The sequence below is a fragment of the Rattus norvegicus genome, chromosome 6 (genome assembly GCF_021556685.1).
Source record: "Rattus norvegicus strain SHRSP/BbbUtx chromosome 6, alternate assembly SHRSP_T2T, whole genome shotgun sequence".
In the NCBI taxonomy this organism is placed as follows: domain Eukaryota; kingdom Metazoa; phylum Chordata; class Mammalia; order Rodentia; family Muridae; genus Rattus; species Rattus norvegicus.
The window spans coordinates 100,332,525-100,447,115 of record NC_141539.1 but is presented as its reverse complement, the minus strand read 5'-3'; the positions used below and the strand labels follow the sequence as shown (position 1 = coordinate 100,447,115).

Genomic DNA, 114,591 nt, shown 5'->3' with positions numbered 1-114,591 from the left:
ATCAGTCGAGACTTCTTACTGTGAACGTGGTCTTGAGGCGTCTTAACTTAGGCTGTCCACCAAACTCTACTGAACGGTCAACCATCAAAGTGAAAAAAAAAATCTGTCAATCTAGCTACTTGATTCTGTGGAGGTTTCCTCTGAATTTGCAGGCATGTTGTTGGGAAGGTCAAATTCTCGTCACTAGTTTATTACCAGTGTAGAGGATTGCTATTCTGTCTATAGGAGCTGAAGTACACGAAACTGTACACTTAAAATGTGGCTGAAAACTGTAGGAGAAACAGCCCAACTCTACCCATCTACCCACTGAACTACAACCGGATATGGGTGATGCCAAGTACAGTACAGTTTGGGGCTGCAGGGGGCTTGGTGGGCAGCAGATGTCAGGATTGCCTCAGCTCTACACATGGAGGCCTTGGGCTATGTACAGGTTCTGAGGCCTTTTCTGTTCTCACATGGCTATCGGCCACCAGTTTGTCGACTCTGGAGACTGTTAGCATCTCTTACATTTGATTTCTATGACTCTTGGTATTTAGCTCTCAGAACAGTTGTTAGTCACTTTTGAGGCAGAAAGACAATTTGGGGAAACAAATCAAGTCCTGCTATAGAAATCTCTTTGTTCCATTATGGGGATGATAGCATGGGGAGCGAGTTGCCTCTTGACCGCATACATTTGGCACATTCTCCTTGGTGGAGCCAACGTACTCTTTCTCCACAAGTGAGGAACAGCCCTCAGCAGGATGTACCCATTCTGTGTTGTAGCAAAACTGGCTCATAGCACAGTGTTACAAGACCCATCACTGTGTATGAAGTATGAGTGGTAGCCCACAGCATTATGGGTCATGCATATTTATTATGACTCATGCATATTCATTATGACTCATGCATATTTGATCTCCATGTATGAAGGCAGACAGTCCGTCCTTGTTTTTCTAAATATAAAGCTTTGGCGTGCAGAACTCAAGTTTCCTTTGTGTGTGTGTGTGTGTGTGTGTGTGTGTGTGTGTGTGTGTGTGTGTGTGTGTGTGTGTGTGCCCACGCATGTATATTTGTGTATGCATGTAAATGTGTGCTTCAGAAAATTATTAGCGATTATATGGGAGAGAAGAAAGACAGTACTAACATGTAGAAGAAGCAAAAATATATTTCAGAAATTCTAAACAACAGACAAACAATCAAGCCCCCCAAAGACTGAAGAGGTGTCATGGAAACACTCTAGAAGACCCATACCATACATTTTCTTCTGTGGTTCTTCTAAGAGCAGAAAAGACTAGAAAGATTAAGAGTTTTTTTTTCCCCAACAGAGGGAGCTTCAATCAAGAAAAAGTAAAATAAATTCTTATTGCTAAGATATGAATAAAGTTAAAAAAATGATAAATCAGTTTCCCTGGGTAATTCCTGGGCATTTGTAAGCAAGTAAGGCTAACCAGGGCCCATCACCGCTTCTAATTAAAACATAGAGAGTCCCTGGCTGTTTGGAACTGTCCTGTCAGGGGCAGGATTCCTCACTGGGAGCTTTTCCTGCTCAGGGCCAAATCCCTTTTTCCAAATGTCCTCAGTGGACAGGCTTCACCGCTTAAGCCCATTCTCCATGGACATTTGGGAGAGGGTATGGAGGAAAGAAAGAGAGGGGGCAATGATTCCATACTGGCTGAGACTAGAAACTGTCCTTAATGGAAGCTTGTATGGAGCTGAGTAACGCTTTCACCTAAAGCAAGGAGGAAAGTTGAGGCACTTTGACCCTGGAGGATTCTGGAACTCTTTTTTTTTTTTTTGTCAAGCTTTGACCGGGAACACAGTGGGCACAGGAGAAAAAGTGAAGATACTACATGAACAGGGTGGGTCAGGCTCACTCTCCTGCAGTGGGAAGATAGCTTTGCTCTATTATTGTCCTGACCAGTTTAGAGGAGGAGTAGAAAACGGTTTCTTCCACGACAGTCCGTTTTTGAATGACAGTAAGGCTTTGCAAGAGCAGACCCCCTATCACCTGAAGCATTTGTAGGTTGATCTTTGGCCAAACTCGGGGAGCTGTAATAATTCACAGGATGCTTTCTTTTAAAAAGGTTAAAAACATTATGGGTCTGTCAGTTTATAAAAGTTGTAATTTTTTTTTTGTAATTAGGCATTCAGAGGTACGTGGCAGCCCTAAGAACATTGGCAGAGAGCCACTGTCAGTTGGCATAAACACAATCCAGCTTGTCTTTCGGTTATTTTGATGTGGATTTTTAAGGCTCAAGTGATTGGACAACAGGAAACTGCAGTAGAAATAAATGAACCGCAAGGGGCTTGAGTAAAAGACTCAGAAAAAAAAAGTTGTCGTATTCCCAAGGTTGGTGAAGACATGAACTAAGGCCATTGGTGCAGGACAGAGAGTACTTGGTTTGCCCGTCATGACTTCCGGTTGGTTCATAACCGTGAGAGAGAAGATGTGAAATACTGGACGGATCTTCACTCGGCTTCCAACACCTCGCCAGCCTGCGGTTTGAACGAGCCTCTGCTTTCTCCATGCGCAGTGTGGATGTCTGGCTGGCTTGGGGCTGTGGCAGTGGCTTACAGGATACTGAGCTGGGGAATTGGCAGGGTGTGGGGACAGGCTTTGAGGATGCAGGAATTCCTTTCTGGTCACGCCCTCCTTTCGGCTAGCGTTGGTTCTCAGAGACTGGCTTCCCTCTTTGCATGGCGGAGAGACGGGTCTCAGGCAACTTCAGATGATTACACAGCAGCCGTGGCAGCCTTTCTTTTTTTTCTTGGGGTGGAAAATGGTGAGGATGGCTTCATCAAAAACAGCTTTGAGACCCTTCTGAGTCAGGGCAGAGCATTCCAAGTAGCACTGAGCTCCTATCTAAAACACAAAGAGAAAGTCGTGAGTATCAACCCTCTCACTTGCCAGGTCCCGTGTCTGCTTGTTCTACAGACAGTCTGTTTCCGGTGTCCTTTCATTTCAATACGGAATGTGGCAGTGACGTTCGAGTGAAGAAGCTCTTTTGTATGGGATAAGGCAGTGTCACTGGACCTAAAGGCCAGCTAAGAAGCAGCCATCTTACATTATTTTTGGTTGGTACGTATCTCTTGGCAACATGACACCGTTTGCTATTTTTGTTAATAACAATAAACTTTGAAAAACAAACTTTAAATTAATACAGTAAAACATGAAGAAATAAAAATCATAGAAGACATTCATTGATAGAGACACCTTCTCTCTGTATATTTTTATAGTTAAGTGACATGTGTTTTGTACTGGGTTAAAGTTCTATTTTGAATTATTATAACAATGGCTAATTGTTAAAAACAAATTATTGTTGTTATTGATGATTATGAGAATTATCTGTGTGTGGGCATTTTGCCTGCATGGTCTATCTGCACACCACATGCACGCAGTGCCTGTAGAGGCCAGAAGAGGACATCAGATCCTCTGGAGCTAGAATTACAGACAGTTGTATGTTATGTGGGTGCTGGGAATCGAGCCCAGATTCTTTGGAAGAGCAGCTAGTGTTTTTTACTATTCAGCTGCTTACAACTCTTTGAAGATGAAAAAAAAGTGATTTCATACTATGTGTTATATGAGAATTAGAAAATCTCATGAGAAATGTAGAAATCCAGGCCAGAAACTGTTGATTCTCATTAAGAAAATCACTAGCCAGGAAAGCTGTACTCGGCTTTGGTAAAGGAGGGGACCTGAGTGTTTTTGTCTCACAAGCTCACGCGAGCCAACTATGTGCTGAGGGCCTCTGAATATTAAGGACATCTGGAGAAACAACCCCCTTTCCATTTTCCATTTTGAAACTTTGGAAAAAGCGGATCAAATGCAGAAGAGGCTGGCTGGATATTGGACCTGGAAATTGTGGCAGATGAATGGCCGTGGAAACAGGGAGGCAGAGTGTGAGGGTGTGAGGGTATTACAGATGGGAGTTTGTGGGTGGCACCCAGGGATGCTGGGGGACCAGGAGAAAGCAGCCATGACTGGTGTCCCAATAGAGTAGATGATCTCCTCAGCTTCCAAAATTCATGGTGGACTCATATTCTATTTCTCTATACAGTCAAGATTGAGAGTTTTATTTAATGTATACGATTGAAAGACCAGAGTTTCCAAGGACTAAGCCACTACCTAAAGACTATACATGGACTGACCCTGGACTCTGACCTCATAGGTAGCAATGAATATCCTATTAAGAGCACCAGTGGAAGGGGAAGCCCTGGGTCCTGCTAAGACTGAACCCCCAGTGAACTAGATTGTTGGGGGGAGGGCGGCAATGGGGGGAGGATGGGGAGGGGAACACCCACAAAGAAGGGGAGGGGGAGGGATTAGGGGGATGTTTGCCCGGAAACCGGGAAAGGGAATAACACTCGAAATGTAAATAAGAAATACTCAAGTTAATAAAAAAAATAAATTAAAAAAAAAGAAAGAAACACTGTGGATCAGTTGGGATACAGATGTCAGATGCATTTGTCTGCCACCAGGAAGCTTGTATAATGTGGAATGAAGAAAAACTTGTGGTTTAGCTTCCACAAGAAAGGATTCAGCCCAGGCAAGGTAAAATGAGTGTTCAACCAGGGGAGGGGACTACGCTTAAAGTCTTTGTCTCTTGAGGTGTGTGTGTGTGTGTGTGTGTGTGTGTGTGTGTGTGAGAGTGTGTGTATGTGAATGTGTATAGGTGTGTGAGAGTGTGTGTATGTGAATGTGTATATGTATGTGTGACTATATGTATATATGTGTGTGTATGTGTGAGAGAATGTGTATATATGTGAATGTGTATATGTGTGCATGTGTCTGTGAATGTATGTATGTGTTAGAGTGTGTGTGAGAGAGTGAGAATTGTGAATGTGTGTGATTATATGTATGGGTATGTGAATGCATGTATGTGTGTATTAATGCATGTGTGTATGTGAGAGAATATGTGTATGTATGTGTGAGAATGTATGTTTGTGTGAGTGTGTGAATGTACATGTGTGTCAGAATGTATGTGTGTGCATGTATGAGAGAGTGTGTGTTTGCATGTGTGTGCAAGTGTGTATGTGTTTGTGAATGTACATATGTGTGTGAGAGTGTGTGTATGGGAATGTGTGCATGTATGCATGTGTGTGTGTGTGTGTGTGAATGTATGTACGTGTGTGTGTGTCAGAGTGTGTATGTGAATGTGTATGAGTGTATGTATGGGTATGTAAATACATGTATGTGTGTGTTAATGTATGTATATGTGTGTGAGAATGTGTGTGTTTGTATGAAAGTGTGTGTGAGTGTATATGCGTGTCAGAATGTATGTGTGTGTATGCATGTGTGTGGAAGTGTGTGTGTGTGTGTATGTGTGTGTGTGTTGAGGTCAGAGGAAGATATCAGGTGTCCTGCCCCATCACTCTCTGTCCTGTTTCCTAGCAGCAGGGTCTTGCTGAACCTGGAGCTTGCTGCTTTGATTACACTGGTCGGCTAGTGAGCTCCTGGGATGTGCCCATCTCTGCCCTGATGCTAGGGTTACTGGCTTCTATGTGGGTGCTGGGGATTTGAACTCAGGTCCTTATGCTTATAGAGCAAGTACTCTTTCAGGACAAGTCATCCTCCTAGCCCTTGAGGTATATTGTTTTCTTATTCTATGACCCTTAGACTCAGTCCAGCAACAAGTTGGCCAAGGTAACAGTCACTGAATGGGATTGTTTGAAAGGTCCCAGACATGAAGACTCGGTATGAAATAAAATTGTTTTGGTAGGTCCAGACATTTATTTCAAAATTTCTTCCTACAGACAGCTTGAGCCTTTTTTTTGGTAGGTGTTCTTTTTCTGACAAGAATGGCTGTTTTATAAGCCAGTGGGAAATATCAAAGGTTGGGAATTGAAGCCATCAGTGCATGATGAAAACCTACTTTATGGATTTTGTTTTGATAATGGTCTGGCCTTTAGATTTGGGCAAAACTTCAAAAACCTATTAAAAACAGGATATGAGAGAGAGGAAAAGGGGGTAGAGAGTTTTTCCCCTAACGACAACATGAAATGTCATCTTCTGCCTTTAGAAATTGGTCCACACATATATAAAAAGCACAGCAAGTAAAGGACTAACTGAAAGTATTTGCTTGTAATGTGATGACTCTGTCAGTTATGTAGGGGTGGGGAGGGACCTTAGAAAGTGATGTAGGCGATCACATTTGGACAAACTTCCCACTAATGATTCCAAAGCCCCATAGTAATTCTGAAAAGTTTAGGAGTTTGGCTGACTGCTGTTCATTCACTCTGGGACCCTAAGAGATGAGTGGAGCTTGCTCCCTTCCTCCCTACAGCACTGCCAACTGACAGTACTTTAGTGTCAGCCCGTGCCTCTGAATGAGGCAGGAGGAGCCCAAACTTGTCTCTTCCAATTCTGACATGGGAAAAGGTAACGAGACAGCCCCAAAAGGCATTGTTGTGTGAGGAGGTTAACGTTACATTATGGTGTGTTGATCGTTCCAGGAAAAGTAGCCAAGGGATTTTGGGTGTGATCTGGAACGTTCCCTGTGAGACACAGAGCCCAGTTGTGAGATGATTGTTTTGCCATGCTCTACGTGCTCAGGGGTCAGAGAGGAGAGTTTGTTGTGGTTCAGGGAAAGGACACAGACATATTAAAAAGAATGCTCAAAAAATTCATCAGGGCCATCAAAGATTGAAATGGAAAACTGTGTCAAAGAAACATGGCCCTTCTTGTTTATAGCAGTGCCCTTCCCTGGTCCTCAAGAGCCAAATGACCTACTCAGCTAAGTATTTAGGACCCATCTGCAAAAGCTCAGAGACTCCTCATTAAGACACACATGTGTGCAATCTGCAGCAGGCTTGACCAAACTGACACCTTTCAAGGAAGTAAAACAAAACAAAGGAGAGATTGAGGCAGCAAACAGAACACCTTTCTGATACTTTCTTACAATACTTAAGGTGCATTGTTCCCAGGGGTGGGAAACCTGCCACAGAGCTATACAATATACAAGATCTGATGGCAAGGGATGAAGACAAGCCAACTTGTAACAGGTCAAATCAAGTCAAACGGCAAGCGAAACCTTTTCCTCTCCTTTGACTCAGGTGGGGTGCACAGAAGACGCATAGCAAGGCTAGAAGGGTTGGGGACTGGAGCCCACTGGCAGCATTCTTTTTTTTTTCTTTTTTTCGGAGCTGGGGACCGAACCCAGGGCCTTGCGCTTGCTAGGCAAGCACTCTACCACTGAGCTAAATCCCCAACCCCAACTGGCAGCATTCTTGCCTGCAATGGACAAAGCCTAGACTTTGATTCCCAGCTCTGCATAAAATCAGATGTGCTGAAACAAACCAGCAAAAGCAAGGCTATCCTCGGGTATATGTAGAGTTCAAGGCCAGCCTGGGCTACATGAGAACATACTGAAAACCAAAACAAAAAATGTAGTTAGAAGGAACAGAGGGCAATGTCTTCCCAGATGCAGACAAATCTGAGGGCAAGCAGGCTAAGAGGGACAGCATGTTAGTTCACTGCGGTGCCACAGGAACCTAAGGGAGTAAGACTTTTGCCAACCCATTTACAGGCTCAAGAACTGGCCCTAACTTGCAGGGATAAGAATGTGTCCATCTCTCAAACCAGGGGATGGAACTACTGCTCTGCTGTTCCTAGAAGTCTTTGCAGAAGGGGTCCCAAAGTGAAGAATTTGTTTGCAGACTCTAGGAAGGAGGCAGAGGGCATCGACTCAGAGAGCTCGCCTCTCTAACCCTCATTTGCCTCTGGATGAGTTTTGACAATAATAAACACACCACAGGAGGTGCATGGAGGATTAACTAAGAGGAAGCCTATGCCACACCCAGGATCAGATCATCACAGCGTAAATGCTAACTAGCTCTTACACTAAAGTATCTGACAGAGGACTCAAAGACTCAGGAACCTAAAAACGTCTCTGTAATTACGTGAATCGTCACGAAACCAGTTTAAAAAAAATCTCGCTTGGTTTTCTTCTAGATTGGATTTCATACTCTCAACATGATTGTAAACCAGAGAGCAGTTGCTAGGAGAGGCTGGCAAAAGGTAATCAAGCGATGAGCTCAGCCACTGTTCTTAAAATAAAGCTGAAATGAAACTGCAGGCTTCGGGGTGACTTGTTATCACAGGGAAAAACAACAAAAACCAAACCCAAAAAGCAGCTTTCCAAACTCAGAATGAGGCTAGGAAGCCACTGCATGAAGGAGGGAACAGTCCTGGAGGCAAGGAACACAGAGTAGGCTACTGCAGAAACAGTGGGCCCTCCTGCTAGGAGCCACATACAGTCACACACATTAACATGTGTGTTAGTGAGGTTGGATGTTGGAGCAGAACCCACAGATCCACTCATTTACCCAGGGGTCACACACATGGCTGGAGAAGACAGTGGGAATGATGTTCCAGTGCCCAGCATGCACATAGATGGATTCAAATGTGTCTATGATTCAGTCATGCTCATCTCCCCCGGGGCCATTTCCTCACCTCTAAGAGGCTTAGCATGCCAACATCTCCCTAGATGGCTTACAGGTCTGTGGCAGAAGTAGGAAGGGTTCAAACGTCTGTGTGATGTCCTTAAGCATTGTACCCATAGAACACTACAGCTAAATCCACTTCCAGAGAAGGTGTCATATGCCATTTGTGACCTCTAAACAAGCTTTAATAAGAGAAATCCCACAATCTATCTATGTATCTATGTATCTATGTATCTATGTATCTATGTATCTATGTATCTATGTATCTATGTATCTATGTATCTATGTATCTATGTATCTATCTATCTATGTATCTATGTATCTATCTATCTATGTATCTATCTATGTATCTATCTATGTATCTATCTATGTATCTATCTATGTATCTATCTATGTATCTATCTATGTATCTATCTATGTATCTATGTATCTATGTATGTATCTATGTATGTATGTATGTATGTATGTATGTATGTATGTATCTATCTATCTATCTATCTATCTATCTTCTATCTACCTACCTACCTATCATCTATCTATTGTCCATCTATCTATCTTTTGCTAAAGAGTAATTTGTAGCTAATGTTATTCTTGACTGGTTTGGAGGTGACTAACTGCTTGGGGGCATATGTCTTGCAGGGTTAGTTACTTAGGAAGTAAAATATTAAAAATTTAAACTCCCCTGCTTGGGTTGATTGACTAAATCAAGGAGGAAGTAAATTCCAATCAGAGACCATGGCCCTTAAGTCTCCTTCTGCACATGTGTCCATTACAGTGGCTGCTCTGCTCATGTTGTGGTGACAATGGGCAGGCAGAGATTGGGTGTCTGGCAAATACATTTTGAAGCACTTCTGTAGCAAGATCACTGTTTATGGCCGACTCTCAGAAGTGAAGAATGGCCAGAGGAGGTAATTCCAGCTCCACTCTGTCAGACAGCCACTTAGATTCCTCACCCTGTTACTCTGAGCTGCGTGCTATGCTTCCCTAGCTATTCACAATGCTGCCCAGACTAAGTGGCTATTCATTATAGGAAGAGAAAGATTAGACAGAGAACCCTGCCAGATTTCAAATCCAATTCTCTACCTGAAAAAAAAAAGATCACAAAACGCCTCATATGGGGTCATTTAGATGAGTTACACTGATAATAAACAGGGAGGTTTGCAGATGTACATCTAATGATTACCATTAATTCATGCTCAATGTGGCAAGTCCATGGTCTGGACGCCAATGAAGCAAAATGGCAAGTGCTTAGCTGTCGAAACTCTTGAAGTTTCTTAATGGAAAACAGAAGGTGCCGGCTGACAGGAACACTCTCCAAAATGGCTCCTTCTAGCTTTTGTAGAACGAGGAAGAAGAGGTGAAGCATGCTGCAGTTTAAGGCACCCACCCCTAAGTGCTCAGTTCAAACGTGATCGTACCGCTTTTGCCAGTTTCACGCCGTGCTCATAGGTGAGGGGCTTCTCCTTCATGTACAGCAGACGCGCCAAGGTTTTGGGGTCATCTCGGAGATCAATCTGGGACAAAGACGTGTTAACTATTTTCAGGCCTTATCCGTTATTTTTAAGTGGAGACATAATATAGTGCCCTCTCCCACTTTCACCTCTCTGATGTTGCTGGATGTTATCCAAGAAAACAATATATATGCCCATGCTATGTTTGAGAGTCTGAAGTGAGTTTTCCTCTCTCTCCTCCCTTTCCTTCCCTCCCCCTCTCTCCCTCTCCTTCTCTCTCTCCCTCTCTCACTGTGTGAGACAGGGGTTTCTCTGTGTAGCTCTGGCTGTCCTAGAACTCACTATGTAGACCAGGCTGGCCTCTCACTAACATAGATCCACCTTCCTCTGCCTTCCAAGTGCTTTCATGTGTCAGGGTGGCTTTACATAGTCTTCAAAGCAGTGAACCTGTCCACTGAGAACGTCCTGCAATGGCGAGGGCACCTTTTGGTGATTACTCATTTGACTGTAACTCATATTACTTATTATATAATACTTTCATGGCTTTGGGTCCATTGATCCTCCCCCCTGCCCCCCAGCCCCGGAATCAAATCTTGACCTTCAAAGGGTTGGAGATTTGCTACCTGTGAGACCTTTTCAACAGGTAACAAAGGGACAGGGAGGCCTTGCAGGGGGGTCCCAGTAAGGAGAGGCCAAAGGGTTCCTCTAGTGAAGCAGTAGAATATCTCTCCAGGGGAGCGGCTTTGAGGGCAGCAGGTGAAAGACTGGACCCTCTACTAAATGTTGTGGTTGCTTTCAGAAGTTACTGTGTAAGTGGGCAGGGGGACTTACTTCCTGCAGGAAGTCGATCTGGTCAGGCTAGGATCCCATCGATTAGAACAATGCTCATGCAAAGTCATAGTTTTATGTCTCCGTGTGTTTTTCTATTTTTCTTTAACCGTTCGACTTAGTGACTATTCTAAACAGATTCAAGTCACAATGAGGACTTCGAATGGCCAGTTACAGATTTTGGTGGCGGGATCTAGGTTTCTAGCAGTGGACAGGCATTAATATTTGCAATCGAAGGTAGAAAAAAACCTTCATTTACACAAATCGATACTGTTCAGGGCAGAAACATGACTTGTGCTCTGCCGGCTGCATGGATAAAGGAGGTCTATGCCGGATCTAAGTGAATACATAGAACCCCACCTGCCCATGTTGTTTTTAGAAAGCATCTTTCTTTCATTTACGGTTTTTAAAATTTCCTCTTTGTCAAATAGGATTGAACATAAGAAATCAAAAGAGGTGCTGTAGGAAGCATATGGGAAGCCCCAAGGCCACAGTACGGTCCTGGGATTGGAACACTAATGCGGGTTTCAAAACAGCCAAGGACGGAGGCCACTGAACTATGGCGAGCTCAGCCAGTCCTTAGGCAGCATGAGGCTCGTGATGGAGGTTCAGGCTGAGGAACTTTGTCAGCTTCTAACACGGTCAAGGCCTTGACCGTTTGTAGCTGTTACTTGCCACTGTGTGCGGTTTAACAGTCCTCACAACTGCGTGACTAAAGAGTAATGGGAAAGCAGAGAGCTCCTTTCTTCTCCAGCACGGCTGTCCAGGAGGCCTGCCATGGTGTACCCTGTCCGCAGGGCCATTCACACCCACACGCCTATTTTGCTGCATCGAAACAATTGTGTCTAACTTTAAAGAAAATATCCAGATAGTATGTAAAATTGATGCCCATGCTTCATTACTCAATTCAGGGCTGGGAAGAGTATCTGTCAAATAATTATGTTGCGAGCTTAATTTTAAAGGCCAGATCAAAACTTTCTCCTGCATATTAAATACGTAACATTTTCAGCTAGATAATTGCGCACCTTCAGAACCTCTCCTCACCCATGTGATATACCTGAGAATCTGTCGTGGTGTTTGATAGAACACAGGGTTCACCTTTCCTTCACAGCCTCTCCCGCCCTTCCCTTACCCTCATGCTAACCTGGGTCCCAATGAGCACGTAAGGCACGTGAGGCATGCAGTCCTTCAGCTCCGGGACCCACTCCTCCTGAACGTTGTGGTAAGAGGCAGGGTTCACGACAGAGAAGCAGATGAGAAACACGTCGGTGTTGGGGTAAGAGAGGGGCCGCAGCTGGTTGTAGTCCTCCTGTGGGAAGGACAGAGGAGAGTTAGCACAGGTTGTGTGCAGAGAGTCTGTGCGTCTTCTTGGGACTCACGCACGGAGAGGCCACAGTAGCAGCTGATGAGCTGGTCACAAATTACCCATTTCAAATCAACTTAGAAAAAACCTAGACAGCTTAATTGAGGTAGTGTCTACCTACTCACTTCTCCTTTATAACTAACTGTATATTAGTTTAAGGTCTAGCCACCATGTTTTGTTACATCACAGTGGTAGGAGTTAACAAATCCATCTCCTCACAGATTTGATTTTTAATAGTGACAACACCTAAAATCGCCTTCCAACACATAACCATAACATAACCACACCTTCCTAACATCTGTATGTGAATGGTAGCTTCTAGAATTACCCATCCTGCCTAATGGTAATCTTGCGCTTTGACTGATAGCTGCCCACTTCCTGTCCCTTCTTGCCCTGGTAACAACCAGTCTACTTCTACGTCTTCTGAAACTCACCCACGCAGATAGTACAGTTAGCAGGGATGAACGTAGGTCTCCCGGGACACTGGAGTTGCATTGACTGGAACATGTGCTTAAATTAGCAGGTCATTGGCCCATGAATCTCTTCAACAATTAAACATTGTTCTCAAATTGAACATAGAGTGCGCTAAACTACAAAGCAAGTATTGTTGCCAGATGAGATACGCCTGTTAAAGAAATATGTTTGGGATTTGTTCCTAAACGTACCCCAGAGCCACAGTGTGATCAAGTTAAAAGTCAGGTGTCTAGTTGCCAAGGAGTATTAGATCATTCAATAAATAGTCCTCATATGTTTTAATAGAATTTAGTAGCACAGCCACTAGCAATGTGTGCTCAGACATTTTCTCTTACATTTGCACCTGTACGCCATTATAAACATCGCACACTTAGACACACCAATACACACATTATACATATATGCATATGCATACGTGTTGTGGAGCACTGACCTCTGAGCACCTTGGTCTTTCCCACTTCACTGTGATTACAGGGAAACCAATCCTGTCCATGAACCCTTGGCTTTTCTGTGGGTTTTTACTGCAGTGGTTTTCATCAGAGCCACATGGAAAACCTTTAGAAAGTCGTGTTGCGTGCTAAAACGCTCGAGTGAGGGGATCTCAGGCACAATTTTTTACTCTGTCATTTTGTCCTTCCACTCAGATGGTCACAATGGACAGTTTGATTGGCTTTCTCATCCTCTACCCATTACCCTCTCCATAGCAAGTAATTTTATGGAATAGAACGACTTACTGTAAAATGCCGGATTTAGGGCTGGAAAGATGGCTTATTTAGTGTTTAGGTTGCTCTTCCAGAGAACCCAGGTTTGAAGACCAGAAGCAACATGACAGCTCACAGTGGTCTGTAACTCCAGGGCCCTCTCTGCCCTCCAGGGAGGTGGGCATATAAGTGGGGCACAGACAAGCATGTAGAGAAATGCCCATACAGATAAAATAATAAAATAAAGTTAACGTAATTAAAAAAGTGGGGTTTACAGTGACATCTAAGGGAGCAACTTCTCCAGCTCCTCCTGCCCAAAGAGAACCAGAGTCTCTGGAGCATTGGGCTGGACGAAGAAGAATCCTGCACTGATTGGTCAGGTGGAGCCTGGAGTGGAGGACGATGATTTGTGTGTAGCACCATCATCTTCATCAACAGAGCTCGAGTCTGGGGATCATTGCCAAGGACCAGGCGCCATTACAAGGGGTGTGTGTATTATCTCCTGGAGTTCCCGCAGAAGCACTAGACAGACACTGCCATCAGCCTCCTTGTCACAGAAGAGGAGGTCAAGGTAGAGATGTCTGGAATGGGCCAATGCCACCGAGTTATTGACTCCCAAGGTCTCCGTTCATCCTGACCTAGCTTTCGATTTTCTTATTGCCATATCTCAGGACTTTAGATGACAGATTAAGGTTTTTTTCTTTTTTTAAACTTGGCTGTCTAGGAATATATTACTGCAGCGGTGCGTTGCCTGTTTCAGAGAGGGCATTGGCTCCAAATTGCCACAAGGTGGCAGCAGACACTGTATATTTAAGATCTCAACGCTTCTGCTCACTCTACACTCAACAAGCAAACCAAACCAATCCGATTAGCCTGAGGAGCTGATGATAACTGGTGGTCTGAATGGTAGTGTTTTTTTTAATCCTTGATTTGCTAGCCATTGAATAAATGACGCTTAGATGATCGGAGATTTGGGGAGGTGAGAGATGCGGTCATTTTGCTCTCCTGGCAAAGTGGCTCAGGCCCCCGGTGCAGGGATTTCTGGTGGTGCCAGCTTCTGGCTTCAAGGTGCTCCAGATTCTAGATTTCTTTGCTGTAGGACTTAGTTCTGTTGTGTAAGGCTATTTAAAAGGACTGATTACTTACTGGACTTGTGGCTCTGTCAAGGCTGCTGCATGAACTGTGTAAGGTGACTAAGAACTAGGAATCAGGTCAGGGAATGAGAATGAAAATACACAAAACAGTTCCACGTATGTGAACCGAGTTTCCTGCCTCTGTTAGTTACTCTGGTAAGGCAGAGTATTGATTTGACCGAACTGGAAAATTCCAATGTCAAGTCCAGATAATCCTCTACCCCCAAATTCTTACACTAACTCCCAAAGGACGGTCCTCAGACCAGCAACACAGGTATCTCTTGAGAGCTCTTTAGACTACCGGATGTCTAAGGCTTAAGCTCATGGGGATCTGAGCCCACGTGCCCCAGCCAGCTTAAAACAGTTTCAGGGTCTCAGGTTAGCATACTCCCTCCTTCCTGCAGTCAACTTTGCAGCTCTCAGAATCAGACATCCGAAAGATTTCACCAGGACTATAGAGAAAAAAATTACTTTCAACAAAGGTTTGTGCCTTGGTTGTGGCTGTGGCTGTGGCTAGAAAGCACGACAGAATCCCAGAACTAATAAACAGGACTTGATGATGCCGAGAGGTTGGGCATTTGAATTCATACCTGCTGATGACTTGAATTTTGTGGTGAAGCACACCTGGATTGTAGATTATGGTCGCATGTGAAAATGGTGTGTGTCAGCTGTGAGGAAGGGCTAGGTGGTCCTTATGGCACTGAGGTACCTTCCGATGCTGCAAGTGACTCTGGGTAACGGGTGCCTGTGTGCTTTTTGAAGAGATGGAGTGTTAACTCATAAAAGCCCCTAGATAGTGTTTTGGAGGGCCAAGATGGACACAAGGGGACTTGGGCTGGGGTAGGGTGGTAGAGATTGGGGGCCATGTAGGTTTTTGAGTACTTGCTACCCTTTGCACAGAGGTGGGCCTGGGGCGGTCAGGTGTAGGCATTGTGGGAACTCTCAGCACAGACTGGTCAATTCCCCGGGCCTTAAATATGTTCATGAGCGGGTTTATCACAAAGCGACAGTGCTGGAGCCGTGAAGCCATTAGCTCTCTTTGCGTTTGGATCCCTGGGAACGTAGTGGATTTAGATTCAGCAACAGGTCCGGGGTGAAGCCTAGAATGCGCATGTCTGGTAGGTGCCCAGGGGCTGCTGTCTGTGTTGTAAGAAAAGCAGCGCTGAGTTCCGCCCCCTGCCTCTCGCTCCAAGAGTCTGGAGTAGAATTCTGCTTCCTTTGCTTTGTGAGCTTCCTGACATTTATCCCAGGTTGTTGGCACCAGCTCTGGCTTCCATCTTCTTCCCTAGGTCCAGCTAGTCTCGGAAAGTAGGACGAGGCGGGAGCTCAGGATGTTGCCTAAGAGCATGAGGGGTGGAGACCCATTCTCTGGATTCAAATCCCTACCTCGCCCGTCACTACTACTTCGGGGTAGCCCGTGAGTTCTCGTGGCCTCAGTTTCTTTATCTGTAAAGTGTAAAATGCTCATCCGGTTGTGAGAATACAATGCTTTCATATGTGTGACTCCTCGGGTTGCTGCTTTGAATGCAGTAAACACTTAAATGATGGAGTGAAAGGGCCCGTCCATCTTTCATCCAAAGTCAGCAACAGCTGCGGGTCCTGGAACCCTGTCCCCTATTCCCATTGGATATCAGGAATGACTCTGAAATTCACTTTTCCAAACTCTGATAGTAATGAGATCGGAACGTTTGTGAACTGTGATTGTCCTTCATCTTTGTTTTTGCTAACCTTGGGAAAGGTAAGTAAGAATGGGTTCTTGGTTACTTTTTACCAACAGCTTATCAGCAGGCAAGATCCTCCAAATGGCGCACTCCTAGAAACCACGCCGAGATACACGGGATGAGAAAGGTTGAGTTGCTTATTGAGAGAAAAACATTTATTCGGAGGTTTTAGGGAAACTTTCCATGAAGTGCTAGTGAAGACGCCAGACCCCGTGCTCCAGATGGCCCTGCTGGCTCAGCCAATAGCAGAAGGAGAAGTCTTGTGTGCTTCCAAGTGGACCTGGGTTGCCTTTAATGAGCTCCAGCTGCACTTCGCTCCTGCCCGCTCTCATGCGTCTGAAGAAGAAGCCCTTGTGGGGAGGAAAGAGGAGCTTCACATATCTGGTGGTGGTGAAGCTGTGCGGTTGCAGCCCTGAGCCAGGGAGGCCTTCCTGCTCTCATGGTCAGCGGTGGCACCTCGGCTGTGGTTTTATACCATCCAATCCTCACACAATGGGCAGTCCACCTTATGTCTTGAGGGGCGCATGTGCAGGGAACACGCTCACTCTAATGAAAACCTGGTACCTGCTTAGGTGAATAGCAGAGAAGGCTGCTCCTGGCTCCTGACACCAGGAGACACCCATTCCCTGTGGCGGTGATGGTAATTGGTACTTCTGCTAGTGCTTGCTGTCTTCGAGATACACCTACCCGGGGTGTGGCCCAAGAGCAGGCTTTTCTCATTATCATTCGCTTGGGTGAGGGTCCACGGAGAAGAGGGTAAGATGCCTCACCACCATGGCTGATCCACTGCAGATGCAGAGGACACCTGGCCCTGAACATTGGCCTGGGAAACCCCTCTCACACTCTACTCTTCCCCAGGCCACAAGTGTTCAGGCTCGGCTCAATGCTAGCCACTCTGAGTCGTGCTTTCCATGCTGTGTTTCTCATGGTACATGGCAAACAAGCCAGAACTCCAAGTCTCTTGCTGTAGCCGAGCCAGAGATCTGAGCATAGGAACCACTTACAGAGAAACTGTCATTCATATTTGACAAGGAGCATGAGTCATACAGGTGAGCTGGCTTGACATGAATAGATTATAGATTAAGCTGAGGGATGCCTCATTGCTTGGCGGGGGATCTGAGGGGTAAATCCCTTACTAACTTCGTGGGTTTTGTGTGTGTGTGTGTGTGTGTGTGTGTGTGTGTGTGTGTGTGTGTGTGTGTGTGTTTGTTTTTGTTTTTCTTTTGAGACAGGATTTTTTTTCTGAATAGCCCTGGCTATCCTGGAACTTGCTCTGTAGACCAGGCTGGCATCGAATTTAGAGCTTCACCTGCTTCTGCTTCCTGAGTGCTGGGGTTACAGGTATGCACTACCAATATTAAGTGTCTGAAATTCCATCCGTTTGAATTCTGAAGGAGATTTTTTTTCCTTCAAAGTGCTCCATCCAAAGCCCAAATGATAGTTTGTCTTAGGAGTATAGGGAAGAAGCCAGCTCCCAAGTGGTGGCAGCATATGCATGGCCTCATTAGAAGCCATCGTTAGCAAAAGCTTGGCTGAGCTGTAAAGTGGTGAGGTGAGTCTTGAGGCTAACTCTGCAGCCGCCATGTTGGAGGCTGAATGGTGGAGGGAGGCCAGTTAAACATTTTTGCTCAAGGGTTGCCTTTGAAGGTGGGGATAACAACTTCCTCTCACTTGATTTTTCAGAATGCTTTTGCTTCTCGAGTTGTTCTCAATGCTCCCCAGCCCACCCCCCCACCCCCACCCCACCCCCACAGTTAGCTCAGGACAAAGATGTGGGCATAGCTCTTTGGATTATTCCTGTAAGAAAATCTACTTATTCAGGTTAGATAGAACTTGATAGCCGGGTTAGGACTTATTACCAGTCTGTTTTGAGATCATTTCTCTTTCCTTATTTAGTGATAGACTCAATGAATAATTTTTTTTTGGGTTCTTTTTTCGGAGCTGGGGACCGAACCCAGGGCCTTGCGCTTCCTAGGCAAGCGCTCTACCACTGAGCTAAATCCCCAACCCCTCAATGAATAATTTTTAATTAGTTGTAGGTATTCCTTGCGTGTCGCTGAAGGTTACACTGTACTGCTTAGAATGAAGATTACGGGAACTTTTGGGACAAGACTTATATGGTGGCTATTCTTGGTGGCCAACTTGACTACATCTGGAATTAACTGAAAGTCAAGTAGGCTGGGTTCACTTGTGAAGGATTTCTCTTAATTAAATCATTTGAAGTGGGAAGATCGTCCTTCAATCTGGATCCGTTGAGGTGGGAAGATTCCACTGTTAATCTGGGCCACACCTTCTACTGGCAGCCTGTGTGAGGGGCACGGAGAAAGGAAGCTTGCTCTTTGCTGCTTGCTCTTGCTCGCACCGGCAAGTCTGATCCTTCACTGGCATTAGAGCTTACTCATGTGGGATTCCGGGATATACTGAGGAGCCACAGAGACATCCGAACTCAGGGACTGAAAAACTGCTGGAATCTTGGACCTTCTGTTGGCAAACATCCATTGTTGGACTAGCTAGATTACAGCCTGTAAGCTATTCTATTAATGAATAGATAATAACAAATACATATTACGTATTTATTTCTATCAGTGTTGTTCCTTTAGAAAGTGCAGACTAACACACCTTCTAAACTAAATTCACTGTGAAGCTTTTCGGTTAATTTGTAGATGTAGTCATTTGGTTGGGAACATGCTCCATCTATCAAAGACTTAACTTCATTGATTTGGGGCTGGGGTGTGAGGGCCTGCATTTCTTCCTGTTGTGCTTTTGAGACGAGGTCTCGGGTAGCCCAGGATGACCTTGCGTTTCCTGTGTAGCCGAGGACAGGCTTTGATTTCTGACCCAGCTCCCTTCATTTCTAAGATGCTTCACATACGAGCAATGCCGCTGGTTAGCCACCAGCACTTTAATGGCAGTTCCCAAGGTTGTGGCTATCAAAGTGTGCTGTTCAGGGTGGTAGCAATGGACACCTATCATAAGTGCAAATTCTTGGGGCCCATCCTGGACTTGTAGAATTGGAAACTGTAGGGTGAGGCCCTGTGGCTGGTTTCTAACAAGCTCTGGGTGGTGCTGGTGCCAAGCTCTAGTTTGAGAGTCACTGCTGGAGAACAGGAATGCAGGTTGATTCTTTATTGTAGCGTGCTTAGCATTTAAAACCTCTCGCTGCTGAAAGGGCTCCCTTGGGTCTTGATTCAAACTTTTTTGATTAATTACTCCAGTTCTTCCAGGATGTCTTGAAAATTATCTTTCAAAGTCCTTCATCATAGCACCGGAGGCCCAGAAGGAACCTTCTGATATGGTCGGTCCTATTTCCTTTCTCCGTGCTTCATGGCTTTACCCTCCCATGTGAACGTTGTCTATCCAGAGACTTCAAAATACGTGAAAAAAGCGTTAAGGTGAGAGTTAAGTTGAAGAAATAGCTTGAACCCATTTGTTATTATATTTTGCAGCGTTTCTCACCCCGGGTCAGAGGTCGGGGCTAGCCTACATGCTTCACTTTCAGGTTTAAAGATCTTTTCACAACATATTATCACTTCCACTCTTACAGGGGTGTTTTTATTATTTAAAGGACAGGGTAATGGGAGACAATAACTCAACTCTACAAGAGCTTTTAAACTGTTTTATTGCATGTGAAATGAAATTGAGATCAAGGGATATTGCTCTTGGGGCAGCTGATGCATAGGACCAACAACTGCTATGGGCTATGACAGAAGTGTGTGAGAGAGCTGAGTGGGCATAGGCTTCCAGAGTTTTCTAAGAAGGTGGGGGTGGGGGACAGAGCAGTTTCAAGAGTATGAAAGAATCCTTGTTGTATTGAGCTTTGCAAACAGGATTGTATGCACTCTACACCTTGCGAGGTTGTAAGGAATGGAGATGCCCTGCTGACTTCATGACTGAATTAGAGTAGGCAATTCCAGCTCCCAAATCCGAGTACCTTGTTTGCTGAGATGTTTTCTGGTAGGAGAGGTGTCAGAAAACCCGAATTGATTTTTCCTCTTGAGAAGCTACAGGAACATATTTTCCCTAGTTTTGTTTCTGTTTCTTGATATCGATGGGAGAGGTTACCCTACCTCTTAGTTCTGACTGGGTTTTTTTTTCCCCCAAACAGCCATCTGACCATGAATAGAAGCTGAAGGGACCTGGGAAGGAACCTTGGGTCTTAGCTAGAGTATCCAGACTCCCTGTCCTGAATGGAAAACACCAGCTTTGATGTCTCACGTGCACTTGTCAGTGGTCCTTACAAATGCACACTGAAAACCCTGGAGAATTTTCATTCATTTATTTTCTAGTAGGGAGCTTTCAAGTTGAGCAAAATGATATATCTCAGATAATTGTGAGAAGAGGCCTCGACAAACGCATAGCTCTTAACAATTACCAAGGAACTCACAGTGGGAAATACCACGGTCAAATACTCACGCCAAAGGACTTAAGCTGTATAAATTTGGACTGACTGAACAACCCGCTGATTTTGACCTAAATAAATGATTCAAGACATATGGTAACACGCTCTATCCAAGAAATTAGGCCACAGCCATCCATGGCTCATCCACAGCCCCTCCTCCACCCGGCAAACTTCTCTCACTGGATGTTTTCCACAGCTCCATGTGAGGTGCAGGAAAAGGCAGTTTCCAGGTGCTTTCACCCAGTGACAGCCACGTACAGCGTCACTGCTGGGGATTCAAGTCCATGTCCTTCCATTCTCAAACCCGAATAAACACTTGTGACAGAATGAGAGTGCTCAGGGAATCTTAGAAGCTTTAGAGTCAGTTTGCAGTGGTTCAGGGCTGACCTCCGTTGTTGGAACGTAGCCAGACCCTTGCTTTCCTTTCAGAGCTTAGTCTGTCTATCCACCCCCATCTCGTTATTCACAGTTCATTAGGTAAATCAAATAAAAGATAAGGCAAAGAAAATAGCATGGGGAAAAAGGGTAAAACTACAAATTGTGAAATAGATTCAGACATATTGGATGTGGGACAGGTTTGGATTGGAGGCAACTGAAACTCTAGGCTAGAAATGATATTTTGATTGGTGGTTCGTCGGTGTTTGACATATCACCAGTATCTTGGAAAATGCTTTAAGTTTTATATATATTATTTATATGTATGCTGGAATATGTAACACAGATATATTTAAAATTAATATGTAGTGTATGAATAAACAAATTTATGTATAATATATTATTTACTTATATATTATTTATTTATTCCCATTATTTATTATGTGTATAATATAAATAGATATATATATATATAAAATTAAGAATGTATATCTGGTTGTCATTTGGGTAAAAAAAATATAAGGGCCCCAAATGATCAGATGGAGAAATGTCTACGTTGTTAGCTTCTGAATGGTGAGCCAAATGGGCCACTTTTGTCCTACGTCCCCTTCCTCAACCCTTAATGAAGCAAGGCGGTGAGCTCTTACCTGTCCCGCGGTGTCGTACAGTCCAAGCAGGTGCTGCTTGCCTCCCACTGTCACGGTAACTAGGGGAGAAGAGAAGAGAATTCATAAACACAGGCTTCCATCGGTAGAATGTCTCATGCCAGCGTCTCTGGGCAGGGAGGATGAGCATCTGTCTCACTGGTGTGTATCCTAAACCAAGTTGACAGCATGGTTTCCGAATGAAAGAGAACCTTGGGCTGCAGTGACAGCAGATGGGCCGAGCCACCTCCAAATCTCTCAATGGAGATGGATATTTTTGGTGCTACTCGAGTACTCTGTAGACCGTTTGGTGACCTTTACCAGGTGCTGCAATATGAAGACCCTGAAGGGAAGAATGCGAGGTCCCTTTCTGGCTGGGTTATCGCTATCTTTGCTTTGGGCTACTTTTCAGGATACAGAATCAGGTAACAAACCATTAGAAATCTCTGTGTTCTTGGAGCTGAGGAGATGGCTGTGTTGGTAAAGTGCCTACTGTACAAACATAAAGATTTGACTTTGGATGCCCAGCCCCCATGTAAAAAGGCCAGGCATTGTTGTGAGCGCCTGCATAAGTGACAGGGAGGGACGGAGACAGGCAGATCTCTGGAGCTCACTGGACAGCCAGTCAGGCTGATTGGTGAGCACCAGCTTCGGTAAGAGACTCGGTCTCAAAAGATAAACGGAAGACACAAGACATTAACCTCTGACCTCTGCTCCACACATGGGTACTGGCATGTCCATGTATCTACACATATGCTGCACCACACACACACACACACACACACACACACACACACACACACACACAGAGCGAGAGCGAGAGAGAGAGAGAGAAAGAGAGAGAGATAGAGACAGAGAGACAGAGACAGACAGAGAGACAGAGAGACAGAGAGAGACAGAGACAGAGAGAGACAGAGAGAGACAGAGACAGAGACAGACAGAGACAGAGACAGACAGAGACAGAGACAGACAGAGGCACAAAGAGAGAGACAGAGAGACAGAGACAGAGACAGACAGAGGCACACAGAGACAGAGAGAGCAAGACAGAGAGACAGAGAGAGAGAGACAGAGACAGAGACAGACAGAGGCACACAGAGAGAGACAGAGAGAGACAGAGAGACAGAGAGAGAGACAGAGACAGAGACAGACAGAGACAGAGAGACAGGAAGACAGAGACAGAGAGACAGAGAGACAGAGACACAGAGAGAGACAGAGAGACAGAAAGAGACAGAGAGAGACAGAGACAGAGAGACAGAGACAGAGACAGAGAGACAGAGAGAGACAGAAAGAGACAGAGAGAGACAGAGACAGAGACAGAGACAGAGACAGAAAGAGACAGAGAGAGACAGAGACAGAGACAGAGAGATGTTTTTATCTGACTTTGAGATACTATCAAAGCTCAGTGGCGACTGGGCACGTGGTTTTAGGTATGTGGCTTCACATGACGACAGGGTTAGGTCTGGAGTAATATGGGCGCACCAGCTGCTCTGCCCACATCTGGGAATGACATAAAGTCTCAAGTTGCTGCTCAACTGAGAGGGACCAGATTGTAAGCAGGAGGGGTATGGGTCTCTTGGTGAGCGGGAAGAGCAAGGTTAAGCTTCCAGGAACCCCAAACTCTCTCCTGGGACATAGGGAATCAAATAGACATGAACACTCCCCTCCCCCAGTTGATTAGAAAACACAATGACAAAGTAAAAGTGGGTTTTGTCCCCTCTGCTGTCAGCTGTGCGGGACAGGTAGGGTGACAGGACCAGAGCCTTTTAGAACTGGATCTGTAATGTGTCAGCCACGTTCCCTAACTGGTAAAACAGGGTTGCTGACTTGGCACTGATTTTCACTTTGATTTATTTTCAGGTTGATGGGCATCATATATGTAAAAAAAAGTTTCTTAATGCCGTTCTTTGAAAAGCACTTGTTTTAAGGGCACAGCCTCCACAGAGAGTGGGGGTTAGTTTTTCAAATCCACTCAGATCCACATGTGTTTGGTTTGTTAAAATGACTGCAGCCAGCTGTGCTTCCGAACGTGTGTTTTTAAACACCAGACTCAGCTCAATGACATCCTCATTGCCACGACAGCTGATGGGCAGGGGTGGGGCATTTCAATACTTTTACTTCTGTCCATAAATCAGGCTTAGCCATGGGAATAGAGGTGCCCAGAGGTCTTTGTTCTGTTTATTCCCTTCTTTGTCCACATTGGCAGAAGAGAGCCTGTCTCTGAAATCAGCCTAAACGGGTTCTGTAATGACCAGTTGCTTACCTAGTCATGGTCAAGAGTGAATGGAAGAAATCCAGTTATTACAATGTGGAATTTCCTGCCTCCAGGGAGCTGGGTACATGGAGGTCAGGGCTGCTGTTCATGACATCCTGCGTGCTGTTCTGTGACCAAGAGGAGCAAGCCTTAGATGCTGAGCCATCCCAAATTCTGCAAATATTCCTAAGCAATGACTGTGACCTTTGTCACCAGAGTCCTGCAAGCCCGGCTCTCACACCTGCTTTTCTTAGAGAACAGTTACTCCCCTCAGCTCCTTTCTCTTCAGGCCCCCTCTTTTTCTCCTTGGCAGCTGGGACTCCAGGGAGTTCCACCCGGCCTGAGATATGTGTGAGCAAGGACCATTAAGCTGGGATTGGAGAGTCTGTACCCTGCCCCCCTTCCTGGACTGAGCTCAATGCTGGAATCAAAGCAGATGTAGAGCAAGTAAAACGCAGAGCCACGTGCAGTGTAGCACGCACAGGGTAATGCAGAGAGCCGGTAGCACGGCGCAGCACGCATGCGTTCATACGCTACGCTCCCATTTGGTCAGAGAAGGCTTTCTGGTGGAGACGTCTACACTGGGTCTGTATGGATGGCCCTGTGTTTCCCAGGCTGTCGTGGCTCCCCTCTCAGCCTTCATTCTGAAGGCTTTGTCCGGCTCTAAAAGTCCTTCTTGGCTAAGGAAGTGGAAAGAAAAAGAATGAAGAGAACTTCCTTGGGTTAAGGTGGAATGGTGGTGCAGGGTATCCGGGGAGACAGTTGTTGGCGCGGAAACGTGGGAGATTTTCAGTGCTGCTCTTCCAGCCCAGCTGGAGGGATGCTAAAAGCAGGGCTTAGGACTTGCGTCCTTATCTTTGAGAGTCCCTTTTGCTCCTCTTTCCTGTTTCTGCTGGAGGACATCAAGGGATGTCAGAGACAGAGGTCAGTATCAGTTGTACAAGACTTGGCTTTGTGAGTCCTGGGCCAGCAGTGGATATCTTACTGCTTGCCAACCTGTGTCCCAGGAGGCTCTGCAGCTTGGCAAGGAATTAGTCACAGCTCCACGGAAGGAAGGCGCTGCCACCAAGTGCTAATCATCCATAAAATGAGGTCACAGCGGGGTTGTTCACCCCAGACCGCTCCGCCTTTGACTCCTTCCGTTGATTTTCATCATTAGAGCAACCTTGGGGACACTGTCAAGTACCCCTAAAACCTGTGTTTCTTTCTGTTAAAAATAGGGGTCCATGCGGTAGGAGAGGACTGGCTAGCACAGGCTATCTTCTGACCTCTGTGTGCGCTCCGTGGCATGCCCTTCCCCTCCCCTAAATAAGTGTTTTTAAAAGTGGAATCATAGAGTGTTTGTGAGGAGGGCATGGAAGGAGAAAATATCTGTCACATTTCACAGTAGATGCTGAAGGGATGTACTCAACAAGTGCCCTTCTGTCTTCTTTCTGACTGCCCCATATATACGAACTGTCACAGGGTACAATCTTCACGGTGGCCCACCCTAGATGATAGCTGCTCAAATCTGTTTCGTGTTCCCACTGAGGACTTCTAGAGGCCCATGTCCAGCATGCATTCTGACATAGGAAGTGGATGTTGACTACTTAGGGCAGGGTCCAGCAGAGGAGGGTCCTTGGGGGGTTGTGCAAGGCTGCAGCTACATCTTCCCTGCCTGAACCCTGACTACAAAGCTGCCAGGAAGGCCACGCCTAGGCTGTCTTCCCAGATCACGGTCCAATTCTGGGAGCTTTTAGAGTTGGTTTCTGAACTTAAATGACCTGTTAATAGCTTTGATGGTTCTCTCAAGGAAGTGTGAAAAGATGTCCCTGACCTGCTAAGTAGGTAAAATGAAGACTTTCCTCAAACCCATGAATCCCTGCTTCCTTCTGTTGGTTCTGGGGTGAATTGGAGTGGTTAATTTCTTGAGGCGTGTAAACCGGGATACAAGTTTGCTCTCTTGAGGGTCATTAACTTTTACCCAGAGAGAAAATAGCCCAGGCAGGACTCAGGCCTCATTCCCACAGCATTTTAACATCTTAACATCTTAAAGCTATCTCATTTGCAACTGTAGAAGTTCTCTGGCCATCAGTCTAGCCTCCAGTGGACTGAGGAATTGGGTTCAAAGCCTTCTCCTTGTTGGGCGGTAGCTGGCTCAGAGATTCAAAGTGGTCTTCTGAAGTCAAGTTCGAGGGAGCAAGGTGAGCCCCACAGATCCTAACAGTGAGAATGTCAGGTCCCTTAGAGGGAAACCCTGTGCCTGTCAGTTCCAGGTGCCACCCATGTCACTCTCGTCTAGTGTACTCTCTCAGTGGTAGGCTAAAGTCTGACTGTGTGGTGTGGATAGCGCCACAGGAATGCTATTTTGGAGGAGGAAGCTATAATTTCTAGACCTTACCAAGAACATTAAAAGAGTTACGCATGTGGTTCTCTGCTCATGTCAAAGATTTATGAGCTGATGAATGAGGAGCAGGCAAGAAGGTGACTGTCTAAAGAGTTTTGAGGAGCTTGACAGTGGGTGGGCTGAGGCAAGAGGATCAAGAGTTCAAAGCCAACCTGTCCTACACAGCAAGACCTTACCTCAAAACCAAAACAAAACGCCCCTTTCTGTGCCAAAGGCTGCTTGAGCAAATTTGACACCTACCCCAAGCCTCCTAAGTGTGTGTGTGTGTGTGTGTGTGTGTGTGTGTGTTTATGACGGGGCGAATTCAGAGGCATCAAAATTATCCACTGGAGGAAGGGGAAGCCCTTGGTCCTGCCAAGACTGAACCCCCAGTGAACGTGATTGTTGTGGGGAGGGCGGTAATGGGGGGAGGATGGGGAGGGGAACACCCATATAGAAGGGGACGGGTTAGGGGGATGTTGGCCCGGCAACAGGGAAAGGGAATAACAATCAAAATGTAAATAAGAAATACCCAAGTTAATAAAGATGGAGAGAAAAAACATCCACTGGAAAGCAGTTGGTACGTGGTGGCAGATCCCGTCCTTGGTGCCTTGCTCCATTGGTTTCCAATGCCTGCCTGGCTCTTAATTACGCTTGGGCCCCTTCCTGCAGGCCTACAGCTGATGTCTGACCAGTTTGCCTCAGTGGTTTATTTCCTTCCTCATTAGTGTCTCTCTTGTTACTGGAACACCAGGCTGTATGTGTGTATGTGGGAAACAAAGGGCACACGAGGGGAAAACCCAACAGGCTTCCTGAGAACTCTCCGGGATTCTGAGTAGAGAGCTGTTTCCCTTTCTTGCCCCTCCCCCCTCTCCAGTTCTCATTTCCTTCTCCCCCATATCCTTTGAGACAGAGTGTAGTGCAGTCCAGGCTGCCCTTTAACTCACTCTGTAGTTGAGGCTGGTTTTGAATTCCTGACTTTCCTGCCACTTCTATCTGGAGTTATCATGCCTGACTCCCCCTTTAAAAGCATCTATCTATCTATCTATCTATCTATCTATCTATCTATCTATCTATCTATCTATCTATCTATCTATCATCCATATCCAAAGCAAGTAGAATCTTGTCCAAACAGGGCAGGATGCCACTGACATGCATTGTCTGGCCCTGGCTGTGTTTCTCTTTGACCTTAGCAACATCTGCTGTGACCAGAGATGCGGCATACACTCCAGTCGTCTTGTCTTCTAATTCCCCTGCATTTTAAATGCGAAGAACCAATTGGAGCCCTGGTCTCCCCAGGAAACAGCGCCGGAACCCCCCGAGAAAGTCGCAGTTTTCCTAAGCCTCCATTTTTTTTCTTATTGGCAAGTTGAAGAACAAAAACTATCAGCAAAACGGAAATTTTGAAGATTCCGAGAGTGTGGCGTGGTGTCGCTGAGCCAACACCTTCTTAGTGAGCTGTAGTCTGGGAACGGGGTTTCCTGGAAAGATCTCGGTGGTTCTGGGTGAGGGATGGATGCTCAGGAAAAACATTTGCCTGGTCAGCATTTATTTGAGGAAGAAGGAAAAGGGGGATGGGCTGGAGGAGAAGAGTGGGAAGAGCTCTGGACTCAGAGCTGACTTAGTCTGGGGGTGAGGCCAAGCCAAAGAAAGATCCAGACAGCCGCACCCCGGCTCGGCGGCCTTGCCGGGCCTCACCCTTCCTTCTTCAGTATTCTTTTGGATTCCTTCTCTTCCCATTCTATCCCCTAAATATTTGTATGTTGAGACCTTTTCACCATCCTTACAGCTGTCCCCACACAGGCTTTGTCCTGTCACTTGGGAAAATCACCCAATCTTCCCGGTCTTCACCTTCTACCTTCTGTCTTTCCTCGTCAATGCTTCCAAGAGGAAGTGAAAAGGGAAAGCCAAACACACCTTGTAAGGGCACATCAGATCCTGTCCCTGGCTCACCATTCCTAATTCCCTATTATTTCTTTCTGGCCCATGATTGAGCCAAAGCTTTTGTACTCATGAGGCCTTTGCTGGAGCTCTTTCTCTGGGATGCTGGAAAGAAAGTTCTGGAATGCTTGCTCCACACTTAGCCTGGAAAATCTGCTTCCCTGACCCCTTCCTATTGCTCAGGAACCTAAACCCACTTCCCTGCCTACTTTCTTTTTGGGTTTCTATTTTTTAAAAATCTGTTTTTCCCCCGTGTGTGTGTGTGTGTGTGTGTGTGTGTGTGTGTGTGTGTGTGTGTGTGTTCACATGTGTGCAGGTGCACATGTGTGTATTTAGGTGTGTGCAGATATGTACGGAGGCCAGAGGAAGCCTCAACTGTTATTTCTTAAGAACTGTTCATCTATGTTTTTTTTTTCTTTGTCAGAGGGGTCTCTCACTGGGTAGGCTATTACTCTGTAGGTATGATATTGGCTAATGAGCTCTCAGGATCTGCCTGTCTCTGCCTCCTCAGAATTATGTCATAAGCATGCACCAGCACCTGGCATTTCAGTGTAGGCTCTGGGTATCTAACTTAGTTCTTCATGCTTATTGACTGAGCTGTCTCCTCAGCCATGGCCAGATACTATTTATTCTCATGTCTAGATGCAAATCTTGGGTATGTTGCTACACACGTGGTGTCTGAGTGGCTGAGGTGTACATTAAACTCCAGCTTTTCTCTGAGGCATCTTTGGTATTTTCCAAAAGGTCACCATGAACTTTACTGGACATTGAATGGCAGGATGGGGTCACCTGTTAGGACGGATGCTATGGAAGCATGGCCTCTCTGGGTGGCGTCTGTGCTCACAGTGGTCCTCAAGTTTGATAGTTAACAGTGGCAGATACATCTCTGTCCGTAGGACAGGGCCGTTGACCATCTGTCCTGAAGTAGCCAGAAGAGCATGACATTAGCCACACAATAGAGAGGAATTATCACCTACGATTTTAGAGAGAAGTGATCAGTTTATAGGTAAAGTCTTTATATGGGGGCTGTGGCCCACAAACCAGAGTGCATTTTTTAAGGTCCCCTGTACAGGGAGACTCTTTAGAAATATATTCTCGCCCTTTTGGTCAGCGCCATACATTGTTGGAAGCTCATCCTAATTAAGCTGTTACGGAGGTGCAGTGGACTTGACTTCTAGGACTGAACGTTCCAGTTTAGCATTGACTTTGATTCCATGATCTAAAATTTTATAGCAGTCACTGGGGGCTGAGGGGAGTAGTTAAGAGCATAGCTCCCTTGGTTTGATTCCCCTTGATGTTCTGAGGATGCAGGTTTGCACTGTTACCCAGGTCTCTTCGTAAGTGTCCTGCTCTGAACCCAGTTCCCTTGTCATTAAGGCTAGTATCACAATGACTTGACTACTCTAGTATCCTGCCCACTTGGTGGCTTGTCAGAATACTGCATGGACCCCTCACCCGCAAACCTTAAGATATTTGAGGTGCTCTGTGGGCATTATGGTTTTTACTATATCTAGCACACAGTGCAGACACAGACTGACCCAGAGGGAACAGCCTCCTTCTGTCCTTGTCAAGCGGTAGTCACCCAGGACATCCCAACATTTTGGTGGTGATAGAAGAGTATATTTCTTTGAAGAGCTTTAAAAGAATTGTTAATAAGGCTCATAAAAAGTCTATTGGGTACTGGTTAGAGCAAGTTATAAAATATGTTGGAAAATAACCTTTCATAACACACACACACACATGCACACGCACACACACAAGTACATACAAACTATAAAGAGTTCTATCGTGTGGAAGATGTTCATGGGGAAGAAATAGCATAACCCTTGCCAACATATTTAAAGGGAAAGAAATTCTGAGATAGCTCATGTTCTGGGTAAGAAGTTCCATACTGGGAGGTGTCTTTTTAAACACGTGTTTTATTTGCCTGTGTGCATGCTTGTATGTGTGCATGTGCGCGGGCACTTGAGGAGGTCAGAAGAGGCCATCAGATCTCTTGGAGTTGGTGCTCCAAGATGGTTGTGGGCTGCCTGATGTGGGTGCTGAGATCTGAACTCTGGACCTCATGATCAAGCAACAAGCTCTCCTCATCACTGAGGAGTCTCTAGCCCCAAGTATAATGAAAAGTATTTATTCTTTCATGTATATGAATGAGTTACTATATGTATGCATGTATCATGGTGTGTGTGTGTGTGTATGTGTGTGTGTGTGTGTGTGTGTGTGTGTGTGTGTGTGTGTGTTTGCCCATCAAGGCTAGAAGAGGGCATAGATTTCTCTGGAACTGGAATTATAGGTGGTTGTAAGCCATCTTGTTGGTGCTTGGAACTGAACCCAGGTCCCCTGCAAGATCAGCAAGTACCCTTAACCATACTTTATAATCAATAACAATACCTCTAAAGGAAATTTAAAAAATGTTGGCATGTGATAAAAATACAAAGGTATAATGGATATTCAAGTCAAAAAATTAAAATTAGACAGCTACAATCTTTGGCCTATAAATGGCAATGATAAATCAAATAGTACCCGTCAGGCTGAATGACACATGTCTGCAATTCTGGGTACTCAGGAGTCTGAGGCAGAAGAATCATAAGTTCAAGGCCTGCCTGGCCCAAAGAGTTCAGTGGTAGAGTGCTTTTATAGGCCTAACATACTGAGACCCTGGGCGCCGTACCCAGTAACATGCACAGACACACAGACACAGACACATGTACACATAGGGTGTTGAGGGAGAATGCTAGTACTCACGAATGCTTAAATATGTGGGTGCTCACACGTGGTTGGAGAAGATGTAAATTTGCTCAAGATCTTTTGGAAAGTTTGTTTGGCGATGGATGAGAAGCCTGAGCACGAAATCTAATTTTTTTCCCCTTCTGGCTCAACGCTATTTTCAGGAATGCATTTCAAGGAACGATCGCACAAGTGTGCAGTAATATATACATAAGGATGGTCATCAGTTTACAACAGCTAGTGGCTGGACGGGGCCTAAACCATCACCTGTCAAGGACGGGCTCTTGCCAGTTACAGAGCACTGTCACAAAGGAACCTGGGAAGAGCAAGGAGGAATGTGGCAAGAGACGGAGGACATCATGTTTAGAGACACAGGAGAGGATCCACAGCATAGCCATAAGAGATGCACGCGGCACTCTTACTTTTCCATGCATATTACTGCGGACATGTGAAACCATATTAAAACAGCCCAGCGCTCTGGAATAGCGGCGAACATTCTGCTGCTGTTGTGACTGCCTACAGACTGCCATCTAAGACATCTCTTATCAAGCCGTTTCGTGTCTTCCGAGTTCGCTCTCCGAAACTTTCCTGTCAGGCTCATCCAGATTTATTTTACGCTCTGGATAGAGCCTGCATTTTTATGAGGAAGGAGTGTGATGACTGGGTCTGCCATGAATGGGTGTGCACCAGGCTGCAGAGCAAGCCACCTCTCCCAGAGGACGAGGACAGGCCCTGAATTCTCTACCTGCACTTGCCTTTTAACGGTGTGCACTTGAGAGAGCGGGTTACTTGCACACTGAAGGGCATGGGCTGTAGAGGCAACAGCAGGAAACTGAGTGCAGCCCCTCATTGCCATCCAGGCACAGGGGCTAAACCAGCTGAGAGAATACACAATGTTTCTCTTCTCTTTTCCTTCCTCTCTGCAGCACTGAGAGACAGTTTGGAGAACATGAAGCCATTCTTTCCTTCCTGGTTGTTATCCTTAGGTTACATGTACCCATCTGTCTCTTTGCTACTCAGTTGCAGATTTATGTATTTGTGAGCCTTTTTTTTCTGCCATTTATCTTTAGCTAATATTCATAACTGAATAGCCCTTTTTTTCAGCTGACAAATAAGGAGTTCTTTCCAGATAAAAAATGGGGACCTTATGATATACTTTGTATATATGTCAACAAATATGAATATTAAATAGGCATATTCTTTAGTGCTGCTACACTTTGTATTCTCTGTGTGAAATGAGGCATATTAAAGACACCAAGGAAATGAAAGAAAATACAAATATTTACTGGTTAATATTTGATGGGTCATTACAGTAGGAGAATATATGTATGTATATATTTATATATCTAGACATCTATATGACAGTTAGAGCTAAAACAGCTTTCTATAACAAATAAATGGGAGATCATTATTCCTTGTAACTTATATCCTTATATATTTTCTATATCTCTACATTATATTGACAAATAATATATAAAAGATATATATCTATATTTATATTAAGTATATTCTTAGCATTTGTATGAGGTAAACACTACTACTATGTTCTTGTTTAATTATTTTTTCCTAATTGTTTTTCCCCAACTCATCTGAAGTTAAACATTCAGTTCCATCTAAAGATGCTTCTCAGCAATACAGGATGCCTGGCCAGTCAGTTACATAAGGACAGAACAGAGTCGGCGAGAGATGCCCGGACAGCTGAGAGTGCAAGGGTACTTTCTCTCCTCGGCAGGAGGGCAAGAGGAGAGATGATAAACACCATAATTTTGTAGCCCTTCTTGCACCCCTGACATATTTATTATACATGCATGCATCCCTACCTCCAGGCCTACTGGTCATTTTCTTAACTCTTCTCATTGTACTGATATCATGTTTCTGTTAGATGCCAAGAGCTTTAAAGCTTCCAGATAGCACCCTTCCTACTGGTCTGCAGATCACCTGCTCTATCGCCCTCTTATATCCTCAATGTGGCTCCTGGGAGACCCTCAGGTGATTGACAGGTGACACATGTGAGAAGGAGCAGTGTATTCCAAGGAGACAATGCCGAAGGGAGGCTGGATCTGGGCTACTGGTTCATACATGCCTCTTTCTGGTCTTCAGATGTCAGGGATGTAGGGAAAAATCCTATTACCAGGCCTGGGGAGGGATGTAGGGTTCTGTGAGTGAGAAACTCCCTAGGGGTTTTTCCGTGTCCTGAGTAGTGATTTGAGATGCGAAGGGACTCTGGCCATAGAAGGATGAAGATGAAACTGTAAACGAGTCATCTTGTGACTTGGCATGTCTCTGTCCCTTGAGCTGTTGCTGGGATGTGGCTTTCAAAATCTGAGAGCACCAGAAAGGGGGATGGTTGGCATTGGAACCACAGGAACGGTGGCTTTCTTACTTGTTTACTTTAGTATTTCAGTAGACTGTACTGATAGCTTGATCATAAATATCCAGAGTGGTCTCTCTCTGTGGGGACTTATGGTGGTCTTTGAGATTTTGTAACTCACTTAAAAATGTGTTTCTGGATCCATGAAAATCTTTACTGTGACTACGGGTCCATTTGTCCTCTGTGACAGCCTGTATGGACATAGCATTATGGGGTCAAGTGGTGAATCTTCTATGGGCGAGTGGTCTGTTTTGTCCTCTCTGGTCCTGTTAATCGGTATCATCTCTTTGTCTTTTCCCTTTTCAGAGTCTCTCCTGTTTCCCTACTCCCCCCACACCGAGGTGCTATAGCAATGATTAATGCCTGGCTGGGCTGTGTATTCCTTGCAGGCAAAGATAAACCTCGAGGGCTTGGCTAGTGACGTGATTTTAAGTAGCGGGTATAGATTGGATGAATGAATGGATTAAATGTCCCTGCAGCCTCCAGGAGAGCATCTGTTTCAAGGGGAACCACAGCCAATAGATGGAACTGGATTAGGGATCTTAGGCACTTCTGGTAGGTAGAAGGGAGTGTGTCAAGTCCTGCAACTTTCCCAGCATGTAGGAAACCACAGGGAAAGGTGTTTGTCATACTTTCTGGCATGGATGCCAGGAAACACAGTCGTTGAATTCAAACCGATCAATTCTAGAAAACAAGGAAGGCTGTTGAGTATTGGGTTGAGCATACTCCAAGACAGATAGTGATGGAGTGTTTGGTTAGCTCCCAGTGCTAGCAGCAGGGACTGCTCTGATCCAGCCTTGCAGGACATAAAGCAGCTATTGACGTTATCAGTCCCAGGGCCTAGGGTATAGCACAAGCTCTTAACCCCAATGTCTGCAAGGGGCCAGAACTACCTGCAACCTACCTACCATGGCTGGAAGCACCATGAGAGATGGGTGGGAGCACTGTGGGAGATGGGTGGGAGCACTGTGGGAGATGGGTGGGAGCACTGTGGGAGATGGGTGGGAGCACTGTGGGAGATGGGTGGGAGCACCGTGGGAGATGGGTGGGAGCACCGTGGGAGATGGGTGGGAGCACTGTGGGAGATGGGTGGGAGCATTATGGGAGACGGACACGAGAACTACAGTGGCTCTGCTCCCAATTCTGACTCCTGCCAAACAGCAGAGAGACAGACAGCAGACTGCTGGCTCATTATGTCCCAGATCATAAACAAACAAGGAAAGAACGCAAAGGACCACTGCCTACAACTCTTGAGACAAATCCAAATTGCATCAAAGTAGTTTTTTTTTTTTTTAAAGAAGCTATCACAGTGGTTGACACTTCAGCTGTCAGCAACAGTTTTCTCTATTACTCTGCAGTGTGTGATCAGATGTCCCCGCTAATCACGCAGTATAGTATTTCCAGCTGCCTGCTTCCCCAGTGTGATCTCACAGGCATGGAGAAGGGAATAGCCTTCCAGATCAGCGAGCGCTGGCCCACCTAAAAATAGAAGTGGCCGAAGGAAGGCAGAAGATACGCAAAAGAAGAAAGCAACCCGGAAAGGCTGAAGAAAAAGTTTAAAATATCCAAGCCTGCACACTCTTGCAATATTCAGGGAACTATTATCTTACCTTCTTGCAGGCGAGAGGCTCATGCATTGGTGCCTCTGTGTAGAGAACAGCATGAAGCCTGGCACTGATGATGAATTCGTGTCTATAAAGCAAACCACTGACGGCCTTAGCTTTGGGCTCTGAAGGATGTATTCACACTGGGAATAGCCAAAGCATGGCGCTGATAGATTTTATAAGAAAAGGAGAGAAAAGGCACAACGAATATATGATAATGTTGAAAAGTCTAGAGTTAGAAACTGCCCATAAACTAAGCCAGATCTGTTCTTAGCCAGCCATGGAGAAGTTCCTAATTTCTGTGTTACATATTACCTCATCGGCACCATGTCTCTATTCTAATTGCAGCTTCACATCTTCTGGGGAACTGAAGGAGATGGGGAAATGATCTGGAAAGGAAGGAGGAGTGCAGGGAGGGCTGGTGGAGCAACACAGAGGTGTGAATTCCAGGCAGGGGGAACAACCAAACCTAACCACTGAGCCCTTGGTAAACAATTAAGTGGGTGGAGTCAGTGATGAGTTTATTCCTTTGTTCCTTTATTTTTTTATGGTGGAAATCAGAGTTTGGAAGTTTTCCTGCTTTACTCTTCCAGAGCATCTCTGCAGCCAGAGATGGGAGCTGGCCAAGTACTCCGTTATTGCCTGACTTGGAGTGTGTCCAAGCCATTGCTCCACGTCGGATAATTTTATATCACGTCTTTGGGTTGGACTGTTTGAAATCATCGGCGATTTGAGTTCATGGAATGGATAGGACTGGAGAGTTCTTTGTATTGATTTTAACCACATCTCGAATTCCTATCCCCCCGGCATAACCAACAATGATTACTGTCTTAGACGTTAAGACAATGGTGCCCAAAGACCTCTAGATCCTAATTTCACTAAATAGACTTGGCAGGTGTGATTAAATTAACAGCTTTGGGTTGGGGAGATTATTCTGGGTTAGCTGGTGGGCCCTAGATAATCAGATGCATCCTTACAAGATGCTAACATGGATGTAAACAGTGTCGGGGCTGGGGATTTAGCTCAGTGGTAGAGCGCTTACCTAGGAAGCGCAAGGCCCTGGGTTTGGTCCCCAGCTCCGAAAAAAAGAACCAAAAAAAAAAAAACCAAAAAAACAAAAAAACAAAAAAAAAAACCAGTGTCCAAGGAGATACAAGATGAGAAGCAGAGGTTGGTTGGGATGTGGGCAAGGAAGCAATGAGTCATGTGTGCAGAGGGCCTCTAGGAAAGGCCCGATAGATTTCCTCCTACAGCAATATGCTATTTGCTGGCACTTTGCTTTCAGCCTATTGGGGCATCATTGAGATTTCTGATCTTCAGAGTGGAAAGATGATGAATTTGTGGTGATTTGTTTATAGCAACCATCGACAACCGATATGGTATTGTATTTGTATTATTGAAAGCTTCTCAGATGGAGCGAGTTTGTGTTTGAACTAGAGAATGTAAATGTCGTTTAGTTAGCAGTGTTTGGGGGCAGGAAGGGGAGAAGCCATCTTTTCCCCTGACTTATGAATCCTTGTGAAGGGAATCACTAAATGTTAGGAGTCTTGGCCCGACTGCCCTCAGGGGAGTTGAGAGAAAGATCTGACTGGAAACGGGTGGAGCCATGGCGTGCAGTGCAGTCTGGCTGTCCAGGTTCTCTCCTTCCCTGGGGCACTGTCTGCAGGGCTTCCTGAAGCTCACAGCTCACCGAGACCCTCTAGGGCTCCACACCCCTATTATCCAAGGAGCCTTTGCTGTCAGCGCTGCTTGTGATGGTTCTAGAAGCTCAGTGCTATGTGCTAGGCCCACTCCAGTCTTTTTCTGTTTGAATCTGCATTCTCTTGCAATCAGGAAAAGCAGTGTTTTTCATGAAATGTCTGAAATATGACCTGTCACATATTATTTTGCTTTTCCTTGAATAAGTTATTATTTTAATTAATTGTGTGCATTGTGTGTTCGTATGTGGAGGTGTACATTCCATGACTGGAGTGTGGAGGTCAGAGGTCAATTCTCTCCTGTCATGCTGGTCCTAGGGATCTCCCTCAGATTGTCACCCTTAGCAGCAAGTGCCTTTACCGTCCAGGCATCTGGCTGGTCTGCACGAGTTGCATTTTTATTGTATTATTGTATTCCAGTTCTTATTTAGGTCCAGGTAGTAAGTGAAATGTTGTTAAAATATATTAGAATGACCAATAAGGAGCGGGGAGGGGAGAGGCTGGTTAGATGAAGCTTGAGCGAGATGTGAATGCAGACTCCCTTGCACTCACCCTGGTTAGCTCCAGTGTTGGGCAGGCAAGGTCTGCACGCCTGGCTCTGAGCTTCTTCATCCAGAGGAAAGCAGGAAACGTAATTGAGGGATGATTTATAGAGTCATTATGAAATCAAAGTCTCATGGTTGCTGAAACATGGAGCAAAATGCCAGCTGGATAGTCAAGAAAAAAAATGTAACAGTCCTAGGGCCCAGAATGGCTTCTTCCTAAGGATACAGAATACGTTCTGTAGTAGACAGTACTGTAACCATCACCTTAGGTTTGGACAGCCTCCCATTTCCTTCCTTGTCCCTCAGTGTAAGAAAGCAGAGTTCTCTCATGTGCACTGGGTAATTACTGAGCATCTGCTGAGAGTCAGGGAAGGGTGCGTTCTAGGACATGTAGGGATAAGCAAAACCAGAATCTTTATCTTCAGGGTTCTTACCACTTAAAGGGAGGAGTCAGGGTTCTTATCACTTAAAGGGGGGAGTCAGGGTTCTTATTACTTAAAGGGAGGAGTCAGGGTTCTTATCACTTAAAGGGAGGAGTCAGGGTTCTTACCACTTAAAGGGAGGAGTCAGGGTTCTTACCACTTAAAGGGAGGAGTCAGGGTTCTTATCACTTAAAGGGAGGAGTCAAGGTTCTTATCACTTAAAGGGAGGAGTCAAGGTTCTTATCACTTAAAGGGGGGAGTCAGGGTTCTTATCACTTAAAGGGAGGAGTCAGGGTTCCTACCACTTAAAGGGGGTAGTCAGGGTTCTTATCACTTAAAGGGAGGAGTCAGGGTTCCTACCACTTAAAGGGAAGAGTCAAGGTTCTTATCACTTAAAGGGGGGAGTCAGGGTTCTTATCACTTAAAGGGAGGAGTCAGGGTTCCTACCACTTAAAGGGGGGGGTCAGGGTTCTTATCACTTAAAGGGGGGAGTCAGGGTTCCTACCACTTAAAGGGGGGAGCCAGGGTTCTTATCGTTTAAAGGTGCAGGTCAAACAAACTCTCACCAGAAAAACAGGTGGCTGAGTGAGTGTCATGGAGATAACTTTGCGGTTGGCGTCAGGAGCAAACCCTTTGAGGAAATGACGTTAAGCTGACCCTTGAGCAGTGAAGAAAGCTTGTAAGTCAGGAAGCACGTGTATGCTTAGTGGGACGAGGTCAAGTGTCCACAACACACATTCCAGGCAGAGGGAGCTTTGTAGAGTCCCAGGGACAGGAAGGATGCAGAGGACAGGAAGGACCAGCGTGGCTGGAGTGTATGGGACTAAGCTGAGCTTGGGTGTCTTGTTGCTTGGAAGTTTGTTGCAATAAAATACGAGGTGCCACAGACCGAGTGGTGACCACAGCGAGGTGGAAGCTGTTGCTGGGGGTGGGGGCAATGGCACAGGGACACAGCTTGTTCGTGGATACTTCCTGTCCCATTTCATTTGATACGATGCTAGGAAGGTTTTCACTGTCTAAGCTAGGGCTTTACTAGGAGATGCAGTTGCATTTCTCAGATGTTCTCAGAAGAGATGTTGGCTTCGGCTACAACCACTACAACAAAGTCCGTTAGACCCAGGCAATGGCAGTCACTGAAGCTCCCCAAGTGACTCCTTTGTACGGCCAAGGTTGAAACCGTGGAAGTAGAGCAAGTGGCTGGGCCAGGAGGTGTTAAATGTGGGATTCGAGTTAAATCCAGCATGCAAGGTAGAAAACAAGATGGAAAAGAGTATTTCTATTAACACGGAGCTAGAGTGCGGCTCTTTGTAATTTTCTCTAACTAGCTTTCCATGGTGGCAGAGTGGGGGTGGGGCATATCCTGAATGGAGCTGAGGTGTTTACCATTTCCTTCGGCCAGTCCTACATGGGGGAAAATTAAATTGTGATTAATTGAGGAAACCACCATCCTTGCAAACACTTTTAACTTTCAGCAGCATTCGTTAGAGTCATCCGAAGCCCGGAGCTTTATAAATAAAGATGAATTCTTAGGTATGGCATGAATCAAAGTATCGGCTAATTGGACACAAAAGGTTTCACCTCTAAATCCCTGCCAGAGGCCAGCAGCCTGGAACATATCGCTCTTGCTCAATGGTAGCTCTTTACAGAACATGGTCTCCGTCCTGTTGCTAAGGGAAGACTTCTAGGGCTGCCCACTTGTCAGTCTCACTTCACTGAAATGGGGTGGGTGTGCGTTGGTTTGGCGAATTCCCATCACTAGGCCCACTTTGGGGAAGCGATTGGCTGTGTGAACACAGGGACATTTGGGTTGGCTGATGGCTCCGTGGTTAAAGTGCTTGAGCAAGCAGGAGGATCCGAGTTCAGATCCCCAGCAGCACATATCCATGCTGGCTGGGCGAGGTGGCCTGCCTGTAATTCCAGTCTCAGAGGGAGAGAAAGGATTCCCAGGACAAGCTAGCCATTGCTGCCAAGCTCCGGGTTGGGTGGAGAGGCCCGGGCTCAGCAAATAAGGTAGAAAAGCAACAGAAGACAGTTTCTGGTGTAAACCTCAGGCCTCCACATTCATGTGCACCCTAACTCCCACCCCACACAAGACATTAAAAGAAAAGAACAGGGGTATTTGTAACCATATGTTATTCCTTTTTTCATCAACTTAGTACTCTCTTTCCCCCCACCAAAGTGCAAAGGTTCTTAGCCGCACATCCTGAACTTTTTCAGGCTGCAAAGGTAAGTTGTGTTTGGCTTAAACGTATCATATATTCTGTGGGCACATAGGTTGGTTAAGAGTTATTACATATTCCAAGTCCTATCAGTAGAGAGAATTGATTCCAGGTCCTTAATCGAGCTGTAGGGAATAGGTCCTTTTCTGATGACAGGTGAGGAGGGAGGTACCCTTGGGGACTGGCAGAGATCATGGAACCATGAAAAAGGGCCTGAGAAGGGAGCCAGCTCAAGAACGAAGGTCTAGACCATGCCATGGGAACCGGAAGTCAGGCCTCACCAGCAGGTGGGACTTTGCCTGTAGCTTTCCTTTATGGCTCCAGTGGGACAACACAAGCTTCTCAGACGGAGGCAGGAAAGTGGTTAGGAACTAGAAAGCAGTATTGAGTTCACCTTCGAAGAAAACACATTGTGTTAAGAGCCAAACCCTCATCCCTTTTACGTCTTTGAAATCTCCAAATAACAAATGTGGAATTCCCTTCTGATTATCTTAGCATGACAAAGAGCTAAAATGGAAAAGCGAGGTAATAAGTCTGGTGATGGTGTGATGGGAGTGGGGACAGATCCTTTTCCCATAACATGGACATTTAGGGAAATGTGACTCAGAGGGAAAGGCATGTACGCCAATGAAGTTCCAAACAAACCTCATTTCCTGGGTTGTGCAAACCTCCCATCTTATTTAATCGCATCAACTTTGATGTAGGTTATCAAAAAACTGCCCGCATTTGAATTGGATAAATCACTAGATCATGAGAGAAGCCGTGCATGCATGGAGACGGACTGCTGACTGCTGACATACACAGCCAGAGTTCCACATCCAAAGTTCTTAAAATGATCCTTTATTGGTGACTATGAAGGAACATTTTGTATGGAATCTAACTTATTTCTCCCATAAGAAATAGGCAAAAAGAAGGCAAAACAGGGAAGTCCTACTGGAAGTCATGGTGGTGAATGCTATGATGGGCATTGGAAAAAGAAAAACGAGACAATTTGCTTCTGTGAGCCAGAGAGACAGTTTACACCTGCTGATACAAATGGATCAGTTTTGCCGCGGACATTCACAATGAAACATCTCATTTCTTCCTGTAAGCTTATAAGTTACTCGATTTCTTTCAGCATTGAAACACAAACAAAAGCAAACACTCACCAGAACATACTAATTTCTAGAGTTACAAGGAGAAACAGAAGCCCAGGACGCAGGCTTTAATTCACAATTTCATGCTAGGAAAACAGGTCCATTACAAGGGTGGACAGCCTTTACTGGAGGGGCTACCTCAGACCTGAGCCTTCCTTCAAGTGGACACTCGTTGGCAGCTCTCGAACCTACCTCACACAGGAGTCTACACTGAGGAAACCTGTGCAGGATTTCGGCACTGTGCTGAAGTGTACGCAGCCTTGGATCTGGCTGCTGCATTTTTCACAATTTTTACTTCACCCAGGGATGTGTCCTGGACAGCCCCAGTTCTCTGCTTCCCACACTGGCTCTGCGTTGCTTCCTAGTTTTGTCTCTGAAATTATAAAATGGAAGTGGGTTGGAACCCAGTGGACAGTAGAAACGTACAAATGGTCCTACGTCCACGGAGGGCTGACTCTGAAGCCTTCTCCTATGAACTCGTGAACAGGCTGCGATCTAGCTGTCTGCCGAGTTTTGAAATTAGGAACTATTTACCCACCCATCTCTTCTCAGGGTTTACCTTCCAAGGGTGGATTTCAACAGCATATGCTAAAGCAAGAGGTAGAACTTGGAGGTGAACAGGTCAGGTTGCTTTGCAAAGCCTTACTACTCTATGATTTATGAAGACAGCTCTGCACAATTACAGGCGCTCAGCTTCTTATTAATCCTAATTTCCCAAACTACCTGGCACTTAAAGTTTTAATATTTCATTGTTGCAGGTTTGTGCCTCTCACTCATGCATGAAAGCAGGGAGGAGAGAAACTGCCCTCCTGAGACTGAAAGAAAAATATTTGGAAGAGCAAGGGGCAAGGGCGTGTGGTGAGGAGGGAGGATATGAGGGGGAAAGGAGAGGGAAAACACTCCAGTAGGTGATGGGAAACAGCAGGCTCTGCCCTTCCCTGGAGCCTGGCCTCGCTCTTCAGCTCTTTGCCAGGAAAGAGCTCAGGGTGGGGAAGGGAAGCCCGAGTCTTTGAAACATTGTGGACCCTTGCGTGAGGGAGCGTCTTTGGTTTATGAGAAGATCATAAATCATCTAAGAATAACATAGTTACTCGGGGAACGGGCAGTGAGTGAGGATTAGAATTTAAGTCTGTTTGAACTCAAAGCTTGCACTCCAAGCCCTCCCTTCTTTTTGATCTCTCTCGTCATTGTAACTTCTATGAGGTCTGTCCCAAGGGTGGTTATGAATTTTCCAAATCTTTCCACTTGTGTTTACCCGTAAAGAGATCAGAGTTCTGAAATCATAAGCCAGTCTGCATTTAGGTTAGATCTGTATATCTGTATAGTCAAACAAAGCCTTGTTTTCCTAAACAACTGATGGAGACCGTTGTCACCTCTGAGACTCTTCTAATGAAGGAAATCCATCTTGAGTTTTTTGTTTTTTTGTTTCTCCCTGTTAGGGAGCCTGAATTGAGATGATCCAAAAGCAAGACTGAGACACATTAAAACAAATGCGCTGGGCCGGTTTAAGAGGACACACACAGACAGCTCTTGAGAGCAAGATGGAAATGCTTTGGGCTTAGTGTTTCCAAGACGTCACTGCGCTGGCTGGAAGGCGGGTCTTTGGTACCCAGTGTCTCTCACAGTCACACAAAGGTCATACACAGGACACTGTGCTAAAGATCATGCTTGTGGGACTCAAAATTCAGACTCTTTTCAGTATATGTGATGCCGCTTTCAGAGTGTGCAAACGTATGTGCATACAATGAATATATGCTCATGTATCTAATGAGAGATGAGTGATATGAATTTGTCGCTCTACTGCTTAACAGAAAATTCCTTTATTTGTTAAAAATTACTCTTACACAGTCCCATCACTTTGGACAGGTTGTCTGATGTGTTTGAGTTTCAGTTTTCTTATTTTTAAAAATGGGATTTGTGTGTATGTATTTGTGTGAATGGGTCTATGTGACTGTGTATGCGAGTGCATGTGCGTTTCTTCTATCACTCTCTACCTTATCTGCGACAGTGTCTCCCAGTGACTCTGGAGCTCACAATTGACTGGATTTGCAGGCCAGTGAGCCCCTAGGGATCCTCCTGTCTCCACTTTACCAGTGCTGGGATTACAGATCTTTACCGCACCTTCTTGTTCTTCTTGTCTTTGTTTTTCTTGTTCTCCTTCTCCTCTTCCTCCTTCTCCTCTTCCTCCTTCTCCTCTTCCTCCTTCTTGTTCTTCTCCTCCTCCTTGTTCTTCTTGGTCCTCTTCCTCCTCCTTCTCCTCTTCCTCCTCCTCCTCCTCTGTGTGGGTTTTAGAAGTTGAACTCTGGCCCTCATGAGCATTTTACACATTTAGTGTTAAAAAATTGGCTGGATATTAGCCCTCTGTCAGGTGTAGGGTTGTCCTGTGAGAGGCTCCACCCAGCAGTCAATGGAACGAGATGCAGAGACCACACCCGAACATTAGATGGAGCTCAGGGAGTCTTTCTGAAGAGTTGGGAGAAAGACTGAAAAACCTGAAGAAGATAGGGACTCCCCAGGAAGACCAAACAGAGTCAACTAACCCGGACCCTTGGGGCTCCCAGAGACGGAATGACCAATCAAGGAGCGAGCATGGGCTGGACTTCGGCCTCCTACACATAGGTAGCAGATGAGCAGCTTGGTCTCATGTGGGTCCCCAAGCAGCTGCAGCAGGGGCTGTCCCTGAGCCTGTTGCCTGTCTGCCTGTGGATCCCAGGCCCCTAAATGGACAGCCTTGTCTGACCTCAGTGGGAGAGGATGTGAATAGTCCTGCAGCAACTTGATGGGGGAGGGGTTAGATCAAGAGGGGGTTTCCCCTCCTCAAAAGAGAAGGGGAAGGGGGGATTGGGGGAGGCCTTGCATGAGGGGGTACTGGGAGGAGAGGAAAGGCTAATATTGGGTTATAAAGGGAATAAATAAGTAAATTTAATTAAAAAATCCCCAGAATTGGTGAGAGTTTTGTATTCATACAAAAACAAAATGAAACAAAAAACTGCTGATCATTACAAAATATTGTCATTATTTCCTTTTGCATCCTCCAGTCCACACTCTCAGTATGACTGCACTGGTCATGGTGGCCGTGGTCTTCAGTTTGCATAAGAGTTTATAGATTAGGCTTACGTAAGGAGGTTTATGGCAAAGAGACTTCTGGTGATATGCCAGTGTGTTCCTGTCCTCTGACCCAGGCTTCTCAAGCCGCATCTGTGTCATGAGGCACAGATGAGAGATGCTCCTCCTTACTACACTGGAGCCCGAGAGAACACCGAGACAGCACGTTTCATGCTGGCCTTGAACTCAGAGGTCCTCCTGCCTCCACTTCGCAAGGACTGGGATTAAAGGTGTACAGCACCACTGCCCCGCCCGAGGACCCTAAGATTAGAGGGAGGATTTCCAGACCCTTTTGCGTTGTGCTGGCACTGCTGGGTATGCTCCCATAGCTTGCCCTTACCCCTTCCAGTGTGTGTACAGTCTCACCTTCCCTCAAAATTACCCCTCAGGGATTTGCTTTGCAGTTTTTTTTTTTTTCATCAGAGGACGATATTCGGTTGCAAATATTGAGAAGTACCTGTGATTTCATGGTGACATTTTAGTTCACTCAAGAGTGATGTGGTTTCTAGCGGTGGTGCCTTACACCCTTCTATTCCTCTATCTTTCGTCCACGCAATCTCCTGGTTTGAATATAAAATAGCATGACATTTAGCGACTGGCCTCTCTGGCTCCTTCCGATCCCTTGCAGGTCTCTGTCTGATGTCTCAAGCAGCTCTGATGGCAGTTGACCCTTTTCCTCTTCCTAGCAACACTTCTGATGGCTCCGCAGAACTAACAGGGTATTGATGTCCCTGTCACCTCCAAACACAGAGAGCTCAGAGCAGTGGTTCACGTGTGCCTCCTTTCCCTCTACTTCCCTTTATGTCAGTAAATTCTACCTCCTGCCCCCAAGAGGTGCACGAAACTGACTGGCAAGTCATTCTTCCGAATGTGTGCCCGGAGATGGGGAACAAGTATTCGTTTAAAATAGAAAAACAAGATTGGCTTGTTTGATGGAATTAGGAAGCTTCAGCTTTCCCTGTCGGTGCCTCTGAGAATTCATGGCTCTTTCAGAGACTCTGGAAGATGCCAACATGTTTGGGTTCTTGGTTTTCCAGAAAGCTCGGAGGATAGATGAATATGAGGCTGGAGTCATATTTTAAACTCGTTGCTTAACATCCAGTTTACAAGGGAGACTTCTAGTGACCTCGGGATGAGTGAGGACAGGTATGGAGCTCTTACTGCACTTGCCTTTTCCCCAAGGGACGTTTCATGAGCCCCTATGCAGCTCATGATGATGTCACAGTTACCTTCCTGGTCCTTTCTCACCTGGAGTTTATTTATATTAGTTATTCATTCTCATGAGTTCTCTGATGAGTGGGGGTGGGGCGCAAGTGAAATACTGGGAGAAGAATGTTTTACAGGTTGAACTTGGCATTAAAAGCTTTACACTTTTTCCACTGTTAAGAGTATTCCTAGCAAATAATAGGAACCACTTTTATATGAAATCATATAAAAATGAGAAGACAAATGCAGTAGATTCCTACTCTAAATATCTTAATTTAGTTAAATGGTTTTCTTTAACAACCTAGCTTTATGGGGGGAAATACTGACATGACTGACTTATTCACCCTCCTCATCCTCTTATGTCTCCTCCTCTTCTTTTCTGACAGAGTCTTGCCAAGTTGTCTAGGTTGACCTTGAACTCACAACCCTCCTGCTTCAGCCTCTAGAATGCTGGGATTACATTCCTGGGAGAATTTGATTGATGATTTCAGTTATTTTTTTAACTCGTTCTGAAAAGCCAGTGTGTATTAATGAAAGAATCCCTGTGTGACCCCGTGACATTTTATAAAAGAGACAGCTTTGCGCTTCATGCCTGGTGTGAAGGACTTGGTTTTGCCATCTGCTGCCGGGAAGTCCTCGCTTGCTCTCTACCCTTTGTCGTTCTCACTCGGTGTTACACGTTTCTGTCACGTTCTTCCTGTTTCTCTCTAGCCACCTGGAACACTCCACACCTTTAGCCACGTTCTCCCTTTCTTTAAGATCAATGAAACAGCACAAGTCTGTTACATGGTACCACCTAGTGTAGGGTTTGCAGGAATTAGACTGTAATCCCCAAAGAAATGACTGGATCTCAGTCTGAACCTCCGCACACTGACTGAAGAAACAGCCCACCTCCAAAGCCCTTAACAGTGTTAGTCACCATGCCAAAAGTGTATGTTAGGAACAGTGGGATGATTTCTCTCCCTTCTTTTACACACTTTTGCACACTTAGAAAGTATATTCATATACCGCCACTAGTAAACGTTCCACAGTTTTGTTTAGCTACAAGTTACCCCTCAGCCTTCAATTCTCCCTCTTGGCCAGATAGAACTTCTTTAGTGTTTTCTCCACGTCCTCATTTTCAATGTTATAAATTATTCATTTTATCATTATACTGTATTTACAGAGCACCGTCACACGGAATAAAACATAAGACGCCTTGACACTTTCTAAAGGCGTGTGAGGCAGGGCCGTGGCTCCTGAGGATTGATGTGGCGAGAGCCACACAGCCCCAGGGTTTCTACTCCTGTCCTTCAGAATGTCACCCCTTGTCCTTGAGCAGAACCATCTTCCTTTAGAACTTCCCATTCTTCTGTCCTTCATCACAGAAAACATACAGACTGGTAAGGAGCCTTTTCTTTCCCTTCCTCTAAGCCTGTGAGAAGCCTGCTTTCCTATGTCTTGTTCTGAAAAGGGACGGCAGTGTCTACTGTAATTACAACTACAGTAGGGGGCCCAGACCCTGAAATACAGCGGCCGTCCACATAGCGAGCCCAGTCCACTTCTGACAATGAATTAGTCAGCTCTCTTTTAGAAACAAGCTGAAACATTTACATTTCTTTAGAGCCAGTAAAAGCATTTACTCTCATGACTTGCAGTGTATGCCATAACTCACTTCTGTGTCTGTCAGTGTAAGTGTGTGTGTGTGTGTGTGACTGTGTATGAGTGTGTGTAAGTATGTGTATGAGTGTGAGTGTGTATGAGTGTGTGAGCGTGAATGTATGTGAGAGTGTGAGTGTGTATGCTAGAGTGTGTATGTGTGTGAGTGTGTGTCTATAGGGGTATAATGAGTGTGTGCGAGTGTGTAAATGTGTGTGTATGCACGCACCCAACTGTGTATTACTTTTAATAAACAAGGGTCTCTTTCTTTGAACATAGAGTTCACTAATTCAGCTAGGCCGACTAGCCAGAGATCCTCCTATCCACTGTGCCTGGCTTTGTTTTTCCTTTTCATGTGGGTACTTCCGGTCAACCTTGGGTTCTCACACATGTCTGAAAAGCACCTTACTTGCAGCCATCTCCCCTGCTCTTGCCTTTCTTTTGAATGATGTGAGAGCCATAAAAGTGGACAGAGTTCCTTCAGTATATTTCTAGTAGCCTAGATCCAATGAGCTCAGGAAGTGTCGTTTTAATTCCCATTTTAAATGGTTTATTCTGCTTTCGAATGGGTTAGCAAAGTGTAATAACCTCCAAAGACCATAGGCTCTTACTTTCCTAGCCCTCAGCCTAGGGTATGAGACGCTTGTGTGGTTTTATGGTTGTGAACACCGGATGGAAATCCAGTCATGCCTCTTGCTCATGTGTGACGTTACCATGGTGCATTTCCAAATAGTATCGTCTCGTTTCTAGAAATGGAGAGATGACTTTATTTCAAAACCAGGATCCCCCAGAATATCAACCAATGTACCTGAAAACCCCCTCCATAGTTCTGAAGTACAACGTACTCCATAAGCTTCATACTGATCACATAGGTTGAGTGTCTCTTATGATAAATGCTTGGGACCAGGAGTGTTTAAAATTTCATAGATTTTTTTTTCTGATTTTGGTATATTTCATGTTCATTATTTCTCATGTGCATAAATATCTTGGGGCCAGGAGATAAACCTATCATGTAGCTCATTTATGTTTCATGCACACCTTACACATATAACCCAGAGGGAACTTTACGCAACACTTTCAGTGCAGCTGGGTTTTGACCGTGATCCATTGCTCAGTTTACCCAGCTTCCTAGAGTAGCTTGATCTTCACTACATTTTTCTTCTATGTTGAAGGAAAGCAGGAAAGTTCACCACCAAGCAAGGAAAATACCTTTTGAGGCATTTACCTCTGAGAGTGTTTTCAAAAGAAATTAGACTTCTGCTTTCCTAATTTCTTAAATTCTATAATTACCCCCCCTCATCTTTCACCTGCAATGAGGGTTTTTGCCTGTATGAAAAACTTTCAGTGTTACGTGCAAATCTGTTTCTCGTGGGAACCAAGGCAAAGAGGTGGGGGTGTTAGTGAGAGTCTGCAGTGTGGTGGATCTGTCCTGAGGTTTGCCAAGGCTTGGCGGCTGTGGGTCAGCAGGATGGCGCTGGGTGGGAAGAGAGCCTGGAAGAAGAAGCATCTCCTTCACACCTAGGCTGTACTCGCTGAAGGATGAGAAGCGTGTGAAGACTCCCTTATTTCAGTGAGATGCGAGGACAAGAGCAGGTGTGATGGAGAGGGGTTAGGACACCACTGACTAATTCAGCCTGGCGTTCAACTGACAATAAAAATCAAAGTTACAAAAAGATATGTCTTCCTAAGAATCAATTTCCTTGTGTGTGCTTGTGAGTTTGAGCACTCTCTCTGTTTCTGTCTCTGTCTCTTTATCTCAGTCTGTCTCTGATTTACCTCTCTCTCTGTCTCTGCTGTTCTCTTTGTCGCTTAGTATGTCTGTCTTTGATTCTCTGTCTCTCTGTCTCTGTCTCTGTCTCTCTCCCTCTCCCTCTCCCTCTCCCCGACTCCCTCCCTCTCTGTGTGAGTTACTACTTGGAACACTAGAAGGAGAGTGTTTTTGGCTCCTTACCTAAGTTTTCAGTTAAACTGAAGCTTACACTGCTGGGATTGAGCCCTGACTAGTGGACAGCTGAGGGCACATTACACACTTTCTCCCTGCTATTGGCCTGAGAAGGAAACTATAATTTCAGAAATGATAAGAACTCTGATGAGCAGGCATTTTTCAATGCTTACAATTCAAACTTTCCCAGGTACCGCAATTTATCAGACATTCAAATCATTTCAAGTATTTTGCAAGGTACTTTGAAAACAAAAGAAAAAATGTTTTTTTTTCCTAAGGACATTTTTCCTTTGTTTATTGTTTGAATATTTTATATATGCATATAATGTCTTTGATCAAATTCCCTTTAAGGTTCAAAGTCTTTCCTCATGAAATGAAATCTTTCCTCATAAAATAAACTTGAGTTGATAAATGTGTTGTTAGGTCGTGTTTTCGAGGTTACATCATCTTGTTTCCTACTGAGGCCAAACTCTGCCTTGAAATATGGGCAAAGTCATTGTTCTTTCTCCTGCCCGGATTTATAGGCAAACTTGAATTTACAGGCAAACTATGTCAAGTGAAAAAATCTTCTGTTCACTAATGGTCCTACTAGAGTGTTAGCAAGTGTCTTTCCATGCATATGTGTGTATGTGTGTGTGTGTGCATGTGTTTACATGTGCTTTCACATACATGCACCTGTATTTACATGTGTGCACATGAATGTCTTTACATCTATGTTTGTGTGTGTTTACACACATGCTTGCAGGAACTCACATGCACTTACACACATCTTTACATTAATGCACACTCATGCACACATGTTCATGTATGTGCATGTGTTTATACTGTGTTTACACATATATGTTTACTCACATACCTATTTCTGTGTGTTTACAGGTGTGTGTACCTGCGTGCTTATTTAAACGTCTTCTCAAGAGGACATAATACTGGAGCTCTCACTGATTCTTTATCTCCAGAGTGCACTCTGTGTCACACACCGAGCTGGAGAGAATATTTTAGATGGTTATCTGCTGCCAAAGCTGGCCTTGTTCCAAAAAAAAAAAAAAGGCACTAACTTTGACAAGTGACTTGTGAAGCCTGCTTTGTCTTCCAGGATTGATGGCTCTCTTAGAACATGCTGATCTCACAGGAAAATTGTGGGGTCAGTATAGGGAGAAGGGGTGTTGGAGGAAAGTTTTGACATTTATGAAAAGAAAACCAAGAGTTCAGCTGCTTGGGCGTGCTGTGTGTAGCTTTTAGAATCCTGAAGTAATAAAGACATATCTTTGTGAAGAATTTCTTCTCTGTGTTAGTATGCATGTATATATCACACACACACACACACACACACACACACACACACACACACACAATTTTTCTGGGGAATACTCTTTTAAGAAAGAGAGCATTCCCCCCCCCCCCAGAAAGCCATAATCCTCCATTTTGATAGTTCCCTTCTGGGAGAGATAATTCTAACCTCGTCTTTTTGATAAATGCTAGAGCAGGATTAGATAATTCAATTATCAGTTTTAAACACAGCGTCAGAGTCGACAGCCAGAAAGAGCCCCTGCATCTCTCGGTTATTAATATCTCACAGCAGGTTTGCTCATAGCTAATGCCAAAGGAGCTTCAGTTTGAAACCCGTGTTGGAACGTAGGCAACAAGTATTATTATTAATTAATATTATTATTTTTAAAATGTCTCAGAGATTTTTACCACATTTTTGTTTTTGAAAAATTTGAAACATAATAAAAAGTGAAAAAAATGGTAGGAAGATCGACCCCCCCCCCCCCCCCAGTTTGGCAATGTTCCTTTCCCACAAAGCTTATCTCTGCACACACAGGGATACGGCCAGGAACATCGCTAAATTCTAGGCCTGAGCCAGAAGCCTATACTATTTTTTTTTCTTTTTTTTTTTTGGAGCTGGGGACCGAACCCAGGGCCTTGCGCTCGCTAGGCAAGCGCTCTACCGCTGAGCTAAATCCCCAACCCCTACTATTTTTTTTTAAAAGCAGTATCTAGCTTGAAACACAGCATTTGACATAGTGTGGTTCCCACATTTTTATTTTTTACCCCTTTTATATATCAATGCTTTTGGAGCCTAGGTAAGTTTTCTTTGGCACGTGTCTCATTCTCAGTAGTTTGGATTATACTTTATAAATCAGAACCACAAAAGAAGAACCCTCATAACTCAGTTTGGTGTGTTAATAAACAGTAAAATCTGAGAGGCTGTGAAAACAGAAGCCCAGGAGATTTAAATGGTCGGAAATTATTGGCAGAAAGCAGAGTAGTATTTTGGGATCCCAGTGATTTCACTTTTACTGGGTTTTAGATATTTCAAAATCAAACAAATAGAACAGATTTAAAAAACAAACAGACAGGCCATCATTCTTCAGTGGACATGCTAACGGGCGTGCTGTTACAGTGCTCACATGGAAACTGTCAACAAAGAAGAGTTATCTGCATAATTACGCACACAAAGACCTGTGGGGTAGGACACAGCTTCTCTTTCTGTGTATGGAAGTTCAGGTTTTAGGGGTAGTAACTGCAAAGTCTCTGAAGTGGGGCGGACCCTTGACAGAGAAGGCTTTACGTTGTTTAAAGTGCCTCATGCGCACCTCAAACTGATAGAGGGAAAATAGAGAAAACACATCAAGATATTGGCTCAGGGGCTGAGGAGATGGCTCATGTGGTGATATGTCTGCTATGCAAGTGTGAAGACCTGAGTTTGGATCGCCAGTATTCATGAGGAAAACAAATGAGGTGACTCATGCCTGGACCCCTAAATGTGAAAGTAGAGACAAATGTTCCTCGATAGCCCGCTGGCCGGCCAATCCAGCTCCGTCATAAGTTCAGTTTAGGGAGAGATCCTGCCTCAAAGCATAAGGTGGAGAGCAGCTGAGAAAGACACCTGATGTCAACCTTTGGCTTCTACATGCACAGGTACACATGTGTCCACTTACTTGTACACACACACACACACACACACACACACACACACACACACACACTCTCATCATAGGTTCTTTCTTAGAAGGACTCCAGTTGCTTAGGAGATAGTGACCTCTTGAAATGGGACCTCTGGAAAGTGAAAAGCCCTGTCCATCAAGAGAAACAGTTAAGTAAAAAGACAATCTGAAGAACGGGAGGAAGTCTTTGCTACTTAAATATTACAGAGGACAACTTAAGTACTAAAGTATACAAAAAGTTCAAAAACTTACACATCCAAAACTCACACAACCCAGTCAAGAAGTGGATTATTGAGATGGGCAGACATCTCTCAGTGATGAAATATAAATGGCCAAAAACCATGAAAAAAAAAACTCCAGCATCATTAGTCACCAGAGAATACAAATCAAAACTCAGAACTTGAAATCATGTTTTCATGCTGGTGTAGCAAGCATTCCACTCGTCCAGCCATCTCCACACTGAGTTTGGAAATTGACCATGCTTCTTCAAGGGCTCAGCTGTGTGCTGGGTTTATGCTCTGGAACACCTCTTATGTGGGTAAGAAAACGGCTTCAGGACACAAGGCTGGTTGTGTGTCCTTGTTGCCTGCTTCTCAGGCCTCTCAGTAGACATTTCTCTCTTTTGTTATCTAAATCCTGAGATTATTTTTGACCAACAAAACAAAATAAGACAAAGCTCAGCACTTGTGGAAAATAACCTGTTCAAGTATTCGAAAGGAAGGGAGTACACCTGGATGTCTAAGGCCTGAAAAGCTTCTGTTGAGAGTAGCAGGCAAGTCCCCTTAGCTGGAAGTAATTTTATAACTCCCATAAGCTTTCCTGAGAAAAATAAAAAGCAGAGTTAGAATGCCTGGAGGAAGCCATCTTGCATCATTTCCTGCCTCATGCATGCCAGCATCTTAACCACCCAACTGTCACCGCTGTCCCCTTTCTGAAGCTTCATAATGTTCAACCCCAGCCAAGGTCTTATGAACAGTCAAAACAGGGTCATTCCGCCTATGGGTGTTTTGTGTCATTTACTCCTTCCTGGATGTGGGAAATTGACCATAGTCAGGGGAAACACAGTTTACAAGAGGAGCTATTTCTGAAAGACAAAGCAGTTTGATTGATTACGTCTAGCACATGGACAGAACAAACAGTAGCAGAAGCCACTGTTGTCTGCCAGGTGCTCCCACATGAGTGGCTGGGCTGGCTTGACTTATCCTCAGAAGCTCAAGAAAAAGTATGTGTCGTGTGTTTTACAGATGGAGAGACTAGCTAGAGCTGAGAAAGGAGACAACTGGACTAGAATCTAACCTCCTGAGTTCCAGGGTTGAGTGCGGTATTGAGGTGGATTTGATTTCCAATCCATCTTCCTGACTGTGGATGCATCTGTCCCCAATATGTCCAATCAACATAATTATAAGACGTGGCTTTTGCAAAAACATCACTACCCCGCCCCCACCCCTCATGTCTCCAAGGAAAACCATGGTGAAGTGGAAACGTAAGGGTTCTTTGGACAGTCAGTGGTGTTGGATGGTGTTTTGCTGGGGCAAGCACCTGAAGGAGTGTTTTCCTGATGCGGACACAGGTAAAAGACTTTGGCAGACTCCAGAAGAAGCGTTTCACTGAAGCAGACACAGGAGAGAGGATGTTCTGCTAAAGCAAGCACGTGATGGATTCTTTGCTAACAACATGGTCTGCCTTACATTTTATAGTTGAGCTCCATTTGTTGGGACACTGCAGACTCTGGCTGACTGGCTGCACATGCTGAGGCAAGACCTGTGCTGAGGCAAGGCATGCGGAGGACATGTGATGTTTAAGGCATATAAATACGAGTGTACGGAGTGACAGGAGCAGAGCTTGGCTTGCTGGTATGACCAGCTGCGCAATGCTTGTGCATCTCAAATCTCTGCTGATCTCACTTCCCTGAGAGAGGCACAGCTGGAAACTTCTCCTGGTGTCCCTCTGGGTCCCTCTAGCTGACTTGAGCTGAGGCTGAGGCCAGGCTGTTTCTGTTAGGTCGTGTCACCACTGTTGCTAACCTGACTATCAAACTGAGCTGCTGGTATATCCGTGAGGTATTTGTGAGTGGATCGAACTGCCACTGCCTGCTAACCTGTAAACTGAACTTCGGATTTCCAGTCACAGATGGGAATTGCTCCGAAGAACCTTTCTTAACAGGTCTACTCTTCCCTACCCCTTCCTTTCCTTTCCACTACATCTGATGGGCGGTGGACTACAAGGGAGGTTAAATCGTTTAAGAACCACCATTAAAAATGAAGTTTGAAAACAGTAACGTTACACCACAGTTGAAGCATAATGTGCCGTAAAGAAAGTGATTTTGATTTATTTGTTTAGCTGTGAAGGCCACAAAGCAAGGTGTTGCGGTTCATTAGTGGTTTATGGGGCTGGTAAATTTGTTTGTGTTTGTCCATGTTTTTGCTCAATATTCCTTATAAAGGACTCAAAACCATCAGAGGGAAAAGGTAGGAATGAAGACAAATAATTTTTGGAGCAAAGAATCAATATATAAAAATGACTAGGAAATCAAAGCATTTTATTCTTATAAGCTTTCATTCATGAAATTCTAAAATAATTGTTAAGACTTTTAGACATTTTTATTTTATCTTACTTTATTTTTTTCAAGACAGGGCTTTTTGTGTATCCCTGGCTGTCCTGGAACTCACTTTGTGGACCAAGCTGACTTTGAACTCAGAGATCCACCTGACTCTGCCTCCTGAGTGCTGGGATTGAAGTTGTGTGCTCCCACTGCCTGGTTTTTAGATACTTTTTAATGTTGATGATGTGGGCCCTCGTTTACACAGATTATGAAGGAGCTCGTGGTGTGTGTGTATGTGTGTGTGTGTGTGTGTGTGTGTATGTGTGTGTATGTGTGTATGTGTGGTGTGTGTGTGTTTGTGTGTGTGTTTATGTGTGTGTGTTTGTGTGTGTGTATATGTGTGTGTATGTGTGTGTTTGTGTGTGTGTATGTGTGTGTATGTGTATGTGTGTGTATGTGTGTGTATGTGTGTGTATGTGTGTGTGTGTGTGTGTGTGTGTGTGTGTGTGTGGACCGAGGCTCATGTTGGATGTCTTCCTTGATTGTGATCCACCTTATTTTTTTTTTTTCTGGAGCTGGGGACCAAACCCAGGGCCTTGCGCTTCCTAGGCAAGCACTCTACCACTGAGCTAAATCCCCAACCCCGATCCACCTTATTTTTGAGACAGACTCTTATTGGTTGGTCTGGAGCTCGCTGTTCTGACTGGACTGGCTTGTCAGTGAGCCAAAGAAGATCTGCCCATCTCTGCTTTCTCTTGAGGCATGAGGATTCTAGCTTTATTTGTTGGGGGGGGGGTGCTGTAGATCCGAACTCAGTTCTTCATTTTTGTATAGCAAATAGTTTAACCACTGAGCCATCTCCACATCACCCAGCACAAAATGATTTTGGAGGAGGGTGAAGCAATGTGATTAGATTTCTTCGTTTTGTTTTTAAACAACCAAATACGATATTCAATCAAAAGGAAAGGGAAAATAGTTGTTCAGATGAAGATAATAAGGAAGGAAAAGAATCATTTAAAACTAGTTATGGGGAAATTCCCTAGGGAAACTTGGGAGTCAATTGAGTGACGGTAACCTGCATGGTTTCATATGAAAGACAACATCTGCTCTTATGAAGGTCTCCACAGAGTCAGAAGAATTTCTCTCTATGTGTCAGTCAGGTGTGCGTGTGCGTGTGTGCGTGTGTGCGCGTAGGTGTGTGTGTAAATGTGTGTTTAGGTGTGTTTTATATGTGTGTTTGTGTGTGTATGTATGTGCGAATGTTTATATGTGTGTTTATGTGCATATGTTTATGTGTGTATGTGTATGTATGTGTGAGTGTATCTATGTGTGTCTCTCTGTGTGTGTATGTGTGTGCATGTGTATCTGTGTGTGTGTCTCTCTGTGTGTATATGTATGTGTATGTGTGTGTATGTGCATGTGTATGTGTGTGCTGTGTGTGTGCCTCTGTGTGTGTATATGTGTGTTTGTCTCTGTGTGTATATGTGTGTGTGCATGTGTATGTGTGTGTATGTGCATGTGTGTATGTGTGCTGTGTGTGCCTCTGTGTGTGTATATGTGTGTTTGTCTCTGTGTGTATATGTGTGTGCATGTGTATGTGTGTGTATGTGCATGTGTGTATGTGTGCTGTGTGTGCCTCTGTGTGTGTATATGTGTGTTTGGCTCTGTGTGTATGTGTGTGTGCATGTGTATGTGTGTGTATGTGCATGTGTGTGTATGTGTGCATGTGTATGTATATGTGTATCTATGTGTATATGTATGTGTGTGCATATGTATGTGTATATGTGTCTCTCTGTGTGTGTATTTATGTAGCTTGTACTCACCAACTGCTCTATTCTGTTCCCTGACATCTGAGTAGTTTTAAACTTTCCCAGACATCACCATCACTTCCACTACCAACCCTGCACTGTTTTCTTTTTCCCACGCACTGTATTTTCTAAAAGAGGGCCAGGGGCAGTCTTTAGAAAACCAGTTCATGGCCTTAGGTCATTAGATTTTAGCAGCTGAGAGGAGGGAGAATCACATTGAAGATGAAGACTGCTGTTCCTCTGAACAACACAGACCACATTCTGTTAAGTGTCTCAGAGGGAAGGTGGTCATTAGCATGTGAAGGGCAATAGTAAGATAGTTCAAGATCCTTAGCCCCAGCTGTGGCTTCTAGGATTCTGCTGGTGTTACTGGCAGGAGAACATTTGCAGATATACTCTAAGACACTAACCAGTTGCTTTTGTAATAGAGAGATGATCCTGACCCAACCACACCATCCCTTTAAAAAGCAGAGCATTTCCTGAAGCCAGTGGGAGAGGGAGAAAGAGGTTTGAAGCATGAAAAGAGTTTAATAAGCAGGAAATATCCATTGCTGCTTTGGAAGACAGAGGGGATTGTGCGTCATGGGCTGTGGGTGGTCTTGAAAACTAAGACCAGACCTTGGCTACCAGTCATCAAGGAAACAAGTACCCCAGGGCTACAATCACTAGGAACTGAAGTTGAAGTAAAAGAAAGCTCTTGGTAGCAAATTCACCTCCAAAGTTGCCATGTGGGAGCCAAGGTGCCTGAGAACTTGACTTTGCTCTAGAACGACTCAAGTAGAAAAGCTATTCATGCCCGCTGAACGTCTGACAACGCCCCATTTCAATGACCATTCCTCGACTTCCTTTTTGTTTAAAACAATTCAGAGTCAAGTAACTTGGACTAAGTTTGTAGATTTGTCTATGAAAATATCATGGAGTATTTTGCTTTTCAGTGGAAGCAACTCATTTCCCACTGGCTTTTCTCTTTTGTACACACATATTGAGCATAAGTAAGCCCTGGGTCAGATGGTTGTTGATGATTCCTTCTCTGTGGAGTTCCTAGTAATATTTTAGTGTAGGGCAAGGAAGTCATTATAGTTATATGGTAGACTTTTTGGTAGTTAAGAAGGCCACGTGCACATGTAGGAAAAGAAGACAGCCCTTGGTGGTTGCTTTGGAGAGATTCTGGAGAAAAGGTAGACAATCAATATGCCATGGGGGGTTTCAAAAATTGTGAAATCTGAATGCATAGTCAGGGTTGTGAGCAGGACATAGCACGCTGGGTGGGTATTCATGCAAAGAATATGGCGCTTTTGTACCTGTTTCCTCATTCATCCTGCTTCAACTTCCAACAGGTAACTGGCCTTCGTGCCTTCTGTAGTTTTTCAAACTTTTAAAGTAGTATGGGCTGCTGTTATGTTTACGTTTTGCTTTAATCTCCTCTTACACATACTTGGCAGCCACTACTTTTTTTCTGTAGCTTGATGGTCGTACATAGCCTTTTATCCTAAGCTCCCCCAATCCTCAAGGTACTTGCTTGTGCTTCCCTCCACCCCTCTGTGCATGACTCAGTGTTTGGGGTCAAAGTTTTCTTGTTATTTTGACAATTGTCTAATTTACAATTTTTTTTAATAAAAACTCTTTTGAAAGGCCAAATTTGGTCCTATAGGCGTGCACATACAAGTGGCATTAAGTGGACTCATTGGTTTTAATAAAAGAAGACATGAAGTTGGGGTGGGAAAGTAGTGTATTGGGGAATAGGAGATAAATTGTAGAGGGGTGGGTGAGTAGCTTTGATCAAAATGCTTTGCAAGTGCATTAAATTCTTAACCAATGTTAAACACTGTTCAAGACTGCCATCACCTTGTACCCCTCATAGAACATTAAATAATGATAACAACCATCAGCCCTGACTTCAGTGGAAGTATTCCTCGTCTTTCTCCACTAAGCCTAATCCCAACTTTTGAACTAATAGATATCAAGAAAACGCCCATACTTTCAAGTTGTCTATTGCTGTGACAAGCCACACCCAAAATTTGTGACTTAACACAACAGCTGCTTCTGTGCACTGACTAGGTTCCTCTGGGCGGGTTTTTCTGCCTCTCACCGAGTCAGTAAGAAGCTGGGGGAGGGGGCAGGACTGACTGGAGCAGAGCATCCGAGATAGTTCACTCTAAGCCAATGGTTCTCAACCTTCCTCATGCTGCAACTCTTCAATACAGTTTCTCAGGTTGTGGTGACCCCAACCATAAAATTATTTTTGTTGCTATTCCATAACTGCAGTTTTGCTACTGTTGTGAATCATAATGTAAATCTCTGGTGTGCAGGGTATCTGATATGAGACCCTTGTGGAAGAGCCTGTTGACCCTCAGGTGGGTGGCAACCCATTGGTTGAGAATTGCTGCTCTAAAGTATGATAGCGGGCATGGATTTTCACTTGGTAGCTCAGCTGATATTATTGATTATAGAGTCTTAATTCTCATTTTCATCTTTCTATATGGCACAGGGTTGAGTGCTGAGGTACAAGCAGGTGGGAAGCCTGGGATCGGAAGTATAAGAAAATCCATTTCTCTGCTTGATTGTCACCCTCACTTGGAGGCTTTCTGAGCTGGTTCAAAACGTGTTGGCTTCCAGTAGAGGCAATCCAGCAGTGCAATGTATGGAAGCATGAGCTGTCAATAAAATGCTGCTGGCCTATTAGCTTAGACGGGAAATAGGAGGTGGGATTTCCGACAGAGATGGGATTTCTAGGATAGAGTCATGTGAGAAAGACTCCGAAGAAGTCTCAAGTATGAAGCTGAGGAGAGGTAACTAAGCATGCTGAAGACAGAACAGTTTACATGGGTTAAATAAGGTAGAGCCAGCAGGAATGAGCCAAAGTTTTAGGCCTAGGCATTCATAATTGATTAGGTCTCAGGAGTTATTTTGGATACTTGGGCTCAGGTGGTTACAGCTTCTCCTTGATTATCTTTGGAGTTACTCCCCTATCTCCAGCGCTGAGGAGAAATCTTAGAATACAGCCCCTACTCCGTACTTAGTCAATGATTCTTTTGGTCTGCTTATTAAATATATGGAATAAATCTTTCATGCACATGGCCTCTGAGTTGATGCTTACTAGGGTTTTATATAAACAAAAATCACAGATCTGTTTCAATGATTCCATTGTATTTGGATATTAGTATTATGCTTATTACCCAAAAAGTTATATAGCATTTATAGCATTTATCATGGGATTGACTTGATTGGATTTTCCTACAATACCTTTGAGGGTTTTTTTTTTTTTTTTGGATTTGCTCTTTAGCTCTTTAACAAATTCCTTTCATTCTTGTCTAGAAATACTTAGGATTAGACTTTTCTTTTCTTATTTTAAATGATCCCTGTACTTTACTTACCATAGTGAACCAAGAATCCCTTGAGTAATGTGTTCATGTCTACTTATTTCTTTATTTCCTCTAGGTTTTGATTTTGCTGGTTGATAGTAACTTAGACTGTAAACTGAGATCTCTAACTAATTTCTCATTGTGACTTTCACCCTTTGGTATTATAAAGTGTTCTCTCCCTCCCCTGGGCACATTTTGATATGACTTTTTCTGTGTTTGATATAGTAGTAATTGTGTACCCTTTCCTATGTCACTATATAATATTTCCCAGTGAGTTTCTTTTGTGTATGCCTTATATATACATAATGGAACTGGGCTTTACTTTGCTCTTTAATCAGATTTTTAAGTAAAATAGTTTATTTAAATGATTTTTATTTATTGAAAGAACAGTTGTGATTGGTCTTAATTCTGTCAGGGGCCCTTGGGTCTTACTGAGTTGACCGGAAACGTGTTTCCCCTACTTCCCCTCCTTGGCTACCTTTGGATGTCATGTCCATCATCTCTAGCCCTGTGGACAATCCTCAGACACAGCGCCCGTGCCCCCTTAAGTGATTGGCCCTTCTAGTGTGCTCATTGGACACTATCAGTCTTTAAAAGTTTTAGGATTTGTGTCGATGTTAATGGTCTCAAATTAACTATCCCTGTGAAGTCTTTAAAAAGGTACACTCATCTCTTTTATTCTGAGCCTTTGTTCTTGAATAATATTATTTTTATTTATTCCATGTCATTATTTTGGCTTTATTAGTTGAAAAATTAAGGTGGAATTTTTTTTATATATTGTGTCTTTCTTCTATTCACTTGTGTGTTTTCTTTATATATTATAAACACATTCATGTGTTATTTTATACACCATCTTCTTTGTACTCATCCTAAAATGTTTATGCTAACAGTTATTTATGTTTTTAAAAATATCTTCAGGTTATACTGCTTCTGTGTTTCTGTCGGCTTTTTGCTTCGGTGGCATCACCAATTGTATCTTCCCTTTTCTGGGGGCTGTTTCTCTTTCCAGCTCTTTCTTGACAGCCAGTGCAGTGTCTTTTCCAGTTGTCTTGTCATTTCTGCGTTGAGTTCTTGTGCTTTTCTTCATGACCCTTTGTCATTCAGAGGCTGTCCCATTAAGTTTTCCCAAGTCATAGCAAAATATTTGTTCACAGTGTTCATCTCCAGCGGCATATTACTTCTCTAGGCAGGAAGCCTCATCAGGTAATGCATTTAGGAAACAACTGTGATTTTTTTAGTTTTGAATTGCAGTTTTACATTTGTTTATTTAATTTGGCATTTGTGTGCATGGGACTGCATGTGTGGATGTCAGAAGACTCTTTGCAGGAGTTGCTTCTCTCCTTCCATCACGTGGGTCGTAGGGATAGAAGTCACGCTGTCAGACTTGGTGATGGGCACCTCTACCCGCCAAGCCATCTTGCTGCTCCGTTCCAACTTGTTTCTTCTGACATCTTTGCATGTGTGGTAGTTTCTTCTAAACATTGGTTATGGCAGTAGGAAATGAAGTTCTCTGTATAAGCTATTAATAACTGGTTACTGAGAAAATAAAAGGCTTGTTTTCTAGCAGTTACAGAGACCCACATATTCCAGCAAATGTCTGCATCATTCTCCCCATGTCTATGGAAGCTGTGGATATTTGAGAGATTAATCTTTTTTTCTGAAATCCTTTATGTTAATCGGATATAGTTCTTTTCTCTACCAGATGTGTCCCTCACCCCTAGAATCCTAGAATCCATCCATCCAACCACCCATCATGCATCTATCAATCTAATTTTGTTTTGGTTTGAGACAGGGTCTCAATTTCTAGCCAAGACTGTCCTGTAACTTACTATGTAGCTCTGGTTGGCCCCAGACTCTGACCCCTCTACCTCTGCTTTCTTAGCGCAGGGACTATAGGTGTGTGACACCAATACCTGGCTCATTCTATGGCTTCTGAATTTTGCTCAGTGTTAGCCCAGACCCTCATCCTGAGATCCTTATATTAACCCCCAGCCATAGTCAGTAGCCTCTGAACACCATCACAGTTTTGGGTTTGGTTGTGGTCAGTCTTCAAGGAACATGTGTCCATGCTGTATATGTTTGAAGTGGAAACTTCTGGTTTCTTTGGAGACTCAGCAGTTTCACGTGATGTCTTTCTGGAAACTATCTTATGAGAGGATGTTTTGCTGAAGCAGACATATAAAAGGATGTTTTGCTGAGAATAGACACGTGGTGTTTTTTCTGGAAAGGTCGTGTGATATTTGGCCAGAGCAGACTCGTGAGAGGGCATTGGTTCACCTTGCAACTCTTTGCTGGTTCTTGTTAGGCTGGTCTTTGGTGATGACATTCTTCCAATGGTTTTCCTGGCTCTCTCTGCTGATCTTTGGGTGTCATGACTTCATGGAAATGCACCAAAGAACTTCTGGTAGTATTCCAGCTGCTTCTTGCTGCTTCCACAGACTCACGTTGATTGGCGGAGCCTCACTGTTTCTCCTGGGTGGAGCCACTCCTGCCATTTGTGTTTGGTGTTTTGCTAGGGGACTAGACTGTTGACAGCAGAGATTGGAATTGCCCCAAAGAATGATTTCTAAACAGGTCCACAACCCTTATTTCCTATTAACCTATTTTCTTTTCCCTTACCTCTGCTGGGTGGTGGGCTAGAAGGAGGTTGAAGTGTTAAAGAACCGTAATTAAAGTAGATTTCGTAAAACCCAAGCCTACATATTTGACTCTCTCATAAACTTCTCGGGCGTTATCGCAGCGTGAGGTTCACTTTCATGACATTTCAGCAATTTGTAACCCTTAAGTTATGCCCATGTCTCTTATTTTATTTCATCTTATCATACACATTCTTCTCATCTTGAGTCATCACCAGGATGAGAACCTCTTGATAAGACATGTACAGAGAGAGAAAAGAGACTGTGCCACCTGTTACTGCAGCTATTCTTGTCATCATGTGTGTGTTTATAAAATAAACTTCACCATTGGCGTGTTTTTATAGAAAAAGACGTAGATATTACAGGTTTGTATTATCTGTAGTTTTAGGCACCGATGGCTCAGAACCAGTCCTTCACAGATAAGAGGGAATACGTTATAGACCCTGTGGATTTGAAAGAGACTCAACCTAGAGCTTTTGCTCATTTTGTTCTCCTTGTCTGAAGCGCTCTGAAGCTCTCGGAGTCTTGTACATGCTAGTCACCCAGTCCCCAACTCTGTCACAAGGCAGTAAAGTGCTTGAGGGATAGTATCAGCAGTAAATAGTACAATTACAATAGTGTCTTTAGAATAGAGTATTTTAATATCCAAATATTCTATTGTGAGTCTTTTTAAGGTCATGAAAATAGATTTACATGACTGACTAGAAATGATTGTTGGTGCTGAGGCTGGGCGACATTTGTTATGGGAATTTCTGCTTCCCCTGCTCCTGAGTTAATGCCAACAGCTCCAAGGTATTTCTACCCATAAAAGGAGCAAGAATACTGCTGTAAAAGTGGCAGCATTGTAGCAGCAACCTAGCAGCAACCTTCTGGTCTATGTCCATATTGCTATGCATTTGCGAAAGAACACGGAAGATAAACTACGTTCTTAGACATGTAGGGGAGAGGGTGCCCTCAGTTTCATGATTTGGCTGTAGCTTGAAGTTAATTATACATTATGCCATTCCACACTTCTGGCACATTTAATAAATAAAGAACAATAATATCTGGTGATGTTTTGAAAAACACCAAACACTTCCATGTACAGTCTGTCATCTGTGATTTCTGGGGGACACTTGGCTAACACAGATAGACGGTCAGTGACCTCTGAAGTCCTGTTTTGTCAATGGAGATAGATAACTTGCTAGATGCTTGATTTCAAAACTATACTAGAGACTGTTATGGTAATAAGCTCAACAGAATGTTTTTAGAGGCTCTCAGTGTTGAGAGAAACTGGACTATGGAGGACTATACAGACTTTTAAAGAACGTTTATGAGCAATATCCTTTCTTCAGAACTAAAGCACACCGAGGTCTCCTTTTAAGGAGGCTGAGTCCTAATCTGGAAAAGCAGCGTTTGCAGGGATACTGTCCATGCTTGGAGAAGATGCTGATGCACTCCTTGTCTCACTGAAAGTTGCAGCTCCCTTGTTTCCACCTCTTTTTGTCTCAGTCTCTTTCTTGGCTCCCTTCTTTCTTCTTGCCCAAGCATCATCCTCTCCCACCAACACCCTCACACACTCAGTGAGGAACAACGGCAAAGTGAACTGTATTTACTTTGGTGTCCTGAAAGTTCGGGGCTGGGGTATTCGTGTTGAACACAAATAAACTGTGAGATAGTTTTAAGTTATAAGTCGTTCAGACTTTTCTATGAAACTTCCAAGGTAGTCATCTCCTTGTAAAGAAACGATTGGGAATACTGGATTTTGGGGGTGGGAAGACTGGAAATCACAAACTGACTAGATGAGCCCCCACCCCAGGGTACCTTTGTAGCTCACTTGAGACTAGAGTTGGGCAATCTTTAAACACATCAGGCACACATTGAGAGGTTGGATGGAGAGAAGAGGAATGTTATTCACAGCAATAAAGATTGGTGCTTGTCCATGGGGGCTTTAATGAAGAGAAGGTAGGTGGGGTCCTAATCATAATGAGGTCAGTAGGTCCTGCCTGAATCAATAATCCAGTGGCTGATCTTCATTTCCGGTTTTTCACCTGCAGCCACCAGAGAGCTCAGAGTATGGAGGAAGAGCCCTAAGAACGAAGAATGCAGATAATTTCTACCTGAGATGGCAGGAAGATAAGCCAAAGGTGAACTTAGTGTCCGTGAGCTTCTCCTGCCTTTGTTCTCTCGGACTCACGGTAATCAGAAGAACAGACTGGTTTCATTATGAACTGAGATCACTCATGCCAGGATCAGATTCTTGGAAGGGAGATGCCATCACCCTAAACTGTGTACCAATGTCACTGGGAACCTTCTAATTCAATCTACAGCTTTATATCAAGACTTATTTTTGAACTGTATTAGCCAGGCTGACTTAAAACTTAAGAGCTCAAGCCATTCTCCTGTCCCAGTCTCCTAAATAATGAAAACTGTAGTTAGGTGCGTGCTGCCTTGGTTGGCTCCATCGTTCCTGAGATTAGGATAATGTTTCTGGCCACGTCTATGGGAACAGCACAATACAGTCCTCATCACCAGGATATCCGCTACATTCCTGACAGGAGAGGACGTGCTGTATTCTTTTTCACCAGTCTTCTGGCATCAGAAATATAATCAAGAGAATGACCCCATCTACCCCTAAACGGTAAAAAGAGAGAACGACAGTAAAGATGTTACCAAGTGCCAAAGACACAGCGTGTGGCTGTGGAAAGGCCTTGCCTATTGGCGGGATAGCCTGCAGAGGGCAGAAAAGCTGCCATGTGAAGAATGTGCCAGTAGCTGAGGGCAGTAGAGAAGGGGGCTTAGAAGACTGGGGGGGAATCTTATTGTGTTAAGAGTCCCAGTACTGCTCTCCAGCCTGCCATCTCTAAGGGAGGCACCTGTCCTGGTGGTATAGAGTGCATGTACCTGGGCAGGGGAAAGTAGGAAGAGGAGGAGGAGGAGGAGGAGGAGGAGGAGGAGGAGGAGGAGGAGGAGGAGGAGGAGGAGGAAAAGAGCAGGTCTGAGGACCAGAAGCTTCGAGATGCACCTGGTGGTGAGCATCGCTAGGAAGAGGAGAAGGCAAGGATAGGCTCAGGAGTAATGACGTCCAAAGTCAACAAGTCATACTGGATCTCATTGTGGAGAAAGAAAAGGCAAGAACAAAACAAACAAACAACAACAAAATAAAAAACAAAACAAAACAAAACAAAACAAAAAACCCCAAAAGGTGGGAAAGCATCCAAACAAAGTGAGGAAGAATCCCACCATCTGGAAGAGGTTGAAAACAAGAAGCCTGGGGAAAATGTCAGAAGGAAAGTCAGGTGACTTGTGCCTGACTTTCTATGGGCCATACCTAATAGACATGTTGATCACAGTGAAGGTGGAGAGGATGTTGGGAGATTTGTACGGCAGGTGACAGAAGCCAAGAGAAAGACTAAGGAGCAACAGATGAGGGCTTACATGTGTTTCCGAACTCTGGAACCTGACAATCATTATGATTTTGCCTCATACCATTAAATCTAAGGTTTTCTCTGGGCTCATAAAATGGCCACTCTTTTATAAGCTTGTTTTTAGTGGGGTATTTTTTCTGTAAACTTTTGGTGTTTCTACTTAATGGTCTCTACGTAAACATTGTTTAATCGTTGAATTGAATTCTAAACATTCCTATCAGCATGGCAATTTAACCCATTTTAGAAAAAAAATCCTTTTTGTAATTTGAAATTAATAAAGCAAATTTAAAAAGCAAAAAAAGGTCTCAGTATACCAGTGTAGATGGAATTTGTCGATAAGTGTTTTACTTTTGAATCTGCAGTTTTTAGCCACTGAAGGATAGTATATATAAAGGAGGAAGGAATTTGGAAGTCAAATTAAAATGGCATCCATTATGCTCCAGAGAACCGCTGGATGTTTTATAAGAACACCTGTTCCCACTGTCTGACAGACCAGGTTCTCCAGGCAGATCCTGCTTTCTGAAGCACTTCTCTTGGGCAAGGAGATTGGGCTTCCAACAACAAGAACTTTGTGTATGGCTTTTGGAGGATATATATAGAATCTTGTTTCTTAGACAAGAGCAGGAGTTTGGGAACCAATAGAAGCTGGTAAGAATTATAAATGATTTTGTTGTTTTTTTAAAGCTGGCTCTTTGTATGCGGCCCAGGCAGGCCTTGAACTACTTGTACCTCCTGAGTGCTCACAGGTCTGAGTGCCATGTAAAGGATTTAGTGGGAAAGTGCCATGGGTGTGGGGCTAGAAGAACTCTGCTCTTGAATAATCACAGAGAACATGTTTACTTAATTTTCTTTCCCATACATTTGATTGACATTTCTCCAGGACAAAGTCATGCTATTTCTCTTGAATCGCTGATTAATTCACCAAAGAAGAAATCTGCTTCTCCTCATTCCCCTCACATTATGGTGTCATTTCTATAACTGAATTTCTGTCCTCCTCATGGATACCATTAAAATATATCTGGAGTTCCCTTTTCCTTGATAAAGGATAACATTTAAATAGTATTAGCATGAAATCCGGCGGATCAGGAGCTGCTCTTAAGTGGATACAGCATACATGTTGCTCTCTATCTTTTTCTTGGCAGAGGAAATCTCCTTTGTGTGAACTCACCAGGAAGAGGCACATCACAGGGACAGAAAAGGTCTTCACGCACAAATCAGAAAGTTCTGAAACTTTCAAGGAAGGAGTGGAAGAGCTCCCTTTTAAAGATGGCATCGGGTTGAGCAGTAGTGGCGCAGGCCTTTAATCCCAGCATTTGGGAGGCAGAGGCAGTTGGATCTCTGTGAGTTCTACAGAGCTGGTTCCATGACAGCTGGGCTATACAGAGAAACCCTGTCTTGAAAAACCACACACACACACACACACACACACACACACACACACACACACACACACACACACAGAGAGAGAGAGAGAGAGAGAGAGAGAGAAAGAGAGAGAGACACACATAGAGAGACACAGAGAGAGAGAGAGACACACACACACACAGAGACACACACACAGGGGGGTGCTTAGAGGGAGGGAGGGAGGGAGGGAGAGAGAGAGAGAGAGAGAGAGAGAGAGAGAGCATAAACTAAAAGAATCAAGGAAAACAAATACAGTTTTTCAGAAACCATGGGGGAGACAAAGTGTGACTGTGTATACCTTCAACCCTAATCCTAGCTTCAACCCTATACCTAGCATTCCACAGGCAGGAGGATCATGAGTTCAAGACCAACCTGGGCATGTCGGTGCATGTTTATAATTGCAACTCCGGCACTCTGGAAGCCCAGGCATGAGGATTGCTGGCCAAAACCTTATACAAAGAGCCAGTCTCAAAACCAAAGCAAACCGGGAGGAAAAAAAACATATAAATTAAATTCTTTTGAGTGAGAAGCTTTATTTGGAATTTAAGTTGACAATCTGCAAAGAAAAAGAAAAATGGCAACATCTTTGCTGTTGTTCAGTCAGCTCTTTTCAGGGAAAAAAATGGGGTCATTCTGTGGGCAGATCCTTCCCATCTGCAGAATGCTGTATTTCATGCTCCTCCCAGCCCTGAGTTATTGCAGGGCTCGAGGGAGTATCCAGATTTGGGCTTTTAAATTGGAGCCAAGGATCAGCAGAACTTCTTCCTTATTTCTCAGGAAACCGGTTTCTAAAGTGTTTGTGAGATGGTAAGTGTTGGGGAAACCGAGGCAGCGATGACACCCCAAAGAAAAACTCTGATGAGTTTGTCAGCTTCTGATGATGAGGAAAGCTTCCAATCGTACGGCTGCGCCAAGAGCGGTGCGTGGATAGATCTGTGCCGTAGCCTCCGTGGTCCCTCAGTTATTTTAAGAGCTAGCTCTTGAGCATCCATTTGCATTTGGGAAGTCACTCACATCTGGAAATGGGCCCAGTGCTAATAGATTTCTTTTTAGCTGTAGGTACTATTTCTCTTAAAGTTAGTTGACGGTGTGGCAGGGTCCAAAATGACGCATGGTCTTTTGTGGGCTCCCCAGGTTTGTTTCTATCATTGAGACTAAGGAGGATAGCTTTCCCTAAAGGAACTTCCCCTCAGCCAGGTATGGTGGGTGGAGAGGCAACAGCTACTCCTACAGGCACACCGCCACCCCCAGGCCCACTTTGACCCAAGGCGCGGTTCCGTCAGAGAACAGGACCATGCTTTCCCTTGGCCCTGAGTAGGTCTGGATGGATTAAGTCAGGCCCACTGCATTTACCAGATGTGGAGGAATGTAGAGAGGTACCATGGACGACCCTGAGTGTTAAAATACTGATGGTTATGTCTGCTTTTGCAAAAGTGACTCGGCTATCATGGGTAAAACCAACAGCCTTTTTATTGTGCTTAAGGTCTGTTTCACAGCGGGGAGTTCATATATGGTCCTGTGAACCAGAATAAGAACTTGAGACTGGGGAAGTCACAGGTCCCAGTGGGAAGCAAGTTCTATGGCTTTGCTAGATGCATGTGGTGTGTCTGTTCAGACCGCATTTAAAATGTGTGTTGATTGCTATAGGTGAGCACTGTGGTCAGCCTCAACTCACAACCACGGCTAATGCTCAGGAGGATAAGTGGTTGCCTAGGCACAGTGATGCTGTGGCGCAGTGGCCTAATTCTTAGCCGCAGATGGATAGCTTTAGTCTCCCCCTCCAAAGCTTAGGGATCATTGCCAAAGAGGGCGTGGAAAGAAAGAGTCAGGAGATGAGGAGAAGTGTTGTATAACAGTTTCCTACAGAGAAGCCCTGTAAGTAGATAGTAAACAACTCAAAATAGCTTCAGGAAGTCCCTGAAACTGACTAGAGTAATTAGATCCATGCCTCCAACTTCCCGCCCTCACCTTCATCAGAGTAAGCAATAAAGACTGATAAGAGTCATTTTCAGACTAGCTAAGCTGCAAAGAAGATTGAGACCTGACCAGCTGCATGAAAGAAACAGAAACCAGGCAAGTTGCCTGGGAGAGGCTTGGAATCACTTTGAAAAACACTGTCCTATCTCTTGAGTTGTCTGCAGACTGCACTGCAGGCTTCAAGTTTCCAGCTTCTATGGCCTGTCTCTAGAGGGTGGGCTCTGGGGATGTAGCTATCTTTGAGTCATTTTTGCTCCTGTAAACAATTCCGGTAAATCTCATTGGTTCACCAAGTTGGAGTGTGGTGGTATCTGTACTTTGGTCTGTCCTGGGATCCTATCTAAGGTATGTCACATCTGCCCAGGAAAAGTCTTGACACACAACACACGTGGGTACAGAGTGAATTTATGAAACTGGAATTCCACTTGGAGCGAATGTTAAAATTGCTGAGCAGGATAACTACCCTTAAAAAGATGATAAGGGGGTTGGGGATTTAGCTCAGTGGTAGAGTGCTTGCCTAGCAAGCGCAAGGCCCTGGGTTCGGTCCCCAGCTCTGAAAAAGAAGAAAAAAAAAGATGATAAGGTACAGACTTAGGGATGTAGTATCTGCAAGGCACATTTGTGATCTGCCAATACTCTGCGCTTGGATCTGTCTTGTTACTTTTTCTGTTGCCCCGAGCAAAAGAACTTAAGGGAGAAAGTGTTGACTTTAGTTCACAGTTTGAGAGTGCAACCCATCATGGTAGGGAAGTCACTGAGGCAGGAGCTTGGAGCAGCTGGTCACATTGTACACACACTCAGGAAGCAAGAGTGACAAACGCGAGGCTCCAGCTTTCTTTCCACCTTTTGATTTATTTCAGGAACCTGGCTTGTGCAGTCACAGTGAATGTGGGCCTTCCTACCTTAATTAATCCTTCCCAGGCTTGTTCAGAGACTCTCCTCCTAAGTGATTTTAGAGCCTGTCAAGTAGACAATCGGCACGAGCCACTGCAGTCTATGTACACTGTATACCGAATCCTAGTCAGATCAGAGTACCTGATGAAGTGACAGAGCAATCAGGTTTGAGATACATGGTGACTAGAGCAACCAAGCCATCTTTAACACCAGCCTAGAACACTGTTTTCAAGTAGTCATTCCAGTATGTCTTGTATGGCTGCTTGAGTTGCTGGGGAAACTCACAATTACATTCATTTTAAGATCCGAATAAATCTTGTCTTTTGCTAAGCCTTAACATGACCTTACAGTGTGGATAAATTTGGGGCTAATTGTATTGATATTTGTTAGACTTGGGGAAAAGACACCGCTCTCATCCTGATGACTGCAGCTCTCTGATTTGTTAACCTGAGTGATCAATCTGAGTGACAAGGGGTGGAGGTAAATGACAGGTGTAATCTGAAAGATTATTTGGGGGGCTGTGGAGAGGTTTAGCACTGTCCTTCCAGAGTACCTGGGTTTGATTGCCAGCGCAGCTGTATATAATTCTAGCTTCAGGGGGTCTGATGTCGCTTTGCCCTTTGTTTGCACTAGGTATGCATGTGCTGCATAGACATACATCCAAGCAAAACACCCATACACGTATGATGATGATGGTGGTGGTGGTGGTGGTGATGATGGTGATAGTGATGGTGGTGGTGGTGTTGGTGATGGTGGTGGTGATGGTGATGATGGTGATGGTCGTTGGGGATGATTTGGTCCAGGCTTATCCATCCTGTTAGAGCTGTACCTAACCATGCTGACAAGATTCCTATTCCTGCTAAAAATGTTGCATAGCTATTCTTTGAGGCTGTGTCTCTGAAGTGCATATTGTTACGATTGATCTGAAGTAAATTTGTGAGATACTTCTTATCAGAAAAAGGGGAAAGAATAGGTCAGGTATGAGCGGGACTGAAAAAACTGGCTGAGATATTTTATGATAACAAGGATGAGATTGTCCCAGTCATCAAGTACAGGAAGAACTGTTAGGCTGAGGGTGGTAATGAGGTGTTTCTCAACTGTCATTGACCTCCAGAGAGGAAATAACTCTGATCTGCAGCCTGATGTGGCTTATCAAAAAGAAGGAGTCTGGTGTCAGCACTCCGAAGGGACAGACAGTAGAATAATGGTGTGGGGCTCCTGAAGCAAAGGTCCAGCATGACACCCGGCAAGCTAGCACCCACTTTCTTTAGAAGAGTCAAACATGTTTACCCTTGTAAATTCTTAAGCCTCTTATTTACCAATTTGAACTGTTGCAAATATCACATGGAATTCATTTTGTTGGAGCAAAGAAGCATTTAGGATTCTTAAAGTGAGCAGATCCAATATGAGCAGAGGGAGAGAGCATGAGGAGAGAGGGCAGCCTCTTTTCTCTTCCCAACTCTTGCTTTGACAAGTGCAGATTGATTGCCCCGTGGTTTGAGTAGATGAGAGGCCCTGGCTCCATCTCCTGCCTTGCAAGCACAGAGGCTGGAAACTGTTACACTTTTACCAAATGAGGAGCTGCATTTTCTAAGCCTGGCTCAGAGTTCTCAGGAGGCTTACCCATGCTGCAGCTTAAGGAGAAAATTGCTTCTTATGTTTCTTCTTAATTAGCCTCGTGGTTTGAAAAAGTTATACGCCACATTGTTTAACAAGCCCAGTTGCCTTTCCACCCACCCTTTTAGGATATAGTATCAGAAGAACAGAGGTGAAAACCGAGCCTTCACACAGCCTGGAAAGCCATCTCATGCCTAGGTAAAGCATTCAGAACTCCCAAGTTTGAAGTCTGACCGGAACAAACCATTTTCTATCCCCTCGCGCCCCTGTCCCTGGAAAACTTTTTTTTTTTTAAAAGCTATTCTTTTTGTGTTCAGGATAGTTAGGGTATATCTTCTCAGGGTGTGGAGTGATAGGATAAGGTCAATATAGAAGACTATTTTGATTGATCACACAGGGTGGTACATCGAGTGAAGTGCATGGGTTAGGATGTCACTCACTAAGATTCACCTTCATTCCCAGGCTCTGGGAATATAAGAACAAACAGAGCAGAAAGAAGCCAGCCTCCTGTAGGTCTGTCTTCTACAACAAGAGGCTGGTGATAGAAAAGAGGAAAAAATGATATAAAAATCCAGGGGTAGACAAACGGGTTAATACAACCAATCGGGGTGCTGTGCCTTGTTGAGAACGTAGAGATCCGAATCCTAATTCTGCCATTCCCTAGCCACATGATGTGGGACGAATGATTTCTCTTTGAGCCTCAGTTTTCTTGCCCACAAACTAAGGACCCCTACTGCCTAAGCTATAACCTTCAGACATGACAGCAAAGGCAATGCCGGGCTTGACCCCAGGAAATACTCTGCAATTTAATATTGCCAAATTGTTATTTCATTCCTGAACTGTGGCCGTAAGTGTCTGTGTCTGTTTCATCCATGGAGTCTTCTGCTCGGGTCAGGACCGTGTTCTCTAGCCATAAGATTGTCCTTTGAGGATTGAGTCACTTGTGGAGGATTGAGCAGGGGTTAGGCTGATTGCCTCAGTAGGATTGTCTGTCAACTGGGCTGTCCTGATAAGGACAGGGAGTTCCAGTAAGAGAACTCCTGCCCCTCCCACAATTTACACACGTTCTCTTTCCAATTCTGTCTTTTTCAGAGGACATCTGGACTCAGAGAAATAGTTCCGGAGGAGGTTTTCCACCCTGCTATCCCCCAAATGTTAGGTCAAAGCATGAAGCAAAACAGCGGGGTTTGCAGCTGGGAAACAGGTGTTTGCTCTTTCACAATCACAGGGCTGCATGGATGGGGAACAACAAGAATCCTTTCCAAGATGGAGCTGCATCCGAACCACCCCCAGACCCGGGCACTTTCCCTTACTTCTTCCCATGGGAGTTGTTTAACTCCCCTCAGCGACCCCCAAAGGCCTCAGAGTCCCCCTACTTATTTGGTCTATGGGGAGCAGCCTCAGGGAAAAGAATACATGGTTGGGCAGTTTGTAGATTGCGCCCAAGCGCCAGGTTTCCCAGCAGCTGGCACATGGCTATGCTCCAGTTGTTTGAGTTCTGACCCCTACCAGTCTCTGCTCCCACTCTCAGAGCCACTCTCTACCTCGATTCACAAGGCATTTCCCAGAATTTCTGTGATCGTCCCCGCCCCCTGCCCCTCAAGGTCTCTGTTTGTCTCAACCTTGGATACAATTCTCTTTCTTGAGGTCACAATTTCAGAGTTTTCTAGCTGTTCCCAAGAAGCTCTAAAGGCCCCCTATCCTTCACACAATCTGATAGAAACTCCCAGGTCAGGACATTGTATGTGTATTTACTTGTAAATTGCTTTATTGACTGATGGTTGATTATAAAATTGTTACTTCTGACTTGAATTGTAGGCATCTTCATTGGTATAAAGAAAGGTTTACTGAACTTGAGGAATTGCGTAAGCTTGAGGAACAAGGACATGCCTGCTGCTGAAGGACATGCCTGGCGTGCAAGCATGAGGACTGAGTTCGGATGCCCGGAACCACGGGCACGGTGGCACATGTCTGTAACTTTTAGCCCTGGGAGGGCCAGAGACAGGCAGAGATCCCTGGAGCCAGTCTAGCCCATTGATGAGCTGCAGTTTCTATGAGAAACTCTTAACATAAGGTAAAAAGTGACTGGGGAAGACATCTATATCAACCTTTGGCCTTTTTATACATGGGAACACATGCACATACACACACACACACACACACACTCACACACACACTCACTCACTCACACACTCACATACGCATTCATACACATACATACACTTGCACACACACTCATACACACACTCACTTATACACACACACACACACTCACACAGAGAGAGAGAGAGAGAGAGAGAGAGAGGAGACCTTAATTTTTTTTTAAAATAGAAATTTAGAGAAACATGTTAATGACCTTAAAGAGGTAAAAAGATTCGTAGGATGCCTCTGCCCCATGCGGTCAAGTCTGATGGCCTGGGTCTGATCCCTGGGATCCTCAGGTGGAAGGAGAGAACTGACTCCCAAAAGTTGTCTTCTCACCTGCACATGAACACTCTGCCCCATGTGGGCCTCAATGAATAGGTATATTAAAAAAAATCTGAGCAGCAGATGTTCATGGAACTTTTACTAAATCAGATTTTTCTCTAAACCATAGATAAAATCCCATGTCACCTCCTGGCTAAGCTACATTCCATGGCCCCAGAAGCTATTGCTCATCTGAAAGCAAGAGAAGCACACGAATGAAGCATACTTAATGGGTATGTCTAGTGAAGACACTTAATGGGTATGTCTAGTGAAGACACTTTGGTCCTGGCATGAGGACTGGCTCAGGAACTTACCAGAAGCCTTGGTATTTAACATGTTCGTTCTTAGAATAAAAGCAACGGAGCATTCCAGGTACACAGTCAAGAAGTCAGCTGAGAAATGTTGCACGCTGCCCCTCCCAACCCCATACAAGAAAGTTATATCTTACAAGGTTAAGTTTAGATGTGGGCCGTGATGAACCATGAAGAAGAACGTTTAGGCAAGCCCAGGTCAGGGAAGTTAAGAATGATAGTCGCTGGTTCTCTTAGCCATTCCTATGAGGGTCCTCCCAAGAACCTTCCTCACAGCTGATGCCGGAAATTCTTTATGCTTTTTACTAGGCTCCATTATTCTATTACTGTCTCCCACCTCCTCTGTCTGAAAAGGGGTTTGAATATTTTGGACACTCTAGTTCTGTTCCACCATGGCATATAGATTAGAGAACTGGATATTACTGTTCTATGAAGAATCACGTTTAAGTCGAGGGCTATGGATTACCTTGAGGCTGGACCCTGGCATAGTGGTGTACCACAGGGCAGGCCATTTGGAGAAAAGGTTAAGTTTGCTTTACGTATGAGGAAATGTGTGTAAAAATATTCGGTGGCTGGAGAGAAGCAGAGGATGCTCATTTCTTTGTTCTGGGCACATAGGTGGGGCTTTTCTTAGCCTCCCTTAGACTGAGGGGCAGTACGTGACTAATTATCTTCCATGAAGAATGACAGGAAATGATGTCTGTCACTTCTGGGGTGTGTCTCTAAACATTTAGGCTGCTCCATACTCTTCCTTATTGAGTTGGTTGATGTCAATGATTATGGGATCCTAGAGGACACAGAATAGAAGATTATGGGACACACCAGGTCACAGAATAGAAGCATCTTGAGTCCTTAAGTAATCACATTGAAGAAAGCATCTCTATTGACTTGAACATTGGACCAGGAACATAAGAGTGTCAAGGGACAGATACCCTGCAGCATGTCAACACTGGTGTCTGTTTGTTATGGCAGGTTAGCGTATCACACTTTAACAGTGGCTTTTGGTTAGTATCACAAACCTACTCGTTGATTAATAAACTGCTCACTGTTCCTTGGTCTTCCCTTACTCCCTTATATGCAACTTTAACCTTAGAAAAATATTTAAATTTTATTATAAGCAAAACAGAGGAAATGATAGTATCTCATGGGATGACTATGAAGTGGCAATGAATTAATGTCTGAAGATACTTTGAATATGCCTGGATCACAGCACTGGCCATTTTAGAATATGGCTCTTATTGTGTGGCCATATATCCATCCCAGCGTTCTCTCAGATTACTGTGAGTGCTGCCACTCTCCTGAGGAGACATAAATGACATTGACCGTGTGACTGAGAATGAATGCCATGACTGCATGGTGAACCAGGACCAAGCCTAAGTGACCACACATGAACCGCATCCTTGTCTTTTGTCAAGTCTGGGTGCAGATAAGAAGTTGGTGGACTTCAGAGTAGGAGGATCCTCCGTGACTTGGAGTTGGACCATATTGAATCAATGGTGGGATCTACCCTGACTGTGTTATTCTTAGAGAAGTGTTTGGTCTCTGCTAAGAGGTATCATGGATGTGAATGTGGGAAAGTAAATCTGTAGGCCAGGTGAGAGTCTGTCTCTTTGCAGAGAGATTCGGAGCTCCACAATCTGGGACTTGTGCTCAAGACTGACACACAAGCCAGGCTCTCTGAATTTTGCTCCCATCCTCCTGAAGGATTTTACGTTTGCTTCCCACCTTCACTATGCCTTTGTGGAAGAAGGTGCACACTCAGAAACGTCAGGGGCATCAATGGCTGGACCCACCAGCCATTGCTATAGGCCCCTCAAGAAGGAGGAGAGATGAATGAATGAATGATGCTGTAGAAGCTACCACGGAGACTTTACCTGGAACTCAGCTTCCGTGGACAGTGGTGTGATCAGATTTGTGGGACATTTCCTGACTTGCACAGTAAGGGGAGCCTGGTTGTGTAGAACCAGAGCCAGCTGATAGGAAACCTGTCCACCTAGGCCTGGTTTGGCTGCTGTCCTTGGAGGGTTGCTGGCAAAGGCTGGTATGTAGGGCCATCATGGATGACAGATGAAGTTTCTGACCCCAGAGTAGGTGGTTTTAATGTTACCCTGGCCACAAATTCAAGTTTCTCTTTTTATTTCATTTATTATTTTTTTCTAGCTTGTTCCTAAGAAGAATAGTTCACAAGTTGCTGGCTTGGCAACACAGTTTGGTTTTCCGAGTGTAACGTACATTCCAGCTACCTCTGAGAGAGCTGGCTGCCTGTCTCTGTGTGGACTGAGGGAAGATATGCACAGGTGATTTCTGTCATTGAACCTTAGGTATGGTAGCCCAGAGTTCAGAAGAAAGCATCACATGTGTATCACATGTGACAGATGTGTATCACATTCTTGACACAGGGCTATTGGGAATGGAGTTTTGGATTTCTGAAGGCTGGTCATTGTATTAGGAGGGACCAGATGACCAATTTATCCAATTCTCCCATTCTTGTCTTTTCTGTCATAATTACCACATATACTTCTATCTGAGACTTAGAACCTGGTGGTTTATAGGAGCAGTGGCACAAGTGCTTGCTGTGTCTTGCCCTTCTTCCTGTGACACAAAAATAAAAAAATTGAAAAAAAAAATCCAGCCACTCTCCGATCTCTGCTCTCTTCCCTGGTCTGTTGGAAAGCCTGCATGGCTTTGTACTGTCCCCAGAGTGGCTTACCAGCCCTTGATGGTCTGCCCATAACCCAGCGAACAGGAAGTAGTCATTTGTTTGGACCAGCCTTCCTAGCTGGGTTATAAGGCTCCTGAAACCATGTCCAGCTGGGTTTGTACCCCATGAGCAAGGCTTAGCTGGATGCTGGAGAAGTTGGTGCACTTCTGTCGAATGACCTGGGCTCGCCTCTGCAGCTTGAGGCTGCTGTGAGCAGTTTCAATCCTAGGTGGGGTTTTTCTGGCAGTGGAGAACTGGTGAGAAGACCCATGTACCCATGACTTAATAAGAGGAGTGTCCAAAGGAACCAGTAAGCCATTTGGGGTGAAATCAAAGACGTATTTGATTTTTGCACTGTTGGTTGGCACAGGGATTTCTAACGCCATCGGGGCGACAGGAGCGTGTTTTGGTATCCACAGTGACCTCTTCCTTCTTTACCTGCTGATGAAGGGACTTGTGTCAGGTCCCCTAGAGAGCTGTAGGAGGGGGCTGGTCACTAGAAGAACTAACAACAGGATAGAAGGGCTGTGCTGAAGCGAGGAGATAATATTCTTTCATATAATTAATTTAATCTGTTTATAAAAAAAAGTTCCCAGATTTATTTCATAACCTCGTGAAAGTTGCTCTAGGTTTGTTTTCTGTCCACGAAACGAGCCCATTCTTTCTTTAGCGAATCTATTAAATGAATTTTATAAAGAGTGAAAGGGATATTCCAGAATAGGTTTTCGTACAGGGCAGAACTATGTTACAAGTCTATGTTTTATTTTCATACTGTCTGGAGCAAACTTAGTGATAGGCAAGTGCTCCTACCATGGCACGCTCTCTCCAGGCCCTGTGTAAACTCTCTGTAGGCCTAACACTCTGCGTTTACTCAGTTTATTGTTTCTCTCTCCTCTGTGGGTTTGCTCTCACTTCCACACACTGTTCCAGCTGTTATGGGTGCCTCTGAGTCCACCTTGGGCCAACTGCTATTCAGTGTGGTGGAAAAAAGTTAGAACCAGACTCCAGTTCTCTGTGAAAACAACTTCCTTTTATATCTCATGCGGCTGACAGAGCAACTGGATTTTCCTCTTTTCCATGAATTGTGTTAACTTCCTGCACAGGCAGCCTGGGTGTGCAAACACTGGCTTAAAGTGGCTTCCCAAATAGAATGACTTCTGATGACGGAGTCCTAGCTGGGATGAGTGTTAGGGAGAGAGAGCCTGCGGACGGGATGCATTTCAGTACAGAGTGTGATGCAAACAGTGAAGTGGAGGTCTGTGGAGACGTGCTTCAACTGGAGATGGCTTAGTTTACACGGACAGGTACCTCGGTTTAGAAGCCACATACACTGCCTAACAGCGTACAGTCCAACCAAACTGAGATGGAAGTTTTATTCTGATGCCCTATGAAAGGTTAATGGACATTTTATCAGTAAGGAGTTGGTCATTGAGAAGATACGTTCTTGTTGTGTGCTCAACTCAACAGCCCAGAGGCTGCTAGGGGATTTTAAAGAACCCTGGGAGGGCCCTAAGAAGCAGTGCCAACAGAACCTCATAACAAACACCATCTACTCTTTCTTCCTTTATCCTGATGCTCCTGCTCTGAAGCCCTAACCCTCAGTGGAACTTGGGTTAATTTTGAACATGCTCTGTTTATACGAAGTACAACTATTTGAGTAGGTTACACCAAATGCAGTCTAGCTTTGAGTGTAACGCAGACGGAGGGAATCAGGTGACATTCTACACTGTAGAGGGACACTATTCGATAGTTGTCACAATGTCCACTGAGGTCAAGACAATTATTACTGTGTTCTAACTACAGTAGAAGAAATGATTGGATAGAATATAAAACAAAAACAAAAAAAACCTTACAAGATGGACTATACCTAGCCAATAGTTTCATATGTTCATTCTTAAAGAAACATATCAGAGCGGCACTGTCAAAGTTTTATTTTTATTTTTCTGATGATTGGGATCAAGTACAAGATCTGGTACTAAGTCTTGAGCCTGTGTGGCGAGGCTTCCACTATAGAACTGTGCCTGTGGCAATATTCACCAAAGCTTTAATGGACTAGAGATGACTCGAATGCTGGAGAGAACAAGATGGCGAGTGCTTAGAATCAGTTTACTCAGTGAGTATCTACTGAGAGTCTAGTATGTTCCCAGCTCTGCCTTGAGAAGCTGAAGGTAGCAAATAAACACACAATGTCATGCGAACATGCAATGTCATTTAAACACACACACAATGTCATGTAAACACACAATGTCATGTAAACACACAATGTCATGTAGTGTTAAATATGGCCAAGAAAGGATAGCAGAATAAGAGTTCAGACTCTGTCTCTGTCTCTGTCTCCGTCTCTGTCTCTCTCTCGTGTGTGTGTTTGTGTGTGTGTGTGTGTGTGTGTGTGTGTGTGTGTGTGTGTGTGTTTAATTTGGAAGCATACAGGCACAGACACATGGATTAAATTATGTGGCCCATTAATACTATGTCAGATCTGGGCAGGGAGTGTCAGGCCAGAGTAAGAGTGAATGCCAAGTATTTAAGGAGTCTTCCATGAGAACTAGCAAGATGGCTATTGAGGTTAGAGTAGAAATACCAAGGACAGTGTTAGAGGATGAGAGGAGAGAAAACAGAGACAAAACCATGGAGCACCTTGTGTACTGTGGCAAAGGAGACGTGTGTGTTTGGAAGGACAGGGTTGGGGAGCTGGGACTGTGGATGGTTCTGTGCCAGCTGGGGAGAGACTCACAGGGGGCAGGTTTAGAAGCGGGGAGTTGGGAGGCCACCGTGCTAGTGTGGATGAGAGAAGATGGTGGTGTGGATAGGGTCACGACCATTGTGAATGCTGAGCTCATGTGTATGAACAAGGGATAGTAACTGATGGTTTGAATGGAGAGGGAGGAGGAGGGATCAAAGCGAGCATGGGGTCATTGGGGACCCTGGTGTTTATTCTCAGTCACTTGACAGAAGAAGCCAGCCGTGATCTTACATGGAGAAGCAGGGAGGTGGAAGAGCAGATGGGACACTTGAAGAAGCATTGGCTGGAGACCCTATTAGATACATAAATGGATGTGTGCAGTTATATAGATGAGCATTCTGAGACTGTGAGGGCCGGATATAACTATGAAATTGGCAGTATATCAATGGTATCTTAAGCTGCGAAGGTAGATATTAACACCCAGGTTCCAAGGCTCACTAGAGAATCGAACCAAGGGACCAACCCCTGAACTGTTTCCACTCCATCCCTGGGAGACAGGGGAGGCACAGAGGAGACGGAGAGCATTACCAGGGTGTGGAACAGTAAAGGGAGGGAGTGTTCCAGAAACTAAGCTAAGGATGCGCTTTAAGGAGAGTCACGAACCATCAAAGTGTCTCTGGGGCAAGATGCCAGTGAGATGTGGCAAGAGATGGCCTTCCTTTAAGGAGTCTCAGCACAAAGAGGGGTTGGGGTGGGAGTAAAGAAGCCCATAAACCAAGGCAGGATGGAGCAAGCTGTGCCTAGAGATGTAAACACATTTCTGGAGATGACGACACAGATCAAGGACCCTCCTCAGAAAGTTCAGGAACACTGATAGAGTTGGTATACCGGTCTACTTTTGGATTCTGGTAGTTTGGAAGGATAGGTAAATTAGGAGAAATACAACTTCAACTTTTCTTTTTTACAGTTTTTCCCCTGCCATTACATATATACATATATATATATACATACATATATACATATATATATATTTTACCTCTTAAATTAACATCCCGTTACTATTGTAGCCGGGCCATCGGTTCTCAGCTCCATGATGGCTATTTTTCATAAGGACAATAATAATTAATTCTATCCTGCCCTGTATTTTCATGACAGGATACTCCCCGCACTCCCCAGTTGTAGTTCTTCTCTTTTAGTAAGAGTTTAATTTGATTTAATCACTGCGTGCAATTCTATAGACCTTGATGTAATGTGTTCCCACATCTGACATTGCGTGTCAGGCTCTAAGAACTTTACACATATGAATTCATTTCACTTTTAAAAACAATTCCAATTTCTTTACTTTTCTTGCTTTTACCTTTCAGAACTGAGGCGCGGCGAGGTTGAGTAACTTTCTCAAGGCCACAGAGTAAATGACAGAGACCGATTATGTGGAATGGCTGTACTCAGTCCTACTCCGTCACATACTCTCTTGGGATGGACCGTCATTAGTGAACCCTCTTCAGGACATAGGCTGCCTTTGATTTCAACTTCGCTTTTCAAAAGACGCGGCAGCTGTGCTTCCTGTGGTTATAGCAGAGTGGGTCAGTAGGACCCAGGGAAGGAAAAACTGGGTCCAGATGTGAAAGGGGGCGTTTGGTTATTTTAGAGTTGCTCTGCTCCCCGATGGCCGCCCACGGGCTGATGCTTGGCCAGTGCGGGTATGAGCAGGGCGGAGTCCTTGGGATGGAAACCAGCATTTCATGAGTCTCCAGTGCGAATGTGGCTCATGCCTTCCTCCTTTACCCCACGGATAACGCATGAGATAGCATGTATGAAAGACATACACAGAATAAACGGAAGTCACCATGTTCAGGAGTGTCTACTGTGTTGGAGGAACTGCTTGCTCTGTGTTTCGGGGCTGTGATTTCTTGGAAGCCAAAATAATACAGTTTAGTTCCTGAGAGACTCAAGTATTAAGCCTTCTTTGAGAGGTTCTGGTGCTCAAACACCAGCCTGTGTGCACATGATTGGGACATAAAGTAGCTCACTGCCAGCAAAGTGCTGCTGGTTTGACCTCTAATTTTTTTTCCATCATAGGCTAACTTTATTTCCAAAGATGGTTTTGTCTTTCTTCCCAACACCACTGCAATCGGCTCACGAAAGGATGGGTATCTGGAGACATAATTTCCCAGGCATTAAAAGCCTTTCCTTTCAGTGGGTTTTCAGTTCTGTCTTGAAAGTTCCTGAAATAAAGTACTTGCCACGTTCCTGTCTAGCATGAAGAAGACACAGGAGAGATAACCTCTGCTGTGGTGTTTTCAGGACCGGAATTAGAGTCCCTTTCTCCAAGCTCGGGGTCCTACACTTTATGAAAACTTCCTCTCTCAAGATAAACCTGTTTTTGTCTACGTTCCGTTCTCATTAAAAACTCACTATATTTTCAGAAAAGTTCAAGTTTTCAAATTTGTTGGTAATTTCTACAAACAGAAAGAACCTACTAAGGAAAGGACCCATTTCCCAGCCATGAATCCCTCCCCTGCCAGCTGTATATCACGGCTGCAAATATGTCCACTTAAAAGGAAGGGAAGATGGAGGCGGCGGGTAGCACTCTGGAGTCTGACAATCGCTGCTTCCTATGGAGGGAGGATTTCACATGGCCATAGAGCAGAGCTTCAGTCTAGCTTCCTGTGAGCCTCTTCCTTTAGGCTGGTCCTGATCTCAAGCCAAGGTGGAGAGAGGGATTTTCCTCTCACCAGAACCCAGATCTCTGATAATTCACTGGCAATCAAAGTGTTCAAAAATGTTATGAAACTGAGGCCACAGTGAGCTCAAGGCACCGCATCACTTCACACAGGGGAAGCTAGTGGGTCACAGCTAAGGCAGGACGCTGACTGACACCTCCCCAAACGTTCAAACACTCAAATACTAAAAGTCCCACGGGAGAATTAAGTTGTGTACAGTATCGGGGCGATCATGGTTTAAAATAGTAGATATTTCAAGTTGTCCTTTCAGGACATACTTGAAAACGATTTAATTGCATTTGAATTTTTTACTTTTAAAAACATAGTAGTCTTTTACTGAATTTCCCCCTCAGTATTTAAAAGCTTGGGACACTTTTCTTCTTATCTACCATCCCAGACGAGTGAAAGTACAAAAATTAAGCCCCAAGTAATCCAGACAAAAAGAAGATTTTGTTGGCTGGTTTTATTAGGCTCTTGGACATGACTACCATGTAGGAGCAGAAAAAGTTTAGAGAGTCGAACACTTTTCATGTGACTAGTGGTGCTTTAAAAAATGGATTGTTTTGCGATTACACTACTTCAAAAAAAATGATCACCGTGAAAAGTTGAGGAAAGTTTAGGCAAAAATATTGAGAGAAGTTTCTGGCCCTGAAGTTTGGAAGGTATTTTCCCAGAATTACACGTTTGCTTCAAGAGGGGAAGCATGTAAATTGATGGACTGGATCTCCGCAGGAGATCTCCACACCACTCTTCACTGAGTAACCTGGTACCTGCCAGGCCCACATCAGTCTCTGATGTGGCTAAAGCCAGGTCCCTCTGAACTCAAGCTTCCCTGGAGCCCTGCCGCTCAGCCAGATGGAGTTGGTCCCCACACTTTCCTACCTGCGTAGTGGTCAAACACAGTGGGCACGTATTCCTCCGGGAAGGCGTCGTTGGCGTAGCTCATCAGCAGGCAAGTCTTCCCCACCGCGCCGTCCCCGACCACCACGCACTTCAGGATCCTGTTTTCATCGCGCCCACCGCAGCCGCAGCTGCTGTCAGTCCCCTCTCTGCAGCTCATGTTGGTGGCTCCCGCAGCAGCTGCTGGGGCTTCTGTAGTGCATGGAGCGGTGGCACGGGCCCGGGGCTGGAGCTCAGGCGGCCTGACTGTGGCTGGCCCGGCTCTCCCAGGCACAGCCCAGACACACGCGAGCCCCGCCGCTCACCATGCTGCAGAAGAAAGGCAACGCACTCTTGGGAGGAGGGATGAAAAGGGTCCGTTCCTTTCTCCCAATCCCAACGGAGAAGAGGAGTTGGAGTAGAGCTGGAGTTGAGGAACTCTCGTTTCCACAGACTTCCTGGCAGTCTAGAAATCTCAGCAGTCCGTGAGAGCGCACTCTACCCTCCCCATCCCCAGCCTGGCTGATGACACGGTGGGATTTGGATAACTCCTGCCCGGTTTTCCACCACACAGCTAATATGGAGGAGAGAAGGGCTTTTAAATGGAGCCCCCCCCCCCCCCCTCGCTTCCTCCGGCTTGCCGAGTGTCAGGAAATCGTGGGTTTCCTGCTGCACTCCATATTAGGATCAGTGGGCCGGGGAAGGCGGCAACAATGGGGCTCTGTGCGTGTGTTTGGACTTCTGGGGAACCAGGCCAGGACACGGAGAGGGAAAACACTAGGGGTCCTGCAGCCAGCTTAAGCTGTCAGACTTCCTGCTTTATCCCCTGCTAGCCAGGCTGCTGGCTTGTGGCTGGGAAGAAGCCAAAGAAGAAAGGATGGGACCCGGGGAGTACTGTCTGCCGCGGAAACCCGGGAGGGGACCGAGTTGAGAGCTGGAGGGAGTTGAGAGAACCACATAGGGATTGCAGGCTAACATATGACGTCATCCCTCCCTCCCTGGCTCACCAGTTCAAAGCAAGTTGAAAACCCACAGCCTTCCCCACCCCAACCCCTTTACTTAAACGGGGAAACTCAGGCAGTTCTTTTCCGCAACAAGGAAGGAAATCTTCCAGAGTCACGCGGTTTCGAAGGGGGGAAACTGTGCAGATTGTAGGTTTTATTCCTTGTGACCAACTTTAAAGTCTGCGTTTGAGCACAATGCTCAACTATACATTTCAACCCCCCCCCCACAAACATCCCCTATAGTTTTTTTGTAAACACAGAAGAAATCAATCAGGAGAGAGAGAGAGAGAGAGAGAGAGAGAGAGAGAGAGAGAGAGAGAGAGAGAGAGAGAGAGAGAAATATTGACTTGGTTAGAGTCTGAGTCTCTAATGCTGTGTATGCTTTGAGGCTTCCCTTTTTCTTTGAATCATCTCCCCCTGGGTCAGCTTGGCTCTCCGCAATGACACAGGAGCATAACAGCTAGTTAGTTTGTTCGGTGCCTCAGAATAAAGCCAGTTTGATTAATAGACTTGGCCTTGGAAATGTGACTCCGCACATGATTTTAACAAACTGGTCAAAGTAAAAGAAATTTGCTTTTCTATGAGATTTTGAAGATTGCAGATTATCTAAGGGCTTTGAGTAGTTTCACTATGGCCAGGATGGGGAAAAGTCAGCTTTAGTCAATGACCATTAATAGCCTATAGACCCACAACTCATGTGCATGCTATCAAATAACAGAGCCCAAATTTCTTCTGTTTTGAATAGAGTAGCACTTGCCATGATGCCCAGTGCCCAACATGCCTTTTCTGTGAAAGAATAACATTCAATTCAGTATAGAGTGTGTCAGGGACATTGTGTTACCATAACAAAGTCCAGAATTTGAAATAACGTTCCTTTCTTCCTTCCTTTCTTCCTTCCTTTCTTCCTTCCTTCCCTCCTTCCTTCCCTTCCCTTTTTTCTTTCCTTCCTTTCTTCCTTCCTTCCCTTCCCTTTTTCTTTCCTTCCTTTCTTCCTTCCTTCCTCCTTTCCTCCTTTTCTTTCTTTCCTTCCTTCCTTCTTTTCTTCCTCCTCCTCCTTCTCTTCCTCCTCCTTCTCCTCCTTCTCATTAATCCTTCTCACCCTTCTCCCTCTCCTTCCCCCTCCCCTTCTCCTCCTCTTCCTTGTGTATCTTGTATACAACATTGTTCTTTTTATTCAGGGCTGTTCCAGATTGAACTGTCATGCACACCATGACTGATCAACATGGCAGGTGATGAAACGAACAAGGAGAAAAGCTCTGACTCTACGTTTTCTTTAGGAAGTGAACCTCTGCGCACACTCACTGGTCAGAACAAGTTACATGCTCATATGGGCTCAACAGAAGGGTCAGAAGTATCATCCTACCCACACGCTGAACAGCCTGAATGACAGACAGGGATTGATTTTTTGGCTGTACTTGGAATGTGAATGGTTCATATGAGGCCATGGCGTGAAGCATTTGAAGGCCCCCATGGCTGCCTGTAGTGGATGCAATCTTATTTCCAGTTAGTCTTTCTGGGGAACCCAGGGTATGTAGAATAAAATTGTAATTTAGAAACTTCTGTTATACTTCTGCATAAAAGACTTCGAGGATGAAGAAGTAGCCAAACAAACCCGTGCAGGTTAAAAGGTGATTGATTGTCTGGAAGTGAACAGGATCACCCAAGCACAATGTGACTGATGATAGGTGGTTGGCAGAGCTGTGAGCAGGGTCTTCCTTGACCTTCAGGCTGAGATTGGTCGAGTCTGCATCTGCACACTATAGATATTGAGCCTACATAGAGGCTTTAGGTAGGGTTGGTATTTCCGAGTGTAACCTAAATCTTGCACCACGAGACACAGACAGTTAAGTCCATTCTCATGGTCGTGCAGACTCTGTACTAAGACCTTTACGACAGTTCAAGAAGCTAGGTCTATGTCTCTTCACCTGCGGAATGGTACTTCTGCCCGGTGGGGAGACGTGTGCAAATGGCTGATAGCTCTGGAATGTTGGTTGTACTTCTCACAATGAAGCTGTTTTATCGCCATTTAATAAAAATGTAATAATTATAGAAAAAAGTTTTGATCATTCTCCTAAACATAACAAAAGGATAAAATTTTAATATTTTAGACTTACTGTTAAGTGGATCACATTGCCTATGAAAATATATATATTTTTAATATTAAAACCTTTAGACAACAAGACTGGCATGAAAGCTGGGTGAGGTTGGGCACTCCTTTAAGTCCACCACTTAAGGGGTGAATCTGTGAGTTCAAGGAAAAGTTGGTCTATAACCTCTACATTCAAGCCAGTCAGGGTTAGATAGTCAGACCCTGTCTTAAACATAATGAGACTTTAAAACAACAACAGCAATGAAAACATCATCATCATCATCATCATCATCATCATCATCATCATCATCATCAATTACAACCATAGCATGAACCTGAATCTTAAAAATTTAGTGTTGTTCTTACAGGTCCAGGAAACTGTAGAGCTGTGTGCGGTTGGCCAGGTAGAATGACGGAGAATATCTTCCATTCTAAACATTTGTCTTTATGAGTTTGGACGTGGTATGGAGACTGCTATCTAACACGCTCTTAGGCAGACGTTTGGGTCTTGAGCCATGCAGATGATTGACTGGTGGTTACATAGCCATTAATTATTTGGTTTACCTCACCGCTAAGTTTATCCAAACTTAACAGCACATGGTGAAATCTTGTTGGGTGATATTTTTTGCTTTTTCCAAGAGACCTTAATTTCCTGGCTCACTCCTGTTCTCTGTGCTTTGGTTTTACAGGAATTGCTGCAAATGCCAGCTCAAACTCTCTCTCTCTCTTACACACACACACACACACACACACACACACACACACACACACACTCTTACATGCATCACATAAACTCATATACACACACTACCAAATGAACTCACACACACTCTTTCTCTCTTTCTTTTTTTCCCGTAGCTGGGGACCGAACCCAGGGCCTTGCGCTTGCTAGGCAAGCGCTCTACCACTGAGCTAAATCCCCAACCCCCACACTCTTTCTCATACACTTTCTCACACACACTCACACTCATACACTGTCTTTCACACATACTCTCTCATGTGCACACACACTTTTTCACACACATTCGTGCACTCATACACACACTCTCTGACACATGCGCCTCTCTCTCTCTTAAACATACACATTCTCATACACACACTCACTCAAAAAACATTCTCTTATACATGCACACACACACACATTCTCTCATACATATATACACTTTCTCACACACTCTCTCACATGCACTCACAAACACACACACTTTTACAAATGCTTGTGAACATACACACATTCATATCTTGCATAAATTCAGACTCATCTGACTAAGTCCAGTTTTCCCGTGACTTTAATAGAAGGAAGAACCTTGACTTCTTTCAGTGTTTTCCTTCCAGACGTTGCATAGGGAAGTAGCATAACTGGGTCAGATCTTCTTATTCCAGGATAGTCTTCTGTGGTAGAGTGTTTTGATTCCAGGCTTAGAAACGTGCAATGTGCCATGATTCTGGTGATTCGAGGGCACCTAAAGCCACTAACCACCTGCATTCCATAGAAAGTCCTCTCAGAGGCTAACCAGTCTCTAGTAGTGGTGGGTATGATGTGAACTGGAATGACAACACTCCGTAGTTCTAAGGCTTCTGACCCAAATATCCTCAAGCTTGGCTAGGCTGCTAACACTGAACAGAGTGTTCTAGCTTGGACTGGAACTGCCCCTTCCCAAGGGGGATGAGTCATCTCCATCTGGGATGCTCATGTGTCTGTGTTCCACATCTTTTGAGTTCCTGCACTCGGCTTCCAGCTATCGCTGGTGTCGTACGCCATGCCATGGCATATCTTATCAGCCACAGTTTCTTGGATATGATTTTTTTTTAAATTCCATAAATGGATTTTTTTCTATCTTGAGGACTTTTCTTTTTTTCTTCTAATCTCATAATTTTGAGAGAACTTCAGTTAATTGTAAATGAGGGGTGGGTGTTTAAGGAAAGATGAGACCTGTTGGGTTAGGGGGCATTCAGGTTTCCTCTCTCCAGAAGATCAGGTGACATACCTGCAATCCCAGCCCTTGAGAGGCTGAGGGAGGAAGATCAAAACTTTAAGGCTGCCTTGGGCTACATCATGAGACCATGTCTAAAACAAACAAACAACCTCCCCCAAACAAACAAACAAACACACCCCAAAAGCAGAGAAACCATCCCATCAAATCAACAACAACAACAAGAACAACAACAACAACGCCTCAAAACAACCAAAACAAACAATTCCCTTCCCCCTCCCCAAACCAAAACCTAATACCATAGGCTGGAGAGATGGCTCTATGGGAAACGTCTTGATGCATGAGAACCAGAATTCAGATCTCCAGTATTCATGTAAAGGCAAGGTGGGCATGGTGGGTCATCTGCAACCCCAGTGCTCAGTAGGCAAGACGAGGAGCCTCTGAGTAAGCTGGCTAATTAGACTAGTCAAAATAGCAAAGTCTGGGTTCAAGAAAGAGACCCTACCTCAACATGAACAATCACGTTCACTGGGGGTTCAGTCTTGGCAGGACCCAGGGCTTCCCCTTCCACTGGTGCTCTTACTAGGATATTCATTGCTACCTATGAGGTCAGAGTCCAGGGTCAGTCCATGTATAGTCTTTAGGTAGTGGCTTAGTCCCTGGAAGCTCTGGTTGCTTGGCATTGTTGTACATATGGGGTCTCGAGCCCCTTCAAGCTCTTCCAGTCCTTTTTCTGATTCCTTCAATGGGGGTCCTATTCTCAGTTCAGTGGTTTGCTGCTGGTATCCGCCTCTGTATTTTCTGTATTCTGGCTGTGTCTCTCAGGAGAGATCTACATCAGGTTCCTGTCAGCCTGCACTTCTTTGCTTCATCCATCTTATCTAGTTTGGTGGCTGTATATATATGGGCCACATGTGGGGCAGGCTCTGAATGGGCATTCCTTCTGCCTCTGTTCTAAGCTTTGCCTCCCTATACCCTCCTAAGGGTATTCTTGTTCCCCTTTTAAAGAAGGAGTGAAGCATTCACATTTTGATCATCCTTCTTGAGTTTCATGTGTTCTGTACACCTAGGGTAATTCGAGCATTTGGGCTAAAATCCACTTATCAATGAGTGCCTACCATGTGTGTTTTTCTGTGATTGGGTTACCTCAGCCAGGATGATATTTTCCAGTTCCATCCATTTGGAAGGCAGAGTCTTTGTGGTAATATGTGGCCCCCTCTATAGGTGACTGAACATTTATACCTTTAAATTTTTAATAATGTCCCCCAACTCTTTTTAAAATTCAGTCTCATTGAAGATGAAAGGGACTTTCATAATGGTCAAATCCAACTCCTCAAACAACAAATCAATTTTAAAAATAGCTCATGGGTCGTGTCTTTTTCCTGAATACTCTTGTTTTTTGTGCAAAACAGGCACAGCTATGCTTTACTATATTTTAGTGTGTGAGTATGTTTGTATTCATGTATGGAGTATGCACACATGTGTGTACATGTGTATATGTTCAAGACCACAAATGGAGAACAGAAGAGGATGTTGGCTGTCCTGCTCCAGTACTCTCTGTCTTATTCCCTTGACACAGGGTCTCTCACTGAGCCTGGAGTTAGGCTGGAAACTAGAAAGTGTTCCCCCATCTCTGTGCCCCATAGCCTTAGAGGTCCAGATGCATGGCAATACCTTGGTTTTAAACAAGTGCTGGCAATCCTGACTTTCCACCAAGATGTCCTCTTCCTTCTGTTTAAAGTATTCAGTGGGAGCAGATCCCACCCTCCACTCAAGCCTGTGCTTGTTGCTGCAGTCCCCAGGTGCTCTTTTCCCATGGACGTCTCTCACTAAGGATCACATAAGCTTTGATCCTTATCACATAGGCATCTTTGTTGTCACCAGGAGGGAAGAGCTTGCTTGATGCTGAAAATGACGATAATTTAAAGAGCTCATGTTTAAAGTCAGGTGGTCCCTTCTCCAAACCTAGGAGGTAAAAATCATCGTTAGCCTCGTTTTTATGATTGGAAACTTGTGGCGAAGTCAGGTAATGAGGTTAGTGTAAACGGTCGGTCTAGGAGGCAGTGGCTTAGGGCATTCTCCATCTTGTAGCTGTCTGTGAAGCTTGTGATTTGTTTCCAGACACTGAAGAAATACAGCTGAGAGTCAGAGAGAAACCCACCACTGATCTCACCATTTCTAGCACACTCTCTAGCTCCCTTCATGAAGGGGCAATAAAGTCCGTTTGATTTCAGTTGACTTGTGATGGATCTCCATTACCCACACTTGAGAGTGTCTACCCTCCCAGGAACATACATGTGCAGGAATGGGAAGTTCTGTGTTTTTGCACGTTGAGGCCCTTCCTGTAGTGACAACTTGCTGAGCAAGTCTGTGCTTGTTGAACCACTCTGTGAAGGGGCATCCCAGGTACCTGGAGGTAGGCATTGGAGCCAATTTTCTCTTCAAAGCCACTTTTCTGTAGTTACTGGGTTAAGGCCTATATCTGACCACTGGTGTGACATTCTGAGAGATTCTTGATAAATGTGACTTCCCCCATCAAATAAAACCATTAATAATAGAACATTGTCGTGAATACATTAAAAAAATCTAAGTCATAAAATTGGACCCAAACTAGGGTAAGTTAAAAAGATATTGACTTCATCAATTCAGGAAGCTATAACAAAAATGCCTAGATATGGTAATTTTTTTTTTTTTGGTTTTTTTTTTTTTTCGGAGCTGGGGACCAAACCCAGGGCCTTGTGCTTCCTAGGTAAGCGCTCTACCACTGAGCTAAATCCCCGATATGGTAATTTTTAAGCAATGGAAATTCATTGTTCATAGTGCTAGAGGCTGGTTTGTTAAAGTCCAGGGTGTTAGCAGGTTAAGTGCCTGGCAAGGGCCTGCTATTCATAAATGGAACCTCTGTGTGCCAAGTCATGGCAGAGCAGACAAACCATCTCTTTCAGCCTCTCTGTAAAGACATCAATCCCATTCATGAAGGATCTACTTTTAACTTAATCACATCCCAAAGGATCCCCACTTCTTAAAACTACAGCCATGGTGATAGAATTTCAATCCCTCCCCCCCCTCTGTCTCTGTCTCTCTCTGTCTCTGTATCTCTGATGGTGTCTTCATTGTGCTATTGATGATCTATGACTTACTAAACCACTATGGAGTGCACACGTTAGCATTTGGTCCTTGTCAGAGCTCTGTGGAAGAAGCATGCACAGCCATTGTTTTGCAAGCAGGTGACTGACACCCAGAGACTGAGTTCATGGAGCTGGACGCTGCTGAGCCCAGGACTCTGCTGGCTATGGCACTTGCACATTTCCCTTGGCTGTGTGGGTTTCTGCAGCTGATCCAGCTGTTCCTTAAACCAAGGATGACAGCTAAATATGCATCTTCCTCATTTCCCTGACCTTTCACACACTCCAACACAGGGTTGGAATGTAGGGGCAGAGTGTTGTGGCTTAAATCAGAGCAGCTGGGTCTTCCGCTACAGATGTTTGACTTGGGGTTAGGAGTGGATCAGGAGAGCTTGTGTTTTATCTTTCCTGGTAGGTAAATTTGGCATATAATAAAAGTATTTGTTTCCTTTTACTTTGGATATAAAAATTTGCTTTTAGGTAAGTTGAGTGTCTTTTGGTATCTTTAGTGAGAAGTGGGATGGGAGAGTTAAATACCATTTTGTCCGCTCTCTTCCTTCTTCCAAATACATTATGGATATCTTATTCTTTACACCACAAAAACATATGAGATACAGTTCCTGGGCCATCTTGATGAAGACCGTGTGATCCTACTAGAATAGTTATATCCACTTATAAGGTCGGCCTCTCTCCCTTGCACCTATTTCCCACCCCACTAGGATTCAGTAATGCTTAAACTTGAAGTTTGATCTGGAGATCTTTGAAAAAGTGTTTGAGACCTGATTATAGCATTTATAGCATTGGGGAAAACTTCCTTGTAGTAAATGTGGCCTTTCAGAATCCCATCGAGGTCATGGGATTTGTGGAGACCAATTAGCTAGCCTTTCATGGTCTGGACATACTGAAATAGACAGACTCCATAAAAAGAAGTGACAGCTCAATTGGTCTGATAAACTCTTGTAGAAGCATAGATTTTTTTTCTGATGTCTTTCCTTAAGCCTTTCTTAACCTCAAATAATTCCTTGATTTGACAGTGAAGCTCGGGAAAGCTCCACTCCACCACACTAGGAAACACAAATGGATATTGGAGGACTAGGAGGACGCTCTGTAGGCAGTAGGTGAACCTTTATATACAACATGGTACATTCCACCCAGCTGCTGCCTCCTTAGGAGTACTATCCTGGTTTTTTGAAATCTGAACCTGGCTGATAAATCCATTTCAACCTAGTAAAATCCTTCACCATTTCCCTGCAGTCTTTGTCAGACAGAGGAAGTAGCTCCTTGTGATAAAGGAGGAAGGCAAAAGAAAGCAGAGCTCGCTCCCATAACCCTTAAGGAGCAATGTGGATTGGACAGTGTTCTGTAAGGAAATAGAACTGAGAAAATGGATACATATTAATATATAATTATATATGATACGTTAAAAATTATATATAATATTAATGTATAATTCTGGACATGATGTGTACTTAAAATAATTAAACTAACATATTCTTTACACCACAAAATATGAGTTATGGTTTGCGTGCGATCTTGATGAAGACTGAGAAATTCTAGAATAGTTATATCCACTTATAAGGTAAGACTCTCTCCCCTGTATCTATTGCTCACACATATATATTCCATCTCTATAAATCCACACCGCCATTATGTGTGTATATATATATATATATATATATATATATATATATATATATATATATATATATATGTGAGAGGCTTACAGGCTATGGTCTGGGTGGCCCCCAACAGAAAGTCCAAAAATCCAATAATTGGTCTATGAGGCCGGATGTTTCTCCTGGCCTTCAGTACATGTTAAAATCTGGAAGAAGTAGGCTCAAATACCAGTGAAAGAAAGAATTTTCCAGTGACAGTGAGGGCAAAAAGCAGGTAAAAAGTAAAAGCTCCCTTCGCCTGTGTCCTTTATACAGGCTGCCCCCAGAAGGCGTGGCTTGGACTTACTGTGAGTTTTCCCACCTCAGAAGACCGAATTGCAAAAAATCCCTCCCAGGTGTGCCCAGCTGCTTGAGTGTTAGTTAACTCCAGATGTGGTCAGCATGACAGCCAAGAAGAGATATCACTGATGGTTAAATAAATCTTTTCAACAACAGAGGGATACACATCACGGTTTTTCTTTTTATTTAAAAGAAAGCTCAGGCCTAAAGTCACGTAGGTAGAAGGCAAAGATTCAAGTCCAAGCATGACTCTTTAGATCTTATATATTTGCTGTTTTAGCACTGATAAGCAATGTTAGCTCATCATTGTTGATAAGCAATTGTTTATTAGAGTTTAAACATATAGAATTGGCTTGATATATTAGCTGTTTTCTATTATTGCAATAAGACAGTCAAAACAACTTACATATAAAAAGTCTATTTGAGGATTAAAATTTCAGAAACTTAAGAGTCTATGATGGCAGTGTTGGGAGAGTAGCTGAGGGCTTACATTTTGATCTAAAAGTACAAAGCAGAGAGAGAGAGAGAGAGAGAGAGAGAGAGAGAGAGAGAGAGAGAGAGAGAGAGAGTTTGTTCTCTGGGAATGATATGGGGTTTTGAATCCTCAGAGCTCCTAATCTTTCCTGAATAGTTTCACCAGCTGGGGACCAAGTATTCAAACATATGAACCTCTGGGGAGGGGTTATTCTCATTCAAATCATCACCATTGAGAAAATGCCTAGGGAAGGGTTTCTGTGGATTTACTGATTTCAACAATAGGTAATTACTGAGCATCTACTGAGTGCTGGGGATATGCCATGAGAGAATGAATCAGATCACCCATCTTCTGTAGTTTAGCTCCAGAGGGAAGGAGAGAGATAACAGGCATAACAAATGCTATAGACAAACAAGAAAACCAAAAGCAAGAGAGTGATAACATGACACAGAGAGAAGAGGGGCCTTTAAGTCTGAGAAGTTCAGTAAGGATGCACATCATGCCTTGCGAAGATGCTATAGGTAGAGGGGTCCCTCAATGCATAGGTCTTCATATAAGGGTGCCCCTGGAAGATTTGAGCTTCGTTGTAGCAGATGCTCTGAGCCAGAGAGAGTGTGGCAGAGAGTGAGGTGAGGTAGAGGTGAGCCGAGGTGAGCTCCCAAAGGGCTGGGTCACAGGAGTGATGTGACTGGATGTGTCTCTAGCTGCTGTGAAGGGGATGGGGAATGAAGTCAATGAGGGCAGTTACAATAATCTAGGTGAGATTCAGTGGTCCTTGGGATTGGACAGGGAACTGGGGAAATAGCTAGAGCGAGGTCTTGTGGATGTGCCAGTGGCCTGGTGAATTAGACACACGTTTTGAGAGAATAGTAGGAACTGAGGAAGACCTCTCAACATTTTGCCCTGAGCAAATGGGAAGATGAAAATGCCATGAACCAAGGCTGTGAATGAAGATTGATGGGCAGGATCAAGTTCTATCGAGGGGGAGTTGCCTGTTAGACTTTAGTGGAGGTGGTCAAGGGCCATAACTGAAGCCCCAGAGAAAAGAGGAACTTTGTCAAATGAAGCAAAGCAGATTGAGGAGGAGCAGGAGGAACCCAAGGTGTCCTGGAGGCTAAGTGTTGTTATATTTCAATACATCCTTACAAAACTCATGTGTTGGAAACTTAATCCCCCAAATCACATGTGAATGGTATTTGGAGACAGGTCTTTGGAAGGTAGTCAAGGTTACATAATGTCATGAGGGTGTGGGCCATAATACTTAATGGCTTCAGAACACAAAGAGGAACTGGAGCTAATATTTGCTTGGTCTCCATATGATGCTCGCCGTCATGTTATGCAACAGCACGAAGGCCTTCGCCAGATGTTGAACAGATGTGCATGCTGGTCTTAAGAACCATTAGACAAATCAACATCCCCCATTTCTTTTTTTATTTTTTATTTTTTGAGATTGGGTCTTGCTATGCAGGCCTAGCTAGTTAGTTGACAACTTTCTCTGTATACCAGACCTGCTTCGAATTTATGGTGATTCTTTTGCCTCTGTTTCCCAAATATATATGTATGTGTTTATCTATCTATCTATCTATCTATTTCTATCTATCTATCTATCTATCTATCTATCTATATATATATATAGCAAATTTTGAATGCCTTCATTACAAACTGATGCTTGAGGAGATAGCCACATTCATCCTGATATCCTGATTTGAACAATGTGCTTATGTATCAAAATATCAGACAATACCATATATATGTATATATTCATACACACATATATGCATATTCTTTTGTACTAATTTTAAAAACAGCACTGCTGATGCTTAAGAATATGGAAGTTTGGGGTTGGGGATTTAGCTCAGTGGTAGAGCGCTTGCCTAGCAAACGCAAGGCCCTGGGTTTGGTCCCCAGCTCTGAAAAAAAAAAGAATATGGAAGTTGTCAGCTATTGGGGTTTGTAACATGAAGTACACGGGTGCTTTGACAACAGTGGCTGTTATAGAATTGACTGAGTTATAGCAAGAAGTTGATTGGAAAGGATTTGGGAGATATCAGAGGAAAAGGGGGAGCTTTGTTTCAGGGAAAGAATAATAACATGTTTTTAAAGTGGTTGGGAGTGGTCTAATCAGAAGGAAAAATAAAGATGTAGGAGATGTGTTGCACGTCTTCACAGCGAGCTGGCCGTGGCTGCAGTATGTCACTGGAATTCGTTTTCGAGTGCTTTGCTCAAGTGGTGAATCTTCGTGGTGTCAGAACCTCAGGGATTCTACTCCAGTGTTGAGAACTGCCTTAGCCTGGCTTTAATATGGAGGCTGGAAAAAAGACTCACAGACTGACCTTTAGTGGAAAGGGCTCCATGGCTAAGAATTTGACACCCCCTCCCCCAGCACATAATGATGTTCTTCTCAGTCTCAGACAAAAGTGATTCTTACTGAGGAACAGTTGAAAACCATCTCTAAATGCTTCTAGAGAGCCAGAAAGAGGGCTGCCGGACTGGACAGGAAACTGATTCATGTTAACCCTGCAGCTTTGGTTTATGGTACCTTCCTTAAGCGAGCACCTGAGTGAATTTTGAGAGTGACATTCAGTGAAAGTTGCTATCTTAGTCAGGGTTTCTATTGCTCTGAAGAAGCACCATGGCCCTAAAAGCAAGATGGGGAGAAAAGGGTTTATTACACTTCCACATTGCTGTTCATTATCAAAGGAAGTCAGAACAGGAACTAAAACAGGGCAGGAACCTGGAGGCAGGGGCTGATGCAGAGGTCATGGAGGGATGCTGCTTACAGGCTTTCTTCTCATGGCTTGCTCAGCCTGCTTTGTTATAGGACCCAGGGCAACCACCAGCCCAGGAATGGTAGCACCCAGAATGTGCTGGGCCCTCCCCCATCAATCACTACTTGAGAATGCCTTACAGCTGGATCTCATGGAACCATTTTCTCAACTGAAACTCCTTCCTCTTCGATGATCTTAGCTTATGTCAGGATAACGCACAAAGCTAGTCAGTACAGTCATCCTAGAATGTTTGGGTCCTGTAACCTATTAAATTATGAGCCCCCTGACAGTTTCACCCAAGACTGTCACTCCCAATGATCTGTCCATAGTTGTGGTTTGAGAATTTATAGATTATTCAAGATAAAATATAAGAAAATAAATCACATACATTTTGACATTGGACATTTACTTAAAGCTGGAGTCCTTGGTGAATGTCTCACTTCTCACACATCTATTGCCATTTTTATATTCAAGTAGAATTTTTATTATGTGGGATAATCCTAGCTTCACTTTTCTTTTTAAAAATAATTTTATTTTATGCTCACTAGTGTTTTGACTGCATGCATGTCTGTGTGTGAGGGTGTCAGATCTGCTGGAACTGGAGTTACAGACAGGCATGAGCTGCCATGTGGGTGCTAGGAATTGAACCTGGGTCCTCTGGAAGAGCAGCCAGTGCTCTTAACTGCTGAGACATCTCTCCAGCCCTTCACTTTTCTTTTTAAGCCTAAAATGGTAGCACTGTGGTAACCAAATGCCTGTCATGTGATCTCTAGTTATCAGAAGTTGGAGAAATAGACTAGGTCATACTGGGGGAATGCAGGCTTTGAAAAAAAATTGGGTTTTATTTGAATAATGGGAAACTATTGATAAACTTTGAAAAGAGAATTTCCATGCTTCTATCAGTCTTTTGTGAGATTGACAGGTAGTTAGATGGCCTTGTGGTAGGTTAGGGAGGCACAGATGTAGGATTAAGGATCCCAGTAAAAGGGTCGTCTTGTGGGCAGAGGCTGGCTGGAATGAAACAGGGACAAGAACAGCAGTCACTTATAGCACAGTTGAAGACTCACACAAGAAACTTGAAACATGGGTGTTAGGACTGACCCCAGCTCTACAGATGAAGTCATCGAGGTCCGTGGAAGCCAAATTGCTTGTTTAAGATCACAGAGATATGAAGCCAGAGCTGGGATTTCACCCCGAGCAATGTGATTCGGACACCTGTGCCATTAAGCATTGATTTCTTGCCTCTCAGATTGAAGTGGGACGTCAGCAGACTGTAGTATTGTTTTTAGAGAGTCAGTGGACTAGACAGCTCATGGCCTGTGGGTGGGAGCAATTTGTAGGGTCCTTCCTGCTGGAAGGAGCTACTAATCCTCAAAACAGAGAAAGTCTGATTTGGATAGGGAATACCAAGGGTTGAGCATAGTGGGCACAGGAGCAAATGTCTGCTGTGTATACAAATAGAGCCTCACAGTTGGCTGTGACCTTGTGGATCTGTAGCTCAGGAGAGCAGTGTGGGCTACAATATCCACCTGGGAAGAAGCGGCTTCTCTGAGGCCATGGTTTAGGATGGTACCAAAGAGATACAGAGCTTGACAGCAGCCCAGGAATAGTGAGGGATGGTACTCAAGTGATGCAGGGTCTGACAGTAGCCCAGGAATAGTGAGGGATATTTATAGTTATGATATTCAGAGGTTAGCTTTCTGGGCATGAGGTGGTCGATGGTGTCCCCTCAAAACAACCTAATTCTTCAGCTATTTCTGGTTAATACCATGAAAAAAGAGTACTCTGAGAAAAATTATCCATTTCAAACACACATATGAACACTTAAAACTATCCATTTAATGAATTGTTATAATTGTCTGCATAATTACTAAGAGATAAATATATTTTCCACCTATTGTAGAATTCAGCAACCCTGTTAGCCAGGATAGTGGATGTTGGGAATTATTTTTTTCATATATTCTAGAACTTAATAATCTCATATTTTAAAAGAATTAAATTTAAACACTTTGAATAGCTTATACTTAACATAGAATTGGTAAAGAAAACAATTTCTGTGAAATCTTCACTTTGAGTCATCAACTAACACTTTACCACATATGCATTATCAACTCACCCCTTTTTATGCCTACCTAAAATATTCTTGTTGTTTTGAGACAGAGTCTTGACCTAAGCTGTGACGAAGTGTGACGAAGGCTAGCCTCAAGATCCTTCTGCCTTTGCCTCTTTGCTGGGGTGTAGGTGTGTGCCAACACGCCCCGTTTCCTGACACTTTTGAGAATAGTCAGAGTCATCATGTTGCCTGACTTTCTGTATACCTAAACGTGAACTCTCTGGACATGAACACATCTTCTTATATAGCCATAATCCATTTATCAGATTTAGGAACTCTTCTGTTTTGGATGGATGGGTGCACATACACATGGAGGCAGAGATCGATGGGTGGCTTCCCTAGCTACTATCCACCTTACTTTCTGAGAGAGTCTCTCACTTCTATCTGGAGCTCACCAGTTTGGCTAGGATGATTGGCCAGTAAGCTTCCAGGATCACCTGTCTCTGTCTCCCCAGGGCTGAGGATTTCAGGTACGTGCCTGACTTTTCACATGGGGAGCTAGGGATCTGAACTCAGTTCTTTGTGCCTGTGTGCAAAACACTCTCCTAATGGAACTGTCTGCCCAGCTTGATATTTTATCTTTGCAGTACCGTCTAACCACATCCCGCATCCAGGTTTCTTACAGGCCATTACCATCTCCATAGAAGGTCTATACTGTGAGTACATTTAGTCTTTCAATTTCTTCTTAAAGCTCCTTTAAGGCACAATGTAATTTACTGTTTAAAGACATTGCCAACTTTGGAGATGGAACAATACACTTTTGAATGAACAGTGATCCACTGAAGAAACCAGTGAGAATAGTTAAGAATTCCAAGTATCAAATGAAAATGAAAGCAAGCTTATCAGAATCTCTAGGATACAAATGAGGCAATTCTAAAAGGGGGCTTATAGCTATGAATGCATATATTAAAAATCGTAAAACAAAACCAACCAACCAAACAAACAAAAGACAATGAGACAACAACAACAACAACAACAACAAAACCAAAACAGAATGACAGGAAATAAATAACCTAATTATGTACCTCCAGGTCTTAGAAACTCTAGACCAAGTCAAACTCCCAAAGAAGTAAGCGGGAAGAAATCTTACCAGGGCATGAATTAAAGAAAAGGAGGAGACTAAAAGACCTGTAGACGGAATCAATCAAACAAGTTGGTTCTCTGAAAGGCAACCAAGATTAATGATGTATGTCCTAGCCAAACTGAGTAAAGTTGAGAGAAGAGCCACATTCATAAAACAAGGGGTAAGGCGAGGTTACGACAGGAGATTCCGGAGGATCGTTAGAGGATGTGAAAACCTTTGACGGGCTGGAGAGATGGCTCAGCGGTTAAGAGCCCTGACTGCTCTTCCAGAGGTCCTGAGTTCAAATCCCAGCAACCACATGGTGGCTCACAACCATCTGTAGTGAGATCTGGTGCCCTCTTCTGGCCTGCAGCCACATATGCAGGCAGAATGCTGTACATAAAATAAATAAATAAATCTTTAAAAAAAAAAAGAAGAAAACCTTTGACTTAAGACTGTGGACAAGATAGGTGAGAAGTCTGTTTAAGTTCTTCACTTTAGACTCATTGACATTTTGTCATGACGTATGATGTGGTTGGATCTAGGTCACGTATTTTTAGTAGGACGATGCTCACAGGGATGAAGTGGGAACTTGAGGGTCCTTTGAAAAGTCAGTTGTGTCGGACGATGTTTTGCTAAAGCAGACACATGATGGAACGTTTCGTTGAAGCAGACACAGGTGAGAGGATGCTTCCCTAAAGCAGGCACATGAAGGAATGTTTTTCTGAAGCAGACTCAGGCGAAAGGATGGTTTGCTAAAGCAAACATGGGAAAGGAAGAGTGATGAAGACTTCTTCAATAACAATACAACACACTTGGGTGTGTTGGCAGAGTGGTGTCAGTTGATACAGAGTCACGTGGAATTTTGCTAAGACAAACTTGTGCTGAGGCAAGACACGTGGTAAGGCAAGACCCATGGAAGACATGTGATGTTTGGGGGCAGTAGAAATAGGACTCAACGGATTTTGTGTGTGTGTGTGTGTGTGTGTGTGTGTGTGTGTGTCTGTCTGTCTGTCTGTCTCTCTGTGTGTGTGTCTGTGTCTGTCTGTCTGTCTGTCTGTCTGTCTGTCTCTCTGTGTGTGTGTGTCTGTGTCTGTCTGTACAGTTTGAAAATCTCAGCTTACACAGGGCTTTGTGATTTCATCGTGCAATAATGGGAGGTCAATGACATCACTTTGACTACTGGTGTGATGGATATTTAGTGGTTGGTTACATTAGTGGTTGCTGTATTTCCATAACATCAAGTCAAAATATGTTCCTTTGTAAATATTAAAGTAACCCAAAAGAGTTAGAACTTGATTTCAAGTCTTTCCTCTACAAGCAACAGCTGTAGGTCAAAACTTGGTTCTCTAGTTACCAGCTTCCCAGGAGGAGGACACAGTAGGAGCCCAGCAGCAAGCTAATGGTTTCTGATGGTGCTCATGTGTCCCATTTCTGATGGGCTGTTTAAGTTTGAAGGCCGGGGATGGGATGGCATATGTTCCTAATGTGTTTCTGCCCAGTTCCAATAGATAGGCGCTTTCTCTAGTCTCCCAGCAGCCCAGTCTAGAAGGACTTGTCTGCTTGTAGTTAAATAAATTTCTTAATTACTTTTTGATGGGTTCCAGTTGCCCTGTCTCCCTTACAGAAGGTTCTGACCTCCCTATTATTCTGGAGTTGGGTACTGGATCCCTCTTTATTTTCTACCTCACCAACAATCTGAGCCGGCCTCCCCCACTCGCTTGCTGAAGAAGTGCACAAGTAAGCTTACATCCATCTTGAATTAAATGGCTATGCTCTCTCAGGCATGTTATCTGTTTTCAGACAAATGTTGTAACAGCCGTAAGAACATGAGAAAAAAACCACCATACTTGTGTAAGGATTTATGCATATTTTACCCGGTTTTATTTTATAAACTTCCAATGAGTCATCCAATGTGAATGTTGGCAGACTCTTAGAAAGTGGCAGTTATGGGATTTTGTTTTTTAAAGATTCCGGTAACTTTGGGTTACATTTTGTCTTTTCCACATCTGTTCAAAACTTACAGCAAGTTTGGCAAATCTCCACTGAAATCTCTACATGAGAGTTCATCTTTAAGGGCTTTTTAAGTAACGAATGTTTAAATGAATGTTTAAACAAGGCGTGTGTACATGGCCCGTGTCTTAGTTGATAAAGCACCTGTCTGGTAAGTAAGAGATCTGGGCTTCATTCTCTCTCGTGGAGTTATTTCTGCATTTCTAGGTACTTAATACTCAAATTAGCATCCTTTCTTTAGAAACAATCACCCTGATTGACCCCTGAGGGAATGGAATGGGAACCAAATCGAGAGAAGGTAAGTTTTGATGTCCTTCATGGTACATCCAATCTGGAAAAAAACAATTGTTCTATTTAACAGTAATCAATTAAAACACTGAACACCGATAATAAACTTAAAGATCTCTTCCTTTGGTTAAATATTGAGATTGAACATTTCAAGCATGTGCACTGCTAAAAAGAACAACCAGCTTTATCCCAGTAGTGGGCTAAATATATTTTCAATTAACAGCAAAATTAGATAGCTTTGTTTTGGCCTTGAAAAAATGCCAAAACATTTTTCTTAATGCGCTGTGTTTTAAGATCAATTATAAGACATTTTTCCATTTTAAAAAATTTGAAATTACATATACGCATGTATATGTATGATTTCTTTGTGTGTATGTGTGCTCATGTGTGCATGTATGAAGGTCACAGAACAGTTTGTGGGAGTCAGTCCTTTGCCTCTACTCAGGCTGATGAAGATTTTATTCATGAAACATAGGTGGTTTGGAGCAAAAAAAAAAAATCCTAAACAAATATCCACTTTATGGATCTAAAGTTTGTGGGAAAACCTGCCTTTCAAGCCACAGAACAAAACACATTTTACTTACCATTGTCATGAATTTTTAACAGATTTATTTTGTGTGTGTGTGTGTGTGTGTGTGTGTGTGTGTGTGTACCTGCATGTCTGTTTGTATATTATGTGCATGCTGGTACCCCTGGGTAGACCAGAAGAGGGTCTCATAGCTGTGAGTCTCTATTTAGATGCTGGAAACTGAGTTTAGGTCTTACACAGGGAGAACTCTTAGCCATCAGTTCAAACTTTACATTTTTAAAACTCCATACTGTTTAACCAGTGAACCCTTCTCTTAACAACTTTCCAGATGACTTAGAGTAGTGTAAGCTACAGGAGACAACTAGAAAACCACAAATAAAGCCAAACAACAGTGTAAAGCTCTGTGGTGGTTTTGGTGACGTAACTCTGGATAGAAACACATCAAGAAACTCTACGGTGACTTTCATTAAATCTGCCTGTTATCACTGTCCTACTTCTGGGTCACTTGGTATAAGCACACCATTATACCATTATTTAAAGTCTGCCTAGAGAAAGATCACATAGATGTAAGAGAATTTGTAAATCTTCCCTTGAACATTTAGGTGAATTTCTACTCTTCATGCTGTTCCCATCTTTACTTTTTTGGGGGGTACATGGGACTGTGTTAGCTTTTAACTTAAGGCTTTCACTTGACCTTTTGCATGTCTGTACCAACCCAAGGAACAGTTCAGTTCAGTGCAGCTTTTTCCTTTGTTAAACCCTACCTGGAAAAAATGACAGCCTGCCTATTGTTCTATAGGCAAATTCTGAAGCAGGAAATGTGTTGTTTTGGTTTTTGGAAAATCAAATCCAAGACAAAGACTTTGGGAGAAGGGATGGAGAGGGAGGGAGGGAGGGAGGAAAAGGGGGGGAGAGAGAGAGAGAGAGGAACACACACACACACAGAGAGAGAGAGAGACAGAGAGAGAGAGAGAGAGAGAGAGAGAGAGAGAGAGAGAGAGAGAGAAAGAGAGAGAGAGAGAGAGAGAATGGTCTAATAAAAAAAGCCATGACTCAGGAGTTGACCCAAGATGCTTCCTTCTTCCTGTTTGGCTAGTGTGTTACTGGAACCATGGTGCTTTGTTATGAGGGAAAGAATGAGAAGGACACAATGGCCCCTCATGATGGGAACTGGTTTTCGTTCTCTAGAACTGGGCAAAGGAGATAAAATGAGCATACTGTGCCAGGCAGGAATAGTCTCCAAGATTTCCACATCCCAATCCCCTGAATCTGTGACTATCCTACTCTACAGGTCAACAAAGAGATTTTAAAATGTTTTTATTAGCTTATATTAATTTTACATAATAATAGATTTTATTATGACTTTTCACAGATGTATTTGATCACATATACATCCCTTTCTGTTATATTCTTCGAGAGATTGAATATTTATTATTTTTATATGTATAATTATAATGTATTATAAATTAATTATAATTATATTTATTTATTTATTATTATTGCACATGTGTATATATACAGGTGTTCATGTACCACAGTGTTTATGTGCAGGTCAGAGGAGAACGCTCATCATTCTCCGCTGCCTTGAGTCAGGGTCTTTTTCGCATGTTTCCTACTCCAGGCTGACTGGCCCACAGGCTTCCGTGGGGTTTCTCGTGCTCTGCCTTTCACCTTGCCTTAGAAAAGCTGCGATTATAGATGCAAGCAGTGCATCTCGCTTGTTACGTGAGGCTCAAACTCAGGGGATGCAGCCTGTCCGGCAAGCTACGGAGCCATCTTGTTAGTCCTCAAGGGAGATGATTCTGTAGACATGATCAGGTAATGGGTTTGGAGGCCTGGGTGGAGTGAATGTTCATAGGAATCCTTGTAAGTCAAGGGGGTGAACTTGAGAAGCGATCGTGGGAGCAGAGACGTGGGGATTCATTTGCTCATAAATTGCCACACATCGTGGGATGGGACGCCTTCTGGAAGCTGGAAAAGCCCAGCAAACAGGTTCTCGTCTAGCGCCCCCTGAAGGAAGACAGCCTCACTGACGCTTCAATTTTGCCCAGTAGAATGCATATTTTCAGAACTGAACCAATGACACATTGGTTTTAAGCCACCGACCTGTGGTCATTTGTCTTGGCAGCATCAGGAAGCTAAGACTGCTGCCGCATTAAACCGGAGTGGAAGTTGTTCGGTTTACATATCCACAATGTGAGTTTGATGTTTGAGCAGGGAAACAATGAAGGAAGGTGGTAAACCGTGAAGCTGCAGAGAGGGGGCAGGGCAGATTCGATCCACTTAGATGAGGCTCTGACTTCCTCCTGCTTCTTTCCCAGGGCTGTGGACACTGCTCCAGACAAATGTGAGGTTAAACATGTGCTGGTGCCACCATCTAACCACAGGCTTTCCTTCTAGACCACAAGCTCTGTGAGCGGATACAAATTATTACAACAGCTGAAGAAGACCCGTAGTGGGCAGGATACAGGTCAGGGTGAAAAACTTGGGAGAAGATTCTGATGAGGGGATAGAAATGAATAGAAAGTTGAATGGAGGGATACTCGACATTTTGACTGCCTCCTTGGACATGTTGAACATGATCTATTGCCTCATAATCATGTCTGGCTATTCCAAATGGCACCACAGTATACATGGTACTCCCTTCATAGTTACAGTGAACTGGCTTCTGAAGAGCAGGAGGGGACTATGGAAATTGATGTCCTTGGTTCAAATCCATATAGGTACCTATCAACGTGTCCTTAGCAAACTAAATGTGACATCTATCAGCTGGAGACTAAAGTTCATCAGTGGGGCCTATTATCTCTTCATATGTCAGTCTGGCTGGCTATCTGTCCATCCATTCATTTACTTTGGGGGTGAAAAACACAATGGTGGATCCAGACAACCGATTTTCTCCCTAATTATCTTTCCCTTCTTTTCTCCCCTTTCCTATCTGCCTCTGTTTTGTTTTGGGTTTGGAGCCAGAATTCTATGGTCTAGGTCTGGCTGGATTGGAACTCATGATGTAGACTAGGCTGGCCTCAAAGTTGCAATGATTCTTCTGTCTGTGCCTTCTGGATATGGGGATTACAGGCACCCACCTTTGTGCCAAGCTTCACGTGGCCCAGGTTAAGTTCTTTAACATTCACTTTTGGATCTGCATGATGATACCAATGTGGCTGCTGAGAAGTTTAAACAGAGGGTGACTGAGTGTCCTGCTACAAGGGCATTGCTAAACGTTGCCTGTTGTTCATCAAATAAAATACACTTGGGTTTAGTAGAGAGAGCCAGGGATGATATCTCTGCTAGTTAGTTACATAGCTTCTCTTTAAGCAGTGAGTCTCTTTATTGTGCATGTGAGCTACCTGAAAGTCCTTGTGAGGGGCAGGTTCTGATCAGTCTGGGACTGGAGGGTGAAGCTCTACTCTGTGTGTGTGTGTGTGTGTGTGTGTGTGTGTGTGTGTTTTCATGTGTACACATAGACGTGAGTATGTATGACTACATATGCACATGCACGTAGAATCCAAAGGTCAGTGTTCACGTGTTGTTCTCCCCTTAATTTTTTGAGGCAGGTTCCCTCACTGAACCAGTTTGGCTTGGCTGGTTGGTTATCAAGTCCCCAGTACTCTCCTGTCTCCACTCCACCAGCACTGGGAGTACAGACTGTTGATCTGCAGAGAGGAGATCAGGGCCCACTCATGCTGTGTGCTGCTGGTGCTGGGGCCTGAATTCTCCTCAGAGTTCCTGTCATGTTCTTGTCGCTGTCTGTCTGTCCATGGTACTAATAAATCTTGTGGCTCAAGAGCAGGCTGTGCCTTCATGTCCTTTATAGTATTTGAAGCCTTTCAAGTTTCTATAATGAGCATCTATAGTCCAGAAAAATGTAAATATTATTTAAAAGGTTATCAGACTTGAGTCCTCCCAGTGCAAAGGTTTCCACTCTCTGTGTGTGTCTGTCTTTCTCTCTCTATATATGTATGTGTGTATTTATGTATGTATATATGTATGTATGTATCTACACGTGAATTTATGTATTTATGTATGTGTATGTATATGTATGTATATATGCATGTGTGTGTATATATGTATGTAGTATATATATATACGTATGTATGTATGTATTTTTGAGATAGGGTTTCTCTGTGTAGCTCTGACTGTCCTGGAATTCACTCTATAGACCAGGCTGGCCTCAAACTCTAGAGATCCACCTGCCTCTGCCTCCTGAGTGCTGGGATTAAAGGCCATCACTGCCTGGCCACTGTTCTTCGTGTTGAAAAGGAGCTTTATATGCCCCTTCCTTCATTTTCCATCCCCTGACTCCTCAGAGAGAAAAGACCCTGCTCTCAAAAGCATTTTTTCCTGTCCCACCTGTTTATCACTACTGTTTTCCCCACTGCCTGATGTGGGGGGAGGGCGGCTTCTCTAAACCGTAGCACAGTGACCAGTCAAGCCCAGTTGCTGCATGGCCACACCTCACTCCCTGTGACACACCATCCTGTCTTTACCAGAATCCTTCTCTGACCCCTCTGGGGTCCACTTCGAGTGATAGGACAGGATGGGAGGGGAAGGAGGAGGTCAGATGCTGCTCAGCTGTGCCTCCGCCAAGTGTGACTTGGGAGCGCAGCCCTGCAGCTGTGGATGGAGCCAAGCAGCCAGCCACATCCACAGCCACTGATTCTCCAAGGGCCCGGAAGTCCTGGAGCCAGATGCTGTTTCAGATCAAAAGTGCTGTGCAGAACTTGGCCTCCCAGGGGTGCATCCCTACAACTTCCACGTTGCCACAGATAATAAAAACTCTGAGGAGAAAACAGCGAGCAGGGACCTATCTTGACTTTCAAAAGTCATGATAGAGCAATGTTTTTGCCAAAACATCTACTCTGGAGTTTCTCAGATTTCTTAGTTTGAATTTACTTTATAATGAACTTAGGGGAGGAAAAGAAGGCTGGTGTTAAGCTGCTAGGACGGGCTCTTCCTGATTCTGTTTTTTTATGTCTCACAGAGCTTGAAGAGGAGGTTTTGTTTTGCTTGAGAAAGAGTGAAACTCCTTCCCCACAACTTTCCACAGTGAAACGTCTTTTGTTAATCCGTTGACTCTTCCAAGTCACCTAGGTATGGTTTGCAGGTTGTGAACATCTAGGAATGTCCAGATGAGGAGAGTTTGATGTATAATCAGTTCTTATGAACTGAAACACTTCTTGGAGAGAAAATAGGTCTTTCCACAAGACATTGGAAGTAAATGAAACTTACAAGGCTTAGGAAGGTTTTGGAAGTTTGTTTGTTTATTTTTATGCTCAAGATTTTATTCCCCTCCCAGTCCACCTTCCAACTGTTCCACATCCCATACCCCCCCCCCCAACTCTACGAGGAACCCCATCAGACCTCTCTAAACTTCCTGGGGCCTCCAGTCTCTTGAGAGTTAGGTGCATCTTCTCTGACCAAACCCAAGGCCCTGCAGTCCTCTGCTATATATGTGTTGGGGGCCTCATATCAGCTATTGTGTGCTGCCTGGTTGGTGGCCCAGTGTCTGAGAGATCTTGAGCAGTCAGGTTAGTTGAGCCTGCTGGTCTTCCTACAGGGTTGCCCTCCTCCTCAGCTTCCTCCAGCTTTTCCCTAATTCAACCACAGGGGTCAGCAGCTTTTGTCCACTGGTTGGGTGCACATATCTGCATCTGACTCTTTCAGCTGCTTGTTGGGTCTTTCAGAGGGCAGTCATGATAGGTCCCTTTTTGTGAGCACCCCATAGCCTCAGTAATAGTGTCAGAACCTGGGTCCTTCCCTTGAGCTGGATCCCACTTTGGGTCTGTCGCTGGACCTTCTTTTCCTTAGGCTCTTCTCCATTTCTTTCCCTTTCTTCTCTCTCTCTCTCTCTCTCTCTCTCTCTCTCTCTCTCTCTCTCTCTCTCTCTCCCTCCCCCCTCCCTCCTTCCTTCCTTCCTTCCTTCCTTCCTTCCTTCCTTCCTTCCTTTGAGAAGCTACAGCATGATGCCCAGAGGCAGCCATGATGGGCCCTGAAAGCAGAGAGTCTTCAAGTCCTTCCCATTTGAAGGAAAAGGGGGCTTTCTTGCCCTTAAGGGTTTCTAGTTGTAGAGAAGAGGAGGTTCCATGCTATCTGGCCTAACCCATATGCTAAAAGTAAGAGAGGTACTGATAAGGACTGGCTATAGCTGTAGGTGATCTTGGGTCTGGATGGAGGGAGCGCAGGATGTAAGCTGTAACTATGAGGGGCAGCAGGTGGGAGGGGCACTGCTAGGTCACAGCATGGGGAGAGACTACAGGGGACACAGTCTGGTTTGTGGAAGAGAAGGAGGGTCTGTAACCTAACACTGGCTATTTGTCACTTCCTGTGCCTCCCGGGTAGTCTGTACCTGTATGGAGTGGGCACCTTTTCTTGGACAGCAGAAGTATTGCAGGGACTCTGTCTGACTCCGTTTCAGTTCTTATGACCTAGAATCACTGCCTTCTCAGATGTTGGGACAGTGACCCCACATCTTAAGTCACATCCATTCTGACTCTAAACAACTGGCAGAACTCTGTCCCAGGCTCAGAGCACCAGGCCATTTACCAAGGAGGTTTTGTCTGGGGATCCAGGCCTTCCACATGGACTGACATGACAGACGTGCCATGTTTCCTTGGCCAGAGTGAGGTAGCACCTACCTGGCCTGTGTCTTGAGCTGGGACATGTCTTGGTCTGCCCCCGGGAATGCTGGGGACTCCAGTATATTCCTACTCCATGAATCTGCTGATTTTTTTCTCTGAAGGTTCATTTCTACTTGGCTCTTCTTAGCGTCTTGCCTGCCTCTGTGTGCTGAGTTCCTGAAGCTGATGGCTTGCCTGGACCATTTCATTCTTTGTTCTCTTAAATCCTTTGGACTCTCTATTCTGACTCTCTTCGAGAGGTCTGCCCATTGGGCGGGTCTGGGTCATTTTATCCTGTTGTAAGGAAGAAGCACACACATGTCTATATTCAGATGTAGCAGTTGACTTCTGGAAGGGTCGGCCTATATGAACAACTTTTCATGTCACAATAGAAACTGTCTTAGGAGAATCTCCTTATGACATTAATCGTATCTGAAACTGTGCTGAAGCTCTGCCTGAATCATGGGTCCTCTGCGGGAATGGAGACAGAAGCCAGTTAGCAGAGAGTATACATGGCCATTAATGGTTACCCTCCTGTCTACAGGAATTAGGGCAAGCTGCAGCTTTAAGAGGCTTAGGGAAAGCAAAAAACTCCCAGAGACCACTCAATTCTCTCCTTTTACCCTGCCTGGCTACGGCCTAGCAGCTCATGTCTGTTTAGGCTTTGCTGTTGTTGGTTATATCATTGGCTGTGAGAAAATGCTGGACAAAACCTTGTTCTTTAGGCGCAGAAATGGTACTATTGAATAGGTTATAATATTTTTTAAAAAGGATAAAATATGGCTAGTGATAGAAGTAAGTCTGGAACCAAGCTGGGCATGGATGTAGGTCACTGGCAAGTCTAGTTAGGGTTGATTTTAGCTGACATAAAGCTTTGAGAGTAATGCCCACACCCTGACCTTATGTAAACACTTCCCAGTCTGGGACAGTCTGGGCACCCTACTTCCTCTGTGCTGTTAGAACACAGAGGGGATGTGTCCAGAGAACTTAAACTGGGTGATTGACAGCCTGCTAGGTGGGAAGGAAAGAGCTGCTGCTGATTTTTCTGAAGTACTAGGGGCTCTCGGTGGAGGTTAACCCTGGAGATGGTGATGCAGACTGATTGGAATGTGGCTCTGATGCCATCCAGGACTGTGCTCTCGTAAGCTCTGGTCCAGCCAGTTACTAGTCATACATGCTTGCACACGTATCCCAAGTGTTATTTCCTTTGTCTGTGTCTTGCTGTGACAATGTCACCTATTCTGTAGGCTCTTGAGAGGAGTCCAGAGCATGGGACCATGTAAGATCGCATGGGAAGCTATTACAAAACTCCCAACAGAAGAGAAGCATAAAGAGTGTCCCTGTGTTTTATTAGAGAATTTCTTCCATAGCAACCTGGTACTTTTTTTTTTAAACCAGTGCTTTCTCCAAGGATGTCAAAATACTTTAATTTTTGAATCTTCTGGTATGAGTAAGAATGAAATACTAACGTGTGTATCTATCTCATTTACTTAATAGTGGGAGGCCAAACCTACTCCATCGTGGGACCAGCCTCCATCTTAAAAGAAAAAGAGCCTGAGGATTTGACCTGCAGCTGAACCCATATTGCACTCAAGTACCAGGAAGGACCCCATAGCTTGTCCTTGGCCCAAACTCCAGAGTTACTTCTGAGCTCCTTCCTAGCAACAGTTAGTCAAAGATTACTCCGATTCTTTCAGATGTACTTTCAGTCAGGGTTTCTATTTCTGCACAGACATCATGACCAAGAAGCAAGTTGGGGAGGAAAGGGTTTATTCAGCTTACACTTCCACATTGCTGTTCATCACCAATGGAAGTCAGGACTGGAACTCAAGCAGGGCAGGAAGCAGGAGCTGATGCAGAGGCCATGGAGGGATGTTACTTACTGGCTTGCTTCCCCTGGCTTGCTCAACTTGCTTTCTTATAGAACCCAAGACCAGCAGCCCAGGGATGGCACCACCCACAATGGGCTGGGTCCTCCCCCTTGATCACTAATTGAGAAAATGCCTTACAGCTGGGTCTCATGGAGGAATATCCTCAAGGGAGGCTCATTTCTCTGTGATAACTCCAGCTTGTGTCAAGTTGACACACAAAACCAGCCAGTACATGATTGTTCATGGTTTTGCTTCAAAGGACCCACGTGTTGACTTAACCCCCCTTGCTTGCTAGCCATTCCCTATAAAACTATATCCTGATAAGGACTCGAGGCTGCCCCACCTCCCCTTCCTGCTCTGTCAGTGTTGGCAGGGAGCCTAAGCTTGAGCTTGTCATAAAGAGACCCCAATGTGATTACATTGGAATCGGCTGCTTGGTGGTCTCTGGGGGTTCACGAATGTTTCCTGGCATAACAATAGCACGTAGCAAATGGCTGGGATGGTATATGTGCTCACAGGGAAAGGGTCATGTTTCAGGATTGTGGTATTCATAAGATCTTGGTACCCTGCAAGGGTGGTCTGGAAGGGAACCAGGTTCAAAGTTGTATGCTATTTGTCCTGTTCATGTCTTTATGTAATTAAAGGTCTGAACTCATTTTGGAGATGAAACATCTAAATTTTCAGCTCTCATGGTTAAAAGCTCTCCTAGCCTCTTACTTAATAATCCCTGACTTATTCTACAGCAAGAAGAGGGGACAAACAACAGTGTACAGGTGCTGTGATACAGAACAGATGTAGCCTAGGGCTTGTGCCGTCACCAATGTTAGGAGATTGAATGAATGCTGCTTCTCCAGGCTTCAGTGCCCCATCCTTTGGCCAAAGGGCAGGGATTAGGTCATGCCTAGCATCTCCACTCTAAACCCTTTATGTGCCATGAAGGTCAAATGATAGCTAAGTAGATGATTTGATCTCCGGGTGCCAACTATGTTAATTAGGATGCCTTAGAATAATCAAAATCAGTTTCCCTTTGGACCTACTCACATTCTCACAGGATTGAAAACATCAGGAAAACCACCCACTGGAGATGAATAGGGAAGAACTAAAAACTGCGCTGCAAGGCTAGAAAGGAAGCTCTGCGGGAGGGGGTGGGGCACAGGGCTTTCCACCAAACAGCCTCACTCAGTAGCTCCATCTAGACTTTACTGCATTTATTCCCTCATTGGCCTCCGTGCTTTCCCATTCCTAACCTCATAGTTCATGATGATGCTTTCATCTTTTTACACATATCAAAATGAAGAAAATATGCTGGAATATTCTAGGGCAGTAAAGGTAATTGTATTTATAAAACACAATTGCAACTGTTCTCAGTTTTCCTTTCTGTCAACATGGATGAGTTGGGAAAGTGGGAAGACATTTTCTAAAGAAGTCACAGACCTGGGTGTGCCTGAATATTTCGAGGAGGAATGAGGAAATATAAGTTTATCTCTTTATTTAATGTGAGTAGTAAAAGTAGGAGACACAGGAAGTCCCAGGGAGAGATGAGACTGAAGCCGACTGCCGGAGTGCTCTCTGGCTGAAAGCTAGAAGATGACAGAGCCAAGGGGTTTAGTTTCCTTGAATGTAAGCACTTCCTGGCTGGAGGAACAGATTTCTCTTTATTATCTGTGTGAATAATGAAGTCTCAGGATATGCTGGGAGGTTGTTGGCTCTTGTTCTCAAGTTTCAGCCTTAGAGTTTTATTCCTTTAGATTCCGAAGGCCTTCATCCTGAGGTCCCAAGTAAATACAAGGCTACTTATGGGTGATATGACTAACTTGGTCCTTTACAGATTTTGAGCTCAGGGTGGTATCTGAGACAGTAGAGTGAGTGAAAGAGGAGATGAAGGGGCAAATCTTTATCGCCCAGATGTACCTCAGGCTGTATTTTCTGTGGGTGGGTTTGAGAGACTGAAGGCTCAGAGGCTGTACAACTCATTCATTCAAGTGCTGAAGTTATACTGACCATATGATCAGACAGCTCACTCTTGGAAAGGAAATGTCCAGATTCTAGGGAGAAGAGGAGTGACTCAGGTGTACGGAGTAGCTGCCATCGCTGCTCATAGGCACACTTTGTGTTCACCACTGAATCCATTAGAGAATTGTTAATAGTGAAGCCAGGGAGCTCATGTCTTGGTTGCAGGGGTCACTGAGTGTCTTTCTCCACCTAGTGGCCATTGGGTCCCAACCTCAGAGCTAAAAAATTGGACTTGCTTACTACTACAAGGAAACAAGCATGGCTTCTGGTGTCATAAGAGGCTGTCGAATCCTAGACTGAATGGGACATCTGAACACATGTTTGGAAAAGCCAGCGGATGTCCAAATAATTTGGCTGCCTTGCAATGTTTCCATCATTTGATGGAGAAAGATTTGAGAAGGTTGTTTGCAGGTGAGGCCCAGTGAGACTCCTCCTTTCCATGTTAGCAGCTCTATTGGTGTTGTATTTCTTCAAGTCCTATTGGCACGCAATTGTTGCTGGGAGAAGGAAAGTCAGTTTTCTTCAGTGGTGTGATACCTGGCATATCTCTGGGGAAGGTCTCATGCCCAATAGTAGTTGACCAATACAAGCTGGCTCAATGAGTGTAAACAAGAATCAATCTCTATCTATCTATCTATCTATCTATCTATCTATCTATCTATCTATCTATCTATCTATCATTAAGTATGGAGATTGGGAGGATCTGTGGGGAGTTGGAAGAGGGGAATGAATATGGTCAAAATATATCATATAAAATTCTCAAAGAATAAATAAAAACATCATTAAAAAGTCCAGCCCTCCTGTTCAGTATTTGTGTTATGGTGCTCTGCAGGAACATAGAATCTTGCACAATAATAATGGGGTCTTCTGTCCTTCTGCACAGGCACACTTTTTCTGCAGTGTGTATCTGAGTATTTGTCAATGCTACTCGGTCTTCAAGGCCCAGCAGAAGGAGTGGGATTTGCCCAGCTCACATCTCAGTGTTGATTCTGATACTACTACTAATTAAAATGTATTAATCGGCTGCCTTTCCTCACATACTGTGCTCAGGGCTTCAGTGAAAAGCTCCAAGCGAAGGTGTCACTGGCCACCTTCAACTGACACGTCTCATATTTTCTGTCTTAGAAGTTTCTGGGAAGCTAGGGATGGTACTTAGGCACCATGAAGTCCATTGTTAAATGGTGGGGGGAGCTAAAATTGTTGGAGTGGGCAAACGCTCTGGCTTCCCATGTCAGAAGATACAATCTCAAGGGGCACACTACAAGCTTCTCAGAAACTGCTTTGAGCAACTGAGCCATTGTGGCCTAGAATATTTACTGGTCCAAACAAGGTATTGTTCAAAAGTTGTTGGTGTGGTGTTACTCCCTGCCTCCTTTGTTTTCCCACCTGAACTAGCTACCTGAACTCAAGTCCAGGCTCAAAGTCTGCTCTTGGGAGAGCTCAGATTGAGACACACTCTATCATCTTCACCACGTTCTCCTGGGAGAGACTTCTGTCATCATACTTTTTCATAATGAGGAAACAGTCACAGGGAAGTTTAGCCGGTCTTTGCTATTTGTGGGTTCTTTTGTTCCCCACCCTTTATCCTGTCCCTAGTCCCATTTCACCCCTTAATAATAGATAAGGGAGAAACAAGGATGGAGGGGAGAAAGGAATTCGGAAAATCCCCGAATCTAATTTCTTTCCTTTTTTTTTTT

At 44.3% G+C, this 114,591-nt stretch overlaps 1 protein-coding gene, 1 long non-coding RNA gene and 1 pseudogene across 3 annotated transcripts; 2 read left to right on the top strand and 1 right to left on the bottom strand.

The window, feature by feature from the left end:
* Positions 1-1,126: 1,126 nt before the first annotated feature.
* Rhoj (ras homolog family member J) lies at positions 1,127-83,609 on the bottom strand. 2 transcript variants are annotated; one of them, XM_087552750.1, is made up of 5 exons: positions 83,041-83,609; positions 21,514-21,572; positions 11,845-12,009; positions 9,809-9,935; positions 1,127-2,842 (listed from the first exon to the last, which is right to left on the bottom strand). In XM_087552750.1, the coding sequence occupies exons 1-4, from the start codon at positions 83,216-83,218 to the stop codon at positions 9,819-9,821; spliced, it is 519 nt and encodes a 172-aa protein (XP_087408876.1). In that variant the 5' UTR covers positions 83,219-83,609; the 3' UTR covers positions 1,127-2,842; positions 9,809-9,818.
* On the top strand, positions 65,138-65,449 carry LOC148005319 (protein BEX4-like; annotated as a pseudogene).
* LOC148005318 (uncharacterized) lies at positions 72,030-76,668 on the top strand. The gene is made up of 3 exons (XR_015623126.1): positions 72,030-72,478; positions 73,093-73,348; positions 73,871-76,668. It is a non-coding gene; the product is annotated as an uncharacterized LOC148005318 (long non-coding RNA).
* Positions 83,610-114,591: the final 30,982 nt, after the last annotated feature.

What these genes read in the sequence shown, in the direction of transcription:
- Rhoj (XM_087552750.1), bottom strand. Translation starts at nt 83,218, where the DNA reads ATGAGCTGCAGAGAGGGGACTGACAGCAGCTGCGGCTGCGGTGGGCGC. An exon ending in TGTGTTTGACCACTACGCAG is followed by an intron (nt 21,573 to 83,040) that starts GTAGGAAAGTGT and finishes CTTCTCCCCTAG; the next exon opens with TTACCGTGACAGTGGGAGGC. An exon ending in ACGTGCTCATTGGGACCCAG is followed by an intron (nt 9,936 to 11,844) that starts GTTAGCATGAGG and finishes TCTTTGTCCCAG; the next exon opens with ATTGATCTCCGAGATGACCC.